Source organism: Colias eurytheme, chromosome 17 (genome assembly GCF_061535395.1).
Source record: "Colias eurytheme isolate Ceu_HAF_F1 chromosome 17, ilColEury1 Martin Lab GWU primary, whole genome shotgun sequence".
NCBI classification, from domain to species: domain Eukaryota; kingdom Metazoa; phylum Arthropoda; class Insecta; order Lepidoptera; family Pieridae; genus Colias; species Colias eurytheme.
Window position 1 is genome coordinate 6926054 of NC_142996.1, and position 144179 is coordinate 7070232.

At 32.7% G+C, this 144179-nt stretch overlaps 4 protein-coding genes across 6 annotated transcripts; 2 read left to right on the forward strand and 2 right to left on the reverse strand.

The window, feature by feature from the left end:
- Positions 1 to 224: 224 nt before the first annotated feature.
- LOC149901291 (uncharacterized) lies at positions 225 to 27156 on the reverse strand. The gene is made up of 3 exons (XM_090111600.1): positions 26730 to 27156; positions 20244 to 21146; positions 225 to 2370 (listed from the first exon to the last, which is right to left on the reverse strand). Exons 2-3 carry the CDS (start codon positions 21128 to 21130, stop codon positions 1077 to 1079), a joined length of 2181 nt encoding a protein of 726 aa, XP_089967726.1. The 5' UTR covers positions 21131 to 21146; positions 26730 to 27156; the 3' UTR covers positions 225 to 1076.
- LOC149901292 (uncharacterized) lies at positions 12309 to 14283 on the forward strand. Its single transcript, XM_090111604.1, has 2 exons — positions 12309 to 12492; positions 13495 to 14283. The coding sequence occupies exons 1-2, from the start codon at positions 12309 to 12311 to the stop codon at positions 14241 to 14243; spliced, it is 933 nt and encodes a 310-aa protein (XP_089967730.1). The 3' UTR covers positions 14244 to 14283.
- A 3880-nt stretch (positions 27157 to 31036) lies between the features above and the next one.
- LOC149901293 (uncharacterized) lies at positions 31037 to 66801 on the reverse strand. 3 transcript variants are annotated; one of them, XM_090111543.1, is made up of 35 exons: positions 66772 to 66801; positions 64709 to 64839; positions 62292 to 62381; positions 61715 to 61879; positions 60009 to 60113; positions 57209 to 57347; positions 56648 to 56825; positions 53207 to 53313; positions 52991 to 53130; positions 52288 to 52908; positions 52019 to 52213; positions 51506 to 51643; positions 51152 to 51319; positions 50989 to 51072; positions 50713 to 50863; positions 50104 to 50638; positions 49716 to 50023; positions 49273 to 49491; positions 49102 to 49192; positions 48460 to 49032; positions 48207 to 48333; positions 47894 to 48114; positions 47182 to 47390; positions 46174 to 46356; positions 45674 to 45797; positions 44702 to 44833; positions 44619 to 44633; positions 43927 to 44055; positions 40581 to 40733; positions 39844 to 39920; positions 38199 to 38372; positions 37619 to 37804; positions 34976 to 35162; positions 32132 to 32267; positions 31037 to 31098 (listed from the first exon to the last, which is right to left on the reverse strand). In XM_090111543.1, the coding sequence occupies exons 1-35, from the start codon at positions 66784 to 66786 to the stop codon at positions 31047 to 31049; spliced, it is 6258 nt and encodes a 2085-aa protein (XP_089967669.1). In that variant the 5' UTR covers positions 66787 to 66801; the 3' UTR covers positions 31037 to 31046. The 3 variants fall into 3 exon arrangements, with proteins under 3 accessions (XP_089967669.1, XP_089967668.1, XP_089967666.1); XM_090111542.1 differs by lacking the exon at positions 44619 to 44633 and adding an exon at positions 57875 to 57940 and having other exon boundaries at positions 43927 to 44073; positions 47182 to 47411; positions 47909 to 48108; positions 48460 to 49020; XM_090111540.1 differs by lacking the exon at positions 44619 to 44633 and adding an exon at positions 57875 to 57940 and having other exon boundaries at positions 43927 to 44073; positions 48460 to 49020; positions 57227 to 57347; positions 66772 to 66786.
- A 29870-nt stretch (positions 66802 to 96671) lies between these two features.
- LOC149901294 (cytochrome P450 CYP12A2-like) lies at positions 96672 to 107932 on the forward strand. Its single transcript, XM_090111523.1, has 10 exons — positions 96672 to 96758; positions 101905 to 102038; positions 102385 to 102515; positions 103679 to 103791; positions 104423 to 104539; positions 104887 to 105162; positions 105521 to 105677; positions 106894 to 107106; positions 107224 to 107395; positions 107745 to 107932. Exons 1-10 carry the CDS (start codon positions 96715 to 96717, stop codon positions 107894 to 107896), a joined length of 1509 nt encoding a protein of 502 aa, XP_089967649.1. The 5' UTR covers positions 96672 to 96714; the 3' UTR covers positions 107897 to 107932.
- Positions 107933 to 144179: the final 36247 nt, after the last annotated feature.

Genomic DNA, 144179 nt, shown 5'->3' on the forward strand with positions numbered 1-144179 from the left:
TACAGTGATGAAAACTTCTGTTAACTTGGTATTTATTAGATATCAAAATGCATAGTTGCTAATAAATTTTATTTTATTTTATTTTATTTTATTATCAAATATCTAATGTAACTCTATAAATAAGTTATTTTACTCTGATCTGTATATAAAAATTATACTACCTAAAGAGGGTCAATGCCGAGAGTTTTATTTGACTCATAAATAAAACAAAGAACATATTTTAATTACAATTTATTAAATAAAATAGAAAAGTATATGTACGTAACATTATTTTAATTATAGTAAGAACATTAAAATGAGCAAAACGAGCTAAGTAAGTACACTTCTTTTAAATGCAATAAAGACGGTGTGGTTAAACATAAACAATCATTAAATTTTAATCTTTGATTAGAGATAAATTCAGTACTTAATTACTATCCATGTAAACCAGGCTATCGTAAATTATTAATGGCTCGCTCTACCCATAATAACGACATGAAGATAGCCTTTATCTTAACAAATACCTAATATGTACCTAATGTAACAAATTCCGTTATTTACTAAACAAATGACAATATTCCAAAACTTTATACAGTTCAACCTTATTTTCTCTAATCAAAGTTCTTAATAAGTTGTAATACTTATACGATCTTCACATTTATAACAGTACATTACGTATAATAAAATCATCACGAAATTAAAACTACATACACTAACATTGCCATCTTATCAATACTTAAAAACTAAATAATAAATAACACAATCATCAATTTACCAGTCGCAACTTAATTTTATTATAATCTAAACATACATACAAGATATAACATTGATACTTCGGAACTCAAACATTAAAATATCGTTAAATATGGCCTAAACTTCTCTTTAACTAACTATAAAATTTGGACGTAAACAAAACACTGCACAAACAAACCATATGAGATCTTTACGAAAACCCAATCCACATTTCAAATACATACAACATGTAGGTACTGCTTATAATTTTACAAAGTAACCTGAACTAATAATACTTTCCATTATCATTAAGCATATATTGCAAATTTATATTAACCTACTACTAAAAATACCTAAACGCATCATCAACGTCTCATGATGTCCTCTATGCTGAAACCTTTTTTGGGTCCACTCGACTGGCTAGTCCCAGACTTTGAATTAGCTGGCGGTTGAATTCCAACTATATTTTTAATCCCACTAACAATGGAGCTTGAATTAATATCATCATTTCCTTTAGCATTTTGCGAACCATCTTTGCAACTTGATACGCTCGTCGAAGTACTCGGTGCAGTGTCTTTTGGAGCTGTTTGTTTGACTATAAGATCTTGAGCACATGTCTGTTGAGGTCCTAAAACAGGGTGTGGTATAGGACCGTAAGCCACTTGAGGGTGTGGCGGGGGCAAAGGTAGCCCGAATTTATGGTACGCCGGTATACTTAAGATAGGTGGCGGCATGCCGACTGCAACATCATTACTGCCCATCGGTGGGCGTGGCATCGATAAATTAGTTGGCTCTGGAGATCTACTACGATAAACAGGAGCACAAGTTCTCATATTTTCTCCTATGTCTGGCGGATGACTTCTCTTTCTAAATGAACTAAGGAACATCCCTGAAGGCCCAGGATCTATAGGCGGGCTGGTTAGTTGGTTGATTTTCGAAGGATCAGGAGGCTGTATTTGATGTAAATCTCGCCGAATCTGTAATTGCGGGTGCCTTACTTGTGGCTCCGGTATCTCACTGTATCGCATTTCCTTTTCCATTATTTCTTCTGATGTATATCTGCGCTTTTCATACATTTCTGCTGACGGCATGCGATGTTTATCTGGATGCTGTGGTCTCATAGTGTACGGGCTGGCTCGGTCTCTCGGTTCATTATGGTGACAGTGAGTTCTTTCAACGCTGTGCGGAGGCGGCGAAGCTCGCCTAGGTCGCTCTTCACTTTGTTCTCTTCCAATACTTTCAACGGAAGATGAACGCGCTCGTCTAACCGGGGAATGTTCTGGGGACGATAGTTCTGGATCTTCATCATCAAACCCTGGTTCTATAGGGGAACCGGGTCTGCCAATATCCTCTTCTCCAACATCAAGAACATCTCCAGGAGGAACATCACCAACTGCATGTGTTAAAGCATGACGCCGTAAATCACAATTTCTTCTAAACACTTTGCCACACGAGTTGCATTCATAAGGCTTATGATCAGTATGTGTGAGAAGATGTGTTTTAAGGTTTGATCGTTGATTGAAGCTACGGCTGCAAACTGGGCATTTGTGAGGCGATTCTTCCATATGCAGGATCTTGTGCACGGCGAGAGTCCTTGACTGGCAGAAGCCTTTTCCACATTCCGTACATTTAAACGGTTTCTCCTTCGAATGTATGTATCTGCAAAAAAAACGAAAACACTATTTAATGAATGTTATTATTGCAATAGTCATATTATCATAACTAGTGTTTATCGCGGTTTTAATAATTGAAGCAATAAAACTTCACGAGTTAATTAAAAGGCTGGTGATGGGCGGAGCATAAGTCGAGCTCGATATATCTTTTTAATGGCGAATAATAATAAAGTTTAGTATTTTTAGCAACGATAATTTGCTTAAATACTATTGAAAAATATATTTACTTGTATTGAAATACAGAGTAAGTAATGCAATTCAAATGTAAGCAAACAGTGATACAAGTTTTAGTTCAAACTTTTAATTCGCACAGATTTACTAAAGTTATTCAAGACGGGTACACGAAATAGATATGCCAATGTTCTAGGAACCATTATGTAGCGTTATGTATTAGCTTCAGTGACCACTATTCTGCGCAAGCGCACCTTGAACGTGATCCGAGTAATTTGAGACTCAAGGCGACTCGGACGATGTATTGCCAACGTTTAATGAACCACTATTCTAAGACCCTTCTAAAGCTATCTCTGCTTTTAATTAACTCTTGGAAGACGTTGCACGAGAGGCCATTTTTAATTGGTCGCGTTTCCAAGTGCCAGTTCGGCCGAATCGAATTACGTTAAAAGCATTTTGTGGCCAATCGGTTCGATTAATATAAAAGCACCGGTGTATCGGCTAGCTGATTAAAATAAATTTCATGTTCTCGCAGAATATAAACGATAGCCTTTCGAGTTTCGATTAATATTATAATTGATTTTTTACTTGCGATTTATTTACATTGTTGAAGTTGAAGAAGATTTATGGGGAGCTTGTTTAAATGGAATGTGCTGTCCGTAGGTACCTCCTATTATTTAAAAGGAATTAGTACGTATTTTTATTATGATATTTCTGTATAATTTAAATGATTTTTTTTCATAAATTTAGTTAATATCCTGATAGTAATAAAGCACATTAGCAACATTAAGAATATAACGTTAACCAGTTAAACATAACCACGATACAAAAATAAAAATCCTTTACAGATCTCGGAATCTAAAATGTTGCAAATAAAATGTAAAAAATACAAGTTTTGTTACTTAGCGAAGGCTGCAATATCGGAACCATTTAGTTTTATGTCCTTGGCGACATCACACTCTTTATTGTGTTAATGCGACCTTAATTATCAAAATTATATTTGAAAATTTTGAGAATGTAATAAAATAAATATAAGGGCCCGGGTTTTAATGGTAATGAGTCTTAGCATTCTTGGTCGTCGAGGAATGCACCGTGTAAATAATATATCATTACTATGGAAGATAAATAAAAAGGGCATAATGATCTCGTACATCTCAAGTTACTGGTTTGTGCTGCATCAAGATTTCGTTTTTGATGCCTTGTCACTTTGATGGCGGTGAGAAACTCGTATATCTAATTCCTTGAAAGATATGTTAGTTATTTTAATTTATCATGTGTTTGGACAGTTTTAATATTTTGAATTAGTTAGGTACATTTTTGATGTTGTTTTTATACTATTTTTTTCGTTTTTTTTATTCACATATTTTATCATACAGTGGTACCTATTTCTATGATCTAGAATAAAATGACAGATCTAGAGCATTACTTTTAAAATTCACCGTCTGACAAATTTAAAATTGAACCATTACGAAAACGTATTAAAATTTCGCTCTTCCCAATTTGTCTCATTGAACAAAGACCAAAGTAATGGAATTAAAAAGCAATATACACCGATAGCAAGAATCACGCAAATATGAATGTTCATATCGACCGGTTTGTACCTAGAAACCGGAGGTTCCGATCTCAACGGTTAAGTCTCACGGTCGAGGATATTAATATGGAGATTAACGTTAAAATTTAGTATTGCTGTTCGGTTCCCAACACGTAATAACTTCAGATAAAACCTTGGGAATCTTTCTCGTAATAACATTTAATTTCGTGTTACAGAGAATTAAAAATATACAGTTGGAGAGTCGAACTTTTTGTATTTAGATTCTATTTTGTTTACAGCTTTGTTGTTGATTTGCTTTTTGAGGCTAAAATTATAAGCTCTGTATTTCAAAGGAACACTTTACATTGTAGAACTAAAGCATGTGATAAAGATCTATACAGCAGTATATAGAAACACAATACAGGCAATTTCTCTTGCCGCCAGAACACCTGTAGACATAAAATCCAGTTTCCAATTACTTATTAATCGAAGTTAGACGAAACGATCCAATTAAATAAAAACCCGACACAGAGTCGAAACAACTTCCAATAAATTAGAAATATCTAATGAACGCGATATCTTAATTCCGAAATGAATTGAGAAGTCTAAGCGACTACGTGGGATGACGGATACTACTGGTCAAACAACTTTACAACTTCAAAGCGACCGCTAGCTTTATATTAACAAGGCAATTACCGGGTTACTTTGAAAACTAGACAATAATTCTCACAACGCAAACATAACATCCCGTGCGTCGCAATATCAAACAAACCAGAAAGAATAATTAACATATGCGTATATTACATTAGCGGACGGAATATAAATAATGCACATAATTAATGTATAAACAAATCTCTGCGTCCGACTTATCGCGCCAGTTCGATCAATTTTGACGTTATAAAATATAAGTAACGTCTGTCTCTTAATATTATACACCGTGATAAGGATCGCAATGGACAGTCGTTCAGAATCCCATCAAGGCACGGCGCGGGGATTAAAAAAAGTCGAAATTACAGACGACTCGGACCTCGCGCTAATGGCTTACATTAAAAATATTTTCCATTACCGCTTGGTTAATGTTCTTGCGGTGGAAAAAATGGATTTCTCTTTATATTTACTGCTGTTTTTAAGGTTAGTAGAAGGAAATGGTACGCATACATTTGTGAAAAGAAGGTAGTGCAATTATATCTATCACTGAATAGATAACTTTAGCTTAGATTGTGATATGTCATGTGTTAGAAGAATCATAACCAATGTTATTAAACATTATATAACTTATTAATGATCAAAATATCAGGGTAATGACTTAGCTTACTGTAAAACGGACATCGTACAGATAAAATTCAGCTGTTCCATATATGGATAAAGGTTTAGGTCAGTCAACTGATCTAAAAAATGTTCAAACTCATTGAGAAACGTGGCGTTTACTCGCGAAAACAGGTTCTGACCGTCCCCGTTTCGGGTTACAAATTTTACAAACTTAAGAAACGGCAAACACTAAACAGTATTAAAATATTGCATAAAACAGCAATCCTAACTATTATTATAAATGCGAAAGTAACTCTGTCTATCTATGTCTACTTCACGCTTTAACCACGGAACCGATTTAGATCAGCACCAAATTTCATATAATATATCCGGAAAACACTAAGCTTAAACTTCTTCCATTACTTAATTCATTAAACTTGTAGAGTGCGGTAAAAAACTTTCAACTACATATATTATTTTATGAAGCGTTTTAACAAATTTTACTCAGGCTCGATGTAAAAAAGATTTTTTTATCACACCATTCTTATTGCTTGCACGATCCGGGTCAGTTTTTTCTACATTCAATCGTGAGGCTGTGATTGCCTATCGATGTCTGATTGCTATAGAACCATGAAATATTAGGCTTGTCAACCACAACATCATAGAAGTAATAGTGTGAATATCGCATTTATTTATCTCGAATAAAACGCATTTTATTATGTTCTTATTTACACAATAAATAATATTGACTAAACAATAAATTTTCATTCAATTAAACAACGGAAAGATTTCCCTAGATAAGCAATATTTATTTTCCTGACTGACTGTATTTCAAGGTTTGTAGAATGGCTTTTAAAACCTTCGATGAGATTCAACGCATATATAAATATTTGGATATTTCTGTACGAAAGTCACGTACCAGTATTTATTTGGTTTGATGACGATATTCATTAATGGATTCTTCAAAATATTACGTACTAATTCTCAATACTAAATGTTCTATCTGTTCATTTCTAAATTTGTATTTATCAACTATTATTTAATCAAAATGATCACCTCGAATTTTTAATAGAGCATCTATTTAATGTAATAACTCAGGTCCCGGAATCACAGACACAATAGAAAATCTATTGTGTAGTGGACCGATCGGGCCGTTCAGGGCTCAATAGGTTAAAAATAAGCTATAATAGGTAGAATCATTAACACTTTATCATGTGAAAGAACATAGGCAGTAATTGATTATAGTACATCTCTGAAAAAGCTCTATGAAGCAGCTGTTTCATGTATTTTACATTAAAAGTAAAGAGAGCAGGTCCGACGCGCAGCGGAATGCCGTGGGGTCACTGTCCGATCCCTCCCCGCACTCATCTCAACATCTAAGCCTCCTATCTCATAGATTGATGCTGCCAAAGCTCTGCTTATCGACTTCCATATTAAAGTAATTAGTTATTTATATTTCCAACCATTCGCAATTCCTTAATCAAAAGTCGTAAATAATAAATTATTTATTCAAATCCGAACACTTCAATTAGTTTAATTCTCGAACGATGTCAAAAATATATTAAAAATGGAAATCGAATTCCTTTGTCGGAATCAATGTTCGGTGTTAACCCAAATACATAATATGACTCGATGCGGCTTGCGATAACGCAACGACGTCCATTAAATAGATAATATAATATAAAATCGAGTTGAAGACAAAAAGTCACCTTAATTATGCAAATCGTAAACTTAATTAGATACCCGTATTTGAAAACACGCTAATACAAAACAGTAGCGACAAGTCATACATAAATTTATAAGAAACGCTTACAAGTGGTTTCGTAGGTAAATCAAAAGAGATTAAAGTGACTCTGAATTAACATAATCCGGCGATTTGTATAATGAAGTGACTGAATCTGTTATTCAAAATCATCCGAATTTTAGAAAATGATGCAATATTCAAGTACCGCAAAAATTCTTTTGCATAAATTACACAAAATGCTGTTTAATTATTATTTTATTCTCAAGTGCTTCGAGGTTTTTTACTTGATTTTTTGTGAGTTTTACTTTAAATATTTCTGTCTGTACTCTGTCCATAATAACACTAGAATTAAACGTTAGATATGCATATACGTTTTTTATTGCAATCGAAATAAAGCTTCTGAACACGTGTATCAGAAAAGGCAAAAAACCTTTAACATATTTCTTACCATTGTTTTCAGTATTAAAACAAAGTTTTGTCTAGAATTAGAACCAGTTAAATGTGAATACTTTGTATTTCTATTAATTTGAATTACATTAATTACTAACCTATCATTTCTTTGGTATTGTTATAATATTGCTAGGCATAAAAATCTCCAGCCAAATGCACTTCTAAAACCTTTAAACCTACAGTTTAGAAGCTGAATATGTAAATATCCAATGTCAGACGGATGTATTAGCGTACATAAAAGCTCTTAACCAATAGTTGGTTGTTTCTACCCACGCCATTTTATCTGTACAGTGTACATGTACTAGCCGATTTGTCGCTGCTACCAAAGCTCGTTCGACTTTCAGCTCATTAACATTAGAATGACGGCTCGTCAATGGAAGATTTTGTCGACCTTTGAGTGGGAAAAATAGAAAAGTATTGCATGTAAATGTAGCTTATTTTTTCCTTTTTATGTACGTGTTTGTTAGTTGTATGAGGATTGTGATAACTCTATAATTATTCATGTAAAATTTCCTAATACTATTTTGAACATGTGCTAAATGATTATAAAACTGTTTGACAATAAGGAAGAAATCTACGAGATTAACTCTCCTATTAACGAATTAACCTATCTTATCTCTTACTATTAACAAGCACAGTTTATCCAGTCTTTAATAGAATTCTTTCTAGTAATCCTTTACGGACTTTATCTATCCGGTTATTTATTGCTAATTTAATTAGCATTGAAATCGACTCGAAAGATATAATATTTGAAAAATTTATGTCCCTACTCTATCGGGACTCGGGTGTAATAAATAATACTGTTTATGCAACCCGCGTCGCCTCTTAACTTTGTAATGTCTATATATGCCGAGGCAGTAGCCAACCATTTACAAGTATATGACATATGCAAATGAGCCAGTGTTCGCATGAATATTTTTCGCAACACTGTATTAGTGCGCTCATAGCGCTATTTTTTGCACTTTCAGCGGAATGAGATGTCAAAAAGCGGTCTTTTTTGTAATGGTAATAGCACTCGTTTTTAGTTTATATAACCCGCTCGCTCGTGGAATAACGTTTTGCGCTTTACGATCGTTCCGTCTACAAATGCGCGTTTTATAATTTTTTATATGCGAGATGCTTAACAGCTTTTAGTGCGAGTTATAATTTTGTAGATGGTAATTTGATACGGCGAAAACGTAATAGAAATATTAATTTATACGAAGCGGCTCGGCCATGGCAACAACAAGCTTGTACGTTGAGACTTTTATGTATGTTGTAAAAGATATATAGTTAAAGAATTTCCAAGAACATCACATTAAAACATGGTTTATTAAATAGTAAAAGATTAAGGTTGTATTGTTCGTTAAGTATAACGTAATAGAGCATAAAACTCGAAAGAGCGTCGTCATTACTCTCCATTTTGAGTTCGTCAACAAACCTTAATCGAAAAATGATAAAGTCCCAAAGTCGCATAGTTCCACGGTGCATCATTTATTTTCTGTTGTTATACTAAAGAAATTTAGTATTCGTCGCGCGGCTTATAAAAAGTCGAATCCCCAAAGTCGGACAGGTACGTGGACAAAAAATAAATGGAATATACTAATGGAGCGCGCCAGAGGCCGTGCGAGCGTGGAGGTATGTAGCTGGCTTGAGATTGTCGCGCCTTTACTTGGGAATTACGTTATTTAGCACCTTTCCAATAAGTTTTAATTAATAAATACTTTGTTACTAAGACAAGTTATCAAGTTAGAATAGTCAATGAAGAAGCCAATAAGAATATGAAAGCTTTCGTGAAATATATTTCCACAAGTTTACAAATGCACCACTGACTCTACCTATCATGACTGAATGTAACCGTTCAGTATTTTCAGTTGAAACATTCACAATCTTAGCCAATTATAAATCAACTCTACTCCCAGAAGCTAAGGTCTTAATTCCTTTAAGTGTAACAAAACGATGATGCGGCAAATATTCGTGGTGTGTTGGTAAAGCTCTACATACTGTGGCGCGAAAGCCGGTTCTGCGGCGGTCGGCGTCCAAGTGACTTAATGGGAGCGACGGCTCGCCGCTGCCGCTTCACACTCAATTTCACCTCTGACTGACGCAAACATTCATTGTACTTACTTGACTCACACTGCCATCAGGTGCGTTACTTCATGAAACCGAAATCTCATTTATATTTAACGTCCATTTGCCGCTTCTCTCGCATTCGAGTTTAATTGTTTCCGCATATGTGTGATTGTAAAAACTGTTCTAAAAAACAGTGGCGCCTCTCGATCTAACAAAAAGTCGATAGTTGATACTCGATTCGATCGCGCTCCACCGATTCCGAAACACAATCTAATTTTTCAATCTGCTCGCTTTTGTGAAATTCGATAGCGCAACGCTTATGCTAGCTATAATAACATTTTGTTTCTTTTAACCATACAAACAGCTCTAAGATTTTAATTTTGTGATACGCTCGACTCCCCCGGCGAGACCTTGTTCTAACTTTCAAAACGGCTTAGGAGTTTTGTTCTAGAATATTTTCGAGTCTAGATCTATTCCCACGTTGACCGTAAATAAATTTATTGTCTCCTTCCATAAACTCATTACACGCGATAAGATAAAACGGCCGAAACGTACGAACACGCCTCGTTTTATACCAAAAACACCGCAGCGTACGTGACTTAAAAAGACAACGAAATGAGTTGTTAGCTAAAGTAGCCTTTGAATTCGTTAGGTAAAACTAGTTCTTATCAGATGTACTAGTGTGTCGGTTGATTCATGACGGTGTCCGCTGGCAATTATATTGAAGTCACTTGATACCATTAATCAAGTTGTATTGATAGGTTCAAGTATGTATGGAACCAATTAGACTTGGAATCCTTCGTCCAATTTTATGCCTCGATCGGGCGTCTTATGATTTATTGCCCGGCTGCAATTAGGCCAACGGGGTATATGTAGGAGTGTTAATTTCGGTTTTATAATAAATCCAGTTTTAGAGCCAGCCATGTGATTGGATGTAATCATTCTATCGGATCGTTTATTATTTATTACTTATTTCAAATATACGGTGCGGTTTTCTATCGATACATGTTTTGTGATAAATTAGTTTTTATGTTTTATGAGTATAGTATTCCTAGCATTGAAATTAAACTACAAACACAGACATAGATGTCTGTGTCTACAAAGTAATTTTATGTAGGTACACATAAAGAAATACAAATAAATATCCCAAGATGCGAGAGAAGATGTATAAACTTTATACTTTAATATATTATGGTTTATGCCAACTAAAAAAAAACTAGAAAAACAAGCAACCAAAAATTACGTTAATACATTATTCTCAGAATTTCACTCAAAAACATTATAATTTAAATAAAAAAGCCCAGCTTATCGCGGCCATTTGAAGCTAAAATATGAGTATAATATTACGATGGCGCAGTAAAATGAATAATTAACGTGATCTGGTCCCAAAGCTCAAAAATGCTATTGGTAAAGTTTTATATCTATTCTATCAAAGTTACAATCTCCCATAATATCGGCTTGTACGTGCTTAAAACAGATTAAAGGCTCTTCTCTGGCAGCGGTAATAAATAACGCGATTATTTCTTTTCAAAACTGGCTTTGGTCTAACTGAGATGATGTTTTTTGTGAGATTTCAACCGAACTATGGGAATTAAGTCTTAAGAATATGGATACCGTTTAAAGTTTTTCAATATGTTAAGCTGTAATGATGGTCCCTTATGAAGGTACATAAATGTGTATTTTAAATTATGTTTATAATTATTATAAACCAAAGTATGATGTTAAATGACAGGTTTAATAACCTGTATACCTATAGTTATTTTAAAAATATAGTAAATTTGATATGTACTAAATATAAATGCATATTTCATGTCTTCATTACTCACAATATAGTGAGAAAAAACTTACAAGTATCTGTAAAAGGAGCAAGCTATCAAGGACAACCGGTTAAAGGCGTATGGCGTTTAAACTCTTTAAACTGTGGTTTAAACCATGAACGCCATCAGTACGGGAGATAAAATCGACACTCATGTTAAATTTTACCGCATTCCCTCGCATCCACAATTCCCTACAATCTTCGAATTATCTCCATCTAACTAAATAACGCAGCGATCTGATTAAATTTAAAATATCACTTATCCTCACTGACATATTATGTAATTAAGAAAATTGCTTTTTCCTTTGTAAAAGTAATTTCTTTAAAAAAAATTATATCTCAGAATAAACGTAGTTCGTAGACTCTACGAAGTACGAACTAAATTTATTAATAGATATAAATAGATATAAATTTTGAAAAGCCTCTACGACGTAGAGGCTTTTCAATTCTAACTGTAGCTCTAACAAATCACTATTTCATAAATCCCAAACAAATTTAATGCTAATTGGTTTTCTATTAAAAATTAGTCATGTTAATCCGCATTAGGAAAAAGCAGTTATTCCACAGAATATAAATACGATTTAAGAATTTTACCTGTCTGTGTGTTTGTGAGCTGTATGATATATTCAATAGTGTGAGTGTCCGTGAAACATAAGAGCGAGGCCACATTAGTACGTTGCGTTGCGCTGCGACGTCGCAGCGTTGACGCTGCGTCATTTTTCATATATTTTTTATGATATGCCACATATGCGTTGCGTCGTCGCATGCGACGTTTCAACGGATCGACGGACAAGCGACGAAGCGGGGGGAGAGTGATGCGCTGCGCTGTCGGAGCTCCGGTGTAATAACGGATAGTGTTTCGCTGCTAGAGGAGCAAGCTAGACGTGCGCAACGATATTTTTTATCTTTATCATGAGTGTGAACGATATCGATATAGATTTTCTCATATCCCTGGTGCAAGAAAGACCGATCATATGGGATAAAGGACATGAACATTTCAGTGATAAATTCCGGAAAGCAAACGAATGGGCAGCTGTTTGTAAAAATTTATTTGAAAATTACGACGAATTTGAGGATGCTAAAAAGAACAAAATTGGTAAGTTATCATATGTCATAATTACTTAGTTATATAATTTGGTACTTATGTTAATTTAAATCTTCTTCAACTGCCATGGTAAAGCGCCTGCGGGACTCATAAAGTAATTAGCAAATTGGTCTCTGATAAAATTTTGAGCTAATGATTCTCCGATGATGTGGGGTCGCAATTGTGGGAACTTACTTATTGTTATCTTGTCTTGTTGCCGTAAACCATCGTGTTCTGTGACAAAATTGTGTAAAACACAACAAGCTTTCACAATATCAATAGTTAAATCATATGCTGTATCGATTGGCCTGTGTAAAATACGCCATTTATTTGCCATGATCCCAAATGCACATTCCACGTATCTACGGGCTCTGCTAAGGCGATAATTATAAATTCTTTGTTTCACATTGAGATTTTGGCCGCCATATGGACGCATAACATGCTTACTTAAACTAAAAGCTTCATCACCGACGAGTACATATGGGATTGGCGGCTCATTACCATGATCATTTACGAGTGGTTGAGCATCGGGCAATGGTAGTTCATTTCTCATTAAAACTTCGTACAGTTTCGAATTTCTAAAAATGGTAGAATCACTTTCTTTTCCATATGCGCCCATGTCGACAAAAACAAACTTATAATTGGAATCTACAACCGCCAGCAAAACAATTGAAAAATAATGTTTATAATTATAAAACAGAGAGCCGCTATTCGCTGGTTTTGTTAAACGTATATGTTTCCCATCAATTGCCCCGAAGCAATGGGGAAAGTTAGCTTTGCGATCAAAATCTAATGCAATATTTTTTAGTTTTTCTTCTGTGATTTCTTCTATGTACTGTGGTCGAAGATATTTCCAGATAGCTTGACAAACGGACGAAATAATAATAGAAATTGTTGACCTTCCACGTTTAAATTTGAAATGCAAGTCCCTCATCGAATTTCCACTGCCCAAATACCTGCAATACAAACAAAGGGTATTATTACCTACCTACATATTTTTTTCTCTCTTTGCAGGTAACGAAGTTGTAAAAAAATGGAGAAGCGTGAAGGACAACTTTTTACGATACGTAAAAAAAATAAAGGATAACAGTTCATCAGGATCAGAGGCAAAACAAATGAAAAAATATCATTATTACAATCAATTGCTGTTTTTGCTGAAAGTTGCTCAAAATAAAACTGACAGTAGCCTTGATAAAGGAGTGGAACGAAACGAAAACACAACATCATCTCCACGTGCGACAAAACAAATGTCATCGTTACCTCCAGGTCCTTCTCGCTACGTACCTGCTAATCGCAAGAGATCAAACCAAGCAATAGATGATGTCGAGGCGCAAATGTTAGAGGCGTTGCAGGAAAAAGAAAATCGCCATCTATCATTTTTTAAAGGTATTCTGCCTTCTTTAAACGACTTTACGGAATTACAAACGTTGACATTTCAAAGCAAAGTTATAAATATCATTACCGAAATGCGGTTCGGGGAACAGACTCAATCAACAACATGGCAGCTACGCGGATATCATACGGGACAACAATATCAATCGACAACAATGCAGTCACGTGGATATCAAACTGGACTACAGGCCCAGTCACCATCGCCATCGGAGTATCAGACAGGACTACAGACCCAGTCCCCATCGCCATCGGGGTATCAAACGGCTGAATTCGAAACTACTTATTTATCAAACACTTCAGTTAGTAACTTTACTGATGATAGTCAAGAAGAAGAATATAACTTTGCTGTAATCTCTAATACTGATCCTTAAATAAAACTGTATTAAAACACAATAAATGAATAACTGATTATTATGTTGTTTCTTTTACTTACCTCAATGTGATACCAATCATTTCAATTGGTTCTATTGGATTCCTGAAATTGGTATACTGCTTCTTTAAATGTGGTTCTAAGGTTATCACCAAATAATTAAAGCTGGCCACACTCATTCTAAAAAATGCGAAAAATTTATCTTCATCTAACAACAACTCTCTATATTCCTGCATAAAAAACTGACCATCACTATTTCTTAATGCAATCACGGGAGATATCCAGAATCTTTTTTGGTTTCTACGTTTGTTTCGGCGGTGGCGTAATAAAAGCAACAAAAGAACACGTTTGTATCGATCCATTGCGAGGGCTGAACTGAGACGCTTCGTCGCCCTTCTGCGTTGCGACGACATGCGTCGACGCAACTCTGGTGTGGCATACAATGCGTTGATCCGTTGCGATGACGCGACGCACCGCAACGCAACGTACTAATGTGGCCTCGCTCTAAGACGACATTTATGATAAATGGACAGACGTGGCTTGGGATACCTTTCTTCTACGTTCATAAATAACAATGGCATAGCGTTGGAATACTTTTAAACTTGTTTTTGGGGTTACGTCAAGGAATTGTTTGGAAGTTGACAAATAATCACTGGCTAGCAGGTCAGGTAGAGCAAGCTGCATTACTGAATGACACATGATTAGTGGAAAGTTTATCTTTTTCATTTCTCTTCTCATCATAAAATACACATTTCAAAACCTAAGTTGTCCTATAGCTATGAATCCAATATAAATCCGTAGACGAGGTCCAATAATTACAATATTCATATATAAATACCGTGAGATGTTATGTCAATACAAATATGTTGGCGAGCGGTGTGGGCTTTTTGAGGCCGGAGTGGTCCAGCATCCATCGTTTTGTTTGCTCAACCGACCGGTCGCTGTTTACCGTGAGCCTGCTTGACACTACTCAGAAATTATTTAAACGAAAATCTTCAACCCGAGTACACAAGCGACTTGAATGTACGTCCGTACACAAATTATTAGAATAGCTTGGTAGTTTATCTTAGTAAGTGGCTTTTTGTATGTGGATAGATTTAATTCTGACATTTCCTATAACGCAAAATAGCATGTCATTAGTTAAAAAAATCATTCTAAATTAACGTTTAGAACTTAGTGTGGAAATAATCATACAGCTGCTTGCATAAAGGTTTTTATTTAATCACTGGCTATAATAACGTACCTACGCGAACGTTATTCATTATTATGGAGAATTTAACTCTAAATGTACTTTATCAGAGGTGTAATTCTAGAACCTAGTAAGGTAATATTGCTCAAGACAAACTTTTGACCACAAACCACGGTCGTGCCAGCATCATATCGCTACTACAAGCCTAATGGCTTTTAAAAACTGGATTAAGTAGCAGAGAAATGCTAAATCGGAGATAAGCATACGTCTTGTCAACCCACGCAGGCTTATGTAACATTTTGCATATTAAACCTTACGCTTCATGAGATAAAGTATGATTTTAAGAGTTACGATCTCAGGTACCTACTTTCAATCGTTTAATACACAATTGTATGTTTTTTGTACATGTATGTAGCGCTTAAAATACTTTGTAATTAAAAGGAAATGTACAGTATTAGCGGTAAATGATCAATAACCTTTGAAAGTTTAAATTGATTATAATATATTAAAGTAATTTGATTGTACAAAGCCTTATATAAAATAAGTATAAAATGCACCACTGCGAACACCTTCCGTTTTAACGAGTGCACTTTGATTAATGGGCCCGATGTTATCTAGGGAATTTTAATTGAAAGTTTATTTTATCTATTAAACTTTATTATTATTTCATTGCACTTTAATGTATAAATATTTGCATCAGTAATGACGCGTATTAACTCGTCATAATTATCTAGAATCTAGATAGATATTATTAAAAACAGAAATGCTCTTTTTATTCTTGTTTAAATGATCCGATCGTTTGAAATTGAATTTTTTACTACAAAAATGATTAGCAGACAGATTAACGTATCTGAATAAATTTAAGATATATCCGAATCAATATCACGCGAGAACATAATTTGACTGCTTCAGATTCTAACAAAAAATCGATTTGCAAGCACACGCAATCGTCTCACTTATATTTAAATAATGTATCTCTTCAACCTTATTGATACATATAAAATTACAGGTCTCGCTCAAATGTTAAGTGCCGAACTTAAACAATTATGAAGCTATAACATACGTCGCGAAAACAAATTCGACCACTGAAGATCTTTCTCCGCGATATCGGAAAGCCAAAGGCAATTTATTGACTTAATATATATTTCTTAACATGTAGCGATTTTTATTCGAAGCCGCAGGTGTGGTTAATGAATAAAAAGGCTTATAGATAGGTATAACTCAGTTGCGCAAGCCAGTACACGGTCCGAAAGAACTTTCAAAAGCTATAGATACTGTGAAATCAACGAACGCTCGTGCGGCGTTTCTTGTTAATTATTCCTCAGCTTCGGTCACGATTATTTCAAATGCAGGCTCATCTCAACACGAGATACGTGTATGAGAAATTTTCTAATCAACGAACGCTTGCATTAATTTTGAACCAAACATTCGGCAGACGCGAATTTTCGAGACTGATATCAAAACATTTTCACCGATCGCGTGACACTCCCTTTCGCCCGCGGGTAACATTTCTGAAATCGTTTTGACTGTTTTGAATATCAGAAATTCTTGCAATCGATTTAGGTATCAGCAAGGAAATAAGGCGAGTTATTATTGGAATGGGACCGAGATGATAATTTCTAAAGATATCCGTAGGCGAAACTGTTGTTCTCGCGACCGAGTCCACCTGCCCGCTTTGATTTATTATGGATTCAGTATTAATTTGATATCCCTTTTTGCTCCAGCCCCTTAAGCGATCGGAACGAGAAGGTACGACCAGTCCCCATTATACGTGCTCTCAGACGAATCATAATTGCATAATATGAGACCACGATAATATATACGATGCGATTATAAGCTCTATTTACACATCGACGATAGCATCTTGTAATTTTTGCGAAAAATTTATTCGTTAAACGGCAAATTACTTAACAATTTTGTGCTGATTTCGTTTTAAAATCAGCAATTCGATCAGTAAATGCATTATGTAATGTAAATGTTAAATATGTATATTATGTGTCAGGTGAAGCTTACTGTTTTCTCTTGGCCCTAGTAAAAACAATTTGATATATCAAAAAGATACAAACGTAAAAGTAAATGGTGGGAACTCCTATGTCGTATTACCGATGGAATTTGTTAACCTTTGATGAGTATTCAGAGGTGTTTATTTTATCAAACGTAATGTTATCTTAATTTAGAAAAGTGTAAACGTTGTATAGATAACGTCGTCAAAATTAACTTGGAAAGTGTTATAGGACAAATCTTGAAACAGTTTGAATAATTTGTCTCTACCTTTTAGAAAGTAAGTGCTACAAATAAAGAGAACAACTTATACGAAGTGAACGATTTATTTCAATGAAGCTATAGCTAAGAGTCATGAACATAAAGATTATTCTGAGAATCGCAAAATTGGCGCGAATTGCATGTCCTTGAAAGGTCAAGACGTCATCACGTAGTTTTTCTCCGAGTTATTAATTACGAGCCGAGAGTAATACCTGATATTATACTCCAGGCATTTTGATTATAAAGGCAATCGGACCATAATGTCTTATACGATAAAAACAATGCACAATCATATTTGGGTGACGTGGTGTCATACATTAATACCTCAACATAAAAATACGGGTTAACTTTAAATTCAAAGTAATTTTTCAGCAACACTTTTGAAGGATATATGTTAAAATTTCATACAACTGTTTGCAGTTACGAAGTTATGTTCCAAATTTATAAAAAGTCAAATAGTTAATGGTCTATTGAACTGCAACAAAAGAGCTCTAGCAGTATAAAAAAACGAAATAGTTCAGTAATAACACAATCGAATAAAGTAGCGTTAGCAAAACAGGCGCGGCTAAAACATTTGTTATTATAATACAATTTTAATACCGCATACAATTCGTAATAATTGAATACTTTTAAAATAATAAAGCTATTCTTCTTATAAGTTAAATTCTATAGACGAAAAAACTATTTTGTAAATAATTATACATAATTGAAAAAGGCTTTGAACAATCTACTTATTATTCTTTCAAATTGTAAGCATAATGATCGTTGAAGACATACTTTACAGTATAAATTGAGGAAATAATCTTTTTTTTCTGACCGTACCAACTTCCATTACCGTCTCAGACTCCAATAGAAACGGATGAATCATCATTTTTAAACTAATTACGACGGAGTAAAAAACGCGTAACCTAATGCGAGACGAAGCCTCGAATGGGTATTAAGATTCATCAAAAATCACTAAGTCCGTGATTCCTCTACGCTTGATTTCGTTTTTATATTTTGATTGGAAACCAGAAATGGTTTATTGAATGGCAATTTAATTTTAATCTCGGATTACCTTGACAACTAAAACGGTTGCTTGGATTAGATTTTTTTTGTGTATGCGCTTTGTGAATATGAAAACTAATCTAGCGTTCTGAAGATCTTTGTATGTGATGGCAAAAGCAATGCGTAATTTTAAAATCAATTATAAGCTCTATTGATTACTTTTATTTGAATTGAAGTTTTGCACAAGGTTTACAATATTTTTGTCTGTGACAGTCTATGAAAAATATCTCTTATTGAAAAATGTAAAACACTCGAAATGAACTTTTTAGTGTTAACTGACTTTACAGTACGTATTTAAGAATAAAGAGAGTTTGACATAATCATTCGTAACATTCAAAGTTATCTATATATATAAAACTCAAAGGTGACTGATATAAGTGATCTATCAACGCACAGCCCAAACCACTGGACGTATCGGGCTGAAATTTGGCATGCAGGTAGATGTTAGGACGTAGGCATCCGATAAGAAAGGATTTCCCGAAATTCTTGCGGGAACGGGGAAAAACGGGGATGCACGTACAAAGTCGTGGGCGGAAGCTAGTTACGTATAAAGGTAGATTTTATTGAGATATTAAAAACCTCAAATCACTAAAGCCGATGACCAAATGAAAGACGTAATATTTTTTATTTAAATATGTATATCAAAGGATTAGATTTATACTAAAATAAGAATTTTAATACATAGCTTTATTATGGAACTATACAATATATTTGACGTATACAAGTAATAAAACATGCTATTAATTATTATTTTAAATACTAAAGAACCGCCTGGCTTTTTATAGAAACAATAAATCTATATTTTATTGACGGCTCGATTTACGTTGTGGGAACTTTTTTAAATTGATTAATTAAATTTTTTAAGGAGATCTTCTGTTATACTGAATAAACGAGTTTAATTTCTCATCAAAAGTATAGCTTTAGTTATTATGTTAAGGTATGTATCTGTCTGCGTATATCCAACAAAATGTATGGTACGGAAAAGCACATTACGTGAAAAAAATCTTGCATATAACACCAGTCTAATTTATTTTTTTCAACCATAACGTGAACCATGAAAGCATAGCACTAACACCGTGTAGTTGCTTAAAATATTCTATCAAGATAAGATTCCTAGAAGCATACTACGATTTAAAAGTTTTATAAATGAACAATTTCCTAGTATCGCGGCGGATGCGGCCACACTCGGGTTAACATCTGCAACTTGAGTTACACCGGCTGCCTGTTGCGTGCATATAAATTGGTTGTTTACTTACTAGGATCAGTGTTGTAGAAAATTAATATATTGTGTACTAATAGATACCAGCCTTATAATTAACCTTTATAAAATAAATTGCAAAAGCAGTAGCAGAATATTAAAGACGGAAAAAGCTACGGTTGGTACCTACAGGAATAGCTTTTATTATTGAGTATGTTTTTGCAGTAATACATGTACATTGTACAAGTATTGTTGCATTAATGTAGTGTCGACTCAGTTGAATAAAACAAATTTGTAACACTAACCTGTGGTCCCGTAGATGATCTTGTCGTCTGAAAGCTTTTCCACAAATATCACAGGAGTAAGGTCTCTCATCTGTGTGCGTCCTCTCGTGGATCAGTAAATTGTATGACTTTGTAAATTGTCGATTACAGAATTTACATATAAATTGCTTCTTGGGCCTAGACGCTCTGCCAGGCGCTCGCAATAATCGTCTGTCGAGGTGTGGATGCATTTGATGAGGACCAGCTCCCGGTGGAAATAATCCTGCCCCAGGAAAATTGAAACTATTCGCTGCTGTAGGTGACGGCCCCGGAGCACCAAGAAAAGCTCCCGGAGGGCCATAAATAGGAGGCTGCGATGATCCATCCGAAATCATTCCTTCAATTGATGATGTCCTGTGGTGAGGTAAAAGCATCGCAGCCGCTGCCTCTCTAAGAGCCACTTCTTTTCTCTTTTCAACCATCATAGCCATCAAGTCGAATGAATTTCTCTTATTGAATGTTCCAGAAGCTCTATCCGGTGAACCTTTAGAAGGTTCAGGTCTTTCTCTATCCAGCATACGTTCCCGTTCGATAATTTCTGAAGGGATTAATGCTGGATGCATTTCATTAGGGTACATAACGGGATGCATTGCTCTAGTTGGTACAACAGGAACAAAAGCAGATGATTCTCTATGCGTAGATGTTAGGAGAGCACCCGTGGTCATCTGTCTATGGTATGGTAGTGGTGGTGAGTCAAAGTTTGCAGGGTTTCTGCCATTTGACGAGGGTCTCTGCGCCGCCCTTTCAGCTGAGCTCGCGAGGAACTGATCATGTCTGGAGCGCAATGGAGCATTGACAGGACTATCGGGTACTGGGCGAGGTGTTGACGCCCTTGTTACTACAGTTGCGTTTCCACTAGTATCCGACATAACGTCTTCAAGTCATCTGAAATAAAAACAAGCTCAGATTAATTTTAAGATAACTTCAAAATGTTGATGAATGGCGTTATATTATTACACTAAAACTAAAAATGTACATTGCATTTAGATATGTAAATCGTATTTAAATTTCAATCTTAATAGCATGCATAAAGGGCAGTAAAGTTTTGTTTAGACTACACATTCATAATACTCCCAAAATTTAGATGTCGATGTTAAGTCATGAATAATAAGATTGTCTATAAAACCGTGGTTATTTAGCCGACTGGTCGCGACAACCCACAGCTACACTTGATTCTTATCTTTACGGCTCTCACTCGCTCCTCGGCTAGCGATATGAGTTTAGTTCGCTAACTCGACACTTACAGGTGCTGAACATTTAGATTTATGGATCGAGACACATGTTTAATTAAGTAGCTTATTGTCTTGGCTATTACCATGGAACCGTATCATTTCTCACGCGATCCACCTACGCTTTTTCACAACTGGGCTTCACTTTTCGCGGATGGATAGCAATTTCTATTGTCAAATAGAGTTTAGTGTTTCGAAAGTTTTATTGGCTCTTCTTCCTTTCTAGTTAATGAAAGATTTTCCAATTAATGAGGCACAAATATAACTGTTAGATATTTGGAGATTTTGAGAAGTATTTTAACAAACATTTAAGCTTTAATAACATTAAATGTACTTGTATATAACAAGAAAACTATCTTCGCTAAAAATAACATTAATGTTTCCTCTTTACACTTTTATTTTTGCATTACCGTCTTCTAACAAATCCATAAACGTATTTCATTGTTTTGCTTTATTTACAAACTTTATAATTATGTTAATGGATTCTGTATCTCATGAATCATTCAACAGTTTATACAGAATAGTATCGTTTCTTAGCTTCTGGTGATATCGGGAAATGTTAATGACGACCGGATTTCGGCTCCGAAAGACATATACCTACGTCCATATTTGATACGTCGCTATCGATAGCTTATACGAGATATTTCTTAAACTTATTTCGATAATAAATAACGAACATAAAATATTGCCCTGTCGTTTATTAATTGCTTATTCTCTAAATATTTTTAATATATAATTTAAATGGATTGGGTGATTTGCATGAAAATTCTTGATATTTTATATTTGGAAATTATGGCCTTATATTAGGTAATTTAAGAAGCTGTGACAAGTGTTAGACCGTTTTGTTTGTTCAACAGTAATAACCACTGAAAAGATTGCTATTCTGAGATTTACGATTTGTCCGACTGTTCCCAACTGAAAGGAACATCATGGCTCGTGACAATAAAACATCTTCACCGTATTTACTGCCTTGCGCTTAATAAACGATGTTGTCTTTAGCTTTCCGGTGTACATTTCTTCTATGCATATTATTCTAAAGATAGTCTTATAAAATTAATGTGTTGTTATTTCAAAAGTTAATTAAAAACAGCGAATTATTTATTAATATCCCTTGAAGCCAAATGCGAATGATCACTTAATATCATTTAAGGTCAGTAAACATCGCACGGCGGACACTCAGGGTACGGTATCACAATGCGTTTAAAAATAAAACAAGCCCAAAGATAAGTTACAGCAAGTAAATAAAGATTAATCTTAGAATCAATTTATTCAAGCGAGATGGAAAAGGCGAGCGTACCGGGGCTACATTTCACTGCATGTTGTCCGTTCTACCGTAAAAGCCTTCTGATTCACCGTCTCCCTCACTCCCATAGCATTGATATCTGCCTCTCATTCACACTTAGGCAACGGCTGATCGAGTTTCTACCATCTTACTTGCTCTAAAGCTGTAAAACTACTTTTATCTCTCTTTTGGTCCGGGGATCTTAAGATATGAAAATGTATGCAAGAGCAAGTAGTGAGTAATAGTTTTTTAAATGTAATGATAGACGTCAACATTTTTTAGGGTGCACTCACACACATCAGTCACCGTCAAGTCACCGATGACTGATCGGTGACGGTTTGTGTACGTATCCACAAACACCAGTCACCGTCATGTTGTCCGTCAGTCACGTCGCCGGTTTGACTGAATCATTGAACACATACATCAGGTTAGTCAGTGATTAGACGTGTGTCACGCTAGAGAACATGTAGCAATTATTGACGGTAGCACGACGCTGACTGAACTGAGACGTGACGGCACCGGGTGAGTGGGGATAAAAGTATGATACATGTATGGAAAGATTATTTGACGTGCCTGACCGGTGACGTCACTGATAGATTTCGTGCCGGCGACTGTCGTGTGGGAACAGAGTCATACTAGAACTATTGATACATATTTTTTTTTAATCCTGTCCGGTGACGTGCCGTGACGGTGACTGATGTGTGTGAGTGCACCCTTAGAGACATAAAATTGGATATGTTATTATACATGTTTATAATCAACGACATCGATAGAGAAACAATATTAGACAACGTTTAGGTTGATTACGGAAAATCAAAAAATTATTCGTGAAAAAAAAAAACATATAGGTAATAACGGTGCGTAGGTACAGTCTACGGATTTGTTACAAAAATAGCTAAAATGTGACAAACATTAAAAAGTTTTACAATATTAGTACAACGACGTCATCTACGTTATTCTACCTCTAATCTTTATTGACATACAAGTTGTATTTTTAATGAGCAAAGATATAGTGTACACGATAGAGCTAATTATAAATTGAAATTGTCCTATTAAATCGTATGAAAATGTATGGATCGAGATCTGCCTCTACACACTTATAGTCTATCTGCGAATTCACACTGAATATTTCATTTCACTCTGGATTTTATGCAGGTTGACTATTATTTACATATTAAAGGTATCATACATTATGTAACCGTGAGAATCATAAACATATTACTTACTAATCTTGATTTGTTTACTGCTAAAAATCTTTAAAGTTCAGGTATGGTAAGGATAATAAATATTACGGAGTCAGGTGGTAGGTATATAAGCAAAATCAGATTATCTGGGTTCCTCAATTCGGTACAAGCTTTAAATCAACGGTTTTCGGAACCCGTCCCCGCTCCAGTTCGTTAATTTGTTTTTAATGGGTAACTTGGGGTTGTTGACTTGTGATTTTAAATATTTCTACACTTGTAATAAATAAGATAACTCATCAGCAACATCGTTTTGATTTTACTTTTTAATTGTATTCGTTTTCTTAATTAAAATATCGTATAAATGATGACATTTAAGATTTTATATTCTTTTCGTGACAAAATATATATTATGTACTAGCGGTCCGCCCCGGCTTCGCCCGTGGTACATATTTACGTTTTCTCTACGTAAAAACCATCTTCGTACTTCAAGGAATATAATAAAAAAAGAATTATCGAAATCGGTTCAGCCGTTCTCGAGTTATGCGCTTACCAACACATTTTGCGATTCATTTTTATATATAAGAAGATAAGGGTGTAAATTACTATTTTTATGAAAATGAAGTGCGTTTTAATGTTATGAACCATGTGCAGTGAAACTCACGTAATTACACCATCCTCCTTGCGTAGACTAAAACTTGTATATTTTCATGTTCAGTACACGTCTGAACCTACAGTATGCCACGATAGAAGAACTGATATTGTTTATTTAAGAAGGTCTTAAGACGTTCACTTTATATGAAATATAATCAATTTTACAAGTGTCTAACATGACAGGATACTACTGCGTACATAGTGGAATTGCATTTCGCTACTTATGATATCTAACATTATCATGCATAGTGCAATTAACCTATTAAAGTGGCGGCATTGATGAAAGAAAATTTAGGAAGTCCCTTTCCTCTTTTATTAATAACTGGCCTGATTATTAATTTGTTATCTTGATATTTGATTATCACTTATCAAAATCAAACAATCTTGATGTACAAATACCGAATTGGTATATGGGATACAATTAGGTTTAATGGTATTTTACGTGGAATTCTTTTTTGGTGCCGCAAGGTTGCTGTTGTAATGATAAGCAATAACGAAGCATATGTCAGATTAGATTACATTATCAGTTAATGTACAGATTAACTACCATTTGCTGGTACTGAGCACGTTTCTACTGTGTTGTATGAGCAGACACCTCTATGTAGAGGCAAACAATCCTATTCAAACATGGGACAAGGTTTATTTACTTTCTTTTGTGCACTTCAAAAGTTGAGAAATGAAGGTTTCTTCAAATGCACTTACAGCAATATGTAATGGAATAATCTTAATCAAATACGGATTATATTAGAGATAATAAGTTACGTATTATTTGAAGCAATGAAAACGACTACAAAAGCTGAACCAAACTCATGTGTTATTGATTTGTAGAGCTGATAAACGTACAGCTTTCTAATTTCAAAAAAACTATTCTTTACAAAAAGCATGCTACTGGGCTTAAAGGGCAGATGTGCTAGTCAATCGGTGTTAAGGCAATTTGTGATAGCATTGCATAGTAAAATCACCTGCATATTTTATTGCAGCATAAAAGTCAGCTGCGTAAGCGGTTGCCCATTAAATTGTTTAATCGTATCGAATGACAGCTATGATACAAGTTATTATTATTAACATCTGGTATTTATAGTTTTATTGCGAATATTTATAATTAATACATGAGATGGGTCGATTTTTACTATCCAAATGTAGAGCCATGAGGCATTCTATCCTATCAAGGTACATAATGAATTATATATATATATATATATACTTTTATTTTCCCTATGAGTAAAAGTGTAGATTAAGGAGCAAACTTAAATGAGCTATTACAACTCTACAATTAAATGAAATAGTAAGGAAGTACATTTAAAAACTAATGAATCAACTCTATTGGCTCTACATTAGAGTTTTTACAAACATTACTGTAATTCGTTAGCGTGAACATATTTACAAGCTGTAGTTACATATACAAATGACACAATGTCTCCTTGGACACCTTGTCAATGACGGTAGTTGTACAAAACAAAACGCAGGCGGTCGATAACCGCAAACTCGAAACTTGCCGGTGTCCATTACACGTTAACGAGAAGCCTTGCTTTATACCGCGTGCAAGCCTTTGCATACAAAAATAAACTTACATAAAACATTGGCTCTTTGAATAGCTTTTATAAAACGATGAAACCAAGTGAATACATATTTAATAAGGCATTTAACATGCATGTAGACATAAGCGCATGCGCGCTCTACAATTTTTTTCATATTCAACGAATCTCTATGCATATTTTATATCTAAAAACAATAATAGAAACTTAACTGTAAATAGTTTTAGCATTTCAGAAACTGTTTTAAATGTTAATCTGTTAAGCTCTTAAATAATAGAGATTAGCACCTCATAATTTTCCACAAGACAATGAGGCTACTGATAATTGTAATTACTGTAACACAGTGGCACGAGGCATAACAAAAAGAACAATAGCATTTAACCGCAGACCGTTATAAAAGGTATCGTTTTCTTGGGTGGTATTTTTATAATAAAATAATAAACATGCATGGCGCAGTCACGAACTAGTAGGATGTGAACATATGACTATGAAAATAAAACAGGTAGCGACGTAAAGCGCACCCTGCCTACCCAATTTATTCCACATCCGTTGTATTAAATTACGTATTATATAAAAAAAGGACTCACAAGTCGACGGGTCGTCCGATCGATCACTAGACACTTCTACCCTCAGAAGTCAGGTAGTCGTCCACAAAGTTTACAAACCGAGGGTCCGCGTGGAACAAAGGTTCATTGCAATTTTTTGTCACATTACACAGTCTAACCACAGTGACTCCAACAGGTGAATAGGAGATTAGTGGATGTGCACACAACAATAGACGCACTGTACAGGCCATAAAACAGTTAATAGACACTGGCGAAGAGTTATTACCGACACGAGATGTTTTAATCATCGATACACTATCATCACATCACTGTTCGAGTTTTTGCACTGTAATCCGCTCATATAGTTATGTGTGTTGCACTCATTTTGTGGTTGTAGAGTCAGGCGAAGCGAATGCGTGTGCGCAGGCGCGCGGCGGTGAGGCGTAGAGTGCGCGTACTACTGTGCCCACGTCGTTGGAGGCAGTAGCGCTCCCGTAGCGGCCCCGCACGCCGCGCCCCGCGCCCGCCCGACGCAGCCTTAAGGCTGGTTCACACTTTGATTAGTGCGAGTGCAGGTGATTAGTGCGAGTGCAGGTGTGTAGTGCGAGTAGTGTCCAATTCAACTGCGAGTGCAGGTGATTAGTGCGAGTGCAGGACAATGGTGAAATTCGCGACGCTACACACTACGCTAAACACTAAACACTAAACACTCCTGTCCAGACGTGTTTAGGCAGGCACACTGCGAGTGAGGGGAAGGGAGGGCGCGCGGGACGTGGCTACTCGCAGTCCACTCGCAAAAAAATAGAATACGCTTCTATTCACTTTACTACACAGCCTACTAAACACTCGCACTAAACAGTCGCTGTCCACACGTAGTACTACTCATCACCTGCACTCGCACTAATCAAAGTGTGAACCAGCCATTACTTTTTACTTCGAAGGCAATAAAAAGGGAAGGATATCGTTGTTTTGTTTATTTTACGTGTTAGTAGCTTATAAGTCGTGTAAATTAACGCCACCCTCGAATGTTTGGTTCCACGTGGATTTTGTTCCCACTCGCTAATAATTGAAAAAATATGTATTCTTTACCTTTCAAATTACCAAGAGTCTAGGTTCCGATAAACTCCAAACATGAATGAGGGATTCAAATAAAACGAATTGTGTATTTTTCATAATTTATTACAACGAAATCTATTTTTACAATCACATAAATTTCAAAAATTGTCCACATTAACGTAACATTCAATAATTTTCCAACGCCACGTGTAACCGTTTCCATTTTCTTTTTATTTCTGTTACAAAATGACTTACAACACATACAAAACCTAGATACAATATTATTAAAGCGGTGATGTAAATAAACTTGATATTATATTCGTATCATAAAATTATGCTAAACTGTAATTAAAAAGACAATATTAAAGAACTTAAGTAACGAGTAACGACATTGAAATTTCCATTCGTTTAATATTCTCTTATGAACACATATTACATCTTGTATTTTAAATATCGATAAATCTATTAAATATGAATAAAATCATTATATTATAATTAATATTTTATGTTAACGTGCATTTATATTCTTTATAATCTTTATAATATCTCTTCGAATTCGTACCTCACGTCTCACGCTCAATAATTTTAAAACACTCACTATTGTAAAAGGCTACTCTAGAAAGCATTTACGAAGTCTGTTAACAAGTCTTTTTTATTTATTATTTATATATATTTGAGCTTTAAACATTAACTATATACAATTTCACTTCGATTATTCTTTCCTATTATTTATCAATTTTAATGCACTATTTAATAGTCACCTAATATGGACCACAATCTAAGGGTATTTAACAATAATATCGAATACTCAATGTATTGTTTAATACATTTAAAATCATTTTACAACACATGAAAAACGTACTTTTATGAATATGTACACAGGTATCACATGTACCGTAATGAAATCGAAATCGTTAACACTTAGTACACATAAAATTTAAAACTTCAAAAAAGAACAACTTAAAATGAATAATATGTAATACATATATTCTTTATTTCCTATATTGGCACATCAATACAATTAACAACTTATTTGTAAAAGCTTATAAATCTGACTCTACATTTGGCGTCTAAATTATACTTTTTTGATGGCACATATGCACACAATATCTATATCTAAATTATATATTTTCTACAAATATCAATGATCCACTTATTCCTCCATTATAACAACTACTGATAAGTTTTAGTTTTGGTAAATATTCGTAATATAGGTAATATATTTTATAAGTCTTCACGTATAGTTTATTCGAAGATGTAATGTAAACCATCTTTAAAAAGTCATGGCCGAGATTGTTCCAACAGCACAAAGATCATGTATTTATACTATTTATGAATTATTTAATATAAAATACTTTGGTATTGAAAATGGTCTATACTCGTTATGAAAATAATTAAATAAAATTCAGTGTAAATTTAAAGACCGTTTATAATTATAACTTTTAATTAAATCTGATTATTTTTACGCAAATATAATTAAATTGCAACAGTAAAATATAACATGGTTTAAATATTTCATCATTTTGTTTTAAAATAGAATTATTAAGATGAAAACGCAGTGTCCTGCACAATTACTTCGAAACATAATTATTATTTATTTTATGCTCCATATCTATAGGTGGAAAACTCTTAACTTTTTCGCTTAAAAAGAGGTTCTACTGTTTAAAATGTAATTCAATAAGTTGTTTTAAGTTTTAATACTAGCAAATTATCATTATTCATTGCCAAGAAATGTGAATCCTCTTATTTATAAAAATAATTTCAGGAAACAAAAGACTGTAAAAATTAAAGTCCATTTTATTTATAAATTTAATCTAAAATTTTAAGATACTTTCGTATGATATTTATTTACTGGGGCATGCATATCTATTTGTTTAAAATTCAAGGTAGAGTTGTTAGTATTGTCAATGTATTTGGCAATATAGGTTTATCGAGAAACTTTTCAGGTAATAAAAATAAGTTATCAAAGCGTGACAATTTTTTTTCTGGTAAATGTTAATTTTAGTTCTTTCAAAGGGTGAAAAATTTCCCCATCATCCCAGGATTTTTAAGAGTCGAGCTTTATTGTTGGCACAAAAATTTTGATTCTAATTGTAAGGATAAAAAATTGAAGTGATTATTTTTGCTCAAAGTACATAAAGTAAAAGCTTTTTAAAATATAATAGCAGTCAAATTATAACAAGATACATATTTTGAGATCCTAACAGATTTCAATCAAAAGGATTTAGACGATACTTTTTTCTGCCACTTTTCTATAATGAGTATCAAGTATTTTTCAGCTCTAAAAATTATAAAAAATCCTTATTTATAACTATTATACACTTTATGTTGCGTAATCTAATCAATGTTTTTATTTTTGTCATTCTTATAGGTATAGCGATAAAGAATTGATAAAATAGAGATAGGTTTAAAATTATAGATCTTATTAAACTGAAAATATTTAATTTAAAACCAATTAGCTAAGTGAATTTCTAAATAAAAATTAATTAAATCTTTCTTTTCATCTATTCGATAGATTACCTCTTTCCAACCTCTCTTAGAATCTTTAGACGGCTTTCGCTCATTTATGGGCACAGTAAAAGTAGAATGATTGCATCGGAATTATTGATAATAATCAATTTATCTTTATTACATCAAAGTAATTTTACAAATCATTTTATAATTCTTTTATATTTCATAGAGTTTCGATAAATATATTATCTAATTTTTAAATATTTTATTTCTTCAACAAGATATTATTTAAGCTACACTATGTTTAGATATTATTCGATGCGTCGTTGCTTTGTTTCAAAGTAAATAATTTCCAATGGATTGAATTGAATATAATATTTATATAATGATTCTTAATAAATAAATTCTAAAATTTCTTAACGATTACTAATTCTCTGTTTATAATGTTTTAAAACGTAAATATAATAATTTAGGTATAAGCTTTTAATAATGTGTTTTGTCCCCATATGGTTTAGCAGGTAAAACTTTAGGACGGGTGTTATCAATACAAATATCATATTATACTTAATTATTTAATAAAGAACCGATACTCACCAAACGCATAGGTACTAATAATATTTAATAATATTATGTAGATAATCAAAATTTATCATATTTGATAAAATTTTTACTCGTAGATGTGATGAGTCAATAGCAATTCTTGACTAAAATAACGTGTAATGTGTAATATTCATACAATAACTACATAATGACATAATAAAAGTAAATAAAAAACAAAAACATAAAATAAAATTATATTTGCGACGTTCATACAAATTCGAAAGAATCCGACGTGAAATATTATTATGTTCGTCAACCGGCCTTCATCCATCTGTCTATTGAGTACTCTAGGGCTGCCATCCATCTGTAAAAAAAATATTTGAATATAATAAATCATTATTATTGTATTTTTGAGAAGGAAGTCTTTTGCTGGACTTAAATAAGTAAACAAGATAAGTAAAACAGTCGTATTTATAGGTACGTTATGGATCTGATTATTTTATGGAAAGTTTCTTTAAAAAATTGATTATGATTGAGATTATGAAACTTCATTACACGTTAACATTATTTAATATCACGAAGACTTTGAATCTCGCGTCGTGATCGAATATATTGAAATCATAAAAAATCCTTCTTTATAAAGTACTAGCTTGTCGCCCGCGGCTTCGCCGCGTTTTCAGAGAAAAACCCGTTCCCGTAGGATTTCCGGGATAAAACCTATCCTATGTCCTTTCTCGGGTATCAAAGTATATCTATACCAAATTTCATGCAAATTGGTTCAGTAGTTCAGGCGTGATTGAGTAACAGACAGACAGACAGAGTTACTTTCGCATTTATAATATTAGTATGGATTTGCCTGGTATAAAACCAACTCTCATAGAGGCCCATGTGACATGTCTCAATAGTGGGGACGTATATACGGCCTGATGATGACGATGATAATGATAAATCTAAAAACTAAGCAAACATGTACCCCATAACATCAGAGTACTTTCTATACTCAAAGCATCCTCTTGTCCACCTCGGACTTCACAAATCTCTTATCCCGCCTTGGGCTTATTTTTATCATAAAAAAAATTATTGGTTGTCTGTAAAGTCGGTTTACTGAAGATAGTTGAATGTGACAACGTCCGATTGTGCTACTTTGTCGCTCGTTCCGCGCTCTCGCTTGCACTTCAAGCCTTACATGGAACGCCTCAGAGCGAGGTAACGCCGCATGAGTCATGTTTTTTCGTGCGTGCAGTCGGCTCTATCGAATTATAAGACGTTGTCACGTCAAAATCATGATTTTAATTTTATTTATAGCCATTTGAATGTCATAAAACTAAAAACCAACCAAAAACCCATCCCCACACCATCCTACTATCTAATTATCTATCAGTAAACAAAAGCCTCACCGCTTCCTGTCCATCTCGGACTCGGTGTGGAAGTAGAAGTGTCTCTGGTTGGGCTCTGAGGGCGCGGCCTCGAACGCGAACTTCTTGCCGCCCGCCGCGCACCCCGACACGCGGTACCCGTGCAGGCACGCCATGCCTACACATGGATATTATAGTTACAAGTACTGGGGACACTGGGCTTGTGACACCCTATACAGTACGTATCCTATACAGTAAGTGCAGTTTAGTGGATGAATACCTTTTTTTTATTTTATTTTATACTAGCGGTCCGGCCCGGCTTCGCCCGTGGTACATATTTCGCAATAAAAGGTAGCCTATGTTCTTCCTCAGGGTCTAAAGATTATCTGTGCCAAATTTCATCAAAATCGGTCCAGTAGTTTATGCGTGAAAACCATACATACATACATACAAACCTTTCCTCTTTATAATATTAGTATAGATACATTTTTAGCAAGGTTTTGGCGAAGTATAAGTAAAATGCAAGCGCATCATAATATACTAAGTGGAAATAATAGTCATGGCTTTTAAATAGCTTGTTATTATTAAATATTTGCCTCCATTATTTATCACACATCTATTTGGATTAATGTTAAAAAACAAGAGAAAAATGCGTGAAAAACTGCTTGTGCACGAAACAACTCTGGCCAAGTTCCGTGCTGGAATTTATAGTCGAAGTACGTAAGAATCGACAAGGAAGAACTTCATGTTCCATATTATCCCCATTGCCATAAGGACTATTTTCCCATAGCAATACTTACCAAAGGCACTCTTGCTGTTCCCATCGCTATAGAAAAACAGGCATGCGTCTTTCAGTACGCAGTATCGCTTGGGCCATCCCAGCAAGCACATAAATTGTATATTAACCAAAAATATATACAGAATTATGACTTGAAGTTATATTAATTATTTAAATCGTCACTATCCAAATATAAGTACTTTATAAAGGCATTTCCTTCATCAAATAATGCTAACTGTTATATTATGGTTACCAAAAAATTGTTACAATGTCAAAAATCTTAAATAAACGTAGGATAATTCTAAATTACAGCTTCTAAAACAGCTTTCAAACTTATAGTAATACTATTATCTTATATTGGTAATTTTAATAACGTTACGCTCTAAATAAGCATAAATAAATTATTTTATAGTGCCTTTGAACGTATGTTGGTTTTTTAAAGAATAAAAGCTTTATTAATTAGTCCATTATTGTGTTAATTTAATACTAATCCTATATTAACATGGAATTTATAACAATTATTGCTTTTGCTCCGTTTTCTTTCAAATCTATTCATCTCTACAGTATATAGCTATATATTGATCGAAATAAAAGTATTGTTAGAACTATGAGTAATAATAACATCGTAATTTGAATTTGGTTAATGGATAAAAAGGCTTTGAATAAAACTACAAAACAGGCGGATTCAAATGAAAACTTAAAAAGGAGTATACTGATTTTATTAATAATTGTAGTAAACAAAAAAAGATTCTTCATCGGCATCTTCATATTATGTTGGGAAACGCTTTACTTTGCAGGGCATGTTGGTTCTGAAAAGAACAAGCAAGTTTGTTTTTTAAATGGCTTAATTAAAAATCTTGGCTTATTTATTTTATACCAAGTACCTAACTAATTACGGTTCCCTGATAAGCTCGATAAAAATCGGTCACTAATACGTATAATGAGTTTAAGCATCATAACATATTTCCGAAGTGCTGTTATATGGCTGAACATAATAAGTGTCTTGTATTACACTATATACGAGCTCTAATTTTTATGACAAACCATATTAAAATTAACAGCACTATTATGCTATCGTGAAATGCCTAAAGCTTTAATTTCATTTGTCGCCATTTGCTTTCCTTTTCCTATCTTACAAAAATAATACAAGTTACTAAGATCTGACTAGAAAGGGAATGAAATCATTTGTATTTTGTACCAATATCTTTATAAGGTACTTTAATTGTTAAAACTATTACTATAATCTAAATTTTGTGATATTTGTTAAAAATAGGTTATGTTTTATAAAAAAAAAATATACTAATAAAGTATATTAGCGAGGGCGCGTGTATTCTTTCTCAATAACATGTATATTTGACCCGACAAACTGATGCGCGCAGCTAATTTCACTCAAAACATTCAGAAATACAGGCGGTACTTACCCATCATTCAATATTAATTTTCACATTTAAATATTTCAAGTCCACATAACATTGCACGATCAAAAACAGATCAATATATTTTTAAAATCAATAAGATTTTCTTTTTTACAAAGGAATTACAACAGTTAGCATTGTTATGAAATTTTAATAACAGATTGTAATTTTAAAAGCTATATAATGACTGTAATGAAGTCGCAAAAAATGTCATTTGTGTATTCATGTGCTCATAGCTGACTTAATTAATGATTTAATACGATAATTATAATGCTATTAAATTGCCTTTATAAAGCTCAACGCTGTCTAAAGGGGGGGCCCAAATTTTACTTATAAGAGGCGTATAAAAGAAATACAGCCGATATACGATTTGGTTATAATGCTTTGTACATGAACTCGTGCTATCATAAGTTTGTTATAATGGTGTTTTGTGCTTGCTGGGATGACTTCCACTTTTAGCCGATCTTCATTTTTCATATTGACACTTATCCCCATTGCCATAAGGACTATTTTCCCATAGCAATACTTACCAAATGCACTCTTGCTGTTCCCATCGCTATAGAAGTAGAGACACGCGTCCTTCAGTACGCAGTATCGCTTGAGCCACGACTTCCACTTGGAGCCGAGCTTCATGTTTCATATTGCCACTTATCCCCATATCCATAAGGTCTACTTTCCCACAATAATACTTACCAAAGGCGCTCTTGCTGTTCCCATCGCTATAGAAATACAGGCATGCGTCTTTCAGTACGCAGTATCGCTTGGCCCACGACTTCCACTTGGAGCCAAGCTTCATGAGGTAGCCGAAGCAATCCGGTCGTGGGATGGATGAAGGAGGCAGCTTCATGTTCCTTATTGTCACTTCGAGCCAGCCATCTCGCTGTTTGAAATTAATTTTAATTTTATTGATATTGAAAAGTATTAGATAAGTTAAAATAATATTATTATCAAACTTTGAAAAAGCTCGAAAGTTTAAAAAAATTAAATGAGATTTTTTTGCAGATTTAAAAAAAAAATTCTTCAATTCTAAAAAAAACTGAAATATTGTAGCTATGTCTCCTCTTTTAAACCCTCCTCTCAAAAATTAAATACAGGCCGGTGTCAAAAATATGCGACCTCCAAAATTGAACGACTTTCGAATGCTACACTGAACTTATCTATAACAATAAACCATTACAACCTAATTCCTTTACATACAATTCTTGTTTGTAATAACATCAATATCTTATTGTTGAACTATATTATGTTTATAATACAACTAGCGGTCCGCCCCGGCTTCGCCCGTGGTACATAATATTTACGTTTTCTCTACATAAGAACCATCCTTGTACTTCAAGGAATATAATAAAAAAAAATTATCGAAATCGGTTCAGCCGTTCTCGAGTTATGCGCTTACCAACACATTTTGCGATTCATTTTTTCATATATATAAGAAGATGTAATGAAAATGTATTACGTAAAATATCAAATTGTATAAGTGACATCTATGTTTCAGTATTAGAACTAATATGCAACCAAAAATGATCACAAATGTTTAAGTTTCCACGTGTGAACGAGACAAAGACAAAACTGAGTAACGCCATCTTGTAGAGACTTTTGACATAATTTTAGTATTTATAGTAACAGATGTATTATTAATTATGATCTGTTTGTTTGTTCTATTTAGGTTATTCTTATCAAATTGATAGTGTCATTGAAATTGATTGAAATAAAAAAATGATTCTAATTTTTCTAAACTCAACCACAGAAGAGTTAATAGTACAGACTCTACCACGATTTTTCATAAAGTGACATCTCGTGATCGCTGTCGCAAACTTAAGTTTCTTAATGTAGGGTACATAGAGTTTTGTCTCAAATTGGAAACCGTGAATTACATTGCATTGCAGAAATATTCGAATAATATTATTATTGGCTTTTATAATGCATGTGTTTCATTGGATAATTAAACTGGTCCGAATTGAAAAAATCTTTCGGTGTTAGATAGACCATTTATCGAGAAAGGCTGTAGTATAGGCTATAATATATCAACAGGAGCGGAGTCACGCGGGTGAAACCGCGAATCGCATCTAGTAAAAAATATTTTTGGTAAGAAAATATTCTGAAAGGTTTTATAAAATTCGTGTTTTTTCATCATTTCGAACGGTTTTTTGTTGTGGAATCTTGTGATATTTCCTAAGGCCATTATTTCATATTGTTTCAGTTTACAATGCAACGTCGTATGACCATGAATCTGATAGTTTAAGGTAATTGCGTGGGGCAACTCTTTGTTTTGTCTTTGTTTTATCTCTTCATCGGTGCGTCACATGTATGCAGCGTAAACGTGTCTCTATATTGTCTTTTACCATTTTGGTGTTTTAACAATTAGGAACGTGCAAAAAACATCTGGGTCTGTTTGTGTGAATTTGTGACTGTTTGAAAGAGCACGCGAATTAGTATACGCGTTGCATACGCGTTTCCTCTGTGTGTTATGTATTAGATAATATACATGTGTGGGTGCATCTCGACGTGGTACAGCGTACGCGATCTCTGCATGTCATTTGTATAAGTGTGTGCGTTTCCACGCGGGATCACATGCATTTCCTTTGCGACTCCAGTGTCGTATGTGTGTATGCATCTCGACGCGGTACAGTGTATGTGTCCTCTGTATCATGTGTGTGTGTTTTTTTTTATTATAGAGGGAAAAAATACTGTTAAGTATATCAGGTCAAGGTCTGCGACCTGGTATGTCGGTCTCGAATCTCGATCATAGTCTTATGGTCCATACCGACTAAAACAACCCTCTTTCTCATCATAGATATGTATGATGACGTGTGTGTGTGTGTGCGTCTCCACGCGGTACCGCGTACGTGCTCTCTATAATATACATGTATAGTATATATGTAGTATTATATACATGTATAGTAATATCAAGTACGGTGGTCCCGCATGCGTTTCCTCTGCGTGTAATGTATGCCTATGTATGTGAGCATCTCGACACGGTACAACGTACGTGTCCTCTGCATGTCATGTGTGTGTGTGCGTGTGTACGTTTCCACGCGGGACCACATGCATTTCCTCAGCGAGTCAAGTTTCGTATGTGTGCATCCAACGGTATTGCGTACGTGTCCACTGCATTCAATGTGTGTGTGTGTGAGTGCGTGTCTCAACCAAGAAGCTTATATCTAATACACTGGAGATTTCAGTATGAACATTAACTTGTAACAAGAAAATATGACCTTGAATGACGTCTGTATGTTTTTTTATCCCTTTCACACCTAACTTGCCAAGTTGAAATCTCCAGTGTATTAGATATAAGCTTCTTGGTCTCAACAATGTGGTGTATGTATGTGGTCTCACCTGGTTGGTCGCGTCAATAGCGTGTGCGAGTACAGCGCGCCACCTCGCGGAAGCCTCGGGCGAGTCAGCGGCGAGGCGGAGACGCGCGCCCCCCCCACGCTGCAGACGGAACCCGTGCGGCCGACCCGCGTCCTCCTCGCTGAGCTGGTAGTTTACTAGCATGAGAGCGCCCACGGGGTGGATGCTCTGTAAATAGATGTTATAAGAGTCAATATGTTTTTGTAGTTTTACATAAATAGGTATGAATTTAAGCTGGAAGTGATGAGACAAAATTATTAATCCATAGATTTTTTGTTACACATGTCAAATAATATTAAAAATGGTAATCATAAACGCGCATGTTTATCTGCAGCTGGAATAATTATAATGTTCGTATTGTTTAAGGTTTTTTTATTATTTTAAAATTGAGTTTTAGGTGGCAAATAATGTTATGAAAACTGGCAATAAATGTAGTTAATGCATATCCTAAAAGATGGTCATTAATGTGTGAGATCTAATACGATTGTTGTTCATATTGTGTGAGTGTGTATGTACATGTATGTGAGTATCTCTCTGTACGCACGTGTGTGTGTGCACTCACCGAGTCGGTCTTGTAGTAGTACAAGCAGTTGTCCCGCTTGAGCACGAACCAGCGGCGCGTCCATCTCAGCGGCGCGTGCGGGCGGGCGGCGGCGCGCCACAGGTAGCCCGAGTACAGCGCCGCCCCCCCGCCCTCGTGCGCTAGTGTGGCCACCGCCTCGCACGTTCTGGCCACCTGGTACACGAGCGCGTTATAAGAAGGGCTTCTACGTTAAAATGTAGAAGCCCTTCTGGCTAACATTGAGAAACACCACACAAAAAAAAGACGGGTTGCACTCCGGGAGTGCCGGCAGAAGTGAAAATTTGATTATTAACGTTGAGCATGTTTGATATCCGTCCGTCTTACGCTTTTTCGATCAGGTCACGTGTCCTGACGCGAGTTTAAGATTTTGTACCCATTACAGAAAAAGTGCTCAACGCCGCTAAAGAAGTTTTCACTTCAAAAAAAAGGGGGTATAAAATACCAATACTCTATTAGATGATACGTGTAATATTCAAGACCAAATCTAAAAAATAAAATATATATCAAACTACATAATAATACTCAAGGATTCTGTTTGATCAAAAACATAAAATATTAAAATTAACTCGATAAAAATAAATCACGAAGTTACCTCTAATTTTCTACTCTCTACAAAAACTTTCTTTCACTCTACCAAACAGGTAAACTGGTCAGTCAAATTAAGTTATTATTTGAAATTAGCTGTTTATTCCACAGAAGAACGCTAGGTAAAAAGCTTATGTTTTATTCTGGTACATAAGCTACATCACGGAAATGTGTCATCATCATCATCATATTTAATCCATTTGACTTCCGGTTGGCTTGGTTGGTAGTGGCCCTGCCTTCCAAGCCAGAGGTTGTGGGTTCGATTCCCACCCGGGGCAAATATTTGTGTGATGAACATAGATGTTTGCTCTGTATCTGGGTGTTAATTATCTATATAAGTATTTATTTAAAATAATATATAATATGTATGTTTATCAGCCATCTGGTTTCCATTACACAAACGAAAGCTTAGTATGGGATCAGATTGTGTCGTGAGTGAAAACTGGCCTCAAATTATCTATAAATAATAAATAATGTCCTTATTATTTATTATTTATTCATATTCACCACGGTGAAAAGTAGCGTATCTTTCAGCTTTTTAGTGAATCGCAATAGTACTGAACGACAATGTAAGTTCAAGCTTACAAGCGGAGCAAGTGTGTGTGTGTGTGATTTGTGAATTGACGTCACAATATCACCCCATCGAATTAAATAGCGTTGCGCGTTTATTCTAAATCGGAAACTAATTGCAATACCGAAATGTATCACCCATATTTTTTTAAGTTTTACAGAGAATATAGTGCAAATAAACAAAATTAGCTTTTCGATATATTTTTTTTGACTTTACATCGTTTTTGGAACGAAGTTCCTTATTGTTTTTAAAATTTCTTCCTGATTATAGTTAAACTAAATATCAATAATTATTCATTACGTCACGTTTGTTTTGTTTTAATTTACAGGGCTTCATTGAAACCTTTAAAGTACGCAGTAATTATTATTCTTATTAATTATGAATTATATCTTTGCGAATACGTAACCATTCCTCTTGCCTACATAATATTATTAACAAGTCTAGTATATTTAAGTGCAAATTACTCACATCTAATTCAAGAATTTCCGAGCCAGAATGAGCTATTTTCACAACTTCCGAGTGTGTTTTGTCTAACACGTTGATTCCTGAAACAGATTTACATAATATAAATTATTTAACTGCAATGGTTTAAACTACACGAGTCAAATCTTTTCATAATTATTAATCCATGTGTTAATGTTGGAGTTCTTAAAATATAATCAAACTGTAGAGTCATAACATATTTTGCTATTGTTGGGAAAAAAAATAGTTTTTCATAAGTATTTCGTTACATTTTAGTTTGAATCAATTTACTGATAATATACTGTCCAGTGATAGATAACTATAATGTATTTTTAATATTTTAAAGGTACAAAAAATTCTCTTTCATTTTTTTCCTAAAATCTTATGCAAAAAGTTATCTTTCATTCATCAACTGTTCATAAAATGGAATCATCAACAAAAAAACATCCATAGACATCCAATTAGTACACCGCAATATTTTTTTATCCATTGACAATATTTTTCAACAAAAAAATTAAAAAAAAAATGGTTGTCTGTAAAGTCGGTTTACTGACGATAGTTGAACGTGACAACGTCCGATTGTGCTTCTTTGTCGCTCGTTCCGCGCTCTCGCTTGCACTTCAAGCCTTACATGGAACGCCTCAGAGCGAGGTAACGCCGCATGAGTCATGTATTTTCGTGCGTGCAGCCGGCTCTATCGAATTATAAGACGTTGTCACGTCAAAAAAACACAAAACCCTTACCATTAACCGATATAATAATATCGCCAACTTCGAGCCCAGAGGTCTCCGCCGGCGTGTCCGGTTCTATCGCGGACACGACCACCGGCTTGCTGCCGTGGATTCGGAACCCAAACTCTTCGTTACCACGACGTACTACCACTGTTTTGTCGCTTTCTGCAATTGTTGGATTTAAATATCGTAAATAAACTTATAGACCCATAAATATAGAAGTATTCTCGCAGAATTCGTGCATTTTGGTATAAGATTATTGAATAAAAATCATAAAAAATGAATAAACCCATCAATAAAAATATCGTCACATTACATTTTAACAAAATTGAAGTGAACCCAGAAACAATTTGTATTAGTTAAGCACGCAAACAATAACAATTTTGATGGAGTAAAATGAACACATAACATTCAATTGAAATTCTGTTTAATTGTGTGTGTTTCTGAATAAATATTAAGCAATTATACCAATCAGCTATTTTGAAATGATTTGTTTTAAAAACTGAGTTACTTATAATATTATTGGATAATCTTAGTCGCCATATTATTTTTGTAGTAGTTATAATACCTAGTAGAAACGATCATATAAGCAGAGATTAACCCACAGAACATGTGGATTAACCCTTCACTGCGGAACAATATAATATCATACAATACATTGACAATCCTATTTAAATCTATATCGTATTAGGTCAAACATAATTCAACCGCAAAAATATTCAATGCATAAAATCTGAAAGTCGTAAACAAAATAGGTATGTAGGTTATCTGTAAAACACTCATGCTAGAGCCCACGTCAATAGAGAGCATGGCCATGACATACATAGTTTTAAATCTCGACCTAATATCGGAAAAAATGCAAACTATATGATTAGATACTTGGCGTGGAGCCAATGACCGCATAGCTCCATTCATACTAGCGCCAGGCTTATAACATTCGCGTTAATTGTTCAAAAACGAGCTGTAAATTTTAATTCATATTCGCGTAATTTGTGATAACACGCGTGAGAACAAGGATCGAGATTTAACCACGTTTTTTATACTAGAATGATAAAACCGGTTATTTAAATAGCTGCAGATCGATGAAGAAATATGTAAATATTATGATGATCAAAAGTTAATTATGAAATGATTGTTGAAAATTATTAATCTCTTTTTTATTTGATAATAAATATGTTACCACTCGGTTCTGAAGCAACAAGCCTGTTTATTTCACTTTGTCGGCACCACAAGACCAGCATCAATTTGAAAATCTCCTCCAATTTTTGTCTTAAGCTGCCATGTGGCTTAGATAAAACTCCTCTAACTAAAACGGGACAAAGATCGCAATGAGTATCGTGAAACGTATGTAAATCACAATCACAGGTAACTGAAATATGACTTACGAGCATGGCCCATTGTTTTGCTACACAAATCATGCATTGTAATGTAAACGCACTTGAACGAATCAAAATATTACAAAGTTATCGGTACGTATGCTGTAACGAAATGACGTCATTAACCCGCAAATGTCAAATCGATAGAAAATAAGCACTTCAGACGACGACGGGAGACAACACCGTCTCGCTTCAGTCGCGCGACTTCAACAACTGAGAATTGACGTTATGCTGGCCATGTGAAATTAAATTTAGTGCGCATTCGTTCGGTCAGTAACAGTAGCGACTTTTTATCGACTCTACGTTTCTATTTAAACCACTAAAGACCGATGATTCACAAACTTATATCTCTATCGAATTATTTTTATATGAAGGAATACCTGGCAGATGCTTTATAATAAAATAAAATGAAAAAAAAAATTAACATTCTTTTTTAACAAATACGAAAGCTTTGAAAGTTTTAACTAAAATAAAAGTTAAAAGTTACGTATTATCCGACTTACAATAGACAATTATGTCATATTCGCCGCTAATGAGCGACGCTAAAAAATGTTTGAGGTCGTTCTTAAAATATCAGGTGTAAGAATTGAAATAAAGAGAGGTGACGGAAATAGCCCTCGCGTCACGGGTTAGGACGCGTTAATTTTACATTAGTCGTGACGTAATGCGTTTAATTGTTATTATAGTGCTCATTCTGACGTATTTCGTGCCTTTCTACATGCGTATGGTGTGAATAAATTACTTCGTTTTCATCGTGCTTTAATAAGTTCCTTGTTTAGTTTTCGTATAGAAGTGAAACTTTTTTATGCGCGTTGAGAGTAAAATTTCAAGGTCGCGTCATGGCAATACCGTCACGTCATTGAGTAAGGCAACAATTTTGGTATCTATCAAAGAAGTTTCACTTCTGACACGTGTGCTCGGGACACCCGCTCCTTTTTTGTATATACGTTTGCTTGTTAGGTACTTTGGTAAAATGTATGTAAATTACGACTTTATTTTAATTCATAAGTATAATTACAGCAAATAATACTTAGATAAGTTTTGTTAGTTTTTCCATTGATGCTGAATACTTATGAATTTGAAAGATCTCAATTATCAAATTGCACTCGAATTACAAGTTGCGAGACACTTCCGAGAGAGAATAACTTTACGGTATGAACAAAATTGGTTTTGTCGTTGAGGTCTATACATAAGACAGAGAATCAAATACATAACACCTACAAGTTACAACCTACTTATATACATTTACTTACCATAAGTATTATTAGTCTGTCGTTTGTTGAGCTCTATACAAGCGCTGCATGATCGCGACGTAGCGCTTGTTGAATTATGTTTCATATTCCTACGATACTTCTCGACTTAAATCTAATCATACCTATTTGTCCGATGGAATCAAATATATTTATAATAAACTAGCGCGCGTGTGCTGTGCCGCGCGGTTTCATCCGCATTACTCCGCTCCTGTTGGTCTTAGCATGATGATATATTATAGCCTATATTACTCGTAGATAATGTAGCTTTTGAATGGTGAAAGAATTTTTATCGTCCGGTCCAGTAGTTTATGAGCCTATTCATTACAATCAAACAAACAAACAAAGTTTTCCTCAAGTATTATTAAAGTGAAACTTTTATTACATCGTCTCAAACTTTTTGGTCTGTGTAGCGCATGTCGCGTGTATCGCGGCTGCCGAGTAGGTATACCTACTCGGCAGCCGACCGTCACGCGACATGCGCTACACAAAGCAGTGTTCGGAACCGTTCGAACAGTTTCACTTTTACCGTGGTTTCATAAAACCACACAACATTTTTAGTCTGTCGTTGAGCTCTATACAAGCACGTCGCGTCGGTGCACGAGGCGGTGCGTGAGCGCGACGTAGCGTTTTTTGAACTCCGTTTCATATTCCTTCGGTACTTTTCGACTTAATTCTAATAATACTAATATATCTGATATAATCAAATACATATTACATATATTTACTTACCAAAAGTATTATTAGTCTGTCGTTTGTTGAGCTCTATACAAGCGCGTCGGTGCACGAGGCGGTGCGTGAGCGCGACGTAGCGCTTGTTGAACTCTGTTTCAGATTCTGTTGGGTCTTCTTGGCTTGGATCTGGTGATGCTAATGAATCTAAGAGAAAAAATCATATAAAAGACAAATGTATTTTTAAGGAATTTAACCATTGATATGAAAATCTTCGTGGTTTTGGTGTTTTAGCTAAAAAAAATTGGGGGAACTATAATTGCTGTAAACTGCAAAAAAGATAACATTTTATTTGTTTCATTTCGTCCAAAAAGTATCAGAATTTTCATCAAAAGTATTTCATCAATAAAATGTCAGTAATTAAATTTTTGAATTAAGGTAAGCATCGGCATGAAGCCAAAATAAATTTTAGGAAGCAAAATTTTAGTTCTTATGATAATTATTAAGCTATTGCATAGCTTCTATCGCGGGCCTTGGGCGCGGGGACCGAATCCAGAAATTCCGTAACGAAAAAACCTCACGCTCCCCACTCCGACGGGCACGGAGGTGTGGCTTGAAGGCATAGCATGCAATAGCTTTACAAGAAGCTTATATCTAATACACTGGAGATTTCAGTATGAACATTAACTTGTAACAAGAAAATATGACCTTGAATGACGCCTGTATGTTTTTTTATCCCTTTTACACCTAACTTGCCAAGTTGAAATCTCTAGTGTATTAGATATAAGCTTCATTGCCGAGTGCCACACGTCTTTTTTTATTAAATCACACTTACCAGGTGGAATCCTAGTCCAATGGTCATCAGTCTCCGACAGCAGTATCCAGTTCCCGCACCACCACGGCGTCGCGTACACGCCGCGCTCGCGCCCCTCCGCGCCTTCCGAGCTTCCGGAACATTCCTCGTGTTCTGGACAACGGGTTAGAATAAATAAATATTTTTTTTAGGACAATAATAAATAAATATTTTTAGGACATTTTTCACACACGGCACAATCTGATCCCATACTAAGCTTTCGCTTGTGTTATGGAAACCAGATGGCTGATGAACATACATAAGTATATAATTTTTAAATAAATACTTATATAGATAATTAACACCCAGACACAGAGCAAACATCTATGTTCATCACACAAATATTTGCCCCGGGTGGGAATAGAACCCACGACCTCTGGCTTGGAAGGCAGGGCCACTACCAACCAAGCCAACCGGTCAGTCAAAGAAGAATACATATTGTAAATGCATATAAACCATAAAGTTTGATTGAAATAATCTTTGCAACAATTTATAGAAAAATATAGGAAGAAATTAATTATTATTGATACGAATTGAAAAAACAAAACAATGAATGAAATTAATTTTGGTGGCCGCTCGTGTGTCATTTCCCTTGCGTATTGTTTGATCGATATAATGCTATATCGCTGGCAATTAGTATAATATCGTATTATGTCCATTCCTGCTACAATCAAAATACAATTTATTTGGTAAACCGCTCATTTCTTATAAGTAGTATAATATTTCGTAAACTGAGGCTCTATAAAGACATCCTATATATTATCATAAATAGTAATGACCGGCCTCACCACTTCTAGATGTGGTCTATTTAATCGTCTGTCAGTTAAAATGAAAAACAATGTATGAAAATTTACGCACAAAATTTTCATTTGCTCTATAGGTAGGATATTATGAGCTTTTGCTCAGTTTTAATAAACTTTTTTTAATTAAATTGTTTTTCGAATAATAAATTACCATCAGGATCGACGCTAGCATTGGACCCGCCGAGTTTGTCGAGACTGTTCCCAGCGGAGCGAGCGATACGGGCATCTTGGGGCTTTTCACTTGACGCGTATTCTTCTTTACCCCTTTCTTCCGACTATACAAAACAACACAAAATAAATAAATTATGAATCTATAATTATTACATCAAATTTAATTTAACAGAATTCACGCGACTAAGTCAAATGTACAGGATAGAAGCTTTGCAAAAATTTCCCTAGCGTATAACTTCATCTCGTAAAAGCTGTAAATTTTCCATGCCTATAAGTTTCGTGGTAACTTATTCCAAATTTCATCAAACAGGGTTATTTTCGGATTTATATTAATAGTAGGGTTAACATTCTTTGCAATTAAAAACCAATTGATAACCTAACCAAATCTATCAATTTCTATTTTTTAACATAATACTTTTCTGGTATTCAGGTCATCTTTAATATTCGGTGAGAGAATAATTACGGTAGGTTATCACATACCTTAGCACGAACATCTTGTCTATGTCGATAGTGTCTAGATTTATCTTCAGAGCGGTATCGTTTATCTAGCTTCTTGTATAAACGAGCTCCAGTTGCGGGCTTCTTTGCTGTTATACAAGATGGCGAGTCTGCGAAACCGGCTGGTGCTGGCACTATATCTGGTGTTGCATCCGCGTAGGATTCCTGTAGCATTATTTATTTATTACACTTCATTGTACAAACATTAATGGACAAAGCAGAAAAAAATTATTAGATGTATAATATGTATGTGATAAACATAATAATATGTTAAATATTTACAGATTCTTGAAGGGTTTGAAACAAATAAGTCTTTGTATCCGTTGGCGTGAAAATCAGAACTTCAGAAACACAATTGAATTTGTGAGATAGAAATGGTTAGACTAGCTTGTATTCTACTATGGGATTTGTAAATTGAAAAAAAAATCGTACTTTAAGTTTACTGATTTCTACTTTTTATGAACTTAATGACTACTAGTGACAAATAAAGCAGATTTGACACTGGTGATAAGTCTGCGGGCAATTCTGTGTGTGAATATGTTGGTCCTTGATGCGACACTCCGGCTTGCGGCTAGTATTTGAACGATGGTGGATTTGTCAACGGCTGGGTACAGCTCGGGGCTTGGTTCGCAGTGCGCCAATGAATGCCAGGCATAAAACGAAATGAAATGAAATACGTTTATTTTGGACATATGAAAACGTATTTCATTTCATTAAAATGGTAAAGTTATAAACATTACATTAGCTCTTACATCAGTGTGTGAGGTCTTAGACGCGCGGCTATCATGGTCATGCGGCGCGGTGACGATTATTATGGACATAATATGAAAACGTATTTCATTTCATTTCACTAAAATGGCAAAGTTATAAACATTACATTAGCACTTACATCAGTGTGCGATGTAAGTGCGGTGACGATTATTATGGACATAATATGAAAACGCATTTCATTAAAATGGTAAAGTTATAGACAGCTACAGAAGCACTTACATCAGTGTGCGAAGTCTTAGACGCGCGGCTGTCATGTTCATGCGGCGCGGTGACGATGTGCACCTCCTTGCCGCAGTGCAGACAGTGTGCACGCGCCTCGCACTCAGCGCCGGCGCTGTGCTCGGTTTGCTCCGAATAGAACACCGAGTCCGAGCCTGGTGAAACGGAACGGAGGGATTCTGCTGAGGCCGCCTTTGCAAACTTTCCGTCTGTTAACGAAACTTCCTTTACTGTTTATTGTTTTTTGGAAGAATTGACAATTCGCTTAAGCTAAATGAGGTTAGTTATTTATCACGTAATTTACAAAAACATAATGAAAGTTTGATGGGGGCGAGTGGAAAAATATTTATCATTATTATGTGGCTGTTGATCGTTCAGAATGCTTTCAAAGGTTTGAGTAAACGTGTTATATTTATTTGGAGACTTCGCTGTGTGGCTGAAAAATTTAGTAAAACAAAAATAAATTGTAAATTGCTTGATAAATAGAATATGCTTTGTGACCAGAGTTGTGAAAGAAAAACAATTAAACAAAACGCTAAGGGAAAGTCAGATTTGTAAAGTTACTCTCTTATTTAATTTAAGAAAATTGTTTTTGTTATGAAATATTTTGAGTATTATATATTAGTATTTTAATACAAGCTTATTGAAATTGCCATTGGTAGCGATATTTAAAAAATATAAATTTTGTAAATGCATAAGTTGTGTGACCAACCTTTATCTGGTTTACGGTGCCTCGGTGACGATGTAGGGCTTTTCACATAGCGTAAAGGAGTTAATCTTGAACCAGCGCTTGTTAATGTTCGAGCGGTTTCGATGTCTTCAGCTTCTAACGAGCTCATACAAGGCAACGTTGGTATGGATTGTTTTCTTCGAGGCAAACTTCCAGGTAATGATATGCTTTCATTTGAACCGCTTTTTCTCCTTGGTCTTGAGCTGAAGTAAATAGATGTTGACTATTTTAGTAAAATGCACATAATAATTGAATATGCCTGATTCAATTATTTTACGAGAAATGTGATACTCACGAGTATGAACCAGAGTGATTATTATTTGATGTTGGAGACTTGGCTGTTGAGGAATTAGTTCCTTTCCTTCTTGGACTGTCGCGCAATCGTCTATGTTTTCTGGGTGATACATTTCCATTACTCGTTCCTAAAGAAAAGAAAAAAGTTATAATCATTATTTCATTGTACTATTCTTAAAGCGATCTAATTAAATATTTACGTTCAGGGTCTTAAATATGATATATTTCAAATACAATCTAAAGACTATTTTTACCGTTTTTCTTATATTGTTCACTTGAATCATCTGATGTAGGTATATTAAGATGTAATTTCATGTTGGAACCTAATGCTTCTCTTCTTTCGTAATGCGATCCTCGGTGGCTGATATCTACTGCTTTACTTTGAGTGGGACTTTTTGCTTTAAGTTTGGTTCTTTTTACGTATCTTTCCCTTTCAAGTGGTCGTTTATTGTCAGATTCTTTCTCTTTGATAATTTTATCTCGTAATGACTTTTCAATATCGACCGATTCTCTGGGTGAAGATTGTAAACTTTTGGTCTTATCCATAAAGTGAGTCTTCTTTTTTCTTGTTTCTGGATTTTTATCTTCTAGTGGAGATTTCGATAGAGTCGATTTTAAAGAACTTCTTTCCAATCTATGGCTTTGATTGTTTAATTCCTTGTCTTTTTTACCCCAATCACCTTGAGATGTGGATATTGAGTCATCATATGATTTTGAAAATTCCAATGTAAAAGCTTTCTTTTTTCGTCGTTTCTCTTCTGACAACCAAAGTTTAGGACGACTGGTAGATCTATATTTTTGCGAATGTTTGTAGGCTGAAATTGAATCTAATTTTAATGAATGATAAATTCAATCAATATAACTTATATTGACATAACTACTAATTAATGTCTTACTCAAACCTCCATCATCGTCATCGTCTATTGGACTTTCATAATAGCCTGATGACGAGTAATGAACACTTCTTTCATCATCGGACAGCGAACCCTATAAGAAACACAACAATCGACTGTTAGTATTTGTGTATTATTTATTAAAATTTCTTTAATAAAAACTACTTTATTTACCATATTTTTCGGTATAGATTGATCTTTTTGTTCTTGCTTCGGAGGTTTTTCTAGTTTGGATTTGATTTCTTGCGGTTCCGGTTTTTCAGGCAAATCTTTCATTTTTTCTGTTAGAGTCTTATCAATAACACTTTCAATTATGTTAGGGTTGGACCCACCTATACTATAACTGCCGCTAGAACTGCTTTTAAGGCTTGTTGTTTCTCGTGTTGGAATAATCTTAAAAAAAAATAATAATATGAATTATTGAATTGATAAGGTAACTTTAAATTGTGTCATTGGAATTTCTGTAAATATATCATATTATAATTATATCATAGTTTCAATATGCAAGTAAAATATTTAAAAATTGAGGCATATTTTAGGAGCTTCACTTTTTGATCGATTTGTATAATAAGTAACACATTAATTTTTAGTAAAGGCTTTTCAACGGAAGTACTTACTGTTCTAGGAGGAACATCATCTTTGGATTTACAAATTTCAGTCTTATGTTTTCTTATATATTCTACCGATGGATTGATTTCAGCTTTAACTTCAAATCTTTCTACGGAAGGCTTTATTTTTCTATCAGGTATTGGTAATGGTGGCGATGATAGATTAGGTACAATGAAATCATCATTAATTTCTAAAGGCGGTGAAAAACTTGGCACGATTAAATCTTCCGCTATATTATCCGTTTTAGTTGACGAATATAAACTTGATGCACTTTCAAATGATGACCCATCTTGAGCTTTGTTGTTATTTTCGGAACCTAAAAATAATTTTGTTACATTATCACATTTGAATACAAATCAATTTTTCTAGATAGTTAATAATATTTTTATTACTTACTATGATTTTGGTTTTTACTATTACTCTTCTTAGAACTATCTGAATTAGCTGTTACATAATCTTCTGTTGTAGTGGTACTCTCTGATACATCTGTATTTAATTTACCTGAATCGGTCCTTGCTAAGCTAGTCTCACTGCTTCCTGCTTTAGCCAATGTTGGTTCTGACGGTGATTGTACCATTTGGTTAGGTATTGTGCCATTTGGTTCTTTTTGTACAGGTTTTTTCTGCGTTAATTCTTGTCTTCTCGATGGACTTAGTGCCCTTTCTCGCTTTTTATTTATGAAACTGGGAGTCCGTTTAAACGGAACGTCACTCAAATCTAAGCTGGGATGTGTTATTGCAATTTGTGGCGTGTGGTTTATTTTCGGATGAGAAGGCGATGTTTTAGAAATAGTCGGTTGTTTTGTAATTGCTAACATAGGCAATGGAATATTTGGTACAACAGCTGGAGGCGAAAGTGATGGCCGCATTTGATGAATTGAACTTGAACTCGATGTGTCTAATTTATTACGCGGCGATGTTGGTGATTGACTCTGAAAGAAAATATTTTACATTATTAACAATAAATAGGGTAGTTTATAAATAAAATTTGTGATAGAACACATACTTGAGATGCATCAAATTCTTCATCTAAAGCATCTGTGTCCAAGGAGGATCTTTGTTGATGTTGTAATAATAACAGTTGTTTCCTTCGTGATGTTGGAGTTAATAAAGCCAATGCTCCAGGTGATGCTGCTAATGAACTAAGGTCCGAAGAGCTGAAAATAATAATTAATGATTATTTTCATAACTGTGCCTTGAGTTTTTTATTTGAAACTAAAACCTTTTAATTTTATATGCATAAGATATCTCTACTCAGCATAAATAATAATAATATACAGACCTTACAACTGTGCCATTATCAGTGCCAGAATCTAATTGTAATACAGTCGCTTGCGATTCATTCCACATTCCATCAGAGTGATCTCTGAAAATAGTCATATTTAATTTACTGACGTTTTTATTAAGGTAAATAATAGTATGATAAGTTGGCTTATGTTTGTTACCTGCTTTGATCTACAGTAAGTGATTCGTTAGATGCAGATGGAGAATTTTTTTCTAAAGGTGCAAGAATAGTTGTTACATTATTGGAAATAACAGTGCGTTTCACTTTTTGTTCCTCTTCAAGCTCATGATTTGTTATTTCTGGTGAAGCTGGACTTGATTTTGCAGTACTGGAAATATTTTATTTTAGTAAAAATATAAATTTCTATGTTTTTTTAAATGTATTAAATTACTAAGCATTTTGAATGAAGTTATTATTTATGTTGTTGTTGCGTTGCTCACAAGCATTAAGCAAGCTGTTGCTTTCAATATTTTCCAATAAAGTGTATTATTATACGTAGCTATCAAATACCAACCTGTCCACTGGAATTTCTTCCTTATCATGAGTTTCTGTTTTATCTTCAAAGCTAACGCTTCGAATTCTAAATGATTCATGCTTGTAACTAATATATTTTTCATGAAAGTCTTCATACGGTGCATTGCTTTCTGAAGAACTAAGAAGAGGATTACATGAACGAAAATGCATTAAGCAAGCATAAAGATATTGTACATTATAGAGCATGAAAAAGATGATTCTATTTTAACTTAAGTAAGCTAACTTATTTTTTTATGATATGTATGTAATGTTATGGCTTATACTTAAATGTGTATTTTTACTTTTTTTTTTGAAATTAGGGTCAATTTTACTGCATTAAATGTAATTTATTCCGTGCTATTTTTTACACTATTGTTATAAGTCCATAACATACATAATATAATATTGATTGCGATGTACATAATTCTTTTTAAATAATCCGTTCCAAACAAAGTGTACGTGCATTTGATAAGTGTTTAAAAGCATTGATGTCATATAATTACTAAATTATTACCTAAAAGATCCATCTGGTTCAAATGGGAAAATGCCTTCGTCCTTAATAGGTGTTTCACTGTAATTTTGAGCGATATACTGTTTAAACATTGCTTCGCGTTCTCTGTCTTCTCTGGTCATATTTTCTTGACTTGTTGACATTATAATTGGTGCATCTTTTACTCCTTCACTTCCTGTGCATATTTCTGTTTTTCGACTAAAAAATAACATTAACATCAGAATATTATGATCAAATTAGTTATTAATAGAATTTCTAACTTAGAAACTTACGCATCGAGCAATATTTCGCCTTCAGATAACGTTTTTTGGAGTACTCTTTTATTTTTTCTCCTTAACGTTGTAAATGGTATAGCTTCATCATCTGGTCTAGGTTCAAAATCTATAATTATTTCTTTTTCATTCTTTTCACTATCATCCGTTGTTGTCGCTGATGTTTCAGTAGATGGCTCAGATTGAAATGTAGATGTCTTTGATAAATTCACTGTCTTTTGCGATGCATCACTCGTACTTTTAGAAAGAATCGATCTCAACGATCTATCAATTTGTGCTTGCTTAGCGATTTCTTGTTGTAAGTATTCTAAATTTCTTCTGTTTAAAGCCATACTTTTTTCGATATTTTCAATATCATCGTCAATAGTGTCGTCTCTATCGCTTTCGTGAATAAATTGGAAGTTTTGTTGGAAGTATTCTTGAGTTTGTTTTTGCAGAGCACTAAGTTCAGATGATTTGTCAACTTGGGATGAAGCTATTGATTTTATGGAGCAAGATGTGACGTCATCAGAATCTCCTCTTTGTAAGGGTGATAATGGTGGTTTGATGGGTGAACGGGGAGACCTAGGAGGTTCTTCTGATTGCGTTCTATGTAATTTTTCATGTTCACCCGCAATTATACTGAAATAATCAATAATGAGTATCAAATAATCGTTTATGTGCATAAGGTAAGTGTTATAGTGATTTTGTTTCGTATACGAACCTTTCAATAGCTGCAGTAACATCTCCATTAGAATCTATTCCTGCTAAGCGATCACCGCCTACCTCTGAGAATGACTTTGTTAACCTTCTGACACCAACAGTAATGCCATTTGTTTGAACACCAGCTGCCACCATTTTGACCTAATTTATAAAAGAAGATATGAAATTATTTCACTGGAGAATTACAAATGTAAAGTATTGTTCGTTAGATTCATACCCTTTTGATTGTTCTTGGGCTGAGCGATAAGTAATTTGTAGCTTTCTTTCCTAAACTTGCTTCTGTTTGTGTAGCTTGAGTCCTCATAACCCCTTTCTTAAGAGTGTCTGAAATAAAATAGAAATATTATTAACAAAATGCTAATAAGAATAATTTGATAATTATCATAAATCTTTTACTTATTACAGATAAGCTACCCGCCGAGCTTTTATATCTCATCGAGCGCAATGACCCCGATAATACTATCAAATGTTCTAAAACATTAATTAATTACCTACTTTAGCCGGAGCGAGTTGCATTGCTAAGCGTGGCGCGTGCGAACATTCTCTCACATCACAGACGAAATGTTCCAGAACATTCTAGAACGTCTTACCCAGTACGACAACTTATACCGGCTGGAGCGCTCGGAACGTTCTCGCACATCTTACTCAGCGCATCGACTCCGTAAATACTTACAAATGTTCTAGAACTATCCAGAAAGTCTCAGCCAGTACGACGAACCTCGCTGGATCGTGCGGTCGCACGGGCGCGTGCTGCATTGCCGCATGTGGCGAGTACGAACGTTCTCGAATATCTCACCATACTAACAAATGTTCTAAAACATTCTAGAACGTCTCACCCAGTACGACGACCTTCGCCGGCTCGTGCGGCCGCACTGGCGCGTGTTGCATTACCACGGGTGGCGCGTGCAAACGTTCTCGAACATCTCTATACAGGGTGTAATCGTTAAGTGTGCACAGGCGATTTTTCCGTAAGTATTACAGATAACAAAAAACTTTAAACTGATATCGAAAGTACTTCACCTTCTTCTTCTTCTTCTTTCTTTCTTTCTTACATTAAGTATGAAATATGAATATCCCATATACATACATTTAGAAAGATTTTAGCTTTCTTTTTCTTTTTTGGTTTTCTGCTTTAATTACTTCGCAAATTTGAAGTGACATTTTCCACGTTTTTCCGGACATTTTCACGCATTTTCCGGATATTTTCCGGGAATTTTCCGGACATTTTCCGGACATTTCCCAGGCATTTTCCAGGCACTTCCACGCATTTTCCGGATATTTTCACGAATTTTCCGGGTATTTTCCAGATATTTTCCAGGCATTTTCCGGACATGTCAACGTTCCGGACAATGTCTGGAAAACATCCGGAAAATCCCCGGGAAATGCTCGGAAAATCCCCAGACAATGCCTGGGAAATTCCCGGAAAATAACCGGAAAATGCCTGGGAAATTCTCGGAAAAGTCTGGAAAATATCCGGAAAATGCGTGGAAATTTCCGGAAAAACCGTGGAAAATGCCTGGAAAATATCCGGAAAATGCGTGAAAATGTCCGGAAAATATCCGGAAAATGCGTGAAAATGTCCGGAAAATATCCGGAAAATGCGTGAAAATGTCCGGGAGGAGCGTGGAAAATGCCTGGGAAATCCCCTAAAAATGCCAGGGAAATGACCGGAAATGTCTTGAAAACATCCGGAAAATCCCCGGGAAATGCTCGGAAAATCCCCGGACAATGCCTGGGAAATTCCCGGAAAATAACCGGAAAATGCCTGGGAAATGCTCGGAAAATGTCTGGAAAATATCCGGAAAATGCGTGGAAACTTCCGGAAAAACCGTGGAAAATCCCTGGAAAATGCTAGGAAAATCCCCGGAAAATGCCTGGGAAATTCCCGGAAAATAACCGGAAAATGCCTGGGAAATGTCTGGAAAATGTCTGGAAAATATCCGGAAAATGCGAGGAAATTTCCGGAAAATATCCGGAAAATGCGTGAAAATGTCCGGGAGGAGCGTGGAAAATGCCTGGAAAATCCCCGAAAATGCCAGGGAAATGTCCGGAAAATGTCTGGAAAACATCCGGAAAATCCCCGGGAAATGCTCGGAAAATCCCCGGACAATGCCTGGGAAATTCCCGGAAAATAACCGGGAAATGCCTGGGAAATGCTCGGAAAATCCCCGGAAAATGCCTGGGAAATTCCCGGAAAATGCCTGGGAAAATCCCAGAAAATTACCGGAAAATGCCAGGGAAATGTCTGGAAAATATCCGGAAAATGCGTGGAACTCTCCGGAAAAGGCGGGAAAATGCCTGGAAAATCCCTGGAATATGCCTTGGTAATGCCTGGAAAATATCTGGAAAATATCTGGAAAATGCGTGAAAATGTCCGAAAAAAGCGTGGGAAAATGCCCGGAAAATGCCCGGAAAATGCTCGGAAAATCCCCGGAAAATATCCGGAAAATGCGTGAAAATGTCCGGAAAGAGCGTGCCACTTCAAATTTGCGAAGTAATTAAAGCAGAAAACCAAAAAAGAAAAAAAAAGCTAAAATCATGGACGTATAAAAAAAGACGGACGGAGTATCGCCTAAACATTGAGTGAAGCCTAGTAATGGCGGCGACACATCCATGTGTGTGTGCCATGTTGCCATGGCAACAGCTGTCCTGATGACAATGGCGGCTGTATTTTTTTTCAATAAATTTTGCCGTAATAATTTTGTCATTAATACATAAAAGAAATAACTTGCTTCCCTGTGGAATGTAATCCCTTGTGTTTTATTATTTAAAATTGTACTGTTGCGACATCATTTAACCACGCAAGACGGCATTTTAAATATTTTTTGTGAAACAGTGACGCAGTTAATCAGTCGGTAGTTCACGACGTAATGGCGGCCGACTAGCTTACTATGGTGAGAGTGTGTGCGTGTTTATTGTCTTTACACGATCGCTAGCTTACTACGGTGGCTTCACGTTGTTTGTTCATAATACGGCGTCCGTCTTTTTTTATACGTCCATGGCTAAAATCTTTCATATTAAATGTATATGGGATATTCATATTTCATACTTAATGTATGGGAGCGTTTAAAGATAATATTTTTGATATTTCTCGATTTATTTTTAAAAATTTATTACGGTAATTTTACTCATTAGGTTAAGTACTTTCGATATCAGTTTAAAGTTTTTTGTTATCTGTAATACTTACGGAAAAATCGCCTGTGCACACTTAACGATTACACCCTGTATACACACAAATGTTCTAGAACATTCTAGAACGTCTCACCCAGTACGACGACTTTCGCCGGTTCATGTGGTCGCACAGGCGCGTGTTGCATTGCCACGGGTGGCGCGTGCGAACGTTCTCGAATATCTCACCATACTAACAAATGTTCTAGAACATTCTAGAACGTCTCACCCAGTACGACGACCTTCGCCGGTTCATGCGGTCGCACGGGTGCGTGCTGCATGGCGTGCGGTGCGTGTGAATGTTCTCAAATATCTCACCATACTAACAAATGTTCTAGAACATTCTAGAACGTCTCACCCAGTACGACGACCTTCGCCGGCTCGTGCGGTCGCACGGGCGCGTGCTGCATTGCCGCATGTGGCGCGTGCGAACGTTCTCGAACATCTCTATATACACACAAATGTTCTAGAACATTCTAGAACGTCTCACCCAGTACGACGACTTTCGCCGGTTCATGCGGTCGCACGGGCGCGTGCTGCATGGCGTGTGGCGCGTGTGGGGCGAGCGGTGCTGGCGGGTAGTGTACTGGAGCGGGCGCTACGTAGGGCGGGTATGGCGCGAACGGCTGGAACATTACTGGCAGTGTCGCGTACGGTTTGTTTTCTGGCTGTAATACAATTTCATTATTGAGGTGAAATACAGGAAGAATATTAACAAATATTTTAAGTAAATAAAAATAATATTCTTTGAGGAGAATTATGCAACTAATTAATTTACAGTGATTGTAAGTGACTGATGACGTAGCAAAAAAAATATATAAAACTCATCCTGGCGAAATAATGTACATAAGTACACATTAACAATGTGAGTAAGTATAATAAATGTTAATTAATATTGTTATCAGTTATGTTAATTAATCTAAATAGAGCAAAAATTATATAAAAGGAAAAAAATATTTTAATGAACAAAATAGTGCGAAAATTAACTTCATTTCAAGCAGCCATCTTGACTAAAACTTCAAACGTTATCCAATTAGAAGCTGAAATGAACTTGAAAGCAAAAACCTACCCGTCCGTCAATCAGTCGTTCGCAGTCCCGCCTGAAGCGAGTGCCGCCAACTGCTGCGGGCATCACGGAGTCGTCGAATGTAGTTAGGGTGTGCGAACGAGCGAATGATACGTGTTTTGTTCTGAAATATTGATAAACATTAATATTAAACCAATTGTGGAATTATTAACGGACCTATAAAAATTTAGTACCTAAGTATGTATATAATTGTATTCCTGACATAAAAATACACAATACCACCATACCTACACAGTTTGGTGAAGGAAGACAATTACGAAAGTTGCGTTTGGAGTTAATATACTACAAACACGTTTTTGTTTATCTATTTAACAAGATTAATAGATATTATCTTATATAACAAATCAATGTGCAATTTCCGAAATTACACGTAAAATTCACGAAAGCGTCAAGTTAATTAACATTATCTGTTGCATTAGCATTTTTTGTGCTACAATGTTCGATTTTCATGAAATTGTTTAATGCAATTTTTTGGAGCCCAATTTATTCATCAATGTCTGCCATTTTACGTGGTACCTACAATGTTCGATAGTTTATGGAATGTAATTAGTAAGGAATAGTTTAAAGCAGCCTTATTATTTTTTGCAACCTTATTGTATGATTATAATGAAAGTGCTGGGTATACGTTACCTGTGAGGTGGTATGGTGAGTGGTGGTGGCGGAGGTGGCGGTGGTATTGGAGTGTGGGCGGGGCAACTGTAACATTGCAGATTGCAGATATGTACTTATTTCGTATACGGGGTGTTCATTTGAATACAACACGTACATATTTATATAATGCAGAGAGCATTATATAAATATGTACGTGTTTATATTTTGTCTTTTTTAATAGGTATAATTTTAAATAAAAAAAATATATAGGTATAATTTTAAACAACAAAACATAGCAGTCATTCATATCATTAAGTTTGTTGTAAAGTTTTGCACAAATCTTATAAAGAAGTTTATTAAATTTTTGTTTGATACATTCTTTGTAGAAACAAAATCGAACCTACGCTACATATAGGTACTATCTAATAAAAATTGAGCTGAAGTAATATTATAAATGTATCATGTAATTTAATTAGGTTAATTACATTTATTACTATCTAATAAAAATTGAGCTGAAGTAATATTATAAATGTATTATGTAATTTTATTAGGTTAATTAAATTTATTTATGTAATTTAATTAGGTATCTCAGATTTCAAAACTTAATAATATAAAGTTTAAATTGGTTTAAAGTCAATGTAATGAACAGTGCAACTATGCTATTTCTACCAGGCTAGGACGATAATATTGCCATTGTATGTACACCGTAATTACAATACAATACAATACCTGTGGTGCCACATAATTGACTGCGGTCGGTTCGTTAACTCAATAAGAGATTATCACCACATAATACTGAGGACTAATGTACGCAGGTACTAACTACGTAGTCTATTGTGTTATGTTTCAACGTGGTTTACCAGAAGCTTTATGTAAGGGTACAAAACTATTATACAACATTATTTAGTGACAACTGAATGAATGATTTTTAAAATTTAATTTTAGAGGATCAGCCCTCATACACTTTCTCACACTGGAAATAATACTGCTAGAAGGAAACCCCTGCCCAGTTTCAATTGTGTTATTTGCTTGTCATATTGACATTGCGGTCATAATTATGAAAATATGATGCAAAGCAAAAAACTAATAAAAACGTTTTTTTTTTGTATTCTATTTGTTAAGCTTAACAATATTGTGTAGCAGTAAACGAGCGTACTATGATAATTGCAAAATCTAACATGCGAAAAATATGTCGTGAACGCACGTAAGCAATCATCTAACCGCTAATTGTTAAAGCGTTCCCATTCGACCTTTCTTTGGCCTTTGTTCTATCGTTGGAATAAAAGAGGATGAAATGGATAAATGAAGTGCTTTAGGCCTCAGAGCGTGATGAGTATCTCTAATACAGTAGGGCTTGCGGGAGACTGGATATTACGCAAAATGTTTGAATAGATGAATAAAACAATTTATTTTTATCTCAACGTAAGCTTGTTTTGGAGCTGAGAATAAAAATAAATAGGAAAAAACCTTCTTGATCCACCAGACGTGGCTAATAAGATTTTGTACGGGATTCATAAAAACTCGCGATCTATTCGATTGTACGTATACAAATATGAACGTGAATTTCGCAAATAAAAATAAATTATTTTTTGAAATTGTATTCACTATATAGGATTCTATGTATATTCTTCGATGTTTATATATTTTATGAGAAAACAAATTTGTATTCAAATTAAGATAAATATCGCTTATTAGCTAGCTTTCGTTATGGTATAAATTACAAGTGGGTTCAAAGCTATGAATATTTTAATAATATTTGCTCTTGTCTGAATTTATATTTACAAATTACCATTAGAAATATAATTTATCCTTTATAAATAGAGCAGTGTGTAAGCGCTCTATTTATATTTAATCCGTCAGTCCTCGGATCACAGACACAATAGAAAATCTATTGTGTCTCGGCCCGATCGGGCCGCTCGGTGGTCAATGGGTTAAAAGTACACCATTTGCTACGTAATTGATCGATTTTACTTTTGTCTGTCTTAAAAGTAACATTTTTGTATTTACTTTAAATTCAGTACATTAAATGCAAAAAGTCAGGAATGATCATTCTGGACTACAAGTTATTACTAGTTCAAGATATGGCATATTTACGAAGTAAAAAACTATACACTTCGAAAAAAACACAATCATCTTATATTACAACAGTAAAAAAATATTAAAAAATACTTACGGTATTATAGAAGGCGGTCTCGGAAGCGAGCCGCCGCGGCTGACAGACGCGATTTGGTCGACACTGTAATTTTGCGGCCACCCCGCGTTATCTTCTATTACCGATCTGAAAGCCAATCCAATTTATACTTCGGTTTGCTCGATTCCAACTATCCTCGAAATGCTACGTTCAATAATATTGTTTTCATATAAGTTTATATAAGTTTTGTGTCAGATTCTCTTGCTGTTTGTGGCAAATGCGAATCAATTATCTATTATAATAAGTTTTGTGTTTTATAAATCGTAGTACGGAGTCACAATATTTAAAATTTTACCTTGCAACGATTTCTCAAAATTTTCAGTTAATTTTAAGTTTTAGTTCTTCGAAAAAATACATGGACTACAATTAATGTATTTTGTTTCTGCTGCAACAGTTTATAAGCAATGACTTTAATAAAGTACTACATATTGCTATACAAATCTTTTATACGAAATATTACCATTAAAAGCATTAGTAAGTATATATTCCGGATACTTTGCCTTCCATATAAATTAATAACAAGCTTTATTGATTCACCAACTTATTATTTCTAGTATCAATACAAGTATCATAAAGTTTCAGTAAACAAGATGGTTCTCAAACAAGAAAACTTTGAGCTCGATCCTTGGCAGAATCAATTATCGATTTCAAACATCCGGGGCTAATGTAAATTTTGGCATTTCGAATAATTTGTGGCATCCAATAAGGTCTACATTTTTAAAGGGATTTAACGAAGATCTTTTCGATATTGGCCTCCGGTAATTGCCACTTAAGATCCTTTCGTTAATAGAATTACATTTAGATCAATTCATTTACCACGCAATTTGTGTCGCTCTTAATTAAAATAAAAGAGAAGTGTTATATTTGAAAATTTTGAAGCCACTTAATTATATGCCTTTGTAGATTTTGCCTGACTCTTCATAAACATATTATGATAATAATAATATTACATTGTGAATAATATCATATTATCTTCACATTTATTTAAAGTCTGTATAAAAACAAAATAGTCCATGACTAAACCTTAATAATTGTAATGTTTCTTCAACTGTTAATTAACTTAACTTAAGTAGACATCCTTCATAATCTGTAGTAGTCCAAAGAGGTAAATTAACAACAATGAACGCACAATTGTTTAGGCCAAGCAACTCTAAACCTAACTCTAGCAACGTAATCCGGGATGGAGACCCATGTGGAAGATCCGCTTCGAATTTACTGGGCTATACTTAATTCTTGGGATAAAGTTAGGTTTGTGTTTATCAATTTGCTGGATTTGTCTCATATATAGTACGTTGAGATAAAATTCTAGACCAACTGAAATATGCTGTGAATACGGAAAGAAACTTCCATCCTCATTTACAAATTTTTGGTATATAAGCATAATTATTGTATTGGTACTTATGTATTTTTGTCAAAATCTATCACAATTTACTTATATTTATATGACAGAACAATTGTATAAGTAAAAACTTCGCAATTATAATAATTATGATTTATACTTAAAATAATAACTGACTAATTAATGTTTTAAGAAAGAATATGAAAAAATGCTTATATCTGTTTCCTTATTGTCAAAAACTGCGCGGGAACGAAGGAAATAGAAAGACTATAAAAAATCTGTTTGGGTCACAGAGCCAATAAAGTAGTAGAACTGTAAAGACGTACATATAAGTAGTAAAATAACTAACTGTGGCCACTCCATGCGGGTGAAGTCCTCATCCTCTGGCATCCACGTGTACCGCTTGGGGTCAGGCTGGCTGCACACGGAGCGCGGCCGACGCCTGAAGTACGAGCACTCGAGCTCTGCGTCGTGTGCGCGCAGCTCGGCCGGCGCGGGCGATGGCTGCCCGAACCTGCGGTCAGCGGGTCGAATGCCCGATATTATGTGCTTTTGGATATCCAGGTATTGGACATCCAAATTGTGTAGAAAATATTATTATTTACATTTATTTGTTGTATGATCATTGATCAATGATCATAATATTATGTATAACAAAATATGAGTTTTAGTTTTATTTGAATTTAAATTGAATATTTTATCGTCTTATTTATAGTTTAGGCAAAATATATTATTATAAGACAAATACAGTTTTAACAAAACTTGCAAACAATCTTGCAAACGTTAATTTCCGTAGGCATTGCTACGGCGCTACGACAAATACATACAACATAGCAATTATATCATTCTGCTACACAAAAATTTACTATTTCATATATTCTATTTAGAACATTATATTCTATTTCTATATAGGGAAATTGTAATACCTGGGATAGCGTTGTATGGGTGCATAATCGGTGTTGAGATTCTCATCTGAGGGCACTCGACGACGGACACAAACGGATAGAAATGACGCTCTGGAATATAATAACACTTTTATGCGTCTGCATTAAATAAAAAATACGTACAATATAGTATAAAACTGAATATTTTAATGTTTTATTAGATTTTGTAGGCAACATATTGTAGGCAACCACAACTGTTTGGCAATTAAAAACACTATTCGCTTGACTAGGTATTAAATAAAAATACGAAACAGTATTTACTACTCCCATTACTTTAACCGTTAAACTAACATAGTCCCGGATCCATGAAATATATCGAAACTTGTTTCAGTAATAAAAACACGGGATAAATGGACTAACCTTTCGTCCGGTATTACTAATACTATTAGGAGGGTGCAACCATAATAAAACGCTCGATTCGTTACCTTAACGCTTCCCGTGAGAGGATCATTTATTTAGCTAATCTGTTTAGAGGCCGGCTACGAGGAAAAACATTTCATAATCCAAGTATTTATAGGTTAAACATCACTTTCATAATAAGGAAGCTATTTTCTGGTATGCCATTATTGGTTCAAAAATACGCTATGGATTATTACAATATCTTTCGTGATCGAGATATAGTACCTAAAATATATTATTTATAAACTCCAACTTTATTACATCCGCCAAAACATCACGGCATAAGATTCTAAATTTACTATTTGAAGAACACAAGTGCATAATATTAATATGTTCTCATCGTGCAGATCAAGGTGACATTTCCTTTAATTAGCCACCATACCATCACCATAATATAGAACAATTTGTTTCACACAAACCACAACTAACCATTATGTGATACCATACCATACAACAATTTTTCACTCCCACCGTATGTTCCTGAAGGACCCAATAGGAATATATATCCACGCTGACAGGTGAAATACTGTTTGCGTGCCCGAGATTTGTTGTTGACTCGAGAGTAATAACTTTTAACTTCCCGAAAACCAAGGCTTGAATAAGTAAGCTTATATGTTATGCATGGATGGAGCTTTTATATGGAACAAGGGAGTGACCGAGGGTACTGTAGTGAATTAGAGGTCCAGGCACGTTCTTCTGCATAGGGTTTTATCACAATCAAGATTTACGACGGTTTTTATTATTTATTTGATGACATACGTATGGATAGTATTACGGAGTGACAATAAATTCGTGTGACTAATTGAAGTAAAGGAAAATTTATTAAATTATCTACACCAATTTTAATAATAAAATGCCTCTTCGTAATGTATCGTAAGTACGTTGTAAAGTTTAGGGCATGTTTAGGGTTAATTTTTCAATGTCGTGGATACTTAAAGCATCATCTTTAAAAGCAGCATATGATAACACTATGTTTTAGAAAAAGGAACTTTTTTAAAAGGTCCCATAAAAATTAGATGATGCTTTTAGTATCCAAGACATTGAAAAAATTAACCCTAAACTTTACAAGAGTTGCAATAATTGTTACCCTTTCTCAATTTCTAGGCTGTAAAACGTTTAATGGGGCAAACATTTTAGTCAGTGTAGCTAATGGTGGAACATTTATTATTTGTTTAACAAATTAATCTTGATCTCCCAGATTAAACAATTTACGACGTACATAATTCTACGCAGTTTTGGAACACAAATTAATGTGCTCAATTTAGTACAACTGTCTCGCTTGTAGGCTTAATCTCTGTATCCCAAATATACTAATACTGTTGTTCGTGTCGTTAGCGCAAATTACAACTTGAAGAATAACTTAATCAGGATGTATTGTTTGATAGTTGTCAGTGTAATTGACCTACTTGTTATACCTTTCCTATGCTTTTCCCTTACGCTAAATAGGTGTAACCTTATTTCAATAATTGTCAACACCAAAGTAATATTATATATTCACAACTATAACAAGTAGAATAAGCACGAACGAAATTGCCAATATAACATCAAAATATTCAAAATTATAATAAAATACAAAGTACAAAGGAAATTGTATATACAGTGTGTCCGGACATGACATACCGATATTTATGTGTATGTCTATTCTCCAGGTATTTTTATCGACAATTCAACCCCTCTACAGTCCCCTACCTCACCCCCCTCAAAATGGCAAACCTATCAATTCGGATAGTGAATTTATGAAAATTGTAATAACTTCGAAAGTGAGTGTCACAAAATACTAAATTTGGTTTTATTTGAACAATAACAAGTTATTCTAGGGACCACTAAACAAATTTAATTGATAAGGGTGATGAAACATACTTTAAAAAATTCGAAAACCATTTTGAGCGGGGTGAGGTAGGGGACTGTAGAGGGGTTGAATTGTCGATAAAAATACCTGGAGAATAGCCCCTTCAAATATCGGTATGTCATGTCCGGACACACTGTATATGTAGTTATACCTGTTGGTTCTGGAACATGGGCTCTCGATGTGGTATTGTGACAGGCATCCGAGGAATCGATCCTTCTTGGACTTCTCCAGTTCCAACAAATCCAGTTGTTTGTTGTTGATACAGTATTGTTCCCGGAACTCCTTGAATACGAAGAAAATTTACCCGTAAGCGATAAACTTGAATTCAAGGAAAATTTACTTGTGATAAATGTTAAAAATATGTACTTAATGACGTTTCAAAAGTGCTTCTAGAAGAAGTCTAATTGAATAAATAAATGTTTGATATTATTTGCATAGTTCGTAACGAGTAAAGAGTATTATTTTACTAAAGTAGACTAAGAAAATTATAATAATAAACACAGTGCAATTCTCAACAAATCTAACTGTTAGTTACAATTAAACTGATCACGTATAAGTGTAGGAAATAAGATGGTATTATTATAACTAAAATGTATTATATTATGCTGAAATGTGCTTAAATACAATTTGCATAGTCTTGCACGAGCTACCAAACTAATAAATTTGCCCAATTATAATACAGTAGCACCTCGTTAAGTCGAACCTCGATAAGTCAAAAACCTCCAAATCTCGAAAAAATGTCTTGTTCCCTTCCCTTCAAACCCGAAAACCTCCGTTACTTGAAATCTTGACCCTCTGTTAGTCGAAATTATCACTGAGTCCCTCCAAGCCATTTTGGTACATATTTTCACTCTATAACTCGAAAAATTAAATTTAACCTCTGTATCTCGAACATAGCAACGTTTTATTTTACAACCTTTATAACTTGATCATTTGGAATTTATTACCTCTATTGTTTGAACAAAAATAAGTTACCGACTTTAACAACTTGCCGACAGTACAAGTACACTATTGTGTCTTAGAAAACATTTTAGGAGTATACGATAATAAATTTATGACTCACGTAACTAAACACTTGTTTTCATTAAGTTTCTAATGACGAAATTATCGATTCAGTAGCTCAGAAAACCGATACTAATGATTAAGATGACATAGAAGACGTGAATAGTACATGCGCTCCATAAGTTTTTTTATTTTAAAATGATTTGAAATAATGTTGTTTTGTAATAAATAAAAACATGTTTGTCACCTCTGCAAGTTGAATTTTAATTTATTTTACCTCTCTAATTCAAAATTTATAAGAATAAACCTCAAACTCTTTATGTCGAATCAAAATCCGCCTAAGTCGAAATTCTCCATAAGTTGAAAACTCTATAACTCGAATTTTTTGGCGTCTCCCTTGATATTCGACTTATAGAGGTGCTACTGTACATACATGTGATGATTCTACCTATGTTAAATTTTATCAGGTGATATGAAGATACCTTTACCAAAAGTTCACACAACAAAATCACGGTTAATGCGCTGAAAGAATTAACCTAAAACCTTATCAAACATCGTAACATCGATCAAGTCAGATAATATCGCACACAAGAAATTGCTTTCCTACAATAGTGATTGAAGACAGCGACGGATCTTAGCGCTATTTATTTCTACTTTTACGATGTGTTGGACAGCCGAGATAGTATTCTTTTCAGGATACGGAATGAAATGTATTGTGTGAAATATTCATCTATTTTAAAGTTATTTGACAGGTTATTAAAGTGATTTATTAACGAAAATCATTTTAATAACCTGCCCTGAATTATGATGTATATACCTATTATTAAAAAAAATGTATTGTAATAATATCATGTGCGCAATGTTTTTAGACACCTCTAATATATAAATCTATATTGATTTTAACTTTAAACAAAAAAAATTCTACATCGGTTTGTTCGATGTAGAGCTTTTAAAAACCAAAACGTTAAACTTTTTGAAACGGAAGTTATGGATGTCTGTAGACTGTACCGCATTGTTTAAATATTTACAGATGAAATAGCTTTTAATCATATTTACTCAGCCTATTATTTAAATTGGAACAAATAATAATTATGAGACAAAAAAGATTTCATTTTAAAGGCATTAATAATTATTGTATAATTTCAAATGTTTAACCGTCGTAAAACCTAACTATATACCAGTATTATAATATTATCTATGCTATATACGTGCCTGTTTAGAGTACATGGTCGTCCGACTGGCTGGCCGGTCGTCGCTGACCCTCTGCCGCTTTCTGCCCGAGTTTTCATCCTCCGATTCGTAGCCTTTCGCCGAGTGTGCTATGTCTGCCTATAGAAACATATTCCTATGTAAATATTTGATTTTCATTTCTTGAACCAATAGGAATTATTCTTAGAAAACAGATAACGCTATTATCCTTTGTCGAGGATCTACGAATATCCTAAGTAAAATACGTATTTTACCTAAACCTACGTAGGTTGTATAAAAATTTATCACTTTCTTTCTCCTATATTTTATTCAATACAATAAAAATAGCACTAGAATAAATTCCACACTACTGAATGTTGCTTTCTCTCATATAATCTGAACAAACATGGTATAACAAAGAAAAGAGAAACAAACTAAAAACAACCAGAACTCAAACGTTCAAAAATAACTACCCACGTTCAAAATCTGTTTAGATTTCAGCACACATCGAGCCACCGCACTAGAAAACCGGAGATAGCATTCACAAGTGATATGTGAAAATATTTTGTTTTTATTCATTCAATGTATTTAATCTGAAGAAGATTATTTAAAATTACCACAAAATGTATATGATTTATATTGTTTTCTCGTTGGAAAAGCTGTTATGTTTTCAATTTCGTTAAGAAATAATCCTATTCACAAACTAAGTTCTCCACAAAAGCAGTGGTTTATTCCAATTATCTAAAAGCGAGTAAGCGAATGATTCAAGAAGCGAGATATTTAGCTAAATTTATATTCAATTCCAGTGAAACCTAATTAGTACTGCAAAATTAAAATAACACTTTATGAGTTTAAAGGGAGAATGAAATGGAAATTTCATTATTTTATTAAAGAGATAGAAAGGTCTGTCTATGCTTTATTGGCACTTTCAGGGACTAAAAGCTTTGTTGTCTGCAGCTACGTTTCGTAATTGAGCGTAAGGTCACCAGCGTTCAGATTAATGCTGTTTCAGCTATTGTTGAACAAAGGCTATAGTGCAGCAAGTAATTTATGTCGTAGTTGTAATATACCCCATAATATACCTAGATAATAATTATTGTATGAACCTTTACAGATTACTTCAAATAATCAGATTTTGAAAATAATTAATTATATTGTCCATGACATAAGCAGCTAGGACATTTTTTGTGATAAAAATTCGAATTAAAATAATAACTAAAGTTGATTAAAAAAACCAGTATTTGAAAATTTCATCTAATAATTACGTCTTTAAAACATAAGATGCTTTTGTTTTCTAAAACGTCTTAAGATGTAATTTGAAAAGAAAAATAGCACAGAAAATTTTCATAAAATATTTTTCGCCAAAAAGTAACGTGCTTATTACAGGAGCTTAATCAACACTTCAATGAGATAACCGAATTAGGAATGAAGTCGGCGATAATGAGCCAAGTTTCACTCTTGAGGTTTGAACAACAAAGGTTGTTTCGTTAGCGTTCCGTCTGCATTCGCTTCGACGTTAGTCACATTTCATACGTTGTTGGGTTCCGTATAATTATACGTTTATTTTAAACTGATTTTTAAATGACCAAAGATAAGAATCCTGATTCGTATTAGAAAAAGAAAATACAATTTTAATCATTAATTTAAAAAAAGAGCGTGTGTACTGAACACACGTGTAAGAAGTGAAACTTCTTGGGCAAGTTTCAAGGATACAAAAATCGTCGCATTACTCCATAACGTGACAGTATTGCCATGACGCAACTTTGAAATTTTACTCTCAACGCGTCTAAAGTAATTTCACTTCAAAAAAACTGATATATAAGTATCCAAAAAAATCTTAATGATAATTTGATACCATTTTATTAGCCTCTGGAGTCGAAATACAGAAACTATAAATTAAGTTGAATTTACAAAAATTATGAACATTTTAACACCGAATATAGCGCATAAACAGATAATTTATTTCCTCCCTCAGGCACGAGTATCTTACATTGCAGTTAAAGTTTCAAACTTACGTCATTTGAGAGGAAGACTCGCCGTCATAGTTCTCTTGGGAACTTTTTACGCGGACATGATCATACCCTGTGTTGTTGCTAATTGCTCTAGTTTACGTAATTGTGTTATGATATAAACGTAAGTTTTGTTTGAAATTCATGTTATTGCAATGTTATTGTACAATATGCCTTTACAAAATAGTTTGGCCTTATTGTTGGCCGTAATGTTATCAGTTCATACTTGGTCGTTTCACATTCTTTCAGTGTTTAATTCAAAACGATTTTCAATAAATATGTCAATATAAAATTTTAATAAATTAAAAAAGTGAAGTTAGAAAACATAAAAATGTAAACTATGTATTTTAAATATAAATGCAGCGTACTTTTATATTTTCTCAAGGAATAAATCATAAATACGAATCGTGCATAAATCATAAAATAGCTGGCATTGGTTGAATTTGAATAATAGGGAAGAATTTCCAATAGTTATAGATACGCTCTGAATAGAAAAGGAATTCATTTATGTAAAGTAAAGAAAAATTTAGATTTTATAATGTGGTACCGATATACCTTAGGTATATTTAATATACCTAAGGTATATCGGTATTTAAAGATAACATTTAACAAATATACATTTTTAGTATAAATATATCGATATACATATGAATAATAGCATCAAAATTATCCATTTCTTATTGTTTAAGTATAGGCACTACAAGATTTGTATTTGAGGTACTCACATCGTTAAAATAATGTATATTTTATAGAAAATACGTAATTCATAATTCTTTATTTACGATAAACATGGTATAAAAATGTTACATTTGTTTTACTTATAGTTTATGTACAGCATGTTTAGCCATTATTTAAAAACAGCATGCAAATTAATACATATTACAAAGAATAAGTATGTTTGTCAATTTATTAATAGTACATAAATCATTCGAATATAATTATTATTTTCAATCTATGATAATCTTTTATCTTACCTGTGTTGAAACTGATACTCCCGGCCCGCCCGGCCCACCCACTCCACCTATAACAAAAAAAAACAAAATTGTACATAGTTTTAACTTATAATATTAATTTTAATTAATGAATTACCTAAAAGTGTTTAGTACATATAATTATTATTTATTAATTAACACTTTTATCGTAAAAGCACAAATCGATCACAATGACATTTGACATTTAAAAATTTCCCGCCACATTTTTTTTTCTTTGTTGGTAGCCAGCATTCGCGCGCTCGAACCGCACAAGGAACAAAATATCAAATTAACTTTTGAATTTGGCATTTAAAAAAAGTTTGAGATATTTTTATCAGTTTTCTAAAATTTTAAGGAATAATAAACTACGTACATACATATTACAAGGATTAACATAATTTTTAAAATTTGTGCAATTTATCCAAGCGTTCAGCTGTGGTTTAGCGTTCCATTTTCAAATTTAGATTTTTTTTTTCGTTTTGAATCAGACCGCAATTTCACTTCTTGGCTGTTTAAAAATGTGAAAATTTATGAAAAAAATGCGTTTGTCGTTGAATCTAAAGAAAATATGCTTTAAATTTCCACCTTTACAGAAAATCTTTGGTCAAGTGTCTAACTTGCATAACACGTTCTACGGTTTAGTGCATCGATTGTGTTCTCGAGTCTTTGTTCGGTAATGATCAGGTCTAGAACTTTCCACGGCGATAATGTTCTTAGAAAATATTGGAAACTTTAAGAGCTGAAAGCGCTTTCGTTAAAACATATTCTCTTGGAAAACTTCAAGATTCGTGTAATGTAAGTAAAAGTTAACAATGTATACTGCGAAGAAATTCATGTAGTAGATAATTAATACATTAAGTACTTACTGTATGAAGTTTTTAGTACGTGTAATGTGTATGTGTAATGAGAACAATAAAATTAAATAAGTTTAAATATTTTATGAGATGATAATGGAGTATATAATTATTATAAGTTAGACGGTAAAAAATAAAAATTTAAATGCATGATATTATGTATTTTCCTAGTTATTGATATTCGAGTAGTTTAATTACAACTACAATATTAATATTAGTTTATGGATGTAATCCATTTAATTCTCTTTAAGGACACGTTTTCAGTGAAAATGTACCTACAGGGTTCTTATTGCCAACCCTTTCTAAGAACAAATTATATATGGGCCAATGATCTCTATGCCATTTCGTTTCAAAGCTAAATACCGTATTTAATTTACAATGATTTACAGATCGACAAAATTTGAACATAAGTGACCCTACACAACAAACAGTTTCTCCAGTCGCAAATTTGAAACTTCACTCTAATAATTGTGTTTAAACAGTAGTTTTAGTTAAACCAAGGTTAATGTTTTGTGTCAAAGTTAAGTAATTGCAGCTAAGTAAATCTCCCCAGCACTTCGGTGCAATTACGCTGCACTCGACTGTATAATTGGTTTCATGTGGTAAACGTTTATTCCACGCAAACTCTGGTTAAGGTCTTATCCTATTTATTCTTTTAGAACTAGTGCTATAAATGGTGTTATTCAAAGCTAGAACAGTGGATATTCAGGATTTAACGAGGTTGTGTTGTTTTAGTTTGAACAATTTTTTTTTTAATAGATATTTGTAGAAAGGAGAAACAACGTCATGCGTTAAAGTGTGAAGTACCTACTACTATAACGTACTCTATTTTGTTATGGAACTAAATATTAAATTCACTTACACTTTTACCACATAATATTACTAAATAGTTACTATGTTTTACTGAAATGAAAAAGTTTTATTCAAAGCTCTACGTTACAGTAGGTACCTATGTGATAGTAATTTCATATTATATTTTTTGTTATTACCTATGGCGTTAGTCATAATTATATCTAATTTTAAACAAACCTCCCTGTAATGAAACATCAAACAATAATTAAAAAGAAACACATAAAGAAAAATCTGCGCAATTTCCTGCACATTTGTCACAAGCTCTTTTATTTCTAAATCTGTGAGCGATATTCCTTATTTTTACCGTTTCACTCATTTCGACAAAACAAAGAAAATGAGATAAATTGACGCTACGAATTTGCCTAGTGTGCGGAAAAGGTAGCGTTCTGAATGTGAATAATAAATGAAGACAATAACTTTTTTAGGTGTGATGTGAAAACATAAAGCCTTGTGTCATTTTATACGTGAAATTAAAAGTTTGGCGACATTAAAAGGCAGATAAGAATTTTAAGCTGTTGCTAGCTGAAAAATACAAATACAATAAACTTTGTCGGCATACTACAATATTCTACACAGGAATTTCTACCTAGATGTAATAATAAAAATGTAATATCGTAAGCAATTTTATTCCTTCAAGCTTTATAGAATTTTTCTCGTGAAATATTGTTAAAGCTTCCAAAACAATAGAAATATTGATTTTATTTTTATTTTACGCGTACCGTAATCTTGGTTATCCGTCATTAAATTCGCATTAATGTTCAGCAAAACATTTGACGCTTCAAAATTTTCCTCGTTCATTGTAATAATGTCGAAAATAGGGCTAAATCGACAATTCCCTGCGTTTATATTAGCTCTTCACGCGCCCAATCCAATTTCCGAGTCGAAATAACGATTTCTATTCTTTCTACGCCGGAGACCGGAGTCTATTTAGTATGCCCCAATATCGTATCGTTACCATATCGTTAATATTTATGAGAGTTGTATTTTATAGATTGAACTAAGCAAAAATATATTGCAAAATATAAACCAAGTCAGTTAAAATCTGTACGTTCAATATAGCTTATTATTATACCAACATGTTTGTTTTCAAATGGCAACATTCATGCTCGTACAATATCGTTTCAAGAGTCAATTATATCTGATTGATTTACTGAGCTGTATCAGTAATACCGTCGCGTCGTTATTTTACAGTATTATACATAAAGAAAATCCTCACATACGAACGCTTTTCAAGAGGCAATTTGCTAACGTACGCTATTATATTTGACTTTAATATCTTAGTATTTAATATAAGATTGTATTTCAGAGTATACTAGTATCGTCAATAACCTCTTCCTAGTAATGCAACTCTTGTTAGAGACATTGCTGTAGCTAGCATTATTAGTTGGAATTGAAATAGTTTAAGAATTGTTATTATAATATGCTGCAAGCTTATCCTGCGAACTTCATTTAGTAATGAATTTCATTGTTATGTGATTTGGCTAATTAATTAATTTACTTATGCGGAATGAACAAAATTTCTTGTTTATATTATGACTAACATAATATAATTAAACCAATATTAATAAACCTACTAACTATATTCTTACAGTAGATTTTCCTTGTTTTCGATTGCACTTTGAAATAAGAAAAATAAAATACACAACAACATTCTTATACAACATTTTACAAGTCCATATAAAAATGTAAACAAGAATTTCCACGTAACAATACATTCTAAGAAACTTTAAAAAATCTAGAAGATTCTTACAATTTTCCCACATTTTAAAGCACGTGTTTAAAATACACGAGGAGCGCTTCTATAGGGTCTACGCTTCATTAGCGCGCTCCATTTTCTTACATTATTTTCATTTTTCCCTTGTCTCATTTGGACGTTTTTATTTGAAAGTCGAGAAAGAAGTAAAAACTTTTTTGTATCACTATTCATTCACGCTTCTAATGATGCGTAATGTAATGTATGTAAACCAAATTTACTGCGTATTTGCGAAGTAACGAAGTACATTGAGTCGGCATCGTTATAATTATTTTTAGTACATATAATAAGTATGAGATATTTTGTCTAACATTTTAGTTTTATACAACAGCTTTATTAAGACAGATTTCAACCGTATTAGTAAAGATATTGATAAAAAAATGTAGTATAACAAAATATCTATAATTTTATCGTTACACAATAATAATAACGATCTCATCGTATAAGATATATCGTAATATCGTTATAATAATGTATGCGGAATAACACATTATCCTAGAGACTGATATAGCTCTAGGAACGTTAACGTTAATCGAGAATCAATTTAGTTTGATATATTATTACACTGAGATGTCTTCCCGATGCGAATTGCAACTGCAAATTATCAGAATCCGCCTTCGCCCAGGATATTATAACAGACTCTATTACTCGATACCTCCAATGGAATAAGCTGTTTCTAAGGCATTTTCGATTAAATTATTTTATATTTCAATTATTTTCGATTAATATATTAAATTATCGTGTCACAATGTTTGTTACCTTACTCCTCCGAAACGGCTGGTCTGATTGTCATGAAATTTTGTGAGCCGTATCGTCAACCTCTATTTTTCATACACCCAAGTAATAAGAGTCAGGCAGAACAACGTTTGCCGGGATAGCTAGTACATAAGTAGAGATACATTAATTTGCTGAGTGCCTAATTAAGTATATTTACAGTTTATTTTTCCCCCGGATACTCACAAACTTTTACTGCTGCTCGAGAAATCGCTTTTTTATTACGTGGGCTTTAAACTCGGGTGGATAGCGAATATATTTGTGATAGCCTGAAATAAACTCAAACCCTCGTTATAGTTTTCGGCTAGACTTTTATTATGTTTGTATTTAGATCTAAATCTATATTAGTAAACGATTCTACTATTGTTTTAATTAATTTATCATGAATTTTAACAAGGACTTTGAAGCTATATTATAATCGAACGTCATTTTAACGGGTTTCTTCCTTTTTTAAATGTTATTGTGTATTAATTTACTTCAAAAACATATTACGTAAATCATTTACTTCGCGGAAACCAATTTTGGTATTAAACCGTCAGTAAACTTTCAGTCAACGTCTTTCTGTTTTCTGACACTTGAGGGGCACATAGACGGTAAATTTTGCATGATACCGTTTAAGCTATTTATGAGTTTACCCGTTAACTTTATATCAGGGAAATGAAAGATAAACTTACGTATTACATTGTACTACGCTCAAATTCTGACAGGCATGACAGACTGACATCTTATTAGACAATGTCTGTCATGCCGTAGGGGTGTAGTAAACCCTAAATATCGTTTCTTGTACATTTTTTTGCCAATCGCTTTTGGATTTATTGGGATTTATTGATGTGAAAAAGTAATATCAAATCCTAAATATTTATTTCATGTACGATGGTAGAGAATTGCTTTGTGTCTTACGAACTGACTTTTACAGTTGAAATCTTTCATTCGAATCATTTCAATTGGATTTATATATTGAAATCGCTTAAGCAAATATTAAAAACTAGGTACTGTATTATGTATTTTAAGGTGCCATAAAAATAATTATGTTGGTAACATGCTCAATGAAATTTTTTTTTTCGTTACGTGATTTTTTAAATAGAAACATAATATTATGTTATTTGTCACTTGTCCTGCAATTTAAATCAAAGATTTATTTTTCTATTACTTAGTGCTACTGTATCAAGCGATTTGTAATCCTCTCAAAACCCACAATACGGGTAAACCTACAAATGGTACAAAACAATTTGTTTCCATAAAGTTTGTACCTATTGTATTGTAATAAATTCAAATTCTAAATCGTTTTATAACTCGACAGGATAAACGATGTACTTCCATCTCCATTCACAAACAGAAATTTCAAACTTTTATTTCTGAAACTTCTACGAAATTTTGTTTTAAATCTTTTTCTTATATTTTAAACAAGTAATCTCTTTATATTAACACGTTCACTGCGGCATGTCCAGTATCGGGCCATCAGCGACTACACCACAGTGCGGCGCCCAAAATCGCAGTTTTCACCGTGGTGCGGCGAGGTATTTTATATGTTAATCAATGACTAGAAAAGAGACAAATATATTTTTGTGATCACAGTTTGAAGTAGGACTCAATTTCGTTTAAAAATCGTATGGCAAAATATTGGACTAACGCATAGAAAAGAAACCATTTCTTTTGTGTGCGGCATGTCAAATATTTTGCCATGGACAAGCACCTCATGCCGCACTGTACTGCGAGCGCGCCGCGTGTCAGTCTCGCATAGTGATGCACCAGGACCGAAGCACTTTTCTTTTGAGTTTTTTTTAAATGACAATGATACCTTAGAGGCTTTAGTTTTTTTACTTTCTTTTATTTCGTAGCATAAATGCAAAAATGTGATGACAGTTGTGAAAATAATATAAAACATTAAAACAATAGTTACTGAACAAATTAAAACAAAAGTTACTGAACAATTTCCTGATAGTACTCTATCAAGTACCTTGTTTTATATGTGTTTTTTTTGTATCGACGATCTCGTTATCTGTTAACAAACAGACTGAAATATACAAAATTGATTTATATCGATATCGATGTTTTATTTTACAGTGTTTCCCATCGCTATTACTGTAAACATGCCGTACCAACGAAGTGCGGGATGGCAAATAATTTTTCACAAAATCAGGGGTTTACATTTTCCCTCATATCTTTTAAACTATTGGGTCAAACTAAAAGCTATTTATGCGGTATATACTAGACTATATATACTATTATCTGTAAAAAAAATTTTTGAAATATCTTGAAATTTCATGAAATTATTAACCTTCAAAGTCAGAAGGTGCGATGTGATAAAAATGGCTCATGACGCACAGTGGTGAACTTGCCGATGTGAAGTATGGAAGACATGCCGCAACAACGGTAAGTTTGGCATTTTAGGTGCCGCAGTGAACGTGTTAAATCAATGCCGCGTTTATTATTAGGTAAGTGCTTGTATTTATTTAATACTCTTTTATAGAAGAATCGTTCGTAAGAATCTATACTTATATAATACTAGCGGTCCGCCCCGGCTTCGCCCGTGGTACATATTTACGTTTTTTCTACATAAAAACCATCCTCGTACTTCAAGGAATATAATAAAAAAAGAATTATCGAAATCGGTTCAGCCGTTCTCGAGTTATGCGCTTACCAACACATTTTGCGATTCATTTTTATATATAAGATTTTATATATAAGAAGATTATAAACCTGAGGATTTTGTTTGTTTCAATGCGCCATACTCAGGAACACTGGTCCAAATTGAAAAAAATCTTTCGGTGTTGATAGCCCATTTATCGAGGCTATATATAATCATACTAAGACCAACAGGAGCGGAGAAATGCCGGTAAAACCGCGGGGCTCAGCTAGTACTTCATATATCGTTATTTACTAAAATGGAGACCATATTTAACGTAATGGCTTTTCATAGTAAACATTTTTCATACGTAGTTGCTTTATACGCTATTTGTTGAGCTTTTATCGATGATTGATGGCTTAATGGATAGATGATAACGTGGAGGTAATTTAAAAACCTATCATCTAAGTGATATAATATATGGTGATATCGCCATTCAGTGATATTTTATGGTAGCACTTTTAGCATAAAGGTAGTGAATATTGATATTATGATAAAGATATACCTAAAAATACTAAAACTGTTTTTTTTTTTATAGAACCGGTACTGGTTGTAAAGTATGTATGTAGAGTATGTTTAAAAAGCTGAAACGGTAGATAATTGTTTACAATATTAAAAGACAGTCCACTTCAAAAGAGGTGGATGTATAAATTGGCAATAGTGGACAATTTTAAATGAATATTGAGAAACGTCAGATAATTGTTTACAATATTAATTTTTAAGACAGTCCACTTCAAAATAGGTGGATGTATAAATTGGCAATAGTGGACAATTTTAAATGAATATTGAGAAACGTCAGATAATTGTTTACAATATTAATTTTTAAGACAGTCCACTTCAAAATAGGTGGATGTATAAATTGGCAATAGTGGACAATTTTAAATGAATATTGAGAAACGTCAGATAATTGTTTACAATATTAATTTTTAAGACAGTCCACTTCAAAATAGGTGGATGTATAAATTGGCAATAGTGGACAATTTTAAAAGGAATATTGAGATACCTGATTTATTATGTTTGTTACAAAATGTTAAATTAATTATTAATCTAATGGAAAATACATGAAATTTGTGCTATATTATTAAGAGCACTCTTCCTGGTTCATTATAAAATGTTTAATCATAACAAATTTTAACAGCCTAAGACGTTTACAGTAATAAAGTTTTTATGGGGGAACAATAAAAATGTAATAAAACGAGACGTCGGGGTCATGGCTGTTGTCACACATAAAATGAGGTGTTCTACAAATGTCAATTGGATGGCTTTTAAGGAAATGGAAACTTTCAAGTGGCTGTTATTTACTTAACGTAGTTTTTAATGTGTGGAGTTATGGTGTTCGATTTGATTTGTGAGATATGTTATTATATTTTGCAATTCTTGAATCTAATGATCAAATACTTTTTAAATTTTATTTGAGGAAGTAACAACACTACATATTTTGTACCAACTGTAACTACCAACATCTAGGGGAAAAATTGTCTTCTTTTTCTTTCAAAAAAAGTATATAGCGACATGTGACTTTGTAAAATTTAAATGACAACATTTTTTAAATTAATGACGTAGGTAGGAAGAAAATATTTTCAAAATACGGTGCTGAATCATTTTATCTTGTGTTCTTGTGTGTTGTGTTCTTCTTCTAATAATTTATTACTCCTTTTAATACTTCTGTTGTTTTAATTTCACATATCATAGACAAACAGAGTCGAAGTTAACCATTCATTATAACTGTTAGCCGTTTCCACCCCATTATATTTAAAACAGTTTCTTGCCGATTCTTCTCCGTAGATACTGCTTTCCGAATCGGTGGTAAATGTTAAAAATATGTACTTAATGACGTTTCAAAAGTGCTTCTAGAAGAAGTCTAATTGAATAAATAAATGTTTGAGTTTGAGTTTGAAACAGTTACCCATTTCCACCCCATTATATTAAATCTACATAACCTTTATGAAAACTATTATTCCCTAACCATATCTCCAATCACGTTTTCAAGCTGTCTTAGCTGGTATTGCATAACTTGCCAACTGGAACACTGCCAAAGATACCTACGTGTACGTCTACGAGTACCTACGAGCGAACTAACCTTAACATATAAGTTTTTTCTTCTTGGATAGGATAAGTTACTCTTCATAACAAACACTTAAGCAGCTAGTTGGAATAACAAATTGCGGTGAAAGGAATATTACAACAATGTTTTAACGAAATTATTATACTTATTTCATGTTATTTCTTACCAGAATATAAAATTTTTCTATCTGATATACTTATATATAAATTTTATCAATTTACATAATTAATTTGGTATTTTTCTACAAATAACAAACACAAGACAATACTACGGTCACAAGTCACAACTCACAATTCCTAGGGACAACTTAAATACAATCATAAATTCAGATATTAAAAAAACAAGACCAGATGAAATAATTTGCAAGGACAGCAGAAACTTCTAGACATTAGCGTAATTCCCCCATTAGTAACGCAAATTACAGTCACGAGATATCCTCGCTTAGTGAGATGAGGGTATCTATACATTTATCTTATATATAAGAGAAAAACAGCAGTATGTTTCATATTTTTTATATTTAAGTTTACAAATATTGTCTTAATATACCCACCTAAATTCTATGTTAAGATTTTAAAAATGGGTTTTTTTGAGAATATTTTTATAAATGAGTACCTACCTATGTATCCGAAACGTTTTAGATATAAGAGTAGGACCGATTTTAAATTATATTTTGTGAATGTGGGTAAATAATAAGAAACTAAGTATCTTAATAAATCAATTTTTAAATCACAAATTTTCTTGAAATTGTTTTCACAATAAAGAATAATAATTATTCTTATTATTCCAACATTCGTTATAAACCGCACGTAGCGATGCATTTAACAGTGCTCCTATAAAAAACAAACTATTAAACCGTTGATATCTAGTATTGCCAACTCGATATCCTCAATATGACAGGAATAATCAGGAACTATTTGCATAGAGCGATCGTTGAAATGAGTTTTCCCGGATATTACAAGTTGGCTGTGAAGGCTTCGCGATTTAATCTTGCAGAGAGAATGTAACTTTTGGCTTCTTTGTATCGAGTTTTAATGCACTAGCAGTTGGAAGCAACTGTGAGTGAAGGTATTCGTTGCAAGAGTTTAGTTTGATATTTACATACCTACATACATTTTTATATTTAAATGTCTGGTTTTCAACTATTTATTGCGTCCTTTCCTTGCGTAATCATGTTGTCCTAATTAGCAGTCGTCTTACAAATTACAATTATTCCTCTCATTCGATCAGTAACTAATAGAAAATTTATTTTTTAATTTAAAACAAATTTCAATCATAATAGAGCTACTTTTGACGCAGTGATAACAAGCACCCTTTTTTGTATTAGCATACTTTTAGTAGTAATAGATTTATTTCAAAACGTTTACTACGAATACAGCAAGTATAGACATAAAGAGCAAAAATACAGTTTAAAACCTTTTTTCTCACACATTATATGCCATCAAAATTAATGTCAATACCTTAGGTCAATACGAAGCGAGCTAAAATTTCATAATAACTAGGTCACCCTTGCTCATGATACCGATAAATAGACTGGAAGAACGACGTTAATATTAAATTCCTGAATCTGAGCTCTCGTATACCCGTTATATGAAATTAAAAAGGTGGTTGCTAATATTATTTTATGTTATGAGTAATAAAATTCATATCTATGAAAAATCTCTTTCATCAAACATTGTGAAGAAAATTCAAACCACATTTGAATATCTTTTGAAGTATATAATTATGCAACTAGCTTTCCGCCCGCGGCTTCGCCCGCTTTGTCTAAAACATAAAAAAATTATAATATACTAAAACCTTCCTCTTGAATCACTCTATCTATAAAAAAAACCGCATCAAAATCCGTTGCGTAGTTTTAAAGATTTCAGCATACATATGGACATAGGGACAGAGAAAGCGACTTTGTTTTATACTATGTAGTGATAGTGATATGACCGACGAAATTAAACTAATTAGTAACTATATGTTTATAAGGAAATAGTTTGGGATTATCTCCAAGCCGTTTGTATTACGTTTTATCACAACAACAGCACGAATGCTATCTTTTACCCAACAAAAAGCGGGAAGGCTCAATTCAATTCATTTTGAGGGATCGGCCGGGTAAATATTTGTTGCGTAAACGAATATACTGTACAAAGGCTTTTGTATTGAACGTCAGCGCTTAACAGATTAGCCATTTAGTTGTGAATTATACACGTTATGTATCACACAATGTACCTTCAATTCTTTATGTAACAATAGTCATTTCTGTTAGTACCTACGCGTTGTGACGTCACACATAATTTTAGTGGTTCGGATTATATAAAGTTGTATCGCCTTTAATTTCTTAAATCATCCATTAACTATTAGTTCTAAGTTTGTTAAGATTAAAATTAAATAACTTTTCTAAAGTATGATTTTATTTCTATGAAAATCGATTAATTGAGCAATTTTAGATACAAATTTCCATTGTCAGTATGGACAAAACAAACTCAGTTCTAACAAGAACACTTAATAATGAATTGTAACAAAGTAGATCGAGATACATAATAGCATGTTAATTTTTAATGAAATTAACTAATACAAGAATAAACATATTTTTCAAAAGTAGAGTCGAGAACATAAATATTTTCCTCTAAATCGATAAAATAACAAATTGTACATTTATGTTATCATTATGAATTTTTCAAGTTTTTTAACGTTTGTTTATCAAATAACCCATCCTGCATAGGAATGTACTGTCCGCTTTTCCTAAAATGAGCTTAGCAAATCATTGTAAGATCGCGTCATAATTACATAAAGTTCTGCAGTATACTAAATCGATTTACCACATCTCCTTTAATAGCAGTTATAATTGCTAACTACGTGAACATTCCTTGTTAGCTGTTCAAATGACCCTATTGGCACCTGGTCTATTAACTTCCCGACCAGTTTGAATCGAAAAATTGCACAAAATCTGACCGAACTAAATCAAGCCTGTTGTTTGCTATTTTTATGTCGACGTGCCACCATTTTCGAGGTTAAATTGTTTTGTGTGAAAACACTTTTAACTTTGATATGCGAGAGCTTTGTGACTTTTTATAGGCGCAATATTTTTCATTCTTATTAGCACATACCGCCTTTTTGACCCCTTGACTTCCTTACAGTACTTATTCTTCGTTAAGTATACTGTATTAGAAATGAGTAGTTATAAATTATACTTAAACCAACAAGAATTACGAAATATTATGATGACTTTAACGTGATGAACAAAAAGAACTAAAATAGACGAAGAGCTGATGACTCTCGTATTCCCACTAAACACGAACACCAATTAGAAAGGCATTATGTAATAAGTAGCAATTTTTACAACAAACTGTCACCCGTAACAAAAACAACAACCATCCAATTAAATCTAACAACAACTCTAAAGCGATAACAAAAGCGGGTTAGCACACACCTCCGGAAAATACATTGCAACGCGAAAACCATCAGAGAATTGAATTAATTAGAGCGTTATTCGTCAAAACAATTAGTGCTCCATTCTCCTTACCAATAGCACGCTCCGCAATTTAATTGTTTCCTCCAACCGCTATAATTTGTTCGGGAAACAGCCTGAGATTATATCGATACGGGAACAATACTGAAGGATTGATCATTTCACAATTGACGCACCCTTCGCGGTATAATGTAAGGGAAGTACTGAAATTTAATTAAACGGGAGAATTTAGTTCTGTAGAGAATGTATTTTATTTTGTGTATGGCTCTAATGGATTGGTAGGTATTATAGTTTATAATCATGCTTATTTTGATACGATGACAAGTTATTTTGAAATTGTGTACTTGTATTTTGTGGGCATAGAAAATTCAAATAATATGTTCAGACTTATAATGACAAGTAATTTATAGTAAATGTGTCAGCATGCTAATTACATGCAACAAACTATTTATTAAAATAAATAATTTTAAAACGATTTTATATTAAAGTTGGACAGTTACTTAGGTCAGTAAGCTGTTAGGTTATACAATAATTTGATAAAGTACCTATGCTCTTGTCTTTGCTATAAGAGGGTTTGAAAGGTAATAAGACGTGCTATAGTAGAGAATAAGAACAAAAACATTCTTCTATAATTTATAAAATTGGTCTAGAACAAAATTTCATCAATTTAATGGCTATCTTGGTTCTTTGTGTCAACAATCCTTTAGAATATCAACTTTGCACTGCAAGTTTGTATTGATTTTGCGTATTTATTCTAGCCACTTACTTGTGTTTGTATTTAATTTTCAAAGAAATGTAACGAAAATTATATTGGATTATATGTTTACTGTGGATAGTTTTATGTAAATGTAACCGTAACTCATTAATTATGAGATATGAAATATAGTTGAACTATAATACTGAAATGAAAAAAGATCCGGCGTTACTAAATAATAGGCCTCTACATTTATACCATAATAAACTCTCTCTAATATTTGTAATAATAATTGATTAATCAAATAGTAGTTGCTCTTTTTTAATATTATGTTAACATTATATATTATGTTGTTAAAAATATTCTACAATAATTTTAGATCGGAAATTGATAAATTGGAATCAAATGTTTTACAAGCAGCAAATAAATGCACCAGTTCCATATTTTATGGCTGCTACAAAGATTATGAAGTCACAAATGGCCAAAGTTTTGAAAGCAAGTTGAAATAATGAGGTAACATCAGATATCATTTTGGGCAAACTTGAGTGATATATAATAGCAAACCTTGAAAGTTTCGGCTAGCGAACATTAATTATATGTGTTTTAGATTTTATATCAACACTTGTTTCAGATTCACAGATTGGTGTTTTATCAAATGCATGAAAGAGTGACGAATGTGGCGATTTATTTTACTCGCAATCGTATGTGTTATGTATGTACATTGATAAAAAAAACCATTATAACATTAATGATATACTTACAATTTTTTATGACGTAAACCAAAGCGGGTAGGTAAGGTTTTAAGGAGTTGTCTTACAAAATGTGCGAGAACTTTGAAGATAATAAAAAAACAATCAAGCATAAATTCTCACGTAGTAATAACCTATGTGTAAGTATTTTGTACTTGTACATATTATTATAAGTAATGAAAGTCTATTGATAAATAAAATATCAGCCATATATTCTACTTATAAAAGTATAATTCTTCCCTAGCGAATAAGCTGTATTGCAAACATATCAGAGTGAAGTCTTCACGACCACAACATTTCCTGACATTTCCTATTAACACTCCGCTAGCTTATAATGAAGAATCTATGAATAACATAGATATAACACGAAGCCTTCATGCAAACTTTTATCCTATATCTATGTATATTGTATATCGTAAACTAGCGGCCGCCCCGGCTTCGCCCGTGGTACCTACATGTTTACGTTTTTTTTCATAAGAACCATCCTCGTACTTCAAGTAATTTAAAATATCAAAATATTAAGGAATTTTTTACACCTTGGGTTACATTATTGCATTTTTGGTAAGGATCTCTAATTTTTTTGAAAATGCAATATAGCCTATGTTGCTCAGTGAAAATGCAGCTTTCTAATGGTGAAAGAATTTTTGAAATCGGTCTAGTAGTTTATGCGTGAAAACCATACATACATACATACATAATTACAAACCTTTCCTCTTTATAATATTATTGGCTCTGTGAAATGCTTATTATTAAACTTATCGAACGAGTAGGTACTTATCGTTTAAGCGACAACTCGAGCCTGACAACCAGAAAACTTCATTTCAAAATTCTCGTTTCCTAAAAAACTTCGATAACTCCATTTCACACATATCTGATATCACGACTATTATCGTTGATCAAAGTTTGAATTAATGAAGTCATTGTGATTCAAACGGATGGGCTTTTAATGGTTGAAACATTGTTTTAGATTTTTAACCCATTCTCTTTGAACTACAAACGAGTTCGAAAAATGAAAAGTTACTGTTTTTTCTGTTCTGTACAATAGCGGAAGAGGTCAGGAGCTTCAAAGGAAGTAATAATATAACATTATGAAGCACATTTATTTCAATACACGCAATATTGTTATTAATATCAATATCATATTTGTCTTTATGTATGTAAATATCTAATAACTTTATTCATAATATTCTGTATGTATCAGTCTGAGAAAATAAATAAATTAATAACAAATATTACCTAACTTGTACAAATAAGTGTATAATCTATATTAGTTGGTATACAACTGAATTTCCTCACTGACTCTGCAGTCAAAGGGAAGTATAAATTAATTATATGACCGAAATAGACAGATATTTGAGAGTTAAAACGTAGTGGAGTTTATTTGCGAATACCGGTGATGCAGTTACGACCACGAATACAAATATTTTCACTGCAAGGCAAAGTAACTCAAGGTATTTCAGCGAACTTCCGATTTAATAACGAGAGGAATGTCGTAAATAAATTTCTAATGATATGTTTTATGCATAAATGTATTTAAACTATTCGTCGAGAATTCGTTGAAGTAAAATATGTTTATTCTGAGGTATTGATACACTTGTCAAATATTTGAAATGTATGTATTTCTTGTGTAGTTTTAGCCCGAAATAAAAGCCGTTGGAGGAATGATAATAAAATGATGTGAAATTGATCAGTGATTGATTAGAATTAATAGCCAATTCGATATATTTCTTTTATTTAACAGTCAGGATAAAAATAATTTATACATTGGAGAATTTAATTCCAAAAATTATTTAAGTTCAGCTAATTAATAAAAGCACGTAATTAAATAATCCCACTGTCAATACCAGATAACAATGTACAAGTAGTAAAATGATAATTAATGTTGTCCACAATTCCTTGGTAAATTAATAACAATACGAATCTCTACTAAAATTATGTTTCATTTTGAAATGAAACCCTTTTGTATTAACCTGGTCGGCTTAAAAGCAAAGCCTAATTTTGAGCCTTGGTAATTTTGTCACAGGTATTTATGTCATTTCGTTTAAATCACAATCAATATTTTGGCTGTAAACTACGTAATTGCAAAATTCAAAAGCACAATTCAGGGCTGATTTTTCAATCCTTGGTTAAAACTTATTCGTCGAATAATGTATAAAACTACCATTTTAAAAACGTATTCTAATTGCCCGTATTTGACAGTTTTACGTAACATTTTAATATTATCGTGTAATACTTTATTGGACGGATAAGTTTTAACCAAGCATTGAAAAATCGGCCCTCAGTGATATACCAAATGAAGCAGATAAAGACATTTCATCGCTAATCCTAACTTAATATTATTAATGCGATAGTATCTGTTTGTCTCTTTTTCACGCTTCAACCACTGAGACGATTTATATAAAATTTTGTACATCTAGCTTAAGACCTGACAAAGAACATAGGATAGGTTTGATATCGGAATTCCCACGGGAACTCAAATAAAAACCCGAATAGTTACTATGCGGGTTTTTATTTGAATACTATTATTTATTATATTAGCTAAATAAAAATACTTATTTACTGAATTGATGTTTTTAATTCGTGTAAATTTAGATGTGTTAAAATTTTTAATAAAGAAATAATGCTTGCAATCAATCAGTTAGTCTATACTTCATATCAATTAATTGTATTAGAACTTTTAGTGTATAGAAAAACATAAGGATGTTTTTAATTTACAGAATAAGCTGCAATTTTTTTACTGCCTTGTTTTGAACGCATCACATATTTGGAATTCAGGTATTGCTATAAATCCTAGATTAGGGTCAAAACATTTATAATACTTTCAACTTCAATAAATCTAAATAGTTTAAAATTAAATACGAATACTTTTAATTACTTAAATATGTATGATATTCTAATTTGCTCACCAAACATCTCAATACAATATTCAAAAGCTAATAATTCTCAATAACAAAAGCTGGAAACTTGGACGAAAGACACGCGCCCATAAGTCCATCTAAGACGATTGGAATGATATCGAAAATTGTGCCACTTTGCTCATTTCATCGCACGTATTTATTAACACTTTATAGCTGTTTCATTTTCATTTAATTGAACACTTTATTTTCCACTTTATGGAGAGGAAAGTTTTATTTTTATTTCATTTCTGCGACACGGTGGAGAGTAACTTTGTAAGAGCTATTTAAGTGGAACGATCTTGTTTAATTCTGGGTGTAATGAAAATGTGCATAAGAATGTATCTCAAGAAGTGTTGAAGTTACGTTACATTTTATTAGTTATAATATAGTAAAATAAAAAGCAGTTTACTTAAAATAGTTCGTAAGTCAACTCTACAGTATGAATCCATGATAGTATTATTTGTTTCAATACCGGTTAATGATTGTATTGAATACTATAATATCTTTCTATTCAAATGTCGCATCAAGGGAAATATGTACTTTAAAAAACGCCGATTTACCTACCTCATTCATATATACAAGTTTCCACGCGAGGAATCAAATAAAACAAACGTAATAAAAATCGTTTAAAAAAATAATTTCTGAAAACAATATTATATTTTATAGCCAATACGTTTAATTTTACCTTGCACCGTCACCGTTTAAAACATTCGTTTCATTTCCACAAAGATTCATCTCGGAAACGTTTTCAGTGACATAAGCATGCCTCTTGAATTCCAGGGTCAGACGGAAATAATATGAAAATGAATTTAAAACGAAACACGCTGTTTGACTCCATATTGACGGACAGCATAAGCTTCGCAATTTCGCAAAAATTATTTCGCAAATTTATTTTACTAAAAGCATTTGATCCATAACTTTGACGCGCGAGTGCCCAAAATATTTCAGGTGTTTTTTTTTATTTAAAATGCGGCAAATGTGCTAGCGACGAATTTATTTGTACAAAAATATTTTTTGAATATTATATTCGTAGAATTTTAGTATTTAATATAATTAAAAAAACAACAACATTTATTTATTGAAGTTAGGCATTAATTACGTATTAAATGTTAAATACCTGATTAACTTTAATTATGTAATAGACGTTTAATAAATTTACTAACTACTAAAAACTGAAACAACTTAAAAATAAAAAAAAACTTCCTTTATTTCCCTTACTAGTGTATATTTCATTGCATCCACGGCAAGAAAAGCGCCGTGACAGCCCGAGCTGAGACGTAAGGAGTAATTTTTCTTCCACACTAGAGCTTGATTTATTTCACAAAAGGAATCCTTTCTCATTTGTGAAATACACGATTTAACTTCCTTATTCTGTGGGTGGAGTCATATTTATAATAAGCCAATTATAACAACAATTTAAGGAAAAAGTACTTAAATATTATTTATAAAAATGTAACATTCTTATAAAAATGACGAAATAAATAAATAATTGTAAAAAGTATAATGTGATTTATGTGACTTAAAAATTCACCATTTTAAAAGAGTTCAACATTTTAAATATTAACGAAAAAACTAAAAAAGCTTTTACGCTAAACCTTTTTTAAATAAATTATGTAAATGTGACCTTTTCATTGTTGAATTAGACTTAAAGTACCTGAAACAGAAATGAATACATTAACTCTTAAGCCTCATAAATATTTTTCTTCTCTACTATTTTATATGTATAATATAATATATTTAGCGCGTTGAAAAACTTCACTTGTAATATACGAAAAACTGCTTTAAGATCTACGCTATCCAATTATAAAAATAGATCCAAAAGGGGTACAGTGGTAATTGAGTTCATCGTGAACATACAGACAGACGGCGTAGGTTTATAATTAAGTTATCAAAGAATAGAATGCTGAAAAGTCAATTTTCATGTAACTCCAAGTTAAAATTTAATATAGTGACAAAGTTTCTCAAACAATTTCACTGTTTTTAGAGAACGTGTCGTAGCATAATTTTGTCGCGGCTCACTTCTCGATTGTAACATACTAAAGACGGAGTTATATCATCGCTGGTTGGGCTGCTGACTTGCAAGATGCTATGAAGGTAATAAATATCTTAAATTTATCTTGAAGATACGTATTTCAAAATCTAGTTACTTATATATTATAAAATACAACGTCCTACCTAAGTTATGAACGCCCTACCTATGCTACACAATATAATACATAATTGGTTACTTATAACAAAATGTAAAAAAAAAGAAAATTGCTAGAACATAACATTATCCGTAAAAAATAGGAGAAACAAGACGTATGACACTTTGAGATGCTGGGAAAATTTATTTATCTTTAAAGAACGGCAAAAAGGCGCATAACCAAACACGAATTATTAAACATAAAACGTATATAATCAGATCTACAACCAATAAGCCACGTCACCAACAAATGACGTCACAAGGCAGAATTTATGGCACAACAGCGCGGTATTCCAATGCACCCTACGGAATTCTGGCCTAATGCCAAACTACCCAAGGGCTTCGGTTCCATCTTGCAAATGCTTACAAGCCTGCGTTTTACGTCTAGTTGAGACTGTATACTGGTGTGGGAATTGTTAAGGAATTAACGAAGACCATAATATTATGATTATTCAATACTAGATTTCCGCCCGCGGCTTCGCCCGCGTTTTCAAAGAAAAACCCGCATAGTTCCCGTTCTCGTGGGATTTCCGGGATAAAACCTACCCTATGTGTTAATCCAAGTTACCCTCTATATGTGTGCTAAATTTCATTGTAATCGGTTCAGTAGTTTTTACGTGAAAGAGTAACAAACATCCATACATCCATACATCCAAACATCCATACATCCTTACAAACTTTCGCCTTTATAATAGTATTAAGATTAAGATAATACGGTATAAGAAATTTGAACGTTATTTTATCAGGTTGAAATAGTTCAGACAATGTCGATTTTCATTATGAATGTTTAGTCCATTGAAAAGTTACATTTGGGGTTGCATTTTTTAGAGGACGCAATTTAATTTTTTAATTCGTTCAATTTACTCGATTAGATTTGACCTTGATTTGACAAATTGTGATTTGGTATTATAAAAACTCAATTAATACAGTTTATAATTATTTGAGATTAATGGAATATTTACACAATTTCTGTTCTTTATATTTTTTCTTTAACATGTTTTTCACAATTCAAGCAAGAAGTAGGGGCACCTACTTCTTATTTTCATAACATTTTCAGCTTCACAGCGATGTATTAAATTCATAACATACCTCTAAATAAAACGAAACACACCCAATCAAAAAAATACGTGAATAAAATGTATGTTTAATCTCCATTATGTTCTGGTGTGAATTATCATATTGTATCTTTAGCTACGGCATTACGATATTACTTGTCCTACTAATAATATAAATGCAGAAGTTTGTAAGTATGTTTGAATGTTTCTTTCTCTTGGCTACTATTATGCCTTTTGTGTAATATTATGTATATATTGTGGAGTATAATATTATGCCTTTTGTGAAGCTTAGAAATGTTCCATACACTTTCTAATTCTATAGACAAAAGGCTCGCTTTGGCATGATTAATGGTTTTATTCGAGAATTTATACAGGCATTATCCGTAAGCAAGTGCGTTCGTTAGAATAGAAGTAAACACTTCATCTGCAGTATATCTGTGTGTGACAGTTAAGGTTCACTTTCCATGTTATAATAATACAGTGGCACCTCAAATGGGGCTTGAAGGAATATTTACTGTACATATACTGCTTTTTTAGTCTTGCTGATATAATAAGTATGAATATTAATTAATATTCTATTTGTAGATATAAATTGAACATCATATTACTGCAAATTATTTGCCTAAATAAACTAAAATGCTCGAATACACTGCAGGTAAAACATTTAATTTAATTTCAGCATTAACTTGAATACATTTCTATTATTCATCGAAAATCCTCATATATAGGTCCATTTTTTCCTTTGTTATTAGTAAGCCATGAATAAAGGCGCTTTTTATGTGGGAAAACGTCACCTGAAGATTAAATTTCGTGAAAAATCACCATGCAGTCGATTCGAATATACATAGCTTTAAGCAATACTTTTGCTTTAACAAATTCATTGTATTTATTAAAAACCATTTCTGCTTAAAAATATAATTTATTTTGATGATAAAGATTTATTTTGTTTCCTGTCTTTAATTTTAGAAATTAAAATGAAATTTTTAACTAGCATTGAGGTTCAAGTTCTGACGGTAATAAATATAGTATTTCGTATTGATTGCGCGGGAAAATAATTAATTAGCCTTCAATGACGTATTAACACGCGTGGTATTCAATCATTATTGGTAAACCAAAATTACAAATTTTATTAATTGGTTGTCCAGTCACACATTTTATTAATAAAATTATTTCAATACAAAATTAACTCTACTAAATAACTTTACACGAACATTACATTACGTATAAACATAACCAAAAAGGGCCCCATTATCACGTTATACCAGCAATTATTTCTTTATCTCAAAAAATTAGATTAACAATAAGCGACGCGATAAACTGAGCTGAAAGGCCGGCTAAATAACAGTTAACCCTAATCTAATATAATAGCGTATTGGAAAAGGCACTTAGTCTCGTGTAGATTGGAGAAATTATATTATAAATCTATACTAATATTATAGAGCTGTAGAGTTTGTTTGTTTGAACGCGCTAATTTTAGGAAATACGGGTCCGATTAGAAAAATTATTTCAGTATTAGATAGCCCATTTATCTATTAGGCTATAGGCAATATACCATCACGCTAAGACCAGTAGAACCTGAACAATGCGTGTTAAATGGTAAGACACAGCTAGTATTAATAATATGCCTCAATAGTTGATATTAGCTCATTTGATGTTTAGAGTTCACAGCGTAGCCTATTGTTGAATAATCAATTTGTGAAGCGAGCTCAATAGAACATTCAAATTATTCTATGGTCTATAGAATAATGGAATATGGGTTGCTCAAAATTTGTATTGACAAATAATTTTGTACACGTGTGTGAATTTAAAAAACCGTATATTGAAATGTGAACGGAAACTATAAGCATGATTAGTAATCATAATAACGTATTATTATTAGTATGTACATTAGAAATAATTTGATTATTATTACGAATTGAGTACTTAATTGCTTGTATGGAATATGAAATGCCGGTTTGTAAATATGTAAATCAGGTTTTTAATCAAATATCGGCTTTTACATTGACCGTGTTCTAGTAAAGTGTATTTTTAATAAACTATACAATATGGTAAAATAGAGAAATTAACAATTTAATTTATAGGTTTCCAAACGTATTGACTGACATGAAAATAATGTAATATACACTATAGAGAATAAATTTTGCAGAGAATTCAACACCTAATTTACATTGTATTATAGGTAAACGTTAATGAATTATAATTAAACACCTTGATTCATTTATTGAACGTGGTTAATTTATTAATTTAACCGTTCATTACATTATCTTCAGACGACAATCATTATTAATTCACAGATTATCAGCACAGCGGAATTTTAAGAAGGAAAAAACAGGCGTAGCAATATTTCTTCCTCAAAGTAATCTAGCAAAAATGAAACGAGTGCCAAAGACTGTAAAAGTTAGGTCTTAATATTGTCATATTTTTTATTGAACGATCTCAAATAAAGCGTTGATTGATAAACGACCTTACTGGGTAATGCTGGCGGACCGTCTAATCTCATTTATTGCTGCCATAAATCAATACAGGCTGATGTGCTTTCGTTAATGTACCGATTTCTAAGCATTTTAAATGTATTAATTTGTGCTGGAAATAATCGATATAAAAGACGAAGCATCAGTTATACGACTGGATAACTAACATACATGGGCGTTGATAGCCATGGGCTCATGGTGGGGCAACCATAAAAAATAATATTATGTAACTAGCAACTATAACCGAAGTCTTATCCCGGTCTTCGAACCTCAAAAGGAAAAAAGGAAACCCTTTTAGGATCACTTTGTTGTCCGTCTGTCTGTCTAAAAAGACCTTTTGTCTCAGAAACGCGTGACGGTATCAAGCTGAAATTAAATACTACTGAACCGATTACAATGAAATTTAGGACACATAATAGAGGGTAACTTGGATTAACACATAGGATAGGTTTTATCCAGGAAATCCCACGGGAACGGGAACTATGCGGGTTTTCCTTTCAAAACGCGGGTGAAGCCGCGGGCGGAAATCTAGTAAGTAATAAAGCTTGCATTGAACAGAAAAATTAATAAAGATATATTAACACGCTGGTTTCATATTTATATTTAAACAATTAAAATAAAACTTAAATGGATATTCGACGTCACGATTGGAAGTTTGCAATAAATTAAACATTGCGTAGAACGAGTGATGCAGAACGGTTAATTAATTATTCAACCAATATTTTGTTTCAAACAATAAATATATTATTTAGATAAATGACATGCATTCGATCACGCATTTCATTTCATATGTTTTATTTGTGGAACTTGATTGTATTGCTATTTGTTTAAAATAACCACTTCAATCAATGATTACTTGCTCTCCTCTTCTAGTGGGTAATTTTTAACAAAACAGTAATATCAACATAAAACAATGTTTATTGTCATATGAATATTAATTTGAAAGATAATTAATTTAACTGTTTATTAAAAAAACATTACTTGGTTCCGAATTTTATTGAATTACAATTGTAATCTTAAATTACAATCGAAGTAAGGTACATAATACAAAATTTGTATTACTTAATAATACATACAATTCATGTAGAAAAGCACAGTTTATCATACGTAAATTATAATAAGAACACTGCAGCTATAAGGAAACCAGTTTTTACCAGGTTTCTATTTCATCCATGTCTAAAATTTATTCCACATTGTCCTTTTTGATGAGTTTCTAAACCCGAGTTACCGTCATCCCACCGCCCAAAGGAACCTATATTAGGCTCTTCGTAAAGTCGGAAATGAAATTTCGGACAAATTTCGGTCAATTTGTCGAAAGTTTACTTGGAAACTTGAATCCGTGATTTTTTTTCTTCGTACAAATCCTTACTAATATAAATAAAGTTTGTTTTTCCTGTTTTACATACCACAACAGAGCGATTTTACACTATGATTTTTGTATCTGCAATCAATTTAGTGGCTAGTTATAATATACTGCTTTATACCGTGTTGAAACATTTCATTCATTATATACCTATTATGAGAATTTCCTTTGATCACGCATACGAAGTTGGGGATGAAACTAATCTATTATACAGCTGAAGAGTTTGTTTATTTGTTTTAAAGCGCTGATCTCAGGAATTACTGGTCCGATTTGAAAAATTATTTCGGTGTGGCTCATTTATCGAGGAAGGCGAATTAATTAACCGTTCTGCATCGAAGGAAGGCTATACATATATCATCACGCTAAGACCAACAGAAGCGGAGCCACGCGGGTGAAACCGCGGAGCGCAGCTAGTATTTTATAATTTATATCCATTCATAATGAATATTACCACATTCCTTATTAAGGACTTGTTTCTTTTGTACAATAGTAAGTGAATTCAAAACGTAAAGAGAATCAGTTTATACGTCTGTTTCATTGAACATTAAGAGAAAGCGTAAAATAAATTCGTGAAGGGTTCTCTTTATTAGTTCTCTACCACTTTATGTGCATAATAAGTTGGAGGGAAAAGAAAACATTTTACGAATCTTATTAGATACAAATTGTATATAAAGGCGAAATATTGCAAACATATGGCTGCAATATTGTATGATATTAACGGCTTATGTGAAGTTGTTATAACTACACAATACATAAATTTTGAAACAACTTCTTAAATGTAATAACGGTGCGAAATTTATCCCAATCTTTAATTAAATAAACTTTGATATAAATTTACTATCATTAGTAGATATAATAATATTTGAATGTCTTTAGATTAAAATATAATATATTATGTATGATGTTTCTACAAATTGCACTATATTAATGAAAGAAAGACTTAAGTTTCAGTAGAGGGTAATATTTCCCTAACAGACACTTGCAAGAGTAATTAGAATTGTTCCTAAAGTTATAAAACGTTTTACTGTACAGAGTCTTTAGTTAGAGCATCAATTTAACGAAACGTGAATTATATGATTCAGACAGCAAATGTTTTATTTTATTTTCACTATAAAATTTCAGAATTTTGCTTTTCATTAATTTCATTGTTAAAGAATAAATTAAGATTTAATAGATAACAATATATTAGTAGATAAGACATAATATAATAATAGAGCAGTAGAATATAAAACTAGATTTTAGTTCACTTTCTTTCTAACTCTTTAAAGAATTTATTTTTTTAATTCCATACAAATCGGTGCTATTATAAGCACAATCCTCACATACAGACTTTCGTATTTACAATTTTATATCAGATTTATAAAATACAAATCGTATCCTAAACCCTAGGAGCTTTACTACGAAGGCCGATTACAATTCTTTCAACTTTTCCAATAAAACTTTTTACTATATTTCGGTTAACTTCGCTATCGCTATAATATGCTTTCCAAAAGTGATATTACATCAATATTAATATGACATTTTCAATCCTTATAATATTATGTAGTTCATTTTAGTTAACTTGTTCAATTACCAGATAATGTTATCTTTAGTGCCTGCTATATCTACAATTAAATTATTTTTATTTTCCTCGGTTCCATAATACTCGGGTACCACCAGAAGGACGGTACCCGGACCTTTGGAAGGCTTACGTGGGGACACGGATCCAACACGCAGAGGCCCTTTCGAGACTTTTACTGTGTTGTGGGACACCAGCCGCAGCCTGCCCATGACTGCACTATAGAGATACAGTCCTAGGCAGTCCGCGGCCGATGTAGGACTATTGTGAGAAATGGAAGCAAAATAAACCGGGCTATGGAATGGGATGCTACATGGACTGGCATTGGGGACTATGGAAACTATGGCACCTGCCTTTCTACTTAAGGGAAGTAAAAATTTGTTGTATTTTCCTTATTTTTAGTGTTAGAATTATAAAAGGAAATCTTGCCACCTAAGATGACATGACGCTACCTGAATGGACAAAAGTAAAAATAATGCTATAAATTGTAATATTAACTTATCTGCTGTACTTATTTTGAACAACGAGAAGAACTTATTATACATGTGGATGTGCAAACATAGGTCTTAAGGGCCATTTCAGTCTTATATTAATTTGTAATACCTACTTATCAGTCTCATGTTGTTTGTGGCCATTAACTAGTACATAAACAAATAATCAATATTTATAAAAATCCTAACTCTACTAAAAATCCTAATTCTTACTCTAGCTTTCCGCCCGCAGCTTCACCCGCGTTTTCAAAGAAAAACCCGCATAGTTTCCGTTCCCGTGGGATTTCCGGGATAAAATCTATACTATGTGTTAATCCAAGTTACCCTCTATAGGTATGTGTGCTAAATTTCATTGTAATGTTTATCCATTTAATAATTGTCCAGTAGTATTTGCGTGAAAGAGTAACAAACACACACACGTCCTCACAAACTTTCGCATTTATAAGGCTAGGATTTATTGCAACATTACCTAGTTAGTTTACACTTATGTAGTGGCCATGACATTGAACGTATTACTAAATTACCGATGTTAATAATACTGTACGTGATAATTGAATAGAGACTCTATACCCTAATAATTAAGGTTCCAATTTATTCTTACTATAGGTTAGTACTCTAGTATTATCTATAATTACACGTTACATGATATCTACCATAAATTGCATCTTGAACGAATAATAATACTACCTATATGGTTCCGTATGATAAATGAAGAATAAAAGATGAATATAAAATGATTTTTTACTTGAAGCTCAACATTATTGAATAAAAATTAAATACTGAACATTAAGATTTAAAACGTAGATAATATAGAGTAGGTATGCCAAAAAGTTCTTCTAAACATTGGAAACGTAGTCTTCAATAATCTTTTTGTCTCATTAAGCTTACTAATGATCCTTATTAATGAAGTTATTTTTTGCTTAAAATAATAAAACGATTCCATATCTCTAAAATATAGTTTCCACAAGTACTATAGACTATAGAATGAGATATTAATTGACTCATTATATATTTCATATCAGTGTAACAAATGAGTTATTGAGTATTAGAGTTTAAGTGAGTTGTTATCATTAGAGAGAAGATAAACATTGACATTATAATTATAGTTTGTATTTATAAACAGTCTATCTATTTAGTGCATATAAGATGGGTGTCGTAAGAACATGTGTGGTGAACAGAAATTTAATAAGGTAATTTCTAAATATTCCAATAACTGGTAAACTACATAATATATCATTTTACTATTATAATATTTTAATATTGTGCTAATTTCTAACGATCTTCTCAAAAGTGTTTTGTAAAAAGATAAACTATATCTGTGGTGTTTGGTATATACCTCGTAAGTGCAAAAATGGCCATTTTTTGTTTTCTGGCCATCTATACTGATAAAAACGTCCTCTTTCGTTTGGTCTATGTCACATAAGCCTACTGATAGTAGAAATACCTTAAATAGGTTGTATCAAAACCCCGTAAGTACAAAAAAATATATTTTTATTTGATACAAATATATTAATATAACTTAACATAGACTTGTAAAACGAATACTCAATCAACGAACGGCCATTTACAACTTAAGAGCACTTAACATAATTAGACCAAACTTGAATAATTATTATCATCACTTAACTTATTTGTACCAAATCAAATAAAATTATTTGTGAACTTAACAGGTCTTCTCCCTTACTTAAATATAATGTTATTAGGCACATAATTTAAATCTTCAGACATTAGGTCTGAAGCCTATTATCTATTAAGAAACATGCATATGTGATGCAAGATCTCTTAGACTTAGTGTGTTCAGAAACGTTTACCAATCTTTAAATCGATGTAAAGATTGGTAAACGTTTAAAAAGCCAAGTAACGATACTTACTTGCACAAGATTTGATTCTTTGTCTCTTCAAATTCATTCTATCGTGTCAGATTAGAATAGATTTAGAAAAATCGGAGCATAACATTTCACTATGAAACTAAAAGATAAAAGCTGTTTGTTTACAGATTCCAAATTTAACTGCATCTGTAGCCTTTTATAAAAGAAACGTTGGACTTTTAATTTAAAAATCCGCAAAGTTACTACTAAACGAACTTTCCATTATGTTATGTATGAAGGAATACCTCAAAGAGGTGTGAAATCGCATCATGCTTATGGCATTTTATTAACGGTTTGGCAGAAGAAGTAGAGTAGCTTATTTTATATTCAGTGTTGTCCAGGTAAAAACGGTATAATATCTTGCCTGTTAAGCAGATATTGAACGATTCATTCAAAAAAGAAACAGCACGTAGATTTTAAATACTCTTTGAGTGAAAATGAAGAGTTTCTGTATTTCTGGTTTAAGAGAAGTGAGAAAAGAGAGAAGTCTCCGAAGTGGCTTTGCCAATGGCTTCTAATGAGCCTATCAAAATCGATGCTCTGAAATTCAAAGATCTCTTAGATCTCCTGCCAATAAGTGATCCAATTTATGATGATTATTTCAAATCATTGTCTCATGGTCCGACTAGAAACAATCTTATGACTTTCAGTGACAGTGATGACGACTATGAATGAATGTTGTAGTGGTACGTTTTACAAACAAATTTTATTTGACTTGATCCAGCTCGTAACTATTTGCAGGGTAAGGGCATCTTCTCACAAGGAGAAGGCATGAGCAGTAATCACCACGCTTGCTCACTGCTGGTTGGTGATTTCAGACCAAAATCCCGGTTGCCATCTCGATGTTTTCCTGTTATTAGAAATGATGATGTTTTCTTGTTATAAAAGATGTATCTCTGGTTATAAGAGAATCTACTTATGCATTCGAAAAAGACACATTGGTACATGTCGGTTGATGAGATCGATCCCGCAGCATCTAGCACGGCAGGCAAGCGAACTACCGTGACTTCTGAACCACACAGACACACACACACACACACACACTACTTTTAGGATTTTCCTTTGTAGAGAGAGTATCAGAGAATTGCATATTGCACGAAAATCACAATATTTCCTGGCTTTTTTATGAGTGCTTATTTGTGGCAAATCACACTCCTATTAGTTTTTGTTTTTATACATGGTTAAATCTATTTGTATGGAAGACGTTTCCCCATAATTTTTGTTTTTTAATGTCTGTTTATGTCTCCGACGACAAAAAAAAATGAAAAATCCTTTCAGTTAAGGTAAAAATAGGAATAAATACTAATTAAGAGTACAAATAAATATGCTCTAATCCACTTAAGTACACACGTTTTAGACATTTTCACATCATATTCACATTTTTTTCTTTTGGTACAAACATGTTAAGTAACAATTGTCCGTATTTAAGCAAAAAGGAACCACCCAGCAAAAACGCACTTCTGAGATATCAAAGGATTTACAAAAACATTTGCAGCTCTGTTAGATGAAGTAAAATTAAAATTTATTTTATTTAAATTCATTGATAAATTACTTATTTAAGTATGTGTATATAAATTTGCTCTGAATATTCTTAAACTTTCTAGATAATTAAGAAAATGTGCATGTGGTTCCTTTTAACATTTATCAATTGATAGGTTTTCTCTTATACAAAAAGGAACCACATCCCAGGGATTTAATGATATAAATGAAACTATGTATTTATAATATCGTAATTAAAGCTTTAATTAATAAAATATATAAAATAATACTTATATAGGACGTTTATTCGACGTTATCATCAAATTGGATTTCGAAATCCACCGTGTCTAGTCCATCTATGTGGTCTTCTATTGCATCATCACTAATGAGACCGTTATAAAAACTGTGCATCTTGTGGAATGAGATGTAATATGGACTGAATATCGCTAGAAGGTGAAGAAAGCTTCTCCAGAGGCAGCGACGTATAAGGTTCTTCGTTATCTTCTGTAATAAAAAGAATAAAGCTAATAAAGCCGCGTGGCTTTTATACGTAGGTAGGTATATGGCGACAGCAAAATATTATTAGTTCTTATAAAGCCGTGTCCCTACTAGACGACTAGGTATGTTGTATGTTCCTGCCGCTTATACAAAAAACTGGCTAAGTGCGAGTCGGACTCGCGCAACGAAGAGTTCCGTACCATTATCTATAAAAACGCCAAAAAAATCACGGCTTATTGTATGGGAGCTTCTTAAATATTTATTAAGCTATTGCATAGCTTCTATCGCGGGCCTTGAGCGCGGGGACCGAATCGAGAAATTCCGTTACGAAAAAACCTCACGCTCTCCACTCCGACGGGCTTGGAGGTGTGGCTTGAAGGCATGCTATGCAATAGCTTTACCGCGGCAGTCCCCGAGTGCCACACGTCTTTTTTTATTCTGTTTTTTAGTATTTGTTGTTACAGCGGCATCAGAAATACATCATATGAAATTTCGACTATCTAACTGTCACGGTTCATGAGACAGACGGACAGCGGAGTCTTAGTAATAGGGTCTCGTTTTACCCTTTGGGTACGGAACCCTAAAAATCATACGCAACAGTGGCAAACCCAGCAAAAAATTAAATAAACTTGTTAAAATTTTGAATTTCGCAGGCTAGGGCCTTGTTCCTGTCAAAACAGAAGCCGCGCGAGTTTTAAAATCAAACAAAATATGATTATATGCGCTGACTGATGTGGCTGAATGTACTGTACTGAATCTGAATATAAGCGTATTTTACCAAAATAGTAGGTAGGTACCTAGATCATCGACAGTTATTTTTAAAACAGGGTTTAGACTTTAGTAGTTTCATCTCACAATGACAGATGAATGATAACAAAATGATCTCTTAATTCGACTCGCCTTCGTGAACAACGACATTGTCGTTAAAATACGTAAATCCACAGAGGATTCCTCTTGTACTTACTTAATGAACTATCTTCTTAAAATCACACCACAATCGGGAATGAATCAAAAGTGGATAAAGCGTACCTGCATCTCAGATTCAATAAGTACTTAAATGCATTAAATAAAACTACTTACCCGTTGTATCTTCATTATTATCTTCGGTGTTCGTCTCCAATGCTTTTCCTACCAATTGCTTGCTTATTTATTTATTACTTAACATTTTCACATTAATTAATTTTAAAGGTAATTAACAAAAACAATAGAACTTACTTCGCGGAGGAAAAAAACACCGTCACGTATTCGAACTACTTCGCTGAATGTCACCTATATTGACAGATGTTCGACGTTTTACTTTAAAAATTGGAGTTTTGCACTTAAGTAATGAAATACGTTGTTTAAAGATGAGAAGCATTGTAACAAGTCAAGGCATTTGGTTCCATATAGCGATGATGGGTTTCAGAATGTTTTACAATATTTATTTATGCATAATAGAACCGAATGCTTGTGGTTTTATTTTGCAATAAAAAAATACAATTAAATTATGTATTTATTTTACGCATAACCATACCACAGAAACCTGGTTCCATTTTGTGTATTAAAAATAATTGTTATTAATAGAAATATGTGTAATGTATAAAGGTACCAAGTAGGTGTGGATCTGTTTTGTATAAAATGACATGATAGTAATATCGTTTATTTGTTTGAACAAAGCAGTCCCGTGGTGCTGTGGTTCGGTTTTGCTTAATATGGTATTATTCGTTGTTGCTGGTGGTTCCTTTCTGCTTTTAGTATACCTTGTTTCCAACGTAAAAATCATGTGGTTCTTGTTTGTATAAGAATTTAGACCACTTTTGAATGAGTATTCTTCAATAAAAGTAAAAAACGAAATTTGTCGAGTGGTTCCATTTTGCATAAATACGGACAATTACTCTTGAACTAGAACATTTTTTTTATTTTTTTTGTAAGTGTTCAAAACTTGAACATAAAAGACATTTAAATATCATAAATTTGTTTTACTCAAGAGTTTATTCCGATCTGTAGCAACAGGGTAGCAACCGTGAAAACTTTCAAACGCTCATACTCAAAAATCACCATTTTGCACTTAAGTGGTACGTACCAAATACCACAGATATAATATGAACATTATAATATCTTTCTATGTGTTTTGTTATCTCCCGCGCGTTATATGTACAATTATTATAAGTAATAACATTTATAAGATTTAACATAATAATAAAATTAATTACAGATATTTTATTTCTTTACTAGCTTTCCGCCCGCGGCTTCGCTCGCGTTTTCAAAGAAAAACCCGTTCCCGTAGGATTTCCGGGATAAAACCTATCCTATGTCCTTTCTCGGGTATCAAAATATCTCTATACCAAATTTCATGCAAATTGGTTTAGTAGTTTAGGCGTGATTGAGACAGACAGACAGGCAGAGTTACTTTCGCATTTATAATATTAGTATGGATTTATTTTTAAACCATAACTACTAATATAGTATTATAGTTATTATCTGTGCTATAACTATGATTATTTGTTTCTAGAAACGTCGCAACAAACGCAGCCCTCGGAAAATCTGATGTAGAGTCACTTGAACTGAAATCATGGAAGGAAATACCGGGGCCTTCAAGGACGATGTCGCTTATCTCCAACTATGCAAAAATCTTCTTTCCAAAGCGTATGTTATTAATTTAGTAGTTTTTTTATGTATAGGTAATATTAATAAATGAGCTACAATTTTAGGTATCTATCGTTTTTATCAATAAAATTATAACTCAAAATATTGTTGCCTGCGGAAGAGATGACTTATTGCCATAAGGCCGCCATTTGTGCATGTTTATTTTTTGTTAAATGTATGTCTGTTGTCCGGTGTCCCTATTTGTAATAGTATACAATGAAGTATTGTCTAACATCCATAAATTATTTTGTACTAGTATAAAATATACCGACTGAATTGCGAAGCTTCTACTTTTTTATGAATATGGTAAGTTAAAACACAAAAATAATTAAATGAATAATTACAGATATGCAAGCTGCAACAGAAAAGCCAATGTTTGATATGATGCACAAAATGTACGGCCCTATAGTTAAAGTAGATGGACTTTTTGGCGCTCGCTCTATGGTCATATTATTCGACGCTAAAGCATCGGAAGAAGTAAGATTTTTAATTATATTAGCTCTTTATCTCTTAATAATATATTGCACGCCTCATAAGCGAAGCGTTGAGGTGGGTACTACTGTCACTTCGCGCAAAACATCTTATTTTTCAAACTTAAAATGTCTTTATGTATCATACATTGCACTTGTAAGATAATACATACACACACATATTAAGAAATAACACTATTTTTAACGTTCATGATATTTTTGATGTCATTTTTGTTATTTAAACTAGTTAAAAAACAGTTTAAAAAGTTCTGTCTTGGACGTCCGTGTGTCTGTATGTGCGGATCCTTTTTCTTGTTAACACGATAGCGACCGAAATACTTTACTAATCGAGTCTTTTTTTTCTCTTACGCTTGAGTATGCTCAGGAATAGAACCCTTTCATTTTTCAGGGTCTGATTCGATGTGGTTTAATTGTTATTAAATAAACAAAAATAATAATTAATAAATATTTATTAAAAAAAATTATGAGGCGTGCACTTTTGGATTTTCCAAATTATTTTCAAATGTATTGTTTGTTTAAGTGTAGATACACTTATTTATTTTTAAATTGGTCGCCATTAAATTGATCGATTAGTAAACAAATAATTCATATGGGGGTCTTCAAGAGAAGAGTGAACCGGTACCTACTAGGGAAGCGCGTACCATCTTAGACCGCATCTTAGCTTTCCATCAGGCGAGATTGTGGTCAAGCGCTTCCCTATCTTAAGTAAAAAAAAAAAAATATTGTGATATCATCATGTGAATGCTTATTGCAAGAAGATATTTCTTTCGCATTCGATTAAAATATCATAAAAGAATTTATTTATTTATCCTCCACATTTCTACAAAGGCAGTAATGAAATTATATAATACGTTTTGAACGCATTTGATGTTAATTTTCAATATCGATTTAATGCTGCTTATTTGAATACTACATAATATTAGAATAGTATACTCACAGCATCCATACAAAATATATTTCAATAGTAAACACAAAACTATTAAGGCACTTCAGTAGTCAGACCCAAACAATTGCGTTATCGACAAATTCGTTTCCGCAAATGTTCAAAGGACTTCATCCCAGAGGAATAACATTTGAATTGTTATCCATGTGTAAAATATTATTTATGTGTCTACTCATATACCTACCTATAAATTAAATTGCTTTAAGGTTCTGCGAGGCGAAAATGTTCTGCCGGTCCGGCCTGGCTTCGATACTCTAGAACTTTATAGAAGGAATAAAAATAAAGCTACCCCTGACTCTCCAACTGGACTCGTTTCAGAGTAAGTATTTATAGACTAGGGGTATATTATAAATCAATAATTATGGATAAAATGAGCAGGTTATAAAAAAGGGCGTGTGTGCCGAGCACACGTGTCAGAAGTGAAACTTATTTGGCAAGATTTAAAGATATCAAAATCGTCACCTTGCTCCAAGACGTGACGGTATTGCCATCTTGAAATTTTACTCTCAACGCGCCTAAACAAGTTTCACATCAAAAATATTAAATTCTGAAAGCGAAAAGAAAATGTAAGAAAAAATCTTCAAATATAAACAAACATTCATTGATATGGAAAATGTCTGTTAGGTACTTTTGAACTTTTCCTTACCTAAATGGAAAATGACAGAAAAACGTATCTTACCAACAATATTATAGCCGCCAAGTTTGTGAGTTTCATCATGGAGATATTTTTCCCAATCTTGCAAAATTTTAGATTCGAGTGTTTTAGATCATTTCAGGAAAATGGGTTTACAATTTTACATAAGTATTATAACGTACGTACAAATAGTATTATTAGATACTCAACTACTTCAAAAGACTATTGGTACAAAATAATGTTATAAGAACATAACTAAGAATAAATCGAAACCTGAACATTAAAGCCACTATTAAAATTAATTATTCCCTTACAGTCACGGAGAAGTTTGGAAGAGATTTAGGTCGGCGGTGAATCCGATTTTGATGCAACCGAAAACTATAAGACTGTACCGGAATACATTAAGAGAAGTAGCTGACGAAACTATTGCCAGGTAAACGTCAAAACTTGGACTTAATTAAAATAATTGAAGTTTGCGAAGACACCACAATGCTTTTAGCGATTCTATTAGTGGGATGCACTATGAAGTTATGATTCGTGAATAAATAGAGGGTTTCAGTGAGAAATGAATTAATAATTTTAATATCGTAAAAGCTTACTTAAGTTCAAGCTTACACAACAAAATGATTCAAATTATCTCATACGAGGAATGTTTTACTCTAAAGTCAAGGTTTATATGTATCTTGTTAATTGCATAGAAAAATGCAAGGGTGTCATAAAAACTGCAAATGAAATACCTAACCAATAACATAATATTCATAAACAAATTAACACTTTCAGGATTAAATCAAAAAGAAACGCATCAAACATGATAGAGGACTTCGATTTAGAAATGAATCTGTGGTCCCTTGAGTCGATCGGCGCCATAGCGCTCGGCAAACGTCTCCATTGCCTGGATCCCACGCTCCCGAACACTTCACCCGTAAGACAACTCATTCAAACCGTTCGAGACATTTTTGTGCTCGTTGAAAAACTGGAATTCCGACCGAATATTTGGCGATATATCTCGACACCAACGTACAGACAGATCATGCTACGGTACAAGGAACTTGATAGGTGATTTTCTATATTTATACCTTTTATGTCAAGATTTAAAATTCTATTTTGCTTGAAACCAACAAAACCAAAAATCACCATTTCTTTTAACGCCAGACATTTTCTCAAAGATTCATTGTTATACAAGAGGTAAAGGTAATTTTACAAAAGAGCTTTGTCTATTTTATATATCCATTTATCCTTTTTCCATTAGTTTCAATTTCGTCGAAGCTTTTAACGATTTATAAATAATAACAATTCAATTCTTTCGTAAATTGAATTTTGGTTTGCTTTTGCTCTTTATAAGCTCTTTTTCATTAATTCTTAATCACTATGATAATATATAGAGTTTTAATTAAGAGTTAATCTAATCATATAGATTGACCGCACAATTCATCAAAGAAGCGAAAAACGAACTCAAGACACGCGACAAAAAACCCAACGAAGAGAGAGGAGTGTTAGAAAAACTGCTTGAAATCGACGACAAAATGGCGACCATCATGGCCAGTGACATGCTATTCGCCGGCGTTGATACGGTAATTAATTAAATATCGATCACAGATTAATCATTATAAACTTTAATTAAGGCATTATTATGATGTATCATTCAATATATTGGTCAACGTGATGAGTGCTTCAATAAATAATTGGAGCTCGTTTCATAATTTTCAACGTAATTTATAGCGCTATATTAAAGGCTTTATGTGGAAGTTAATTTGCAAGTATATGCCATTTTAGGATTAATCCTTTAATTAATTTTTAATATACAGGTACAATAGTAACTGTGGTGAATGTGATTAAGATTTATTTTTATAAAGTGTACAAATCTTTGAATGGATAATATTCTGTATTATATTATACCTATTATTAAAAGAAATTCTATAATTTTTTTAAGGTAGGTAAGGTAGCAACTTGTAATAGAGTTTTTTGAGTCGTACTTCCATTTGTCAAGTTTATAATACCGCGATTAATTGCTACAGCTTCGCGTTAAATTGACCTTAGTATAATAATTAACACAAACCTCAGATACCTACTTAACCAATGGTTTGTGGTCAGATACATGCGCGATAAATAGAATCGAATGAAAAAATCTACTCTTGAAAAACAAATCTACTATCATAAATAATAGCATACTATTCACAAAGGAATTACTGTTTACATTTTAAACCATTGCGTTTTCACTACATTAAACTCGAATACGTAACATTAAAAGCAAAACAGTAATTTGAATTAAATTAAAACAATGAACGTTTCTTTTGTGCTGCGACGTTGTGATTGCATTTTTATATGCGAGAAATTGTACTCTCTAGAACTGATCGTAAACTAAACATTTTCCAGATTCAATAAAATTGGAATTTATTAAAATATAATACGTTAAAATTTGCCAGGATAAATATACGGAAAAAAAGTCATTTCTTAGTTATTTTCCTTATAGATATCGCTTCTGTTAATTACAAGTAAACAGTAAATGTTAGGACCAGATTTCCTATCATATTAGGTATGATTAATTTCATTCCAATTTTTTTCAACAAGCTCTACTTATTACAGTAATGTTTCCAACATCCAAAAAAGGGAAATAACTTTAATAAATTAATGACTTAACTTAAACATAATATCTTTAAAACATACTTTATACTTGCTATAACCTTAGGGTTATAGCAAGTATAATATTTAGTTATATAAATAGTTAGTATTTATATAACTAAATATTAATAAGATACTGTATTAATGTAAAAAACAATTTCATTCCAGACATCAAACAGCGTAATAACAACTCTATATCTGCTGGCAAACAATCCGGAAAAGCAAGACAAACTGCGTGAAGAACTATTATCTGACAGCGAAAGGCGGCCATATTTAAAAGCCTGCATAAAGGAGTCAATGCGAATGTTGCCAGTTGTGATAGGAAATATAAGGAAAATATCAAAAGATTACAATTTGCTGGGATATAAAATACCTAAAAATGTGAGTTATTTTATTAATAGTTTCACAATGATTGAAACTTTCATTTATAATAATTATGTTAATACTATTACTCAAATTACTTGTTGAAACACACTAACAATCTCCTAAATTTCACAGACGGACATATTCTTCATCCATCAATACTTATCCATGCTAGAGACACACTTCCCTCGACCGACGGAGTTCATTCCTGAACGATGGATCGCTGACAAAGCTGACCCGCTGTACTATCGTAACGCTGACCCGTTTGCGTTCAATCCGTTCGGCTTCGGGGCCAGGAGTTGTATAGGTAATTGTTTTTTTTAATAAAAATATTTAATAAAATTGAAGAGTATCCGGAACTGGATGATAAGAAATGAATTAAAATCAAACCACTGACAACTGAAACTCTTTTAATATATAAATGTTAGTTTCTTTCAGTTTTTGAATAAATGTCTTTAACGTAGTACTGGGATAGAGAGGATAGTTAATAAGCAATTTCAGTTATTTAAAAATCTGTGAAAGCAAACATTATTTATTAATTAATTCTCTACCATAGCTGGCAAAACTCCCAATTTCTAAAAAAAACCTATTAAAACCGGCTTTAAAAAAAGAATATATTATATTCTACGTTTTGTACTATATACTTCTTTTTTCAGGGCGTCGTATAGCTGAATTGGAGATGGAAACTTTTATAAGTACAGCGATACAAAAGTTTCGACTCGATTGGATCGGCCCTCCGATAAAGACGAAACTGGGAGGCATTAACTACGTCGTTAAACCTTTCAATTTTGTTTTTAATGACATTTAATGAGTCAATTTTAAAAGATAGAAGCCAGATTTTTTTAACAAACCTTTTTATTATACATATTTACTTAATGTAGTTAGAGTCTAAGGAATGTAATTTAATATAATTTTCATACCTGAATACACTATTTATTATATTATTGGGTACTTTTATTTTCTCTCCTTAATTTTTCCTTGTAAACGGACTTATTTTACTAAAGATTTTTATTTTTCACATAGCAAATGTTTAAATAAGCTGATACTGAAATCATTTCGAATACGCAAGCTTTCGTTAGCTTACTTGGTGTTTTCTAATAAAAAGTTAGTTTTGCACATCTAATAAATGTTTATTAACTTTATTACTTTTACCAAAAATTAGAAAACTATAATAGGTATTATCATTTCTTACATCCAAAACATTATTCAAACATAAAAGTATCTCTCACAAGCGCATTTCAATAATTCATTACATTTTACCCGATCCTTAGTCATAAAGTTGAAAGATCGTCGATACATGCTTCCCGAGCAAAGTGTTTCGTCTCTTCATGAATATATTAGACGAAATAACGCCCTTGCATTATTTAACATAAAAATGAATACACTGATATGAATTCATATGAAAAATTCTCTAGAGTGCCGTTCCCTCTATTTGGATGCGACGAAATTGTGTGTCGTTCTCGTATTGTGACAGGTTTAAAGATTGTATTATTTTCTTTTTGTATCATGTAACGAAAAAATACTGTTTATACTGTATTATTCATTATTTCTTATTAAGCATAATATTAAAACCTCCATTGGATTACATTGAATATGACCAGTTTGTCATAAACTAAATGGACCATGTTCACAAGTTGTGAAACTCACTAATACTTGACAAATTACCTATATTTTTTGTACAAAAATATTTCTTAAGAAAATATTATATCAAATGGTAGCGCTTAATCTCTTAACTGTAAGTATTTTATCAAATACGATGACTGTGGTCTAGAACCTTCACCATACAGTCATATTTATTTCACAACATGTGGTACACACACGAATTCATACACAACATTGTACGAAAGTTCAGAATAAGAGATTTTTTTCCCGATATTGCGTGACTAAAACCCGACAGTATACAATTGGGAAAATTTACGTCATGTGGCATTTGGAGCAAATGTTCCCAGGCTCCAGTTTACTAATCGTTTTTACTATTACTTGCATGATAACCCTTTAGTTATAGTCACTCGGAGATATTTTGATGTACATATCTAGCCAGTAAATACATAATCCCAGTCACAAAAAGGTTAGATACAAACCGTAAAATTTTCAGCTCTTCGTGTGGTATTTTGACCCCTCAACTTTTTATTAAAATTGTAGATACAGCTATAACCCTTACTTTCCCTATAGTTTGTATGCCAGTTCAAATATTTTCTGCCAGAAATAAATATTGTAGAAAAGGCTCACAAACAAATTGACATCCCGGAAACATAGAACTTGTATTTAAATGTAATTTAACAGTATAATAGTGTTCTTACAACGAAGGCATTAAAAATAGCATTGTGTATTAATAATTAAAAGTTAAACCAGTTAAAACGCTTACCAGAAAATTCAAGTTGCACTCAGCATGACATAAATGCTGTATTAAGATTCGACCTACTTACGTCTGTATCCTAACGCCGCGGTTGAATTAAGGATGTAACACGAAGCAGGCTGTCTTCTGTCTAAGGCTTACGTTGTTAAGTGAAATACATACATCAGGCAATTCTAATTGAAGTGTCAGGATCAGAGGTGCCGGCCGTATGAGCCACAGTAAACAGAATACGAATAGTAGGGGAACTACCTACAAATCGTTTACAACGGACGGTGAAACGTGTAAGCAGTCATCGCGATATGTAGTAGAGATTGCTCTCTTGACAGAGCACACAAAGCCTATCGTTATGCAAAGATAACGTCGTAATTACAAGTTAAAGATTTACAAAGAAACATCCCTATTGTTTCAGAGGTGCGTAGATACTAAGTAATTATTGTTTAGGAAAGCTTAGTTGCCTTACTGTTTGTATTCTATTTACTATGTGAACCAAGTTTGTAGACACAGCAAAACATCGCCTGCTGTAAAAGCTCACGTTCTGTATCGTTTAAACCGGAAAGCTGTAGCTTGGCACATCACAGAGTGCTGCAAGAAGAATGTAATTAAAGGGAAAGACTTTGTTGTTATACCTTTTTATGATTTGCATGTTCGTATTTGTATTTCCAGAGAAAAGGTTTTGGATATAGTTAAGATAATTATAATATTAGCTTGATTAATTAATAATTATTATAATACTAGATCATCTATAACTAAAATAACCTCACAAAACTAAATTAATATAAATAAGAATCAATCAAGAAATACATTAAAAGAGCCCCGAAATAAGCCTATTTAAGTATTTAGCGAATGCGAAACGACCTTGTCTTCAAAAGTAGGAAGTATTTCAAGTAATTCTCTTTCATTGGTCGCTAATTGAAGTGAAGATTTCCCTCGCAGGTGAACTTCTAACATAATGTAACTCACGAGATAGGCCTTAATTACATTCCAATTTCGCCAAGTTTGCGGTTTATTTATAGATTCGAGAATGTATAGGTAATCGATTCTAATTTGGGTCGTAAATCTATTATGAAAAGGATTGCTTTTGAATAGATTTACTACGTACGTGAATCAAATTTTAATTTTTTATATGATACGAAATATTTATTTTTAGCAATATTTTTCTTACTTACTGCTTACATGCCTATATTGTTAATATTATGGATAAGTTTGAACAAAATACAATATCGTTAAAGATAAAATTTTATGTCTTAAAAGACTCATTCATTGTTTGAAAGTACACAGAATTCAGAATCCTTTCACAGACCTATCCTTTAATATTACCTCCAATTGTCTTCTTATTTAAATACTTCAATTTAATGGACTTGCGAATGAAGTTTTATGAAACGTTAAATCAGTAAGCGACGATCTTTTATTTTATCTCAGGCTTTGCTTATAATTGAAAAAGTTTTCACTGGGGTTAAACGTGAAATAGATTGGGACAGGAGCGCCAAGCCAAAATGCACCTTAATGAAGGCGATAATCCCCTGAAAGTTTTCACTATTGTTTATTGATTTACCCGCGTTTTCCATACAATAGATAAAAACTGAGTTTCAAACTTTAATCCCTCTTCATGAATGATAACACCTTTATACCAGGTTTAGAGGTTCATTGTTCAAGGGTTTTGAATTTATTTCACGGTAAACACAATACGGTTTTAATCTAACGATGGATCGAGTAATACTGGGAATTTTATCAGCAGTACCTATTACAATGTAAGAAATTAACACAGTAAAACATGTGCCTATTCGATACTTGTATAGATATGCGAATTAATAAAAAGTAGTGCAAACAAAGCTTCTTCAATTATATATTTATATTGAGTACACTTTCACTTTTTCAAGTCCCTAGTTGTAATAATCATCGTCTTTTTTTTAAAGACAATAACCGAAAATATAAAAATTTACATCTTTAAAAAATAACATAATCTATTTCAGGCAAAATCCGAATACGATTTTAACGTCAGTGGCAAAGCAAATCGTATTATAACTTTTGCTTTTCCTTTAGTTTGTACAGAATAAAATGCGCTTCAAACAATAATATAAACAGACTTCATAAAACTTTAAGCTCACGTATATGTTTGTTACTTTTGACCGCTTTCTCGGTATGTTAGAGTTAAATATTATTCTTGAGTTTGATGCCCGGTCGCGGTGGCGAGATTCTCTATCTAAGTAGTATCTTCTAATATCCCAGAGAATGGAACAATGTTATACTTTCTTAAAACTTGTTTAAAATAGAGAAAAATTAACTTTTTAACGATTTCAATCTTCATACTGTCATAGAATTTGTTAAATTAGTCAATAACAGAATTATAACACCAAACGTAATTTTGGTAAACTAAACAGTTATTAATAAAGCCAGGTCATTTACAAAATGGCGGCAATTATATATTAAGATTTATAGCATTAAAGATATAACTGACAACTCGACGACAAGAGCCCTCAAGCTCAACCTTTGATGCTCAACTTTTGAATATAAATAAAATTGCTATTAAAGAAAAAATGCATATCAAAGTGAAGTAATTAATCCATATTTTATATATAGGTATCTTTTTATATTTAAAAATAAAAGCACCTCATTACGGACGTTTTAGTGCATTACTGTTTGTTTGTTGTTTCGTACATGCAACGAATAATTCATTCATTATAACAGCCTTTACGCTGATCTTTATTTTAATTCAGCAATGTATTTTTATGTTTATACATTCGACGATATTAATTTAAATATGAACAAGTATGAATAACACGTACCACACGTACACACACGTACGTGTACGTACGTACACGTACGTAAGTGTATGTGAATAATGTGAATTGTAATAATTTTTTCAATACTTAAAATCTTGTATTCGGATCTTGATTAATTAATTATGTTAAATAGAGAATCATTATAGCTTGCTTTAAATAGAAACGTATTACATTTTACATTTTCAACAAAACATAACAATTATGCAATTTACATACAACAAACAAAACTACAAAAGAAAAGCTTTCTAGAGCACTTTTAGAACTATGATAACTAACCAGTAACCGACTAACTTTCGTGTGTACGTTATACAAAGTATAAGGTATATATTTTCATTAAAAACTAGCGGTCGCCCCGGCGTCGCCCGTGGTACATATTTATGTTTTCTCTACATAAGAACCATCCTGGTACTTCAAGGAATATAATAAAAAAAGAATTATCGAAATCGGTCCACCCGTTCTCGAGTTATGCGCTTACCAACACATTTTGCGATTCATTTTTATATTATAGATCAATTATGAACCAATCTCTCATTACAATTTACAATACAAATATCCATCTTATTGCATTCGCTCTCCAAATTATAAAAACCAGCAGTAGAACCACAAAATGTTTTAATTAATGCAACCAAAACAAACACAACTGCAAAATACAAATGTTTCAATAATTAATATCCCGTTATCGACAAGACATTCTAGTTTTGATATTCCTTTGTTTATTTCAAGCATATTGTACGCTAGAGCGCTCTAATTTCCCGTCTGTCAGTGAAACTAGGAACACGTTGAAGGCACCACGTTTATCTGAATTTCCGATAAGTTGCATGCTTTAATATCGCTTTAATGAAATTTCTACGTAAGCTTCCATATAGAATTATTGTCGTTTAAAATTCATAAGCTGTGTGCATAAATTTTCGTTTATATTTAGATATTGATTTTTGTTTATAAGGGGCCTTATTAAAATGTATGTAAAATCGGATGTTGCTCTATAACTACGGGTATAGTAAAGACGAAGATTCTTAGTTTCAATTATGTATTGTGTTGATAGAATCAATATTAATCCTACAATCTGTTCCTTCATGATAAGGAATAATTATTTTTCTCGTAAGAACGTATAAAAGCTCTTAAGCAACGATCTTTCATAATGCTCCATTCGTAGCACTTCTATTCACTATATAACAACCAAACAGCTGCAGATGTACTTTATTTTCCTTGCAAATATTAATTATGGAATATTAATTAAACAGTATTATAAAAATACCACGAGTGTTAAGGTTCAAGCGAGTTCCCGGTAATAAACGCTACGTGCTACGCCCATTTATTACAATGAAAAAAAATCCTCTTGTCCTACTTTTGTACTGTGAAAATAGTATTTGAACGTTGCATTCTTATGAAAAACAAAGCAGAAATTTAAATGCATAACTGAAAGAATAGCGATGGTAGTAATGTAATTATTTTCGATTCTATTTCGACTCCGTTTTACGGGAGCTGTATTTTAATTTTTGCTGCGAATTCATGTCGAATGGTTATTGGAAATATGATATTATTTTTTTCATCCATTATCTTTTTACAAAGAATCATGGATATTGGATATATCCATACTAATATTATAAATGCGAAAGTAACTCTGTCTGTCTGTCTGTTACTCAATCACGCCTTAACTACTGAACCAATTGGCATGAAATTTGGTATAGAGATATTTTGATACCCGAGAAAGGGCATAGGCTACTTTTTACCCCGAGACATAGGATAGGTTTTATCCCGGAAATCCCACGGGAATGGGAACTATGCGGGTTTTTCTTTGACTGCGCGGGTGAAGCCGCGGGTGGAAAGCTAGTTAGTAATAAATCTATCCCTTCAATCAGTCACTACATACTATAAAACAAAATCGCTTCCCGCTGTCTTCAAAATTATTCAGAGGATACCTTTGCTATATAATTTGTTAATTTTTAGATTGGGCAGGCGAAATTAGGGCAGACAGTTATTTATAAAAATGAAAAACTTTGTAGGTAAATAAACGGACAAATTGATGTGCAATACATTAATCTGCTACGTCGCTACGATATATTACGTCTGTTTGTCGTCTATGATTAATCGTAATATACACACAATACATTTCAGTCATTGAAAAAAAAAGAAATATGTAATGATGAGTTCAAAGCCTTTCTAGGAAAGTTTTTCGTGGAATTTGATCCCAAAGGCACTTTATAGATATGCAAATATTATAATAACAAAACCGTGAAAGCGGTCGAAGATTAACCACGCAGCTTTAGGCAATTTATGATAACACAGATAAGTCTTTAGTAATATAAATATACTCCATTTATTTTGCAGTCGTTACTCCTTTATTTACCTACTAATGGAACATTTTACGTTACTTTACTTAAGAAGTATGCTTTTAGTACAGAAAAACGGTTGCTTTTAAACATCGATGCTCTCAATTCGTGTTATTCGTAAGTACTAAATGGAATAAAAGGGATCTTTTATATTTATGTTTGTCTGAGAAAACTATTAAGGTTTCTTATATTGATGTTTTATTATATTCAAGAGTTTTAAATTTTTTGCAATTTTTATAACATTAATTTTTTAATGATTATATATATGAAAAAATTATACGTTTACTTTTTTGTAAATTCACAATGTAAATATAGAGAATAGAAAACTATAATAATAGATAAGCAACTTGCATGTTTTAGTCAAATAAAAATATTTTTAAAATAAAAAAAAAGTTGAATAATTACTTATTTGGGATATTTTAAATTAAATAATTTAAACTTAATACCTTGACTCTAGTTCCGTTCTCAAAACATCACAGTTTTCAAAAAAGTCACACAAAAACCCACACTTTAAAAGTCATTACAAAATAACAAAAAAATAGTTCAAAACTGTTTCACAAAACACTTAACCCGTAACAAGGGGCATAACATAAAGTTCCCGGTAAATTAAATATCAATCCAACTTCTGTAGAATGCCGCGAGAGGTCGCGCCGTTACCAGGGTCTTCGCGCGACTGCCGCGTCCGCGACACAACCAGCCCGAAGTACATTCTGTCCCTAGCTACTGCCTATGCATTTGTATAGTCAAGTGCAATGAAACTGGGTTACGTTCGGACTAAAAGAAATTTACTATCTCTTGATTTGCTATAAATTTCCAATGTATTGAAATGTTTTAATGATGTCGCTTTTATTCAAGCTTACATTGGTTTGAATGTAACTTTGCTGTGTTCATTGTTTAGTTTGTAAAACCTGAAAGCCGAACTGTAGAAAGATATTAAAAAATGTATTCATTGCAATTTGTCAAATTGTACACATTTTCGTAGAAAGGCCATATCTGGAGAGTTCTCATTCAGTTTTTGCAAAACTATGTATAAATAAATCAAGTAGCAATTGCATATTTTCGATGTGAACTCGGACTTATGAAATAAGATTTAATAACACTGTTACATAGAAAATGTGACGTCTATCGGCCTAAAGCAAAATACACTTACTATTCTACTATATGTTAATGAAATCTGTCTTCGAATGCTTAATTTATTTTTCCTTCACTATTACGAATTTTCATTCACATTATATGTAAATAATACCAAAATACAAATTAAACGTGCATCCCATTTAAGTTCAACCGTTGAACTCAGTAAAATGACTATTTCGTTCTATTTCTTCTTTCAAACTGTTTAGCTGGACGGGATTAAAGCCATTTGTTCAAATAATAAAGGCGTTCGTTTCTTCGAAGAACATGGACAGTTTTATTCGCAACAGAGACCGGGTCGAAACGACCCAATGGCAGCCTTCTGGGGTTTATTGTTATGCCTTGTTGCCTTGTATTGCAACTACAATGATTTAAGAAACGGGATTTGTTTGGTCACTTTATTGTTGTGTTTATGTGTTTTATCTAGTGAACTATGAATACTGTAACATTTTGCATTATTTATATGTTGTTTACCTTGTGGTAGAGCTTAATCTGAAATCCTTACATAGAACCAAATCTTTTGATTTTTTAGCGAAAAAGAGTGAACACGTCAGTTATAAACTGTATCAGATGATACGAATAGTCTTTCAATATTTTACTCATAACTATTGCGATAATTTTTAACATAATTTTCCCTTTATTTTTATTATATTTATGAGAATTTTCCCGTTATAACCCTTAAAAAGTAAAAACCCAGTAAAGATTTCTAGACAACTTTATACAAAAAACATTTACATAATTAAAAATAAGCACATCCTTCATAAACACAAAGAAAAGTAAAACCTGTCTTACCTGTATAAATAAAAAAATCACACGTTTCAATATCAAGCTTTCCCACGCGTAGAAAAACCCAGCATTATTTAGAAACGTTATTCATCAGTATTTTCTTTACCAACAATCCCAAGCTCGAATAAATATTTTAAGTCGTTCCTTTATTCTTTCACCGTTAAAACAATTACCATAGAGGTTGAATAAATGAATGTATAATTGCTTGGAAATGTCAACATGTGACAATCCTCGTAACTACGTCAAGCTTCGTACATTTAAAGTAGAATATTAAAATGTCATTTGTTTAGGCCCGTGATAGTGTTGTCGTTTATGATTTGTTTATGAGAAGTGTAATTATAGTTGGATTTTAGGGACTTTGATTAATTACGAAATAGGAGTATGCTGTATGATTAGGAAGGTAGGATAAAACGGTTGAGGTAATATCTATCTTTTATTTTCGATTTTTTATAGAAATTATTTCTTAGATAGCAAAAGATTATTAACCATAATCTCATAATAGTTTTTGTATAACATTTTTGTCACCACTAAAATTACTGCTACATCATTTTTCATAAATTTACAATATTTTTCATCTAACACAATATTTCGATAACAATTTTAGAAATGCATCGCGTTCTGTGAATATATTATCAGATAAACTAAAATACATCCGAATTCACGCTACACCTTGACCCGGAAAGACTCAATTGAGATTTTGGCTGTGTCGAAATAAACCACGAATCGAGATATAGCTTGAAAACTATTTTGGGTTAAGGTTTCAGATTCAATTATCACCTTCCCTTGTTAGCGTTGTAAATGTTTTAAACGAACCAGTGAATTTGATACTCTTGCATTCAATAGAATGAATGAATTCATGTAACCTACAATTTTAAAACCAATATCTTTAAAATATTTTCGAGAGATAAAAATCTCTATTATCTTATTTTATAAAAAGTTGAATATAGCACATTGTCAGTCAATTTTATGCGATTATCCTTAAACCAAAAATAATAAAATATTTATTGTTTATCCTCTCATCGTCTTGGATTCCACCTCAAAAAGGTATCTTCCAATATTTTATATAGCAAGTTAAGACCTGTAAAAGCGCTTTCCACGACTCTTTCAAAATACTTTATATTAACTGAATGGAAAAACCAAATCAAAACAAGTTGATTCCCAATAAAGCGCTGTAAAAGCACCTACCACGTATTTTAAAAAGCACAAAACGCTTTATGATATTTTTACAAGCGATTTAGGCTTTTAATTAATAAGAAATATAAGTGGCCCACGCTGTTCGCTCGTAAATTATTAATAGCTGGCAGTAAACGTCGCACAGAAATAATTACAGATTTTAATTAAGCTCACGTCCCCATTCCTGTATAAAGTCACGCGGTTTTACTTTAGGTAAAAAACTTCGTGCATACTAACTACTGCTCGTTCCATAAATTCTTACTAATCCTGTAAGTATTGTAATACTGACATGATTTAAAAGACCAACTATAAAGTTTCTTGCCGCTTCTTCTCCTTAGATACTTGCTTTCCGAATCGGTGGTAAATATTGAAAATATGTAATGACGATTCAAAAGTGCTTCTAGAGGAAGTCTTATTGAATAATTATTAATAAATGTTTGAGTTTGTAAACGCAAAATGTGGCAAAAAAATGAAAATTACAAAAATATTGAAAATTACAAAATATAAATGTTATCTTAAGATTGAGAAATATTTACGGAACACATTTATAAATTAAATGCTCTATTTAATTGATATTTTGATGGACTTATTGTTTCACACTGCAACGTGTACATAAATCATAACTAATTCCTAAATGTATTAACGTATATATACATAGATTAACTCAAGAAAATATGATACTATAAGTACCTACAGATCCGATAATACAATTTCAACAAACTAGATCTAGTAGAGTTATAAAAAGCATTGGTGATAGAGTAGATAGAGCAAAAATAATGTAGCTTTATAATCGAAAATATTCCAGAAAATTACGATCACGCCATTCCTTTTAAAAACATTGTAAATTCAATGGAGTTCGATCGAAACACTAGCAAAAGAACCGTCGAGCCATGAATCTGTCCGTTGGTTCGATACAGTTCAATAAATTGAGATTTTCGACAATTGTCCCGTAGTTTATAAGTGGCTTACTGTGTCCGAAATCCACCTCGGTTGCTTAATGGAGATTATTTACACCGAATTGACGTAGTTTATAACAATTAGAAGACAATGTACGTAGTGCATAAATATGCTCGTGTTTTTATTCTGTACGTAGTAAGTATAATCACGGCATCGTGTAGAATTTACTAATTACAGTTTTGGCTCATAATACTTATTTATGTATTCTGTGCTATTGTACATATTTTGTTAATAATAAATGTTAATTTTTCTGAATTTTTTTTTTGTACTTAAGTCGTTTTTATTATTGTTCAATTTATAGATAATTTTGTGTGATTGATATTATTCAAATTAGATTTGTTTTGTAAACATTACATTCTCCTGCTACTATCCAATTGTTCATTTTCATTTTTCTCAACTTTTTCGTTCAACTTTTCCTATATCCTAAGGTTGCCTGGAAGATATCGCTTTTTAGCGATAAGGCCGCCTATTTGTACCGCTCCAGTGTATATTATTATTGTTTGATTTTGTTATGTTTTGTATGTGCAAATAAAGTGTTTTTTATTATTTTATTTATTCCATATCTAGCGGTGCATTTTCATCAAACGAACATAGAGCTAGAGCTCTAGCTCTACGTGAATGATCACGAAATAATACTCTTGCTAGAGCTAGGTCTCTCTCTCTAGGAGCTAGGTAGATAGGGCTAGATCATTTAGTATAAACGAAATTCAGTGTTGTTCAGTATTTGAACATTGCATTGAATCGTCGAATGCACTAAGAACAACGAAATAATGCTTTACGCCTATTTACACTAAAATAGTTTGACATAGTGGACTTAGATTGAGCATTCGCTCGTTTGATGTAAATTAATGATGACAATAATTTCATGCAATTCAAAAACAAGTATTCAATTATTTCGGACTCTCATTTAACCCTTAAATTGTCACCCCCAGATAACTTGTGTTTATATTGTCCAAATTTGGAGGATGTGTTGGAATTAGGATAGAAAAGAGGAAAATGAAAAAAAAAATTTAAAATTTTAATTTTTTCTATTGTTTTCACTATGTCACAAAAAACGGACACTGCCAATTATATGTACATGTTCGAACCGTCACATATAACGGACATTGCACATTATTCCTGCAAACGTGGTACATGAATACAATGCACATTTTCAACTCTGTAATTCAAAATTATTATCAAATTATAATTATGGACGATCTAGAATAAGCTTTTCGAACATCTGTCTTAAAATGTTGGTTAAAACTTTAACGATATCGTTAAAAATAATGGATTTTAAAAAACGACACTACCAAAAATCACAGCCTAAGAATATGCTAAGAATTGGAATAGAAATAGTATTACATAGCCTGAGAACTTATCTAATACACCAAGAAACTCCTCTTCCCCTTCCTTATATTGTACAGATTGAAATGTGTTTGCTTCATCGTATGCAAAGAAGTCGTATACCATGCCTGAAGTACCAAAACAAACAGGAAATTTAAATCGCTTTTTTTTTATTCTTTGGCATATATTATATCCATTTTCTGCCATTTTTTTAATTTGTAAGGTATTATTATTTAAATTTTCAAACATTGGGTTGTATTTCTGGTAAGTAACATGATGCTGGGGCTGAAGAACTACTAAGAAGTAGGGAAGATTCATCTCGCACCGCATGTAATGGCTGAAATTCTGCAGCAATAATATTTTGTTGATGGTAAAAATTCTGACTTTTTGGGTCTTCATTGTGTCTCAAATCAATATATCGTATAATTCCGAAGGTATGGTGCTGGGGGTAAATTATTGACACTGTTATCATAGTGAAATCACTCCCGTAGGTCTACATTTCCTTCAAAATCGTCATCTCAACTCAACGCCAGACTCTTCAGCTTCCGCCAGAGGTAGTGAGGGAATTTTTTATTGATTGCCAAGTCATGCTCCTCTAAAACATATTAAAAATAGAGAAAAATATATCAAAAAAATGACGTTAAAAATGGAGGGCCTTATTGGCAACGTCCGTTACATAGGACATGTGAAGAATACCTTAGTATATACTCCAAGTTGTCAACGTCCGTTTTATGGGACATCGTATATAAACTAAGATTTGTATTCCAAATATTGTAAAATATGTAAAAATTATGTCAAAATACTATACTTACAATCGTATTCTAACTAATAATATAACATTATAAGCAAAATAGCCAAAATACTTACAGTTATTATCAATTTTATCAGGAGAGTCAAGAGATCCGTTTTTTGCAATTTTCAAATGGTCACCATTCGCAACTGTACTTCGCTTTGGTAAAAAAACCTGCATGTACGCGAAGGACATAGCTAGTACCTTCCCAATATACCGATTAGCAAAGCTTAGGTCTGCTATAACAGCGCCAGCATGTGTGTAAATACTATGTCCTTTAAAACGGACGAAATCAATTTAAGGGTTAAGCATGTTCTAACTAATAAATCTTGTAACAAAAAGATTGTAAGCAAATCCGAAGATTTATAATACGTATATTTTTTAACGTGATAACGTTTTTAAAATCGTTTTAGTCGAGTGACATGTTCAGAAACTTGTGTCACACCAAAACCTCACGAGCGCGAACGCAGGTATAACGAGAGAGAGACGGACCGATCTCCCGTCTCATCTCGAGCGCTGCCACTGCATTATATTGTTATCACGTAAACATCTCGATCGTAAACCTACTTTACAAACAACCAATTTTTTTTTACAATTTGTAACAAAATAACACCAATGCTTAACAATATCATATTCGAACTGAACTAATCAGCGCGAAAACTTTTCGAATCGCACCCAGCCGATCCGCAAATAAATTGTATAATCTGACTTCGGCCATTATTTGCTAAACAATCCGCAAATGTATTAAAAGTTGTGTAAATAAACTCAACTTCGGCTGAAACGATATCACCCAATTTAGTTAAACTTTTAATAACTCTAAGTGGTATTATAATCATTGGTTGGTTAGTTTTAGCTTTGTGTTGATTAAGATGGGTATAAATTGTGGCAGGTTTTGGTTAAAGTAAACTGTTATGTTCATTAGGCGGTTCATGGGACACAGAAGGCTGATCAACTACATGTCCCAGATGATGCATAATGGATTACTTCACTCAGGGATACAGGACTTCAGTTATAAGGCGGAGCAAGAGAGCAAGCAGCCATGCGAAGCAACTTGGTCAGTGTGAACGTCATCCGAGGAAAATGATGACACAAGCACTTTCCTCGGCTGAGCTACGTCCACACTTCCCGAGCTGCTTCGCGCATTAATTGCTTCGCGAGGCTACTCGCTCTGTAGGGAATCGTATATTGATTAATGGGACATTTTTAATGAGAGAAAGCTATGTTGGAACATAGGAATATAATGTATTCTCGTGTTTGATTTTACGCGAGTATTACACAATTATTAATTCAAGACTTTAACGGATTTTAAATTTGAATTATGCATTATACCTATAGAGGTATTATTAACGCGACGTTTTGCACACTTTACAGCGAACGTGGTCTATAATGAATAAATAATGAATGAATGAATATAATGGAACTATAATGAATAAATCGCGTTTAAATTCCATCAGTAATTTATTTCTAATGTTAACTTTATAATAACTAAATACAATTTGTATTATTCCCTATGCATCTATTAGGTACGAGTGATCCCTCTTAATTTGTCTCTACAGGAGAATATTCCTCGTATGTAAGATACATCGCCACAATTTACATATAAACTGTTTTATTTATTGCTTCGCTATACCCATGTATAATTACGGCAAAGGGTATGCAATTATTAACATGAATGTCTATTCTAGTTCATAATTCAGCGTTTAATTAGATCTTGACAAAATATGGAAACTATTGTGACATGAAACAACACATTAATCTTCGTTATTAAACTGCTCCAAACTTTTTTGACAACGGAAATTATAAAAAATAATGTTATTTCATTTGACTAACCAAAGAACGTGAAATAAAACTTTAAAAAAAGGTAAAACGTTCTCTTAATGTTGTTTGCAACAAAAGTTACCTAATTACATTTGGGACGAATTTACTGACAAATTTTCTGCTTCGGAGAATGCCCCAAAAGTAACATTAATTTTTAAGAAACTTCCTTTAAGGATTCTTTACGTATTACATTTGCAAAAAACAAAGTTGCGATGAAACTTTGTTGTTTCTCCGATGATTTATTGGCTAACTCGTCAATTAATAGTTTGGAAGTGAGAGAAACAGTAGCTGTTACATACGTAAGATTCCAGAGATAGTTACATAATAAATATTTTTCGTATCAAATAATAATCAAAAATGGTCGTAATATTTGATTTACGGATCTTGTCATATGTGTGTCCCAATTAATGGAAAAAATATTCATTTTGATAAGTGGTCGAAGAATAGTCTAAGAGAAACTATTTCTATAGTAAACTAGCGGTCCGCCCCGGCTTCGCCCGTGGTACATGTTTACGTTTTCTCTACATAACAACCATCCTCGTACTTCAAAGAATATAATAAAAAAAGAATTATCGAAATCGGTTCAGCCGTTCTCGAGTTATGCGCTTACCAACACATTTTGCGATTCATTTTTATATATAAGAAGATACATTTAACAAGGTTCACTTCGTTCCTTATACAATTACTTATTATATCAGATCAAAATTCAAAGTACCAGAAGACATAATGGTTTAGGATGTTAAATTTAAGAACATCTAAATAACTCTATAAATGCAAAGCATGCTCAAAGTAACATAATCAGACGAGTGAACATTCGATGCATTTTATCATAACTTTAACAACATTTCCTAGAAATTGTGATGGCATTACTTCAAAGCAAATGTAACTACATTTTATTATTATTTATTGTTTGTTATTTAATTTGATTTTTTGATTTAGAATTTTATTAAGTATGTATTCTTCAACAATGTTACAATTTTAAAGTAAACAATTACAAATGAAACAATTATTTTCACTGTTTCATATATTATTGACATTAACTTCAGTTACGACTTGAAATCTTATATATAAAATTCTCGTGTCACAATGTTAGCCTGCATACTCCTCCGAAACGGGTGGACCGATTCTCATGAAATTTTCTGTGCATATCGGGTAAGTCTGAGAATCGGCCAACATCTATTTTTCATATGTACCACGGGCGAAGCCGGGGCGGACCGCTAGTAATCATATAATATCTCGTATGGCTAAACTTCAGCAACTCATTAATTAAGATCGAATACAAGAAGTATTCGATAAAGAATCCCATTTCTAAGCCTCGGCATCCATTATTAAAACTTTATCAATTGAAATCAAGTTTAACGATGATAATGATTTTACTTGGAAATGCGGCGAACACTTAATTTATACCGAATTCATGGTTTTTAGGATAAAGTCTTCAATTTAAATCATGTAATATGCTGAAAATATATTTTGATTTCTTTTTAGATACCTTTAAAATTTTAATGTAGAAATGTGCACAAATATCTGTTATTTGAATAACTTTTATACAGTTTAACGGATGTTTATACTTCGCTCTACATTCCAATTTTACAACACAAAATTTTTTTTTGTTGATATTATTTACTAAAATTTGTAAGTGCACATACACTATAAAATTTAATATAGGTTACCCTGTATTAAATTAATACTGATAAGTAGCTTAAATTTACTTAAGGAAAATTTAATCAATGTATCAAGTCAATGGACTGATAAATAAATTTTTGGAATATCCACCTTTATAGTCTCATAATAATCCATACTAATATTATAAATGCGAAAGTAACTCTGTCTGTCTGTCACTCAATCACGCCTTAACTACTGAACCAATTTGCATGAAATTTGGTAAAGAGATATTTTGATACCCGAGAAAGGACATAGGCTACTTTTTACCCCGGGAAATAGGATAGGTTTTTATTCCGGAAATCCCACGGGAACGGGAACTATGCGGGTTTTTCTTTGACTGCGCGGGCGAAGCTGCGGATGGAAAGCTAGTATTAATATAAATTTATTCTAAAAACCATATAGCAGTTATACATTAATTGCGTATACTCATCAAATAACTTGTCCATGGCATAACAATACAGCATCCCATCTCCCATTATAACCTGCGCAGTATGTACCTGTAACAAAGAGGAAAATGTAATTAAAAATTGAAAGGTCGCCTCGTTTCACCTTAAAGGAAGTAAACTTTTTTGATTAAAATCTTGAGACTATCCCTCCGTTTAATCTTTGTGCTTCCCCATTACTCATTCTTTTATTTTGCAAGGCCAGCTTCGCTAGTCTCCTCTTTCCTTTAAAAATAGCGTTGGCGTTGTTCTATTATGTCCATTTACAAAACCCACTTCGGGTGTTTTCGTTGAAAACTGAGCACGTCAACCTCAGGCTAAATAATTAATTACCAGATTTGTCACAATAACATTCATTCAAAAGAACATTGTTAATCATTTAAAAGGAAAACCTTGTCTAAATATTCACGAATATATTCAACTTTCAAATCTTTGAAACAATTCCAAAGTCACTTATCCAGCTACAAGTTAACTTTTCATTTCAAATGTATATGATAATATCTGAAGAGGACTTCAGAAGGTCGAGAACCTTACAGTTCTAAGATATAATAGAGAAAACAGCGACAAATTGAAGTCTCCTCATATAAAATTACAAGAGGAGCTCAGCTGTAGCAAAAACAAACTACACACGACAACACGCCGAAGGGCAAAACTTTCCTAGTGAATATTCTATTAGCTAAGCCCACCTGGAATTTACCTAGAGCTGAAGGTTACTGCTTTATTTCACTTTAAAATTCCCTTTATTAATGCTGTTTAAATTGTTACTACGACTTTACTAAAACGCTGAGTGTTTGAGAAGCGTTAATCATAGAAAACCTGTAAGCATTTTGAAATAACCTGCTATTTAGTGGTTTTCCAAGAAAACAATTTATTTGTGTGTACTTCATAAATATTCTGAAAGTGGAATGCATTACATGTATTTGAATAAAATAAATAGGAATTCAAACTCAGGATTCTTATAGTATGTATTGTGTATTTACGAATGAGAAAAAAGTTAGAGCAGGTAAATCCTTTAAAATCTCGGTTATTCTTTTTTGCTATTACAATAGTCCCGCAATTTCCTACGATATATGTACAATCACTTTCATATCTATATTATGCCACGTACAGAACAAGCTTACTACCAAGCTTTTCAAGAAGTATTAGTTTAGTGAAACATATTTTAAAAGCTACAATACCTACACATACATAACAAATGCACACAAAACATACACTCAGAAATGCATGACTCCACAATACGTCGAATGTTTATCCATTTTGACTCTCCACCTCCATCTTTGTATTTCTAGAAAATTCTATTTCATACAGACCGTGACTAAAGTTCAATTCAACAAGCTTGAGTGACTTGAACAAAACGATACTTGTATGGATTTGGAGCTATTTGTCGATACTATCTTTCCTGAAATATTTTTGTAGAAAAAGCCTTTAAACTGAAATTTACTAATAATTCACACATCATTTATAAAAGACTAATAAGATCTGCAATTCACAAATTCATATAGTAAATTCTATAATAATAAAATTTTAGTAAACAGATTGAAAATCTTAGTATAACATTCAAGGAGAAAATCTTGCTAAGAAACAGCAAGCGAGATAGAGCTGAGTAATGTATGTTCCCTAAATAAAATAAAAAAGTATACAACTACAAGATTTTTCTTATAATCTCCTTCCCAAATTACTTTATCTATTACACCACCATGCATGCTTCTAGATAAATTATAAAATAACTTCATTTAAATTTGAATTCAAACTGACTAATCTCGCAGCATCCAATCAATACAACTGACCAATCGAAAGCACTTTAAATATCCGTGTCACGTCTGTAGGGGGCAGATCCCGTTGTGAGTCGACAACAGTGAGCTTCATTCAATATAGCTGTATGTTTTTTTTAGTTTTATTGCATAGTGTTTTTATTTACATGACATTACATACACGACCAACCTAGATAATTGAATGAAAATCTAATATATTGAGGCATATTGCCACAATTTTGTAAATCTTATAATTGTTTACGATTAATCTGTTTCATGTACTCTTTTAAAATAAAAATAAATATTTTTTATATATTTTTTTTATAAACAATTACCAAGCTGATTAAAGTTAGATATCAGTTATCACGCAGCTTTTTGTACAATCAATTTCGTAAAAGAAAAATCTTAAGAAAACAAGTAGCTATAAAGAAAGATGTATATAGGTCCAAGAAAATATGATTTCCTACTCGCTCTTAATATTAAATTTCCTGGTAAACCTCATTATTAATGGATTTCTAAGAAATTATCTTCTTATTTTTTCTACTGAATAGTCAAGTAATAGTAATCTGTTTACTTAAGTATAATGTAAAACTAAAATTGGTACTACAAAAGTAATTTAATTGTCAAGAGATTTTCCAATTTTCCTATCTCGCCGATTCGTTTTTATAGAGGTATTGAAAAACGGATGAATGAAAATTGAAATCGGAGCTTTCTTTGAAATCTTTATTGATATTTTACGAAACGAGAAATTTAAAAAATACCTTGAGGATCCTCCTTATTAATTAACTCGTTTCAATTGGAGTCGAAATCGATTACTTTAAGCTATAATATTTCACTATAAAATCGTTGCGCACTGCGAAAGCCTTTCAAAATTCTCTATTAACATTTTATTTTTTAAATACACAGAGACAGAGAGTGATATATGAATGTAAAAGCACTTTTACACAAAGCTTTAAATATACTTTGCAGTGTCAGCGCAAAAATGTACCTCCATTTCATTACATACGTAATATATCTTGCGTTGTATTACAAAAAGCGAAGAAATATGCAATCTCGTCCATAACTGTAGTCACGTACTCGGAGGGTTAAGAGCCACATTAGAGCTCATCTTACTAATGCATTACCATTACGCAGTACTTTACTCTTGTTTCAAATTCTCTCAGAATATAACACTTTGAACTCCGAGGCTATCGACCCACTACATTATCCTGTCCACTTTATATTAAACGTGTACTTATAAATCTCTATCCAATTTGCTGTGGAAATAATAGTCACATTTGTTGATAAGTAATCCAGTTCATAAATAGACAGTTTATGTTAGGTATATCTACTTTACCTAAATACGACTAATATAAAAAAAAATGTGTGCGTGTACTAATGTACACACGTAAGAAGTGAAACTTCTTTATGACCTTATTTTTTAAAAAATAATTTACTATAATTATGCAACTTTACAAAAATACGTCGAATCACGCGATAAGAAAAAGATGACGCGTAACGGAAAAATGTCACGCGTAACGAAAAAATGTTTCACTAAATTTTTTTCCGACACCGATAAAGAAGTTTCACTTCAAAAATTGCATTTAAAATTATGGATATTTGTATATCTTTATCGTTTAGGTGTTATATAACTATTAGTATTCAATTTCAACAAACAAATTTAATAATCAATTATAAAACACTTTAACATAATTTAAGACAGCCTTAAACTATAATTCTTATAATTATGCTATTTTTCGATCACATAATAAAGACGTTATTAATTATATTTCCTTCCTCGTTGTGGAAATAAAAAATGCATCACACCTGACGCTTGTGTCGTTAGCTAATCTCTATTGAGATTAGTCGTGACTGGCATTCCGGAGTTCAGATATTTCAATCCATAATCAAGTCTCCATGCTCATGAATAATAAGCAAGAACGATATAACATTTACCTGTATGTTAACGAATTTAAATCATGTTACACTTGTAAAATATTAATGTATTCAGCTCAATATTTCAACTGAATTTGAAATTGAATGAAAGTTCGATAAAGCTCGGCACATAAATGCATCCTTTGTTTTGTGTGATTGATAATATTCAAATTAGATTTGTTTTGTAAACATTCCATTCTCCTGCTACTATCCAATTGTTCATTTTCATTTTTCTCAACTTTTTCGTTCAACTTTTCCTATATCCTAAGGTTGCCTGGAAGATATCGCTTTTTAGCGATAAGGCCGCGTATTTGTACCGCTCCAGTGTATATTATTATTGTTTGATTTTGTTATGTTTTGTGTGTGCAAATAAAGTGTTTTTTATTATTTATTTTATTCCATATCTAGCGGTGCATTTACATCAAACGAACATAAAGCTAGAGCTCTAGCTCTAGGTGAATGATCACGAAATTATACTCTTGCTAGAGCTATGTCTCTCTCTCTAGGAGCTAGGTAGATAGGACTAGATCATTTAGTATAAACGAAATTCAGAGTTGTTCAGTATTTGAACATTGCATTGAATCGTTGAATGCACTGAGAACAACGAAAGAATGCTCTACGCCTATTTACACTAAAAGAATTTGACAGAGTGGAGTTAGATTGAGCATTCGCTCGTTTTATGTAAATGCACTGTAATAAGCTGTGCGTATTCAATAGATGCGATATTATTAACAAAACAAGTGAATCTTTAAAATTTTATATATAATTACATTTATAAATCTAATTAATACGATTCTTATTTGAAGTGGAAGAATATCAAATTAGAGAATTCAATTTGAAGTTAAACACAGTGAGAGAAGTAATCACAAAATGTAAATATTTCGCTCAAAAGCGAAGCCATTCTTAGAATGAAATAAATTAGATAAATTCCTTATTGTAGATAATCCAATGTAGGCATTGAAGCTATATTGCTTTAGCAATCTCTAGTGTCAATTAAAATATTTGTTTTCGTAATTGATCCTGAAGCTATACAATACTGTTGTTTTGATTTATTCGAAAATTCTGAGCAAAATTAAATTTGGTGACTTATTTAAGACTGCAATTGAATCACTCCGGTATCTTGGTTGATATTCTTAAGAAATTAATGGAAGAATTAAAAATTTATGTTCTGGTTTGGTTTTAAGTTAAAATTATATTGATCGATGTAGGTACTGCATAACTTTATACGTAATATTTATCTTTTTATCATCCTATTAATATTATAAAGGCGAAAGTTTGTAAGGATGTATGGATGTATGGATGTTTGTTACTCTTTCACGTAAAAACTACTGAACCGATTACAATGAAATTTAGCACACATGTAGAGGGTAACTTGGATTAACACATAGGATAGGTTTTATCCCGGAAATCCCACGGGAACGGGAACTATGCGGGTTTTCCTTTGAAAACGCGGGCGAAGCCGCGGGCGGAAATCTAGTTAGGAATATTTATGATTATATGAATATATAAACTTTGTGCTTATCAACATTTAAAAACAAAATAAAACAATCGACTTTCCTTCTAACATCTTACAACATTTATAAATTCTTCATAACGCTGATCACTACGAAACAAAACTTTCCATGACTCGAATTATAATTTAAATTGAATTTTTAAACATAAATTATTTCCAAATCCTTGCTAAACGTTAACTTTCAGACCTTACACAGCCATTAAGCTGACTTAAGGCGTTTGAAGCACGAACGATCTTTTCAACAAGCGTGGATTTTTGTACAATCATTTTGAGATCGCATCTTTATACGTAAAATGGCTACACTTGAGTTTGAGTGCTTCTTGTTAAAAATGATATACGACGTTTATGATACTAGTTTGGAAAACGCATGAATTTTATATTGTATTCTTTCATAAAAGATAATTGAAGGTCTTAAGGAGACTTTATAATATTGCTTCAATGCGTTTATTTTCATTTATATTTACGTGTTGTATATTTGCCCATCTCTGGAGAGAAATAATCAAGGCTACAATCTTAATATTGGGAACAATTCAATTACTACAAATAAAAGTAACGTACAAGCACTTTGCTTTATAACGAAGAGCTGCAGTTCATCATATTTTGAAAGCAATACACCATATAGATATAATTTAATAAAACTTCGTCAATCATCTTACATCCTCAATCCACAGCATCCTCTAACAAGACTAACAGCTTCACTACATAGCCACCTATATATCGCCAACTTCACCATTACGCTGTGACGTCACAAAAGTTGGACGTCCAAGTTCCCAAACTGCTGAACGGAAGTGTCAAACTGGACTCACGAATACGCAGTACTTTAGTTCGGAATCGGAATTTCGAAGTTTATGGAACAGTACGATTGCGGACGTTGGACCATATGGGATGGAATTGGAAGCTGTTCAATAAATCTATACTAATAATATTATAAAGCTGAAGAGTTTGTTTGCTTGTTTGAAAACGCAAATCTCAGGATCTACTGGTCCGATTTGAAAAAATTATTTCGGTGTTAGATAGCCCATTTATCGAGGAAGGCTATAATATAATAATATCATCACGCTAAGACAAACAGGAGCGGAGCAACGCTGGTAAAACCGCGGGGCAAAGCCAGTTTTGTATGCCAGTTATATTACTATACAGAAAGAGTTGGTGTAATTAAATTGTACTGATGCATTCTAACGTTATATATAGTAAGCTAAATTACTTGAACTAATTTACTTCATTCTGCTCTAAAATTAAGGAGAAATGATTTATCAGCATGTACGTATTTTGTAATTGATAAATTGAAACTTCTTGAATGATTATGACAATTTTGATACGAACGATAGAACGTAGGTCCTTAAATACCTAATACCTTTTTTTGTTTTATCACAGACCAACGCGAGTGAAGCTGAATAGCGATTTTACATAATAGGATAAAGAATATCTTATAAAAGGTACAGTAACTTATAATATAGCCAAAAGCAACCTATTTACAATAATGGATCAGGATAATAATCCAAAAATCCTTTATAGCCAGTAAAGCTACCATTATCCTTAAGATTAGGGATATTACTTTCCAATATTTTAAGAAAATTATAGCAACGTTTCATAAATGGTTAAATAAATAATGAAAGGCATTATTATTAGGTTACTAGCGGTCCACCCCGGCTTCGCCCGTGGTACATATTTATGTTTTCTCTACATAAGAACCATCCCGGTACTTCAAGGAATATAATAAAAAAAGAATTATCGAAATCGGTCCACCCGTTCTCGAGTTATGCGCTTACCAACACATTTTGCGATTCATTTTTATATTATAGAGAATAGATTACACGAAACTGTATAAAGATAAAGACTTAAAAAAATCTACAAATAAGATGTCTATTACAGCGTTTGAATTTTCTAAGTATCATAAAAAATTACTTTACAGAAAAATTGATAAAAAAACCATTCAAAATTCGTTTTAAAGTATTTAATATTTGTTTTAATACGTTTCAATCATAAAACCACATTTAAACTTTGTCTTCCTGAAAGTTTACCGTCGAAATATTCCACAAAAGAGGTCTATTATCAGTACTTCGGGCTTTTAACCCGCATCTAACATCTGCGGTCCGTTTTAATGTACGTGACTGAAATTATACGAATATATCCTCTAATTACACTTCCCAAACAACTGATGTATTAAATGCATGTTTAAAACTAAAACTATTCCGTGTTATGCTACGGTTTTACGTAGAACTTTGAATGTGCTACGCTGTGGTGCTACGCTGCATGCTACACTTCGTAACTCATTATGATGTTTTTATTATTTTACTAGCGGTCCGCCCCGGCTTCGCCCGTGGTAAATGTTTACGTTTTCTTTCAATAACTCTCCATAATAACCATTCAAGTACTTCAAGGAATATTAAAAAAAGAATCAACGAAATCGGTTCAGCCGTTCGTAAGAAGGTTTTGGTAAGCGTAAGCTTACCAACACATTTGGCGATTTTTTTTATTATATAGATTTAGAGGTATTACATAAACGAAAATATTGCTTTTTTGTAACACTCTTTCTAATTTTGGCAACATTAAAACACTATTATTTAACGTGTCTGATCAATAATTACAACTTTATCGTAATAATTTCCATATTGAAGAATATAAGGAAACTTCCCTTATCTAACAAATAAATATCTTCTATGACAATTGAATGTGAATTTCCAATAAATAATCGTCACATTTATGAAATTAAACTAGCCTCAATAGCCGGGTCCAAAGTCCAATGGCGTACGTGACTCCATACGCAAATCCTGTAATTGCATTTGCTCACAACAATAATATTTGTTGAGTTTAACACAAATTGAATTTACTGACTAGATATTAGTGCTAGAAATTGAATATTTAACAAATAAGATACATCGGCATTATTAACCACGATCCTCCGTAACTGCTTGATGTATTTTTCGACCTACCAAATATTTGTAATGAAATTATTAGAAAATAGTTACTATTTGTTGCGTTTTATTCTATTCTTTTATTCTATTTATTACTAAGTTTGATAAAAATGCTTCGCCAAATGTGTTAAACTTGAAAACGGCTCGGCTATTTCGGCAAATTTTTTATCGTTTTTGTTATGGCATATACTTATGGAGGGAAAACACGAAAAAGAGGCAATATGGTATAACATCTGAAGGAGAAGCTATGTTTTTAATTAATATTAATTATAAAATACTTTATACATATAAATCTCTTTACATTATCCTTAATCGTAACAATGCTCGAGTACATAGTAAGTAACAAAAGTTAGTAACGGTTTACCGATATTTTATTAGCCTTCATAATGTTCCTGAACATTTTTTATGCTTCAACGAGAATTGGGTCACACTCATGCCGTAAATTTATTACACGTTCACGGGAGAATGTAAAATATAACCTATAGGTAATATAATAATACTTTATTAATATCGCACATTGCCTTTAATAAGCGAGGTTAATCCCCTTTTTCAGCCGATAACACTCTTTCCCAATTTTAATTACATGGTTGTAAAATGGTTGATTGAACATGCATGTGGCGATTATAAGTTTATGTGATACAAAGGGCTTTTTAAAGTGAAACTTTTATTACATCGTCTCAAACTTTTTGGTCTGTGTAGCGCATGTCGCGTGTATCGTGGCTGCCGAGTAAGTATACCTACTCGGCAGCCGACCGTCACGCGACATGCGCTACACAAAGCAGTGTTCGGAACCGTTCGAACAGTTTCACTTTTACCGTGGTTTCATAAAACCACACAACATTTTTTTCTTTGTCAGACTTCCCTGTTAATACAACTTTAATACTTCTAATAATATAGGTAATAATAAATTTGGACAATAATATGGCTAATTTATATAGCGTATATTACGTTTTAATATATAAGTAACTTCTAGTACTAGTAAATACATTGTTTTATCATGTTCTTCACCACACATTAAATTATAAAACATAATTGAACGTTCTTCAACGAAGTTGATGAGGTTCACACAAAAAGGTCACCTAATAATTAAAATTAAATTATTAATTCCGTTGATAAAATTCTTGCTATCATTTATTAACCAGTATCAAATCTATGTCAGCTACACACACACATATATTTTACTATACACCTAAGTCTCACTCGCATCAATGTAACCTGAACCAAGGATAATATCGCTGACATCACTGTTAACTTTCAATTATGCTATACCACACATACCTAAGCTATATTAGTAATCACGTAATCCAACTTGTGATTCTCGTAGACGTTCCATATATCAACAAATCTTACTCAGCATACGATAAATATTGAAATAGCAAATATAACAGAATGTGATGTCAAGTTAATTTTACGGTGCCATAAGCCGTGAAAATCGTCTGCAAAACGTGCCCAACCCAACATCGCTGACGGCATATTATTCTAGATTGGATTGATTTTTATAACTGCCATATTTTACTAGATATCGCGAAAACGCGAAATACTTTTTGAATTCGTTAAAAGTAAAATACAAATTTTATTATGTTACTAAAAGAAAATGGAACGGTAAAATTTCTAGTAAAAAACTAGTTATTTTCAAAAAGATTATTTTGTATTTATTATTTTTTCTCGTTCAAATTCCAATAGATATATTTAATACACGTTATATTATTGTCGTTGAAAAGAGAAAGTGAAAGAAAAAAAGCAGCAAACTAGAGTCAAACAAAACTTGTATTAGAGTACCTACATAACTCGTAGATACATTACAGCATACATTGATTAACCTCCATTCAATTTAAAATGTACCAAAAAATGTATGGGAGAGAATGGGAGTAACCATTTATGGTAGTATAAAACGTACGTCCACTCAAGTCAAAAGTAATTTTATGGGCGAGCTGCTATGTGAAAATATCGACTCACGCCTGAGTTATACCAGAGTTCCACTCTAGAGTGCAATAAATTTCAACTTTTACGTATGTACACGTGTCAAATTTATCCAAAATAATTCCAAATTAACACACTGGATTTAATTTTGTTCCAGGTTATAATATTATGTATCAGCTTCTGTAGATGTTTTGTATTCAAAAGCTTTCTAAAAAAATTCATGATTACTTAAATGTTTTTTCATTTGTAAGAATTGTACAAAACACACCGTTGAGAATAAATATATTTTTCTATACAACGAACTTCGACAAATAGTCCTTAAGGGCCTAAAAGCAACATCTTCAAGGCTGAATTTCTGGGCCCTTCGGGAAAACAGTTGATTCACGATAAAAAAATACCTATGGGAAAATATCCATGCTTTCAAAAGGAAAACAACGAAAAAACGCTACAAATTTAAAAATTTCTGTTTGGTGAATCACAGTGTGCGTTTTGTATAATGTCTTAGTTTTATTAACTACTGCTATTAACTGCTTGACCTACTATTATATGGAACTACTATAAACATAATATACTATATTGAACTACTATAATAAGTACTTGATCTAAAAGTAAAAACTCTCACCGCTATTTTTCCGTCAAAGGATATAATGACCAATTACCAATCAATGTTTTCATGAAACAGTTACAATCAAAACCAAGCGAAACGGAGCATTTAGCGGCGTATTTCCTGTGGTTTAAGCAAATTAACAAAACAATCCGAATCCGTGTAAACATAGAATTACAGGCCTGGCGTAATTAGGTCAGATAGGTCAAAGGCTCTGTACTATTATCTATTGCGTCGTAATTAAGATCGATTATACTTAAAATTCAATTATCTGCGGCGTGTTACGCGAAAATCCTGATTGGAATGAAGGAATATGAGGTCGATAGGGTCTAAAATTAAGCTGCTCTTAAAATAATCTGATCCACTATATACAATTTAAGTATAATGTAACGTAACCAGTTTGTATTAGTAATATTTGAAGAAAAATTTCTCTATCTTGTATTACAACTTACAACGTATGCTCTATTTTTCACATAATTACATCAAAAGTAGCTTAACTACTACTACATGATTTGTTGTGAGCAGTACTTTTAGTTACTACTAAGCTACTTCTTCAGTTAACATTATATAAAAGTACAGAAACAGCGTTATTTAAACAGTAAAATATTTAATTAGAGCGCAGCTACAATGGCAGGTATTAATTCAGAGCTGCTCAGGCTGTAATTAGCTGACGTCACTGAGGTATCGAGCTTTTGGCCCAGCTCGAAATTAGGACATAAAATACCTAAATAGGGTCACTTGTTTACTTAACTAGATAGTCACGTTTAATCTTTACTACATCTATTCTAATATATAAAATTCTGCTGTCGTGGTGTTTGTAGAACTCCTCCGAAACGGCTTGTTCGATTCTAATAAAATTTTGTGTGCGTATCCGGTAGGTCTGAGAATCGGATAACATCTGATTTTCATACCCCTTATTGTTTAGCGTAAGGCAGAAAAACGTTTGCCGGGACAGCTAGTTAAACTATATATATATGGTAAACTAGGTTTCCGCCCGCGGCTTCGCCCGCGTTTTCAAACAAAAACCAAATGTATGTCTCGGGTATCCAAATATCTCTACACCAAATTTCATGCAAATTGGTTCAGTAGTTAAGGCGTGATTGAGTAACTGACAGACAGACAGAGTTACTTTCGCATTTATAATATTAGTATGGATGTAAAGCCAGTGTACTTACCTAATATTCTTATAATAAACGCTTGACCCGGCTTCGTACGGGTTGATATGGAAAATAATATGTTTTCTAATGGTGAAAGATTATTTTAAATTGTTTAAGTAGTTTGTGAGTTAAATCATAACAAGCATACAATCCAATCTTTCCAGGTTATACATTAGTAAAAACGTCGATTTTATAAAAAGGAGCTTTGGTTTTATTTAAAAGAACGCCGTTTATAATTTGAGTTTTAATTTTATTTGATTTTTAAAGTAAAACTTTTATTACATCGTCTCGAACTTTTTGGTCTGTGTAGCGCATGTCGCGTGTATCGCGGCTGCCGAGTAGGTATACCTACTCGGCAGCCGACCGCCACGCGACATGCGCTACACAAAGCAGTGTTCGGAACCGTTCGAACAGTTTCACTTTTACCGTGGTTTCATAAAACCACACAACATTTTTTATTTATTACTTTATTTTATTTTGATGTATTGTTTTTTTTATTTGAAGTTGAATGTTCTTGTATGGGAAATACTCCTGAAATAAATCAATTTTATTTTATTTTATTTTTTATTTAAAATTCCATCCAGACCATTAACTTCAGAAACAGATCGAACTTTAAAAGGTTTAGATATCCGATCAAATATTAAAGTTAAGAGCGATAACAATAGGAAAGTGAAACTTCTATCGTTACATTAGACGAGTTTTTTCATGAAACTTTCCGTAAACAATATAACATTGGGAAGAAAATAACGGATGTGAAGTTACGCCGTAAACCACGAGAAACTTATTTGTAACTAGCGGTCCGCCCCCGCTTCGCCCGTGGTACATATTTACGTTTTCTCTACATAAAAACCATCCTCGTACTTCAAGGAATATAATAAAAAAAGAATTATCGAAATCGGTTCAGCCGTTCTCGAGTTATGCGCTTACCAACACATTTTACGATTCATTTTTATATATAAGAATATTTAGCTCGTTTATTTCATTGCGCTGAGGGAATGCCTGCCTGTCTAGAATATTGAAGATGTAAAATTATTAAGAAGTAGTAAACTAAAAGTCTTATTACTAATCAGTAATAGTAAGAGCCTAAAAATATCGTAAAATAAACCTAAAGTTATGATTAGTGCGAAGTTCCAATTTGGAAAGTACAGATCAAAATGTATCAGTGTTATTAATATTTTTACGAATAATATATTTAAGGATTAATAATCTACAATTAAATATATTATGTTCAATTGATGAATAATGCTGGTACCTACTTTACCCACGAGAGCTTTATTAAGATAATTAATTGATTACCATTTTGTAGTTCATCATATTTTCGATAAATACTTTTTCTACAAGTATATTATGATAATTCTATAACAAATGTCAACTTTCTAAATCTTAAAAAAATAAAACATTAATTAACAACCACTTTTTGTGAAACATAAATAAAATTTAACATTGTGTGTATACTTTGTTTCTTTGTCGTGAAACTATCGTATCGTAACGAGTAAGAATAAAACATAATGTTGCAAACAATAGAGTTTCAAATATGTTTATTGATTTTAACTTCTGTGGAGATTGGTACCGGGTACGGTAGTAAATTTTATCATATTAATTTAAACGTTTCAAAAAAGCAGCGATCCACAAAACAGTATATACCTAAATTGAAGTTAATAAATGCATTATGCAACATAATATAATAATTATCTACTGATTTGAATGCGTTGATAAAATGTCATGATAATAAATAGTGGCCAGAATTTAATTTGATTAATAAGTATGTTAAGGTTATTAAAATAATCTTGTTAAATCCATACTAATATTATAAATGCGAAAGTAACTCTGTCTGTCTGTCTGTTACTCAATCACGCCTAAACTACTGAACCAATTTGCATGAAATTTGGTATGGAGATATTTTGATACCCGAGAAAGGACATAGGCTACTTTTTATTGCGAAATATGTACCACGGGCGAAGCCGGGGCGGACCGCTAGTGCATAATAAAATGTTGATTCCCAAACTCAATAATATTCAGTACTATCTACTAAATAATGAAATGTTAATTAATAATACACGGGTTCCACGCCATATGCTGTTCTGACTTCTAACTTTTAAACCTATTTATTTTATATAAAGAGCTTTACAATCATTTCTATACAAGAAAGGCCAATTAAGTTGGAGCAAATATTTTCTGATAAGACCTGAAAGAATACCATCGATGGAACATTACGTCCAATTACGTAGAAAATAAAATAACTATTTAGTAAATATAAAGAAAGTAAATTCGTAATTTACTAGCAAAATATTGTATCCAATACATTTTAATTTGGGTCAAACCAATATTTGGTATATGGGCCACTGTGGGTTGGCTAAAGCGAAATGCCGAAACAGAAACAATAAGTACATATTATTATCATAAAGTGGTAAATTATTCTGGGAATCTATTCCAATATAATTCATTATTAAAATGGTTCTAAGCGAACTTTACATTAAAATATAATACAACTAGATTTCCGCCCGCGGCTTCGCCCGCGTTTTCAAAGGAAAACCCGCATAGTTCCCGTTCCCGTTGGATTTCCGGGATAAAACCTATCCTATGTGTTAATCCAAGTTACCCTCTATATGTGTGCTAAATTTCCTTGTGATCGGTTCAGTAGTTTTTACGTGAAAGAGTAACAAACATCCATACATCCATACATCCTTACAAACTTTCGCCTTTATAATATATAATATATAATACAATGGATACATCATTTCTGTAGCTTGGATATCATTATAGTACCTACTGGGAAATAACGGTATATTAATAACAGTATTTCATTTCTAGACCAGCTGATTTAGTTGTTTATCTACTTTATATTATGTATTGTATTAGGTATGTATGGTGGTAAATGTAAAAAAAATATGTAATGTCGATTCAAAAGTGCTTCTCGAAGAAGTCTAATTGAATAAATAAATGTTTGAGTTTGTCATTAGTAACAATAGTCCACAAACAAAACTTCCAAAATTTTCTCAAATAAACGTAACATAAATCGTTTGCTATACAAATTGAATAGCAATATTAAAATGCACATAGTATAATATTGATTCTATGGAAAGCTGCACAGCAAATTTCAATAAAATATTCAAGGAGAAATCTTGGAAGAAAATAGTAAATCCGATTAGACCGTCCCCAATGTTACAGGAAAGGTAAATGAAAGGAATGAACTTAGATTTCTGCTCGATTGAGTAGTAATAGACGTGGAAAATTGATGTCCAGAACTAAGAATATTGAAAACATTATTGTACAGAAATACTTAATTTTGCTTCGTATTATATTTGCCAAAGTTTCATAAATAAAGCTTCGTAGTAATTTCATGTATTTACTTGGAATAATAAAGGTCAAGTTAATTCGATTGCCGCCTACCTCCGTTCTATATCATATTAATTAATTTCATTTATAAATCAATACAACAGCCTATACACCAACAACCAGAAAGCAAATCGTACATTTCAAAAAATTAAAAAATAAATAGTAATAATAAAATCCATAAAAATGAAAATCACAACGCATGATACAACAAATCTTTATCAAAACCTTACAAGATCAAGTCGGACATTATTAAGTTCCTACTAAACGTATTCCATATTATGAAATATGTAAGAGAACGTAACCATTTCATCTCCACATGTGTTACACGTATCTCTCCTTCAAAATACATTGCTGAATGCTCATAAAAATGCACTGTTCAAAGTGTTCTGTTAAAAGTGCTCTGTAAAATGCAGATTTATCTCCGTGCATTTTACGACAAACTCGGGCTAATAAAATCACAGATCCGGTATCCAGCTTAACGAGGTATAACCTCAACATTGTGCATTCAATAGAGAATGTACATTCAAGTGGTGAACGGAAAAATTGCGTTGAAACGTCAATTTACTTACAATTTATATTTTGAATGTAATTGAGTCTTCGTATATGATAATCTTTTTATACATTTCCCATTTGAGTTTTCACATAAATACTGTTTTTGTGTTGACTTATTTGAATAAAAATTTGCCTACAAAAGATATATTTTTTACAACTGGCAACAAATTAATTATTTTCAAAAATAATTTGATACGATGCATACTAAAGGTAGCAACAATTTGTAATTTATTGGGCGTTCGTTGTTTTCAATCATTTTCTCGTTATACGACGCCAAACAAACCACCTTTTTACGCTTTGTAATTTTCACAAAATTTCACCTTTCATATTATAAGTTCGCGGTAAGCGTGGGTTTATTGAATATACGTTCGATGAACATTATAAATAGACTTAATTCATTGATAAATTAAATTTATAACTTATTCAAGATAAATATTGAAATATAATATCGAGATACAAATAGTAAAGTTTCTCGGAAGTTACTTGTTTTATGTAGGTGCTGATTATAGCCCACGCAAATTCGCTTCCAAATGGGAATTATTTCTATTATTTTTACACGCTTTATACAGGGTTACTTGTAAAACACCAGCAACCTCGCAGGACAAGATAGCTAACATCATAAGTAACAACATTTGTTCTACGACTTTTGGCATAACGCAATAAATTATTTTTAAATGATTTTTTAAACTTTTATTGTACTCTCCTTACATTTGTAAGTCTATGTTCTATTAATTATCGGATGGATGACGCGACGCCCCCTTCCCCCTCTCGTTCGCTTTTTGTTTACGTAATTTTTGGGAGGCGTAGAGTTTATAATATTCAGACGGAAAATTAAATGAATATTTATTTTTGTATGAAAATAAAATCTAACAAATTATCAAAAGTCGTAGAACAAATGTTGTTACTTATGATGTTAGCTATCTTGTCCTGCGAGGTTGCTGGTGTTTTACAAGTAACCCTGTATAAGCTTCACCTGTATGTTTGTATGTTTGTAACCGACTTCTTTGGGCGCGATTTTGACCCACTTTAAACGGTCAGATTTCGTTCAAACTTTGTAGATTTATTGAGGACCGATGACAATACACTAATTTGATAAAATTTTCTATTTTTTAGTTCGGTTTTCTATAAAAAGCGTATTTTTTAGTTTTTTTAAACTATTATTATTATTTGGATATTTTGTACAAGCCTTCACAGTAGGTATAACGTATGCGTATATCTAGCCTAAGTTCTTGTATCAAAAGAAAACATGCTTTGGTAGAATATTTATTTACTTAATTAAGATAATTTTAATGCAAGAAACTATCTTTCAGATAGATAAAATAACTCAAATCCATTCACCGAGTCGAAAGTTCTGAAGTAACAAACCCAAAAAAAATACAGTCGAATTGAGAACCCCTCCTTTTTTGAAGTAGGTTGATAAAGATACCAGTACATAAAGGTGTTGTGTATGTCTAAAATAATCACGAAAGATGAAACGCCTACCGACTTACCGGGAATAAAAATAAAAATGGTTTAATTATGTTGACCTTCTACCTACCTTTTATAGCATATAAAATTGAACATATAGTATTTAAAATTGAACATTAAATAAGATTAGCAGCTTATTTCACTATTAGATAGTCCCTTTACCAAGGAAGTCATATTTCCGTCACGCTAAGACCAATGGCGCTAAAACCGCGGTGCACAGCTAGTTTCATAACATTTTCATTCAACACAAAATCCACAAAGTTTTGAAAGCAAGTATTCCCGCGGTTTTTATAGCTTCGCACTCGAACATCAAGCGGTATGGTGTTAGCTTCGCTCGCGCCTGATTGCATTCTGAAGGGCTTCTATTGCCTTTCAGTGCGCCCCGTATGTTTGACCAATGAGGTTTCACCGCATATTTGCCCGCGTTTTACCAGTGCGCCGATGTCAATTGAATCTCGGTGGAATTCGTCGGAATATTACTCGAAAATCGTGCTACGTGTGATTCTATAGATTCATTGCGGCCGTGTAAACATTTTATTATTTCCGTACGAGTTTGATTTTTGTATTTTTAACTGCATTTCTTATCAAGTGAATACCAAAGTCTACCACGATATAATAAAATATATCTATCTATGTATTTAATATACATGTGAGAGAATCATAACAGAGTAGTTGTTATGTGGCTATACCTTCCTATTATAATGTACTCTATTGTGTACAACATAATGTCGATATTGAATTGATATGAAATGCATGGGCTTACGGGCCATGCTATGGTTTATATTCCTTGAGTCAGTAGCTCGATGATTTAGTCTCGGTACTACCATCGACCGCGCAAGGTGTGCGCACTGAGTCATTATTTAATATTATTTCACATGTCTACTTAATTATAATTAATTATGGAGAGTTATTCGACAATACAATTCTCCGACATACATATTTAAGCTCTATCTATGTTTTAATTAGTGAAATTACAAGCCCGCGTTAAGCTAAGAAATTTTTAATTTCTGTTAACTTAAACTTGTGTAATGCATTTACAAACTGTCTTAAAGATCGTTTTTTGTTTCGAGTAAACTTCCCGTAGCTAAAGTTTTTTTCTTAAAGTTTAAGATGTTTCTACTAATGACTTTATCAACCTATACTGTAAATTTTATCTTAAAAGCTTTGCAAAAAGAGCTTTTCATTAAAAGCTAATAGGATCTTTTCTTGTTTAAATTGACGCTAATAATTTTATTGATACTATTTTATAAAAATCCACTTCCAATAGAAACTCTACAATCGTTTGAAAAAACTTTGTACGAAATACATAACCGTTACCCAAACATGAATAGGAGATAAATAATTCATATCTACCCTCAAACAATGTAAATAAAGACCCGTACATTGAGCAGTGAATCAGCAACTAAACAGACTTAACTAAATTACTTATGTCACAAGGTGGCGGTTAAACTCGTAATTCGAAAATTTTGTTAGGCTTTACTCCAGTTCTAAATTCTCAACAATTGTGTACTAAATGAGATGTTAAGTCGGTCATATGTATGAATGTATTAATTATCTATATTCGTATTATGAAGGCAAATTTAGGCAGTTATGACTAAGTTAGAAAAGTTTGATCAATTTTTAAGATTATTTTTTTATCTCTACTACATATCTCATTCTTTTACAAAGTCGCTTATTATAGCTACAATATGAACTGAAATGCAGTCAAAGTAGCAGTGCAAAATATAATTCCAGTTAGTTGACAGATGCAGATATAAATCTGAATGTACACATATCACGATTTTTGCTGCGGATCAGATAAAAATACCCTGGATTAAAACAATAGCTAATATTTTATCAGAACTTTGGAGGGAATGTATAATAAAATAATATTGAAATTTGATATTAAAAGCAATTCAATACTTATACTTACCAAAAGCCTTTCATATAATAAAACTCAGGGGTAGTAGCTTATTGCCATAGTAAGTATTACTTCGTAATAATTCAGAGCATAAGAAATATGTATTTAAATATTTTTTACATAACTGACTGATTGTGCCTAGTACGTACCGTCACATTAATTTTCACGATACTATTTTGTCATTATATATATTATATTCTGTTCTTTTAAACATACAAATCCCAAATTCATAAATATCAATTCAATTATTCAAGAGCTATTTATGGCATAACCAAACATTTAAATAAATCGATTTTAGGTGAAGGGACGAGCGGCTTCACTCGCGTGGTATCTGAGTAAAAAGTAGCCTGATCTGTATTAAATTTTATAATTAAAAATTTCACGTTTTGCGGGAGATAGTTGCTAACTCTAATCCATGCATCATATTCATACACTTTCACGTTAATAATAGAATACAATGGAAATACCTAAGTAGTATTTTGTTAATATTATGCATTATATTATCTCTCC

Coding starts and splice junctions, on each gene's coding strand:
- LOC149901292 (XM_090111604.1), top strand. CDS start 12,309: ATGAGTGTGAACGATATCGATATAGATTTTCTCATATCCCTGGTGCAA. Junction 12,493..13,494: donor TGCTAAAAAGAACAAAATTG/GTAAGTTATCAT, acceptor CTCTCTTTGCAG/GTAACGAAGTTGTAAAAAAA.
- LOC149901291 (XM_090111600.1), bottom strand. CDS start 21,130: ATGTCGGATACTAGTGGAAACGCAACTGTAGTAACAAGGGCGTCAACA. Junction 2,371..20,243: donor GATCATCTACGGGACCACAG/GTTAGTGTTACA, acceptor TTTTTTTTGCAG/ATACATACATTCGAAGGAGA.
- LOC149901293 (XM_090111542.1), bottom strand. Junction 53,131..53,206: donor GCCCAAGAACAATCAAAAGG/GTATGAATCTAA, acceptor TTTATAAATTAG/GTCAAAATGGTGGCAGCTGG. Junction 39,921..40,580: donor TATTATTATATCGGTTAATG/GTAAGGGTTTTG, acceptor AATCTGTTTCAG/GAATCAACGTGTTAGACAAA.
- LOC149901294 (XM_090111523.1), top strand. CDS start 96,715: ATGGGTGTCGTAAGAACATGTGTGGTGAACAGAAATTTAATAAG. Junction 96,759..101,904: donor GTGAACAGAAATTTAATAAG/GTAATTTCTAAA, acceptor ATTTGTTTCTAG/AAACGTCGCAACAAACGCAG. Junction 107,396..107,744: donor CGGGGCCAGGAGTTGTATAG/GTAATTGTTTTT, acceptor TTCTTTTTTCAG/GGCGTCGTATAGCTGAATTG.